This window comes from Dicentrarchus labrax, unplaced genomic scaffold, assembly GCF_905237075.1.
Source record: "Dicentrarchus labrax unplaced genomic scaffold, dlabrax2021, whole genome shotgun sequence".
In the NCBI taxonomy this organism is placed as follows: Eukaryota; Metazoa; Chordata; class Actinopteri; family Moronidae; genus Dicentrarchus; species Dicentrarchus labrax.
This window is the reverse complement of record NW_026136715.1, coordinates 204006-348184: the sequence shown is the minus strand read 5'-3', so window position 1 is coordinate 348184 and position 144179 is coordinate 204006. Positions and strand designations below refer to the sequence as shown.

Below are 144179 nucleotides of genomic sequence, written 5' to 3'. Positions count from 1 at the left end.
AATCCTCAAATAAGCTATTGTTATGTAGAAAGTCACACAACTGTTTGGCGACTACTTTCTCCAGAATCTTAGAGAGGAAGGGGAGGTTAGAGATTGGTCTATAGTTAGCTAAAACTCCTGGGTCAAGAGTGGGCTTTTTAAGAAGGGGTTTAATTACAGTTACTTTAAAGGACTGTGGTACATATCCTGATAATAAAATAAGATTAATCATATCCAGTAAAGAAGTGCCAATTAAGGGTACGACTTCTTTAAGCAGACAGGCTTCCGTAAAGAAATGATTGAAGTTAATTGATGAAGATCGATAGCAGAAAAACAGTCTAAATATATATCTGAGTTTACATTAGTTAAAGTTCCTTAACTTGGAGAGCCACTGATAACTGTTGATGGCAGTTGGTGATTCATTTTCTTTCTAATAGTAATAATTTTATTATAAAAGAAGCTCATGAAGTCATTGCTACTTAAGTTTATGGGGATATGTGGCTCAATAGAGCTGTGACTCTCTGTCAGCCTGGCTACAGTGCTGAAGAGGAACCTAGGGTTGTTCTTATTTTCTTCTATTATTGCTGAGTAATAGGCTCCTCTGGCGTTATGGAGTTAGACTATCTTGCCAAACTTTAATGATGATCAATACTTGTGGTTCAATACTCTCTGTCCCTGACCTTGTTAAACAGTTTATGTTGTTTTTACTGATGAGAATTTGATCAGTTTCCCTCCCCCTGGAGAACCCCGAACCGGTTCCAGATCAATCAGAATTGAACACGGCGCAACAGATCAATTCCTTTTAATAATGCCAGAATGTTTGTGATGACGTCAAAACACAAGTTTCATTTCACAAGGTAACTCGAACTATTTCAACTGGCCGACCTCCTGTTCGGGTTGGGATGGGTTCAAGAGTGTGTATTGATTTCATTTTTTTAATTTTGGAAGACATTTTTAAGAAAGAAGGAGAAGATGGACAAACATCTGTCAAGGCTCAGGTTGAACCCGAGAAGGGACCAGGTTGTTAATATTGTAATAGATTACATGGTTGGAGTCCGTGAGTAGAGCCCTGTTCCACCACCATGTTCTCTAACCATGTTCTGTTTATGTTCCAGGTGGTTACTACCCGGTGAAGATCGGTGATCTGTTTAACGGGAGGTACCACGTGGTCAGAAAACTGGGCTGGGGACATTTCTCTACAGTGTGGCTCTGCTGGGACCTACAGTACGACACACACACACACACACACACACACACACACACACACACACATTGTGTTAGTATCTTGTTAGCTTCTTGTTAGCATCTTCTGAATCTGTGTCTGTGTTCAGGAAGAAACGTTTTGTGGCGCTGAAGGTGGTAAAGAGTGCTCCACATTACACTGAGACGGCTCTGGACGAGATCAAACTGCTCCGATGTGTGAGTCTCTCACACACACACACACACACACACACACACACACACACACTCTATCTTCCTCTGGTGGCTGACTGCAGTATAGACTCTCTCTATCTATCTCCCCCTGGTGGCTGACTGCAGTATAGACTCTCTCTATCTATCTCCCCCTGGTGGCTGACTGCAGTATAGACTCTCTCTATTTCCCCCTGGTGGCTGACTGCAGTATAGACTCTCTCTATTTCCCCCTGGTGGCTGACTGCAGTATAGACTCTCTCTCTATCTCCCCCTGGTGGCTGACTGCAGTATAGACTCTCTCTATCTATCTCCCCCTTGTGGCTGACTGCAGTATAGACTCTCTCTCTCTATCTCCCCCTTGTGGCTGACTGCAGTATAGACTCTCTCTCTCTCTATCTCCCCCTGGTGGCTGACTGCAGTATAGACTCTCTCTCTATCTCCCCCTGGTGGCTGACTGCAGTATAGACTCTCTCTCTCTCTATTTCCCCCTGGTGGCTGACTGCAGTATAGACTCTCTCTCTCTCTCTATCTCCCCCTGGTGGCTGACTGCAGTATAGACTCTCTCTCTCTCTATCTCCCCCTGGTGGCTGACTGCAGTATAGACTCTCTATCTATCTCCCCCTTGTGGCTGACTGCAGTATAGACTCTCTCTCTCTCTCTATCTCCCCCTGGTGGCTGACTGCAGTATAGACTCTCTCTCTCTCTATCTCCCCCTGGTGGCTGACTGCAGTATAGACTCTCTCTCTCTCTCTATTTCCCCCTGGTGGCTGACTGCAGTATAGACTCTCTCTATCTCCCCCTGGTGGCTGACTGTAGTATAAACTCTATCTAGCTGAGAGTGTCTGTTGTTGCAGTACTGACATTGAACTGCGTCGCCTGCACTGCGTCACAACTACAACAGTAAAATTAAAGCAGGTGTTCAGTCCACAGGTAACCAGTGTGTTTGTTTACAGGTGAGAGACAGCGACCCCTCTGACCCCTACAGAGAAACCATCGTCCAACTGATCGACGACTTCAAGATCTCTGGAGTCAACGGAATCCGTATCCTTCAGTACCAGTCTGTACCTGTCTGTACGTGTACGTATACGTGTACCTGTCTGTACCTGTCTATATCTGTATGTCTGTGTCTGTGTCTGTCTCTGTCTCTGTGTCTGTGTCTGTACTTGTACCTGTACCTGTACCTGTACCAGTCTGTACCAGTCTGTATCTGTCTGTATCTGTACCAGTCTGTACCAGTCTGTACCAGTCTGTACCAGTCTGTATCTGTCTGTGTCTGTACCAGTCTGTATCTGTCTGTGTCTGTACCAGTCTGTACCAGTCTGTACCAGTCTGTATCAGTCTGTATCTGTCTGTACCTGTCCGTCTATCAGTCAGTAATTTCCTCAGCCTCTGTCAGATGTCTGTATGGTTCTGGAGGTTTTGGGTCATCAGCTGTTAAAATGGATCATTAAGTCAAACTATATGGGACTTCCGCTGGTCAGTGTGAAGACCATCATCAGACAGGTAACACACTATACACACTGTAGACATTATATATACACACTGTACACACACTGTACACACTGTACACACATTATATACGCTGTATACACACTGTACACACTATATACACACTATCTATACACTACATACACACTATATACACACGATCTATACACTACATACACACTATCTATACACTACATACACACTATATACACACGATCTATACACTACATACACACTATCTATACACTACATACACACTATCTATACACTACATACACACTATATATACATTATATACACACTATATATACACTATATACACACTATACACACTATATACACACTTTATACACACTACATATACACTATATCTACACTATATACACTATATATACACTACATACACTATATATATACACTGTATACACTATATATACACTATACACACTATATATACACTACATACACTATATATATACACTGTATACACTATATATACACTATACACACTATATATACACTATATACGCACTATATACACAATTTATACAATATATACAGACTATATATACGCTATATACACACTTTATACACACTTTATACACACTACATATACACTGTATATACACTATATATACACTACATATACACTATATATACACTATATACACACACTATATATACGCTATATACACACTATATATACACTATATACACACTTTATACACACTACATATACACTATATCTACACTATATATACACACTACACTATATACACATTATATATACACACTCTACACTATATACACACTATATACACACTTTATACACTATATACACACTATATATACGCTATATACACACTGTATACACACTGTACACACTATATACACACTATATACACACTATCTATACACTACATACACACTATATGCATACTACATACACACTATCTATACACTACATACACACTATATATACACTATATACACACTATATATACACTATATACACTATATATACACTATATACACACTTTTTACACACTACATATACACTATATATACACACTATACATACTATATATACACACTATACACTATATACACACTACATATACACTATATACACACTATACATACGCTATATACACACTATATACATTATATACACACTATACGCTATATACACTCTATATGCTATATACACACTATATACACTATATACACACTATATAAACTATATATACACTATATACACAGTTTATACGCACTACATATACACTATTTCAATTCAATTTTAATTCAATTTTATTTGTATAGCGCCAATTCATAACAGAAGTTATCTCAGGACACTTTTCAAATAGAGCAGGTCTAGACCGAACTCTTTACCATTAATTACAGAGACCCAACAGTACCACCATGAGCAAGCACTTGGCGACAAGGGCAAGGAAAAACTGCCTGTTAAAGGCAGAAACCTAGGACAGATCCTCCGGCTCTAGGTGGGTGGTCGTCTGTCTCGACCAGTTGGGGTGAGAGAGAGAGAGCGAGAGACAGACAGACAGGTGCACAGCAACAACAGTATTGGCAATGGCAGTCAAGCAGGACCATGGCAGGAGGCTCCACCAGGATCGACAAGAACCTGCGAGACGAGAAAGCACAAGAACTCCGGGGAAGAAGTGAAGTTAGTAACATGCATTAATGGGACATGAATGAGTGCAGAAAGAGAGAGGAAGGGAGGAGCTCAGTGCACCATGGGAAATCCCCCGATAGTCTAGGCCTATAGCAGCATAACTAAGGGATGGTTCAGGACTCACCTGATCCAGCCCTAACTATAAGCTTTATCAAAGAGGAATGTCTTAAGCCTACTGCATGCACTGCAATGCATGTTACTAACTCCACTTCTTCCCCGGAGTTCTTGTGCTTTCTCGTCTCGCAGGTTCTCATGGATCCTGGTGGAGCCTCCTGCCATGGTCCTGCTTGACTGCCATTGCCAATACTGTTGTTGCTGTGCACCTGTCTGTCTGTCTGTCTGTCTGTCTGTCTCTCGCTCTCTCTCTCTCTGTCTCTCTCTCTCTCTCTCTCTCTCTCTCTCTCTCTCTCTCTCACCCCAACTGGTCGAGACAGACGACCACCCACCTAGAGCCGGAGGATCTCTCCTAGGTTTCTGCCTTTTAACAGGCAGTTTTTCCTTGCCCTTGTCGCCAAGTGCTTGCTCATGGTGGTACTGTTGGGTCTCTGTAATTAATGTTAAAGAGTTCGGTCTAGACCTGCTCTATTTGAAAAGTGTCCTGAGATAACTTCTGTTATGAATTGGCGCTATACAAATAAAATTGAATTGAATTGAATTGAATTCAACATAAAAATCTAATAAAAATTAAAACTAACTCCTCAGTAGCACAAAATAAGAGAATGAAATGTGTGCTGTTAAATATCAGGTCTCTGTCCTCTAAAGCTGTTTTAGTGAATGAATTAATATCAGATTATGATATTGATTTACTTTGTCTTACTGAGACCTGGTTGTCCCACGAGGAGTATGTTAGCCTAAATGAATCCACCCCCCCCCCAGTCATATTAATACTCACATTCCTCGAGGCACTGGCCGAGGAGGTGGAGTGGCAGCCATATATGATTCGAGCGTTTTAATGGACCCTAAACCTAAACTAAATTATAATTCATTTGAAAGCCTTGTTCTTAGTCTTTCTCACCCAAACTGGAAAACACTGCAGTCAGTTCTATTTGTTATAGTGTACCGTGCTCCTGGACCGTACTCTGATTTTATATCTGAATTCTCAGAGTTTTTATCAAGTTTAGTCCTTAAATCAGATAAAGTAATTATTGTAGGTGATTTTAATATTCATGTGGATGTTAACAATGACAGCCTTTGTAACGCATTTATATCATTAATAGACTCAATTGGCTTCTGTCAGAGTGTAAATAAACCAACTCATTGTTTTAATCACACTCTTGACCTTGTTCTATCATATGGCATTGATATTGAACATTTAATAGTTTTCCCACATAATCCTTTCCTATCTGACCATTATTTAATAACTTTTGAATTCATACTATTAGATTATAAGCCATTAGGCAAAACTTCCTACAGCAGATGTCTATCTGACAGTGCTGTAGCTAAATTTAAGGAGGAGATTCCTTCAGTGTTTAATTCAATGCCATGTCTGAATATAACAGAGTCCTACAACAACTTTAGTCCCTCTGAAATTGATAATCTTGTCGATAGTGCTACAGGCTCACTACGATCAACATTAGACTCCAGTCCACAAACCCGCCAGTTAAAACAAATAGCTAGGAAATCTGAAAGGAAATGGCGCTCTTCCAAATTATCAGAATATCGCTCAATTTGGCATGATAATCTTAAAACTTATAGAAAGGCCCTCCATAATGCCAGAGGAGCCTATTACTCAGCACTAATAGAAGAAAATAAGAATAACCCTAGGTTCCTCTTCAGCACTGTAGCCAGGCTGACAGAGAGCCACAGCTCTATTGAGCCACATATCCCCATAAACTTAAGTAGCAATGACTTCATGAGCTTAATAATAAAATTATTACTATTAGAGAGAAAATTAATCACCAACTGCCATCAACAGTTATCAGTGGCTCTCCAAGTTCAGGGACTTCTGTCAGTGTAAACTTAGATATATATTTAGACTGTTTTTCTGCTATCAATCTTCGTCAGTTAACTTCAATCATTTCTTCATCGAAGCCATCAACCTGTCTATTAGACCCGATCCCAACTAGGCTGCTTAAAGAAGTTGTTCCCTTAATTGGCACTTCTTTACTGGATATGATTAATCTTTCTTTATTATCAGGATATGTTCCACAGTCCTTTAAAGTAGCTGTAATTAAACCCCTTCTTAAAAAGCCCACTCTTGACCCAGGGGTTTTAGCCAACTATAGACCGATTTCTAACCTCCCCTTCCTCTCTAAGATTCTGGAGAAAGTAGTCGCCAAAGCGTTGTGTGACTTTCTACATAACAATAGTTTATTTGAGGATTTTCAGTCAGGATTTAGAGTTCATCACAGCACAGAGACAGCTCTGGTTAAAGTTAATAATGACCTTCTGATTGCTTCTGACAATGGACTTGTCTCTGTACTTGTATTATTAGATCTTAGTGCTGCATTTGACACCATTGACCATAATATTCTTTTACAGAGACTTGAGCATCAAATTGGCATTAAAGGAACCGCACTTAGCTGGTTTAAGTCATATTTATCAGATCGCTCGCAGTTTGTACATGTTAACGATGAATCTTCAATAAATACTACAGTTAGTCATGGAGTTCCACAAGGTTCTGTACTTGGACCAATACTATTTACTTTATATATGCTCCCTTTAGGCAACATTATTAGGAATCACTCCATTAACTTTCACTGTTATGCAGATGATACGCAGTTATATCTATCAATCAAGCCCGATGAAATTAATCAATTATCTAAATTACAAACATGTCTTAAGGACATAAAATCCTGGATGACCTGCAATTTTCTGATGTTAAACGAAATTCTTGTTCTTGGCCCCAAAAACCTTAGAGACTCACTGTCTAAAGATATAGTTACTCTAGATGGTATTAACTTGGCTTCTAGCACCACTGTCAGGAATATTGGAGTTATCTTTGATCAGGATTTGTCATTTAACTCCCACATAAAGCAGACCTCTAGGACTGCCTTCTTTCATTTACGTAATATTACAAAAATTAATTCAATTCAATTCAATTTTATTTGTATAGCGCCAATTCATAACAGAAGTTATCTCAGGACACTTTTCAATTGAATTGAATTGAATTATATATACGCTATATACACACTATATACACACTATATATACACTATATACACACTATATATACACTATATATACACTATATATAGTGTTAACACGCTATATATAGTGTGTACACACTATTTAACCACATTCATTTGTGCTTTCCATTACAGGTTCAGACAAGTTTGTTATTGCTGATGGTTACCCATAAAGCCGTCCTGATTTTAAAATAAGAAAATAACCGGGAACATTTATTGCGAAGGTTTTGTAGGAAATCACATGGTCATTTTCTTCAATAAATTTAACTCTGTTTATTTGAGCTTTAGAACGTAACTGCCAATTAGAAAATAACCAGCAGGTTGTCCAGTTGTTAATATTACTGATATTATTAGTGTACCTGCAAAAGCACACTACTACTATTCCTTGTGCTTAATTAGTGTGCCTGAAAAGCACACTACTATTATTGGTCATACTTTTTATTCTTCCGTGTCGTTTTTTGGTCGAATACTCCTCCCGCAGTTTTAGCTAGCTAGCTAGAGAAGATGACAAGGTATTACTATGCTAGACAGAACACGGTATGAATGTGAGAGAAAGCGCTTAACTGCTGTTAACTGCTCTGGCCTTGCCCTGGTTGCTTGGCAACCAAAGCCTGCCCCTCACGAGCCTGACTGTGAACAGGCATTATTCTTCCGTGGCGTGTCAACTACTCCTCCCGCAGTTTTGGTTGCACATACACAAAAAATGTATCAAAACGTGCGGCTCGGCCAGGAGATTAGTGCTATGACTTTTCTAAGCGTTTCGCAAAACAGTTTGCAGATAAATCACCAGTCAGGCACACTCAAAATTTCTTTAGCAATTTTTTAGTTGTTGTTAATATTATTACTAATATTATTACTAAAGTTACTATTATTACTATAATCACTGCTTATTGTCCCCCATCGTTGTTGTCGTAGTCGTTATCATCTTCTTCATGTTCATCATCATCAGTCACTACTATTAGTGTAGTTGTTGCTACTGTTGTTGCTGTGCACCTGTCTGTCTGTCTGTCTGTCTGTCTGTCTCTCTCTCTCTTTCTCTCTGTCTGTCTCTGTAAATAATGTTATAAGGAGTTGGGTCTAGACCTGCTCTATTTGAAAAGTGTCCTGAGATAACTTCTGTTATGAATTGTCGCCATACAAATAAAATTGAATTGAATTGTCATGGAAACCTGTGCCACGCTGGGCTGGTGAGTCAAACTGAGTCAAGCCAGCATGTAAATGAAAAAACGCTAGTGGTGCCTTGAGCTCCTAGTCTGCAGTTAGCTAACAACTACAAGTAAACGTCATCAATGAAATCACTTTTGTTTTTTTTAAGTATTTTTGGGTGCTTTTATTGCCTTTATGATAGTGACAGCTGAAGATAGACAGGAAAGGGGGGCAGAGAGAGGGGATGACACGCAGCAAAGGGCTGCAGGTCGGGTACATGGTACATGGGTTGCCAACTGAGCTAACCAGGCACCCTGAAATCACTTTTTGACAAGGTATTGACGAGTACTTGACTTTTCAGGGACCGGACTACCTCCACACTAAATCTAAGATCATCCACAATGACACTGTGACTCAGACTCGTTGAATCGGACTCGTTGAGTGACTCGGCTGTGTTGTTACAGGTGCTGCAGGGTCTGGACTACCTCCACACTAAGTGTAAGATCATCCACACCGACATTAAGCCAGAGAACATCCTATTGGACGTTGACGAGGTTTACATCAGGAAATTGGCGGCTGAGGCGACCATCTGGCAGAGAGCTGGAGCCCCGCCCCCTTCTGGGTCATCAGGTGAGGAGCTATGTGATGGGTCAGAGAACAGGAAACAGTGAATGTTAAGTGCTGTGATGGACAGTGTTGGTGTGTTTGTGATCAGACATGTTTAATAATTAATAATAATATTAAATACATATTGATCACATATATAAATATCGATGAAGGAAATAATGAGCTGATATTTAATCTGGAGTACATGAAGATATCAGTTGTCACACTGCGTGGAGGAACTGATCAGTTAATCAATCAGATCAGATTATAGATGATCTAGAGTCAGACAGCAGTGTTACTGGGGGCTGTGGTTTCCACTCTATCTGTCTGTCTGCTTTCTAAACTGTCTCCTTTTCTGCCTCTGTATGTATCTGTCTGTCTCTCTGCCTGTCTGTCCTCTGTCTTTATTTCCTGTTTCTGATGTTTTCTTCCTATCTCTCTCTCTCGCTGTCTGTCTGCCTCTATGTGTCTCTCTCTCTCTCTCTAGTTAGCATGGCTCCCAGGGATGTACAGGTAAGTGTCCAGTTGTGACGCCTGCTGTGTTGTCATTGGTTGCTGCTGGTCCAGGTGTCTTTAACCTGCAGTGAGAAGCTGTGATCTGATTGGATAGTTGCTGTGATGTAACATCAGTTAGTTGCATGTGACTATGAGGTAAACACTGGGGGTGTCCGTCTGCCTTTCTGAGAGGATCCAATAAGTATCCAGATACCTGGGCTACGATTCAGGGCCATTTTAATCTGGAACAATTTGATGCAGTTCTTCACATTTGTTAAATGTAGACATGAATTTTACATTCTAAATTAAAATAAGACAATTCTATAAAAGTGACATTGTTCACCTTCAAATACATATATTTTATAAAATACCAAGTATCTTTTTCTTTTTAGGTAAAAACTGAAGACTTATTTCAGAATTATAGTCATTGTGTTTGTTGCTTTTCCAACAGACAGACACACAGACTTCAGTGATTACCTTCGACCTCGCCCAGTTGGAGCTCAGTCGTAGCTAGAAAGTATTTAGAACGCAAGATGCGTGTTCTTGCTTGTGCTAGCTGTGTAAGCATCCAAAGACTCCTCGTCTCCTGTGTAGGTGTCACCGTGCCTCCGCGTTACCGCTGGACTTTACTGTCTGACAAATGGACAGACTTTCCTTCCTTCTTATATAGGGATGCACCGATCCACGTTTTTTCACTTCCGATCCGATCCCGATACCTGAATTTGGATATCTGCCAATACCGATACTATTCCGATACCAGAGCTGTGTTTGCTTTAATATTATTATTATCATTATTGTTGATTTTATATGAGGCTGAAATAAACTCCTCTCAACAGGCAAGTATGATATGTACGTATGTATGCATGTATGTCCCAAAAGGCAACTTGAGGTAATTATAATCCAATCCAATCCAACTTTATTTGTTAAGCACTTTAAAAACAACCAAAGTTGACCAAAGTGCTGTACAGGAGAATAAATAGGACATCATAAATGTAAACAGTGATGGTGATGATGAAGACCACTGTGAGGAATATAGACAGTGATGGCACTGGAAAAGTTCCCGTGGCAGACAACACGGACGAAGTCCGACGGCGATGAGCTCGATGTCCGGGCTGCAGACGCTCTTCACACAGATAAGGTCAGAAAAGGAAGTCAGAAAAACAGGAAATTCTGTTAACAGGAAAAATCTCATTCTGAAAACAAATATGCAACTGTAAGGGTTTCAAATTGATTGTCATGTCAATATTTATTAAATTCCCAAAATGTCAAATATTTGAGTCTTGAAATATAAGAAAAGTGTGTAAACATCTTACACACACACACACACACACACTATCAATAAAACAGTGTCTGAATCTGAACACCACAAGCACTAGCTCTTGTAGCATCAACAAATCAAGGTTTGAAAAGTGCAATAACTGTAAACATCTTACGCACGCGCACACACACACACACACACACGCACACACTGTCTGCCTGGAGTTTACCTTGTTTCTGGAATGACTCCAGAAGTGATTCCTGACAGCTCGCCTAAAAAATCCTTGTGGTCTTTCTTGTGTTTTTTTTTTTTTTATGTTTGATTGCGTTCGTAGTGTTGTACGACGCGAGGGCGCTTCCGCGTCTCTGAATTACGGCTTTGCAAACATTGCATTTTGCTGTCTTGCTCTGCGGTGTTTCCAGTGTAAAGTATTTCCACACAGCGGACATGTTGGCTAGCCACAATGCTGCTCAATGCTATCCTGCTAGCTGGCTGCAAACTGCAGAATGGATTTCCTGAGCGGAGGCATGTCTCATAACTCTGTGTCTCATTGAGCCGCACCTCCATTCAGGAAATCCATTCCACAGTTTGCAGCCAGCTAGCAGACTGGCCGGCAGGAATCACCTGTGGAGTCATTTCAGCAGACAACGTTAAAGCGCAGACATGGCTCATGGATATCGGAAATCTGCACAGGTTGGATCGGGAAATTCCGATATGAGAATTACGCTGGTATCGGTCCCGATACTGGATCGGATCGGCCCCATCCCTATTCTTATAGTATCCAAATGTCTTCCAAACTTTAGATTTTAGATTTGATGGTGAGCCATGCTGTGTTAGCGTTACTTTCCTCACTCTTGTGGTGAGACCTTGGTGTTGACCTTTGACCTTTCAGGAGAGTAGAGACACTGTTAGCAGCAAAACCTCAGTCAACAATTCATAACTTTAGATCTTTTTATCTGACCATCAACAGGTTTGTGGTACATTTAGATCCATTCAGGGGTCGACGTACCAATGCAGTCGCGTCTGTAACATTAAAACTGATTTCTGACTCAGTGACTCTTTACACCCCCGGTGTCAGTTAATACACAACACTCACCTGCAGCAAGAAGTGTGTTCAGTAGTGTGTAGTGTCAGTAACACAGTGTGTGTGTGTGTGTGTGTGTGTGTGTGTGTGTGTGTGAGCACTTTAACAACTGTGTTGATGTGTAGAAACTTCTCTGTCTGTTGTGGCATCTGTCTGTCTGTTTGTCTGTCTGTAGGTCGGTAAACTGTCTAAGAACAAGAAGAAGAAGTTGAAGAGGAAAGCAAAGCGTCAACAGAGACTGTTGGAGGAGAGACTGGTGGATATACAGGTACTGCAGCACTACTATAATACTACTGTAGTACTACATTCATTAACAAAGACTAAGCCAATGAGGATATGGAATTAGAATTGTTTATTGCACATAATGGATAAAGGTGAACCAATATGATAAGCTGTAGGAAGAATGGAGGGATGAGGGTCGAGGGATGTAGGGGTATGGGAGAAATCAGGTTTATGGATGGATGGGGGAGTTCGGGTGGGAGGGAACGGAGTGGGCAGAAGAAGCCAAAGAATGGCCGAAGGAACATTGACTCTAGGACCTTATCGATGTATGAGGAAGACTAGCCTGCGCAGAGAGTTCTGATGCAGTGGGTAAGGAGGTCTGAAGTTGGTGGCAAACATTTTGGTGTAGGATGTTCTTCAGAGTGGATGCTGATGATTTTTTGGGACTAAAATAATGAAATGCTGCTCCAGGATGCGCATGATGTAGTTGAGGTGGCCAAGCAGTGAGAGAAGTTGTCGTTTAGTGCATTTGTGAACCAGAATGAAATTTGAAATGAGTAAGGAAATCTGGTGGACTTTCTGGTCATGGAAGGAGTTAAAGCCTGAGAAATTCCAGGGATGTTCAGGGACCCTCCATTTTGTCCAGGTAGAGAGGAACTCCAAGCTCCTGAGAGTCAGAGTGTTGAGACCATATGATGGGGATGAAGATGGTGGCGTGACCTTGAGGAAATCATCTAGGAGATGGATGATGTATGGGAGTTTTAGTGGTTTCTGAAGATCCAGGCTGCTCTTGCACCTAAAGGTCAGGTGCAGAGAGAAAATGCAAGCACCTCCAGTCCCTGAAGCTACCGGTACTTCAGATGATTTAGTGCCGAGACGTGGGTCTACCTCTCTGGCATGGAAATGGTTTGGTTTCGAAAGGACTGATAAGGGTCTGTGTCCACCAAACATGTTTTTAGTGCTAGCAGCACCTATTTTGAATACAAAACTCTGACAATTTCAATCACATTTTAAAGGATATCGACTGATTATTGTTATCGCCAAAATCCCCAAAAATAACGAGATATTATCTTTTGCCCATTTCGCCCACCCCTAGTCTTGGACATGCAGGCTCCTTGGCCTGCGATGCGGATGAGGGGAGATAGCTTGGTTGATTGTTGTGTATTGCATGTAGAAATCTAGGCTGGGAAGGGTTACCCCAATTACTTCCCTGATTGTATTGATGCAGGCGACCAGTGACTTGAGATAGAAAATATAGAAAAATAAAAATATATATATATATATATAGAAGAGGCAGACACCCTCACCGCATTCAAGAGTAGGCTTAAGACATTCCTCTTTGATAAAGCTTATAGTTAGGGCTGGATCAGGTGAGTCCTGAACCATCCCTTAGTTATGCTGCTATAGGCCTAGACTATTGGGGGATTTCCCATGGTGCACTGAGCTCCTCCCTTCCTCTCTCTTTCTGCACTCATTCATGTTCCATTAATGCATGTTACTAACTTCACTTCTTCCCCAGAGTTCTTGTGCTTTCTCGTCTCGCAGGTTCTTGTCGATCCTGGTGGAGACTCCTGCCATGGTCCTGCTAGATTGCCATTGCCAATACTGTTGTTGCTGTGCACCTGTCTGTCTGTCTGTCTGTCTCTCGCTCTCTCTCTCTCTGTCTCTCTCTCTCTCTCTCTCTCTCTCTCTCTCTCTCTCACCCCAACTGGTCGAGACAGACGACCACCCACCTAGAGCCGAAGGATCTGTCCTAGGTTTCTGCCTTTTAACAGTCAGTTTTTCCTTGCCCTTGTCTCCAAGTGCTTGCTCATGGTGGTACTGTTGGGTCTCTGTAATTAATGTTTTAAAGAGTTCGGTCTAGACCTGCTCTATTTGAAAAGTGTCCTGAGATAACTTCTGTTATGAATTGACGCTATACAAATAAAATTGAATTGAATTGAAAAATTGAATAGATAAAATGTGGTATGTGTAGATTCCGTTACCACCAAAACGCAAGGGAGGGGGAAAAGAAGAAACAAGAGGAAACAGAGGGTTTTGGCTAGCTGCTGCTAGCAACACTATGGATTGCTGTTGTGTAGCTGTGACGGCCGGTATTGAGATGGGAGGAGCTGAGGTGGCCAAAAAAGATGGGATAGGAAAGTTAGAAGCAAGAAAAGAGGAAATGATGCTGGGATGAGTGATGCATGTGCTTGGGGATGGATGAGAAGCAGGGAGGGCAGGTACTGGGTTCGATACAAACCTGGCTGATGTGGAAGGCTGGGCCGTGGGGTCTTACCCAGCTGCTGGGGGGCCAAAGCCCGATGATGTTGGAGTTGTCTGAGAATGAAAGCTGGGAGCGTTGGTGAATGGACTGTTGAGTGCAACCAAAGTAGCTGACAAGGAGGAATTAAAGGTGATTGAGATGAATTTTGGGAGTTTGCGAATCTTCCTCAAGCAGATCGTTGTCTGAAGGGTTTAGAAAAAGCTTGGGGTCCATTATTTGAGTCAAAGAGGGAGTGAATGGAGGTGGTGTGCTTAGGTACTTTTTGTGCAGAGTTTGAGGCATGGTCTTTGTTTCTGAAACTAGTTATAAAACTTATATAACTATAAGTAGCCGTGGCTCAGAGGTAGAGCGGGTCCCGCTCTATGGTCTTCCACTAATTGGAAGGTCGTTGGTTCAATCTCCCATCTCCTCTCGCTGAATATCGAAGTGTCCTTGAGCAAGATACTGAACCCCAAATTTCTCCTGACGCTGTGCATTGAGTGAGCAGTTGGCACATTGCATGGCATCCATCAGTGTATAAATGTGTGCGAATGGGTTGAGTGTGGCTGTAGAATACAGCTATATAAGTACCGTCCATTTACCATTTATAATGCTACTGTAATATTACATCCTGTACAACTACCACCGTCACTGACTTATTACTACTTAAAACAGGAAGTATAAAATAATAATAAATGTTTTCATGTGTTCAGAGGTTGGAGGAGGAAGACGGGATGTTGTTGCAACCTGAGGACACAGACAGTAACTGTGAGTGTCAGTACTGCAGTATACAGTGGTAAATTAGAAAATGTTACTACAATACAATACTTCATTTACACTGTAAAAAATAAATTTCTCCCTTCTTCTCAGGCTCTTTGGTCGTCAACGGCAACACTTCCTGCTCCACAGCAAATAGCAAAGCGAGCCCAGAGTCCACCTGCTCCTGGTTGGAGGAAAAGTGTAATGGCCAGGCCCCTGGACGGTTCTCCAGCCCTGCCTCCGGACTGTCAGGGTTCTCCAGCTCTGTGTTGTCAGCAACGTCGGAGTCAGCACTTTCTACTCAGTCAGGATACTCGAGTGGACGAGATGGTGAGAACCAGCCCAAATATTAAAGCTTCTATATGTTTTATTTTTATGTAATAATCAGTGTGTGTGAGCAGAGAGTGAACGGGTTGTAGTGTAGCTTTGTTCCTCTGCTGCCTGTGGACTGATCTCTATGTGTCTCTATGTAGGGATGAGGGTCAAAGGTTGTGACCTTTATGCTCCCGAGTGCCTTCTCTCTCCGCTTCCCTACAGTGCCAACAGTGGGCAACACTAGCTGACATTAGTTTATAAATGGAGTCCGCTAACGTCTACAAACGACCAAACAAGCCACACGAGTCCACAACACAGAGTCCAACACAGAGTCCACAACACAGAGTCCAACACAGAGTCCACAACACAGAGTCCAACACAGAGTCCAAAGTCAAAGCTAACATTACTGCTAAGCTAGTGGAACATATTGTCTGACTGCTTTTAGCTGAATAACGTTAGCTTGCTTGTTGATGAATTGCTAGCTAGCTAATAAAAGCAGTAGCATAATAAAAAGCATAGCAGTAGAATCAACAGGACACTGACTACAGTTCACTGAACGACCACTGGCGGTGCTGTAACTACAGTTTAATGACAGTTACATAGAGAAGCTAATTCATTTATTTGTGTTTAAAACAATGAATAAATGTAAAAGCAGATAAAAAGTGATGATGATGTGTAGATCTTTGTGTGACAGCAGGACGAAGAACGTCTTAATGAATAATAATAACAATAATAATAATAATAATAATAATAATAATAATGTGTGTGTTTCAGTGTTCAGTGCCTCAGACTTCGTCCTCAGTCCTCTGGATCCTCTCAATGCTCACAAACTCAGAGTGAAGATTGCTGATCTGGGAAATGCATGCTGGGTGGTGAGACATCTTGATCATCTCCTCCTCTTCCTCTGTACAGTGTCATTGTCCACCAATCAGACGCCTCTCTCTCTCTGTGTCTCGTCCAGCACAAACACTTCACTGAAGACATTCAGACCCGACAGTACCGAGCTCTGGAGGTTCTGATTGGAGCAGAGTATGGGCCCCCCGCCGACATCTGGAGCACTGCCTGCATGGTACACACTGATCAATACATCAGTACATCAATACATCAACAGATCACGATGTTGTTCTGATTGTTTGTTTTTATCATTGTACAATTAATACAGTATTGATACTTCGACTGATTGATTGATTGATATTGATCTAAGAATTTATTGATCTATTTGACTTACTGATGTATTGTTTACTGATTGATGTTTCAGGCGTTTGAGTTGGCGACAGGAGATTATCTGTTTGAACCTCATTCAGGAGAAGATTACACCAGAGATGAAGGTACCTTATACACTAGTACAGTATAGTGTAGTACTACACTACTGTACTTCACTACTGTACTTCACTGTGTACTTCACTGTGTACTTTTACTGTGTTTGTTCAGATCACATCGCTCACATCATCGAGCTGCTCGGCCCGATCCCTCTGCCCTTCGCTCTGTCTGGCAGGTACTCCAGAGAGTACTTCAACAGGAGAGGTGAGACAGTCTGTCTGTCTGTCTTTCTGTCTGTATACATACCCATGAGCATCAGCTGCTGTTGCCATGGAGAGGTGTGAGACACTGTACAAATGTCAATGTCATTGGCTGTTAGTGAAATGCACCCTGGGAGTCGTAGTTGACTTCCCTCCTTTAGTTTTTATGTCTCTGTCTGTCTCACTACCTGTCTGTCTCACTGCCTGTCTCAGGTGAGCTACGGCACATCTCCAGTCTAAAGCCGTGGGGTCTGTTCGAGGTTCTGTTGGAGAAGTACGAGTGGCCGTTGGATCAGGCGGCTCAGTTCAGTGACTTCCTGTTGACCATGTTGGAGCTGCAGCCGGACCGCAGAGCGACCGCAGCCCAGTGTCTGCAGCACGCCTGGCTCAACACATAGACACTCACTATGTACACTGATATACACACTGATATACACACACTTATACATACACTGACTGTTAGAAATCACACACTAACGTACTACATACTCAGTATGTACTGCACACGTTGTACTAAATGAAGTGTGCAGACTGTTCCTACTGGAGTTTGTATCACAGGACTTTATCACAACGCTGTGCAGATTGATTACGAGCTGCAATAAAGATCAATATTAACATCATAGATAGAGCGGGTAGTATAATAATAGCATATGTATTATTCTGTGCGGTTTAACCTACGACACATTTATTTTAATTGTGAACTGTCTGTCTGTCCTTTGTAGCTAGCACCAGCGCACTAATATATGAACTATTATCACTATCTGCTCCACTGAGCTCAGCTAATAATCCACAGATGGAGTCAGTAAGAGTTCTCAGTGGAGAACATGAAGATTCCCTTTGTTTTAATTCCCACATAGTCCTGAAATTCAGAATTACAGAATTCAGGATTTACAGACACTGAAGCCGCAGTGACTGCACTTAGTTTGACCGTAGATTGGAGTTGCTGACGTTGTTTCTCTGAGACAGAGCGAAACAGAACTAAAAATAAAACAGACATTTAAAAGCTTATACTGAGTACTATGAAGTATGTTAGTGTGTGATTACCAACACAGCGAATGACTAATATCTACTGATCAGCAGTAACACTGTGACCTGACTGGTCCCTAGCCAACAGACTACTCTGCACTGTGTTCTGACCCCTTTCTATCAGAACCAGCATTTAGTGTTTCAGCAGTTTGAGCTACAGTAGCTCGTCTGTTGGATCGGACCACATGGGCCAGCCTTCACTCCCCACCTTAATCAATGAGCCTCGGTCCCCCATGACCCTGTCTCTGGTTCTGTTCCTTACTTGGACCACTTCTGATAGGTACTGACCTCTGCAGACCGGGAACCCCCCACAAGAGCTGCAGCTTTGGAGATGTTCTGACCCAGTCGTCCATCACAATGTGGTTCTTGTCAAAGTGGATCAGATCCTCACGCTGCCCATTTTTCCTGCTTCTAACACATCAACTCTGTTCACTGTCTGCCTGATATACCCCCCCCCGACAAGAGCCCTGATACCCAGGTAATCAGTGTTACTGACAGTGCTCACTGTGTTAGTGCTGATCAATGGATATGTACTGATACACATGAACACACTCAGTGAGACACACATTGTGTTGGGGACTGTTGGGGGTCTCACACACACACAGGAATCAGTTTGCTGGTCTGTAATCTGTTTTCGGGATCAACCACAATCCTCCTGCTGTTGGTTTGAGGTCAAAGTTTACTGACGTTTTCCAGCTGAAGATTTTATGAGCATTGACTGTGAATGTGTCCTTAAAGGTGTCTCACTGTCAGTGTTAAGTTCATGTGTTGTTGGAAATTATCACTTGACTGTCTGACAGCTGGTTCCTGAACTGACTGACTGATTGACTAATTGATTGACAGGAGGAGTGTCCCATTCAGGCTGAATCCAAACATCCCTCTGATGCGTCAGTGAAATTATAATCTGGAGTTATTCTGAGGTTCAGTATAGAGTGGTCAATCAGGAGTTCCTCAGGGATCAATGTTAGGACACCTGTTCTTCTTAATTTATATCAGCGCTACAGTTCATGTTCATGTGACATAATTTTAGTTCTTTATTTGCAGACGACTCCATACTATCTTTATAGTTTTACAGTTCTGCCCTAAAGATCTTCCTAGTCAACTAGCAGTCATTAGATAATGCCAATAATGGACTGTCAGACAATTTAGATATAACTGTATTGATTATAACCTGTTAAACAGCAATATGGTTGTTCAACACACAGAAAAACTGTCTTTTTAAAAAAAATTAAACTGTCTTTATAGTACTACAGTATTATAATACTACAGTATTATACTGTCTTTATAGTACTACAGTATTATAGTATGACAGTATTATACTGTCTTTATAGTACTACAGTATTATATTACGACAGTATTATACTGTCTTTATAGTACTACAGTATTATATTACGACAGTATTATACTGTCTTTATAGTACTACGTATATACAGTATTATACTGTCTTTATAAAAATACTACAGTATTATACTGTCTTTATAGTACTACAGTATTATATTACGACAGTATTATACTGTCTTTATAGTACTACAGTATTATAGTACTAGAAACAGTATTATACTGTCTTTATAGTACTACAGTATTATAATACTACAGTATTATACTGTCTTTACAGTATATAAAATTATACTGTCTTTATAGTACTACAGTATTAAACTGTCTTTATAGTACTACAGTATTATAATACTACAGTATTATATTGTCTTTATAGTACTACAGTATTAAACTGTCTTTATAGTACTACAGTATTATAGTATGACAGTATTATACTGTCTTTATAGTACTACAGTATTATAGTATGACAGTATTATACTGTCTTTATAGTACTACAGTATTAAACTGTCTTTATAGTACTACAGTATTATAATACTACAGTATTATACTGTCTTTATAGTACTACAGTATTATATTACGACAGTATTATACTGTCTTTATAGTACTACAGTATTATAATACTACAGTATTATACTGTCTTTATAGTACTACAGTATTATATTACGACAGTATTATACTGTCTTTATAGTACTACAGTATTAAACTGTCTTTATAGTACTACAGTATTATAATACTACAGTATTATACTGTCTTTACAGTACTACAGTATTATATTGTCTTTATAGTACTACAGTATTAAACTGTCTTTATAGTACTACAGTATTATACGACAGTATTATATTTTAACACAGTATTATACTGTTTAGTCTTTAAGTACTAAGTATTAATCTTTATAGTACTACAGTATTATACTACAGTATTATACTGTCTTTATAGTACTACAGTATTAAACTGTCTTTATAGTACTACAGTATTATAATACTACAGTATATACTGTCTTTAAGAATTAAACTGTCTTTATAGTACTACAGTATTATACTACAATAGTCTAATACTACAGTATTATACTGTCTTTATAGTACTACAGTATTAAACTGTCTTTATAGTACTACAGTATTATAATACTACAGTATTATACTAACGTCTTTATAATACTACAGTATACAGTATATAATGTCTTATAGTACTACAGTATTAAACTGTCTTTATAGTACTACAGTATTATAATACTACAGTATTATACTGTCTTTACAGTACTACAGTATTATATTGTCTTTATAGTACTACAGTATTAAACTGTCTTTATAGTACTACAGTATTATACGACAGTATTATACTGTCTTTATAGTACTACAGTATTATACTGTCTTTACAGTACTACAGTATTATATTGTCTTTATAGTACTACAGTATTAAACTGTCTTTATAGTACTACAGTATTATACTACAGTATTATACTGTCTTTATAGTACTACAGTATTATACGACAGTATTATACTGTAGTACTATAAAGACAGTATTATACTACAGTATTATACTGTCTTTATAGTACTACCTTTTCAATAATGAACTTAATCATATTCAAATGAAACTGTGTTTTATTTTTTCTAGAGCTTCATCCTGCAGATGTAAAACCTTCAAAACACCTCACAAATATTACATTTTTAATTCATTTCAATTCAGTTTTATTTGTGAAGCTCTGATTCATAACAGAAGTTATCTCAGGACACTTTTCAAATAGAGCAGGTCTAGACCGAACTCTTATAACACTATTTGTATACCTGCATATCATTTCATGTTCAAAGTAGACCTGTGAGCAGGTCTATCAGGGTCCTAAACAAAGGGTTCAGCCTGGGTCGTCTCCTCCCTGCTGACCTTTGACCTGCACTCTGTCACATGTAGATCAGGTTTAGGTTCTGGTTCAGGTTCTGGTTCATTCAGTCGAGGTTTAATTTCCCTCCGGCACAAATCTTTCTTTCTTTTTGTTTCTATTTTTATTGAATTTTACAGATTGTTTATTTCTGAATTCACTTCCTGCTGTCCCTTTATGAAATCTTATTGATTATTGATCAAAGACTCCTAATGATGAGTTTTGGTTTAGACGAGCACACTGTAGCCGACCCCCTCAGACTCCGATGACAACAGTATTGCTCTCTGTAGCTCAAAGTGAGTCGTCCTTAGATGACCTCTGACCTGTTTCTATGTTCATATAATAGTGCCTTGAAAATGACCCCTGACCCCGCTCCTTCCTGCCTGTCACAGTGACATCACCAGAGACATAAAGATTTTTGTACGTGTCCGTCTGTGTGGAATGTTTCTTCTGTGAAAATAAAGATGAATTAAAGCTTGTCTCAGATGTTCCCTTTGATCTTTAACCTGTGACCTTTGACCACTTCACTCCTGGATGAACAGGACATGATGACATAGTATAGTATATAGCGTGAGCGCTAATTGTTGTGTGATGTCAAAGTGCAGTATGATGACATCACACAGGACACAGCAGCATCTTGAACAGTTTTAATATAAAAACACACACAGTCCCATCCTGAAGGTCAAAGGTCAGCTGCTTCAACAGTTCATACTGCTCTTCATCCTCCTCTTCACTTCTTCTTACGAACCACCGTCCACCCATCCTCTTCATCCTGAGGAGGAGGATCTGTCCTGCTGACTGATGGACTGGAAGATTCACACTCCATCGCCTGAACACACAAACACATCCGTACTTCATCATTAGAAATATTACTGCGTACTTCATCAGCGTACTTCATCATCAGAAATATTACTGCGTACTTCATCATCAGTAATATTACTGCGTACTTCATCAGCGTACTTCATCATCAGAAATATTACTGCGTACTTCATCATCAGAAATATTACTGCGTACTTCATCATCAGTAATATTACTGCGTACTTCATCATCAGTAATATTACTGCGTACTTCATCATCAGTAATATTACTGCGTACTTCATCAGCGTACTTCATCATTAGAAATATTACTGCGTACTTCATCAGCGTACTTCATCAGAAATATTACTGCGTACTTCATCATCAGTAATATTACTGCGCACTTCATCAGCAGCAGTAATATAATATAATTAGTCTAAATGAATTCTACTAGATAAATACTCACTTTTTGAAAATACTTGGATTAAATCACTGCTGTAAACTGTAATTCCTGCTTTTAGTTATTAAAAATGTCCTTTTCATTTGTGTGAAATATGTATTATCTATTATTATTGACCGATGAATATTATTGTAAGAAATAACAGACTGTAAAGCTGAGGGAGAAACTTATGATAAAAATATCTAATAAAGTATAAATTATATAATAAAGATTTTGAAATGACTGGAACACACGTGACGCTCATCATCCTCACACACAGTAAGTGACCACGCCCACCACCAACTCCCCCATCCCCAATTTCCCCCACAAATACTCTGTATTCAGAACCTCGACTACGTAAAGGAACAGAAGTACGGGAAGTAAAAGTACTTGTATACCAGATATTATTAGTTTACTAATTTATACTGCAGTATAATAATTATTAGTATAATAATAAAGTACTCAGTAGTACCACCAGTGATCAGATCAGACTGACCAATCACAGCTCTGTATGTGAAAAGTACCTGTGTGTCATCATCGCTGTCGTCAGACTGTGCGGGCGGAGCCGTGACCTTTGCCCTCTGACTCGTCTTCTGTGTCAGAGAGCTGATGGTGTGTTTGAGCTGCTGCAGCGCTCCCTGCTGCCACTGAGTGAACACCTGCAGCAAACTGACCGACACCTGGAGACACACACAGTGACATCACACAGGATTAACATGTGACATCACAGAGGACCTGTAGCCTCAGGGTTCCTCAGGGTTCCGTTCTGGGTCCTCTGTTCTCTATATCAACTACAGTTATGCAGACAACACTCGACTCATTCTGTCTCTCTCTGATCTGAAACAGTACTCATCGATCAACTGATCAATAATTCATATCAATCTCTGCCTGATCAGCTCATGTCATTGATCAGATATTATAGATTCACTCTGTATTGAATACTTACTTACTGGTTTCCAACTGGTTTCCATCTGGTTTCCTACTGGTTTTGTACTTGTTGCTGTAATGGCAATTTTTAAGAACCTATACAACCCCTTCATTTTGGTTCAGGAGGCAGACACCCTCTCCATATTTAAGAGTAGGCTTAAGACATTCCTCTTTGATAAAGCTTATAGTTAGGGCTGGATCAGGTGAGTCCTGAACCATCCCTTAGTTATGCTGCTATAGGCCTAGACTATCGGGGGATTTCCCATGGTGCACTGAGCTCCTGTCTCTGTCTCTCTCTCTCCCACCCACCTAGAGCCGGAGGATCTGTCCTAGGTTTCTGCCTTTTAACAGGCAGTGTTTCCTTGCCCTTGTCTCCAAGGTCTTGCTCATGGTGGTACTGTTGGGTCTCTGTAATTAATGTTTTAAAGAGTTCGGTCTAGACCTGCTCTATTTGAAAAGTGTCCTGAGATAACTTCTGTTATGAATTGGTGCTATACAAATAAAATTGAATTGAATTTGACCTGTTCATTGTAAAACCATACGCAACTGTTAAAGAGGCTTTTATATGCATACAACCTTTAGCCCCGTTTCTAACTACACTCTATGTCCAAGTAAACAGCGGGATGTTGAGACTTCACTAAGAAGCCAAAGACATGATCATCTCACCACATTTATATATGATCATTTATTGATCAGTGAGTTATTGATCAGTCTGTTTACTGTCCCAGAACTCAGGAATGTGTAACTGTGTTAGAGTGACGCTCCAACGGGGATAAAACCATACTGCTTCTTACAATCTCGGCTCTTTTGGACTTTCACATGCAAAAGTGTGTGACGGTTGCGAGAGACCATTCATGGATGACTTGAATAAAAACAAGATCATACTTTGTATGCTTTGTTTAACAAATAGCCATACCAAATGACTTCTTATTGTGTGTATATGTATGTGTGTGTACCTGAGGTAAACTCCCATCATCCACCACTGTGTCAAACTCCTGATCCATCAGTTGAGCAATGAAGTCCTCGACCTCGTACTGCTGCAAGTCAGCTGATCTCACACATACACACACATGCAGCAGTTACATATCAATATGATCAATAATGTGACACACAGTTCATTTAGACTGAAGGCAGTTTTTCTTTCCAACTTGAAGAGTCTCAGTACTGTCTGTCAGTGCTCAGTACCGTCTGTCTGTGCTCAGTACCGTCTGTCAGTGCTCAGTACCGTCTGTCAGTGCTCAGTACCGTCTGTCAGTGCTCAGTACCGTCTGTCAGTGCTCAGTACCGTCTGTCTGTGCTCAGTACCGTCTGTCAGTGCTCAGTACCGTCTGTCAGTGCTCAGTACCGTCTGTTAATGCTCAGTACCGTCTGTCAGTGCTCAGTACCGTCTGTCAGTGCTCAGTACCGTCTGTCTGTGCTCAGTACCGTCTGTCAGTGCTCAGTACCGTCTGTCAGTGCTCAGTACCGTCTGTCAGTGCTCAGTACCGTCTGTTAGTGCTCAGTCAGTTCCATCTGTTACAGGAGAGACAGAGGAGAGAAACAACAATAAACACCTGCTTTCAGTTGACAGGTTACCATGGTTACCTACCATTGTCATGGAAATACTGTTGGACCACATCCACCATCCAATCAGCTTTCTGCTGCCCATACACGCCTCCAAACCCATTATCCACAGCGATCTGAAACACACAATATAAATATAAATACAATATAAATATAATAATCCATCATATATTATAGAACCCGTTATCCACTGATCTGAAGTCAATCATTGTTAAAGCTAACATTTACATGGTCAAACTACCAACAATATACAGATAAAGTCATTGGACTATAATACAGACACACATTTGCTGTCGTCCCTCAGAGCCTATGACCTTTGACCTTCTGTAGTCATGAAGTCCTTTGAAAGACTGGTGCTGGCCCACCTGAAGGACATTACAGGCCCCTGGCTGGACCCCCTGCAGTTTGCCTACCAAGCAAACAGGTCAGTGGATGACGTAGTCAACATGGGACTGCACCACATCCTGTAACACCTGGACCCTCCAGGAACATATGCAAGGATCCTGTTTGTGGACTTAACACCATCATCCTGAACATCCTCCACATCAACCACACCCAGCTCACTGTGCCAGCCTCCACCTGTCTGTGGATTACAGACTCCCTGACTGACAGGAGGCAGCTCGTGAGGCTGGGGAACATCACACCCAGCACCCAGACAATTAGCACTGGCGCCCCCCAGGGGTGTGTGCTCTCCCCACTGCTCCTCTCCCTCTACACCAATGATTGCACCTCGAGAGACCAGTCTGTCAAACTCCTGAAGTTCGCACACAACACAACAGTCATCGGCCGTTTAACAGCTGGCCCCATCACACTATGACACACTGTATACACACTGTACACACACACACTGTACACACACTGTACACACACTGTATACACACTATAACACACTGTACACACACACTGTAACACACTATACACACACACTGTATACACACTATAACACACTGTACACACACACTGTAACACACTGTACACACACACTGTACACACACACACTGTACACACACTGTATACACACTGTATACACACACTGTACACACACTGTATACACACTATAACACACTGTACACACACACTGTAACACACTATACACACACACTGTATACACACTATAACACACTGTACACACACACTGTAACACACTGTACACACACACTGTACACACACTGTAACACACTGTACACACACACTGTAACACACTGTACACACACACTGTAACACACTGTACACACACACTGTAACACACTGTACACACACACTGTAACACACTGTATACACACTGTACACACACTGTATACACACTGTACACACACACACTGTATACACACTATAACACACTGTACACACACACTGTAACACACTGTACACACACACTGTATACACACTGTAACACACTGTACACACACACTGTAACACACTGTACACACACACTATGACACACTGTATACACACTGTACACACACTGTATACACACTGTACACACACACACTGTACACACACTGTATACACACTGTATACACACACTGTACACACACACTGTAACACACTGTACACACACAGTATACACACACTGTAACACACTGTATACACACTATAACACACTGTATACACACTATAACACACTGTACACACACACTGTAACACACTGTACACACACACTGTATACACACTGTACACACACACTGTATACACACTATAACACACTGTACACACACACTGTAACACACTGTACACACACACTGTATACACACTGTAACACACTGTACACACACACTGTAACACACTGTATACACACACTGTATACACACTGTAACACACACTGTAACACACTGTATACACACTATAACACACTGTACACACACACTGTAACACACTGTACACACACACTGTATACACACACTGTAACACACTGTACACACACACTGTATACACACACACTGTACACACACACTGTATACACACACTGTAACACACTGTAAACACACACTGTATACACACACACTGTACACACACACACTGTATACACACACACTGTATATACACACACACTGTATACACACACTGTAACACACTGTACACACACACTGTAACACACTGTACACACACACTGTATACACACACTGTACACACACTGTATACACACACTGTACACACACACTGTAACAAATTGTACACACACTGTATACACACTGTATACACACACTGTACACACACACTGTAACAAATTGTATACACACTGTATACACACTGTACACACACACTGTAACACACTGTACACACACACTGTAACACACTGTACACACACTATAACACACTGTACACACACACTGTAACACACTGTACACACACTGTAACAAATTGTACACACACACTGTATACACACACTGTATACACACTGTATACATACCTGTATACACACACTGTACACACACACTGTAACACACTGTATACACACACTGTAACACACTGTAACACACTGTAACACACTGTATACACACACTATAACACACTGTATACACACACTGTAACACACTGTATACACACACTGTAACACACTGTAACACACTGTAACACACTGTATACACACACTATAACACACTGTATACACACACTGTAACACACTGTATACACACACTGTAACACACTGTAACACACTGTAACACACACCGTAACACACTGTATATACACACCGTAACACACACTATATACACACTGTATACACACACTGTAACACACACTGTAACACACACTGTAACACACTGTATATACACACTGTAACACACACTGTATACACACTGTAACACACTGTATACACACACTATACACACACTATACACACACTGTAATACACACTGTAATACACACTAACACACACTATATACACACTAACACACACTGTATACACACTGTATACACACTGTAACACACTGTATACACACTAACACACACTAACACACACTGTACACACACTAACACACACTATATACACACTAACACACACTAACACACACTAACACATACTATATACACACTATATACACACTATATACACACTAACACACACTAACACACACTATATACACACACTAACACACACTATATACACACACTGTAACACACACTATATACACTATATAAACACTATATACACACACTAACACACACTAACACACACTATATACACACTAAGACACACTAACACACACTTACACACACTATACACACTATATACACACACTATACACACTATACACACTATATACACACACTAACACACACTATACACACACTATACACACACTAACACACACTAACACACACTAACACACACTATATACACACTAACACACACTAACACACACTAACACACACTATATACACACTATATACACACTAACACACACTAACACACACTAACACACACTAACACACACTATATACACACTAACACACACTATATACACACACTAACACACACTAACACACACTAACACACACTATATACACACTATACACACACTATACACACACTAACACACACTATATACACACACTAACACACACTATATACACACTAACACACACTATACACACACTAACACACACTAACACACACTAACACACACTATATACACACTATACACACACTAACACACACTAACACACACTAACACACACTATATACACACTAACACACACTAACACACACTAACACACACTATATACACACACTAACACACACTAACACACACTATATACACACTAACACACACTATACACACACTAACACACACTATATACACACACTAACACACACTATACACACACTAACACACACTATACACACACTAACACACACTAACACACACTATATACACACTATACACACACTAACACACACTAACACACACTATACACACACTAACACACACTATATACACTATACACACTCTAACACACACTATATACACTCTAACACACACTATATACACACTAACACACACTATATACACACTAACACACACTATATACACACTATACACACACTAACACACACTATATACACACTATACACACACTAACACACACTATATACACACTATACACACACTAACACACACTATATACACACACTATACACACACACACTGATTTATTATTATTATTAAATTATAGTAGAGTTGTTCTCTGTCTTCTTCCCCTCTACAACGGAAACACTGTTTACAAACAAACACTGTTTATAAACAAACAAACAATGTTTACCAACAAACACTGTTTATAAACAAACAAACAATGTTTACAAACACTGTTTATAAACAAACAAACAATGTTTACAAACAGCAGCTTCACTCGGAACGAGGCTTCTTTAGCCTGTTAGCTTTAGCCTGTTAGCTTAGTCTCGTGTGTTCCTCGGTGATTGTCTGTCTGTCTGTCTGTCTGTCTGTCTGTCTGTCTGTCTGTCTGTCTGTCTGTCTGTCTGTCTGTCTGTCTGTCTGTCTGTGTGTCTGTCTGTCTGTCTGTCTGTGTGTCTCTCTGTCTGTCTGTGTGGCTGTCTGTCGTTATATCTACCTGGAGAACCGGCCAGCTGCTCAGAACCGCTCGGACTCCCTCCGTGAATAGTTCACGTGAAGCTGAGGAGGCCGCCATATTGGATCTGACAGACCGAACCAACAGATTCCCGATCAGACCGAACCAACAGATTCCCGATCAGACCGAACCAACAGATTCCCGATCAGACCGAACCAACAGATTCCTGATCAAAACAAAATATACAAAAATAAAACAACAACAACATAACAATAAACGTTATTAAAGCTAGAGCCATAGTGCGCCGGTTAGCTCAGTGGGTAGAGCAGGTGACCCATGTACCGAGGCTGCAGCGGTTCTGGGTTTGAGCCCGATCCCTGGCCCTTTGCTGCGTGTCATCCCCTCTCTCTCTCTGCCCCCCTTCCCGTCTGTCTTCAGCTGTCCTATCAAATAAAAGCCAAAAAAAATACTTTAAAAAAAGAAAGAGTGATTTTTAAACAACACTTTATTTACAGTCAGCTTAAAACAAACAATCAGTTCCACAATCAATAGATCAGTTGAGGAAGGATGTGAACTTTAACTGTCCACCGGTCACCCGGCACAACAGCTCCTCATGAGCCCACTGCTGCTCAAACACATCTGTATTCCCTGTGACCCTGTGGAAGCAAAACTCCAGCCTCAGTCTGGCCTTCACATTGTACCTCCACAGGGTCACAGGGTCAAGGGTCGGCCCACCCTGCAGTCTGTCCCTACGAGTCAGGTATATCGACATTTTAGCCTCACCAATTAAAAAGTTTAGGAGTCGACACTTTACTTTTTCTGTTTTTTTAAAACCAACTCCACAAATAAAAACAGGGGCAGTAAAAATGACACCAAATAGATTAAAAACACGAGTTAAAACGTTAAAAATGTCTGCCAATCTCCTGCACTCAGTAAAAACATGGAAAATGTTCTCAGTCAGTCCACAGAATGGGCACTCCTTTACAACACTGTGATTAAGAACAGATAAAAAGGCATTGGTGGCAATGGCACCATGTAAAATCCTCCACTGGAGATCTCCAGTTCTTTTTTTTAGAGGAGGTTTGTACAATGTTCTCCACTGGGGGCTCAGCCCACCCAGCCTCTCAGTCCACACACACTGCGCTCTGTCACACAGGCGAGTTTTGTGGATAGTTTTTACACAGTTTGTGTACAGAGTTTTTTTATCAGCCTTGTGTAGGCTCAATGTACTCCCATCATTGTGTCTCAGGAGGGGGGCCGCTGAGCTCTGTGAAACCAGGGCACAAGTAGATCTCGGGATAAGGGTCTGTGGGGTCCGGCTCAGCCTCTCCCCTGCCGTATTTGAGGAGAAGGATTCTCTCCTTCTCCGTCAGCCTCCTCCTCCAGAGCTCTAGGCTCCTCTGCGTCAGCCGGACAGAACGCACCCCCAGCACAGAGCCCAGAGAGTGGACATCTGTGAGCTCTGGTCCTGCTGCATCTATCAGTTGTTTGAGGCAGACAACTCTTGAGCTGCACAGCACCCCCATCAGCCCAGGCACGGTGCTGCAGCACACGTCCATCTTTGCACCACAGATTAGAGGCTCCTTCAACAACCAGTGCAGAGAGTTACACTTCTCACTTCTTTTAGATTTAAAAAGCCCCCAGGATTTAAAAACACCCTGATAAAAAGGAGGCAACCATTGTGGTATCCAGTGCAATTTGTTCCAGAAGAAATTGACAATCTTTGCTTGAATCTGAGCAATAGGATTTGAGGGTCCAGACAGGCTAACCGGTGCCATAACAGGGAGGCCACCAGGTTATTTAAGATTAGGACCCTCCCTCTAAAAGACATTTGTGACATCTCCGTGATGTTTTGAATCCGGGACCGGACCAGCGCAACCTGTACTTTAGTGTCCAGCAGGTTGGCTAAAGCCATCTTTTTAGTCTTGAGCATTTCAATATATCCTCGATTTCCTGTGGACTCACTTGTACACTCGAGATCCACAATATCAGTCACCAGATCTCTGATAGATCTGGTGATGTCACGTGTGACATTGAGTGTGTGCTGCTGACATAAAAATTTTATTTGAACCTTTCCATGGTCCCACCACTGCCTCAGACTGACAAACTCCTCTGAAATCGTTCCAAAAAGCTTAAAGCCTCCTTGAAAGATTTATCAACAGTTAAAGCAGAGTTAAAATGCCAATAGGCGCTTTTGGGTAAAATGTTTCTGATAAAAAAGTTACATGCAACCAAAGAATGATCAGTAAACCAACTGGTAAAATCCTACACATTTTTACAACACCGACTCTGTGCTTAAAAACATAAAAACGATCAAGTCTGGCCAAAGAAATTCTGTTTTCACTAACTCCACACGTCCACCAGGTCATGGGAGGAGACCAGCTGCCTCAAGGCATGCTGGGATACTGGATGAGGCTCTGCATGGTTGCGATCTAAAATCTCATTTTCAGTACAATTAAAATCCCCACCCACAAATAAATAATCCTCCGGGCCACAGCTGTTTAAAATATCATTCATATTTTCAAAGAAGTGTTTCCTCTCTGCACCGTTGTTTGGAGCATAAATGTTGATAAAAACCACATTAAAATGTTCAAAACGAGCTCTGACTGAAAGACACCTCCCCTCCACAACATGCCTGACCTCCAGAGAGGTTGGAGTAAAACCTCTGGAGAACAGGAAGCCCACTCCTCCACTGAGGGTGGTGTTATGGCTTAAAATCAGTTCTCCTTCCCATTCTCTGCTCCAGTCTGCCTCGTTTCCAACATCACTGTGAGTTTCTTGTAGAAACAGAACATCAATATGTTTCATTTTAGCCATTTCAAACACTACTGCTCTCTTTCTTATTTCTCTGGCACCATTGACATTCAGACTGCCTACTTTAAAAACATCCATAATGATGGAGATATTAAGAACAAGACTAAAAACAATCAATGAAATAAATAAAAATAAAATCTGTACTTTCATCATCATTAAAGAACGAATTGTTTCCTGACTTTAATCATCTGTTTTTTCAGTCTGAATACTTCTTGGTCTGTCAGGTCTGACTCGGCTCTGTGTTTTACAATATACCTGGCTGAATTATAGAAACCCTGCATATCAGGGAAGTACTGTTCTAACATTAAATTCCTCATCCCTTTGGTCTGTTGTAAAAAAGACTTACAGACACTGTACACAATGCAGTATATTAGCAGGATACACCTGAGCAGCAGCCTGCTGAGTGTGAGACAGGTCACTGCTGTCAGACACACACCCTTCACTGTCACTGCTGTCAGATAGAGCTGCTCTGTTCTCTGCAGCACTCGGTTTACCTGCCAGACATCCAGCGTTACCACCGACCTCCACTGTCAACATGCTTCTCCTCTTACTGCACTGTTTAAGAGGAGCAGACCCCCACTCAGCCTCACAGGCCTCCATGTCTTAGATTATAAGCCATTAGGCAAAACTTCCTACAGCAGATGTCTATCTGACAGTGCTGTAGCTAAATTTAAGGAGGAGATTCCTTCAGTGTTTAATTCAATGCCATGTCTGAATTTAACAGAGTCCTATAACGACTTTAGTCCCTCTGAAATTGATAATCTTGTCGATAGTGCTGCAGGCTCACTACGATCAACATTAGACTCTATCGCTCCTATAAAAAGGAAATTATTAAAACATAGGAGACTAGCACCTTGGTATAACCACCAAACCCGCCAGTTAAAGCAAATAGCTAGGAAATCTGAAAGGAAATGGCGCTCTTCCAAATTATCAGAATATCGCTCAATTTTAAAACTTATAGAAAGGCCCTTCGTAATGCCAGAGGAGCCTATTATTCAGCACTAATAGAAGAAAATAAGAATAACCCTCTAGCTAGGCTGACAGAGAGCCACAGCTCTATTGAGCCACATATCCCCATAAACTTAAGGAGCAACGACTTTATGAGCTTCTTCTATAATAAAATTATTACTATTAGAGAGAAAATTAATCACCAACTGCCATCAACAGTTATCAGTGGCTCTCCAAGTTCAGGGACTTTTACTAATGTAAACTTAGATATATATTTAGACTGTTTTTCTGCTATCGATCTTCATCAGTTAACTTCAATCATTTCTTCATCGAAGCCATCAACCTGTCTATTAGACCCAATCCGACTAGGCTGCTTAAAGAAGTTGTTCCCTTAATTGGCACTTCTTTACTGGATATGATTAATCTTTCTTTATTATCAGGACATGTACCACAGTCCTTTAAAGTAGCTGTAATTAAACCCCTTCTTAAAAAGCCCACTCTTGACCCAGGGGTTTTAGCCAACTATAGACCAATCTCTAACCTCCCCTTCCTCTCTAAGATTCTGGAGAAAGTAGTCGCCAAAGAGTTGTGTGACTTTCTACATAACAATAGTTTATTTGAGGATTTTCAGTCAGGATTTAGAGTTCATCATAGCACAGAGACAGCTCTGGTTAAAGTTAAGGGTCATCATGGAACATACATACAACATACATTAACATATATTAACATACATTAACATCTCATTCATCAGCTTATTTGAGGTCAGTCAGAATTTAGAGTTATCACAGCACAGAGTCAGCGCTGGTTAAAGTTAATAACAACCTTTTAATTGCTTCCGACAATGGACTTGTCTCTGTACTTGTATTATTAGATCTTAGTGCTGCATTTGACACCATTGACCATAATATTCTTTTACAGAGACTTGACCATCTAATTGGCATTAAAGGAACCGCACTAAGCTGGTTTAAGTCATATTTATCAGATCGTTCGCAGTTTGTACATGTTAACGATGAATCTTCAATAAATACTACAGTTAGTCATGGAGTTCCACAAGGTTCTGTACTTGGACCAATACTATTTACTTTATATATGCTCCCTTTAGGCAACATTATTAGGAATCATTCCATTAACTTCACTGTTATGCAGATGATACGCAGTTATATCTAACTATCAAGCCCGATGAAATTAATCAATTATCTAAATTACAAACATGTCTTAAGGACATAAAATCCTGGATGACCTGCAATTTTCTGATGTTAAACTCAGAAAAAACTGAAATTCTTGTTCTTGGCCCCAAAAACCTTAGAGACTCACTGTCTAAAGATATAGTTACAGAGACACATACTATCACAGACAGATGCAGAAAAACTAATCCATGCATTTGTTACTTCAAGGCTGGATTACTGCAACTCTTTATTATCAGGTTGCCCCAATAAGTCCATTAAAACGCTCCAATTAATTCAGAACGCTGCAGCACGAGTACTGACAGGAACTAGAAAAAGAGATCACATCTCTCCTGTACTAGCTTCTCTGCACTGGCTCCCTGTAAAATGTAGAATAGAATTTAAAATCCTCCTCCTCACCTATAAAGCTCTTCATGGTCAGGCCCCTTCATATCTTAAACAGCTCATAGTACCCTATTACCCCACTAGAACACTACGTTCTCTGTATGCTGGGCTAATTGTGGTTCCTATAGTCTCTAAAAGTAGAACAGGAGCCAGAGCCTTCAGTTACCAAGCTCCTCTCCTGTGGAACCAGCTTCCAGTTGTGGTTCGGGAGGCAGACACCCTCTCCACCTTCAAGAGTAGGCTTAAGACGTTCCTCTTTGATAAAGCTTATAGTTAGGGCTGGATCAGTTGAGTCCTGAACCATCCCTTAGTTATGCTGCTATAGGCCTAGACTATCGGGGGATTTCCCATGGTGCACTGAGCTCCTCTCTTTCTCTCTCTTTCTGCACTCATTCATGTTCCAGTAATGCATGTTACTAACTTCACTTCTTCCCCGGAGTTCTTGTGCTTTCTCGTCTCGCAGGTTCTTATCGATCCTGGTGGAGCGTCCTGCCATGGTCCTGCTAGATTGCCATTGGCAATACTGTTGTTGCTGTGCACCTCTGTCTGTCTGTCTGTCTGTCTGTCTGTCTCTCTCTCTCTCTCTCTCTCTCTCTCTCTCTGTGTCTCTCTCTCTCTGTCTCTCTCTCTCTCTCACCCCAACTGGTCGAGTCAGACGACCACCCACCTAGAGCCGAAGGATCTGTCCTAGGTTTCTGCCTTTTAACAGGCAGTTTTTCCTTGCCCTTGTCGCCTAGTGCTTGCTCATAGTGGTACTGTTGAATCTCTGTAAATAATGTTTTAAAGAGTTCTGTCTAGACCTGCTCTATTTGAAAAGTCTCCTGAGATAACGTCTGTTATGAATTGGCGCTATACAAATAAAATTGAATTGAATTGAATTGAATTGAATTCTAATGGCCAAAAATGGCAGCCACTGTGGAAAAAGGCTTTCGCCCTTTTTTTTTTCCTTACCCTTGAGGGACGGTGAGTACAAGTTCCACTCACAGTACGTTCAAAGGCTCAAGTCTCAGCTGGAAGAGAGCTATGAGATAGCCACCCGAAATGCTAAAAAGATAGCAGAAAAGAACAAGGCAAGATTTGACAGACATGTTACTGCCTCTAAGTTGGAGGCTGGTGACAGAGTGTTGGTGAGAGCTGTCCGCCTACGCGGAAAACACAAACCTCGCCGATAAGTGGGAGTCAGATATCTATGTAGTGGTGAAGCAAGCTGGAGACCTTCCAGTCTACACTGTCAGACCAGAGAACAAGGAAGGCCCCTTGCGAACCCTGCATAGGGACCTCCTACTCCCGTGCGGCTCTCTCCCACTGAGTGATGAGAAGCCAGATTTGCTAAAACCACTCAGACCAAAGACACGACAGTCTGCCAAAGAGTCTGGGAATGCAAATGTTCAGTCTGACTCTGAGTATGACATTCCATATGAGTGATTTAGAGAACAGCCTGATACGGAAATTGGGAGATTTACAACTGTCTACAAAATCCCCAAAGTGAACATTCATCCTGAGTCGACCCTTTCAAAGGGCGAGGAGAGAAACGTACCCAAAGAACACCTACCTGTTAATGCTCCAGTGGGTGAAGAGCACCTATCTGTCGATGCTCCAGTGGGTGAAGAGGACTTACCTGCTAACCTATCTGATGATTCATGCAGCGCTGAAGTGGGAGACCTACCTGTCACTCTGCCAGCCGCCGCTGACCTTGAGTGTTCACTGCTACTACTAACAAAGTACCTGAAAAAGTAACAAAGACCAAAGAACCAACAAGTGTTTACTTACCATTGTCCCTGAGCCTGCTGAAAATGACCCTACTGCTGATGAAACCTTAAAAACTCCTGAAAAGGATGTTCCTGCAGAAAAAGGGGAAAGAGAGATTGAGAATATTTCAGCAGTAACCAATGATGCAGTGCCAGGTGAAGATGCTGTAATGGACGGGCAAGGCAGCACTGTCCGATCTTCAACGAGAAATAGAGAACAACTGCAGTATTCATATCTTGGGAGCCCACTGGTATCCATCGTTCAGTCTCTGTTTCAAGGCCTGAGCTCGGCTTTTACAGATGTTTTGCTGGAAGCCGAAAACTCAAACTCATCTGAGCCCATCCTTCAGACCTGTTACTACACAGCCGCTCCCATGCACAGGGACGTGCTTAACTTCAGGGGGGGAGGGTGTAACCAAGGTTAAATAATCCGTGCTGTTATTTTGAAATGCTCTGTGCTGTTATTTTGAAAGGGTTGTTTCTTCTGCCAGCGTCTACTTCCTGTTTATTTCATTAGCCTTTTGCATGTCGAGATGCCGGCTCGGCCGAACAATCAGGTGTCAGCTCGGTCCGTGTATGTTTTGGTCATTGGATTTTCCTTTCAGAAACGGGTATTAAAAAACAGAAAACGAGTGGTTATTTGATTTTCGTTTTAAAATACAAAAATTTAAATTGAAATACAAGGCGTTTTTCTTTTTCATGGTCAAAAAGGGATGAGCGAAATTAAAAAAATTATTCGATTTTCATTTTCTATTTCATATAACAAAAAATAAAATCACTAGAAAACAGAAACAGAAAAAAGGCCTGTTGTTTCATATTCTGAGACTGGATGTTGTCATTAACAGGACGGTGCTGTGGAGAAGAAACAGTAGACTAGTAGACTGCGGTCAATCCAGCCGTGAGTCCGATCTCCGTGGTCAAATCAGCCGCACTTAAATTTAGAGTGTACAAGTATTGTCAGCATTATGGTAAATGCGGAGAAACAGCGTATTTACTTCCAGTTTTCAAAATATAGGTATTTAGAACAGTAAGCTATAATTAAAATATGTTACATTAAAGTGTTTCATGCGCCCCTGATGAATAAAAAAACACTTTATATCAAGTATCTTTACTGCACCAGTGTGGAGAGATGCCAAAATAAAAGTCTCATATTTATGCCTCCAGAGATTGCATATTTGACCATATTTGAGCTACTGTAAAAACACTTTGCTCAATAATTCCTGGCTATGGATGATATATTTGACGTCTACACATCTAAGACTACAAGTATACTTAATATCAAGCATTTTTACTGTACCAATGTGGAGAAATTGAAGAATAAAAGTCCCATATTTATACTTCCAGATTCCATATTTTCTTATATTTGAGCTACTGTAAAAATGTAAACTGTATGTGGAACCACCTGCAACAGCTGTCCCACTGAATAATATAAAAAATAATATGTGAGGAAGAGACAGTAGGTACAATGGTGTTTTGAAGTTAAAACTAATTATTTTTCCCTTTTACCTACAAATGGACACAGCAGAGCTGCAAAATAAGAAGAATGTGGACTGGCATTGCATTTTGTGTGAAAAGTAAACAAATTAGAATTGTGTAGGATTTTGTGTTTAGTGTTTAATGTTTATATTATCAAGATGTTTTTAAACATTTGTGTGAAATTTTGTCACGATTACTGCATCATTATTGAAGTATAATGAAAATGCTTCAAATATTGAGCAATATGTTTTTACAGTAGCTCAAAAATATAAGAAAATATGGAATCTGGAAGTATAAATATGGGACTTTTATTCTTCAATTTCTCCAGATTGGTACAGTAAAAATGCTTGATATTAAGTATGTTTGTAGTCTCATATGTGTAAAAGTCAGTAGCCAGGAAACACTGAGCAATATGTTTTTACAGTACCTCAAATATGGTCAAATATGCAATCTCTGGAGGCATAAATATGAGACTTTTATTTTGGCATTTCTCCACACTGGTGCAGTAAAGATACTTGATATAAAGTGTTTTTTTTATTCATCAGGGGCGCATTAAACACTTTAATGTAACATATTTTAATTATAGCTTACTGTTCTAAATACCTTTATTTTGAAAACCGGAAGTAAATACGCTGTTTCTCAGCATTTACCATAATGCTGACAATACTTGTACACTCTAAATTTAAGTGCGGCTGATTTGACCACGGAGATCGGACTCACGGCTGGATTGACCGCAGTCTACTAGCCTACTGTTTCTTCTCCACAGCACCGTCCTGTTAATGACAACATCCGGTCTCAGAATATGAACAAACAGGCCTTTTTTCCGTTTCTGTTTTCTAGTGATTTTATTTTTTGTTATATGAAATAGAAAATGAAAATCGAATAATTTTTTTAATTTCGCTCATCCCTTTCTGACCATGAAAAAGAAAAACGCCTTGTATTTCAATTTTAATTTCTGTATTTTAAAACGAAAATCAAATAACCACTCGTTTTCTGTTTTTTAATACCCGTTACTGAAAGGAAAATCCAATGACCAAAACATACACGGACCCAGCTCCCGCCTAGTTGACCTACGCACGTGGGTTTTCCTTCTCTTGAGCAGCGAGGAGTGAGAGCAACCATTGAGACACACAGCACATGAAACAAAGACAGAAAAACTATAAAAGTTGATTACAATTGATAAAAACCGGCTGGATAACTTCACCGCAATCCTGTGAGAGAACGGCGAGAAGGACCTGTCCTCACTAGAGGAGGAAAAATGCATTGGTGAGAGATGTTTTGACCATGCTAATCGCTAGCCGCTAATGCGCTATAATGCCATTCACTTATGCTAAAGATGTTAGCTTTGTTAATTTGAAAGTGAAATCTGAATTGGTCCAGTGTAATATGTGTTTTGTGTATGTATTTAACCCTTGCATAACTGTTGTATGCTGTATGGTTATTTGTGTAGATTTAAGGACTTTAATTTGTGCTTTTTAAGCACACAAATCTGCACTTTGCTAATTGTGCACGCTAGATAATTTTGTTGTTGTTTAACTACCCTTACTGTGCACTTAAAGTGCATTAAGCTGCACTTAAATTATTTTGTAGATTCTACTGTAGGCTGCTGTTGCAGGGCAGAGGGTGCACACAGCATGTGTTTCCCACTTATTATTATATTAATATTTTATGCCAATTGAGATATGTGAAGGTCAATGTGAATATGTGAAAGAGGAAATATTTGGTTTATAATTAATTTGAGTGAAAGGTTATTTCAGTAACCATAATTCTCTCATATTTTGATTTTATTACTACATATGTTGATCTTTAATAATTGTGAAACCCTTTTGCAATGTTTCATGAGTTATTCTCTGGTAATTTAGAGAATAATCAGGGAAATTAGAAGTTGTATTCCAGCTTTTATGTGGTTTACTGATTAGGAGCTTGAATGTTCTGACCTTATTCACAATAGGTCAGGTTTTTTGTGGATCCCGAGAGTTCCCGACCTACCTGGAGTTGGAGCCTGGATGTTTGATGGCAAGCTACGGCCCAATGAAAAAGAATTAGAGACTCAATTGCATGCAGATGATTGGAACCCTGAACCCCAGAAACTTTGCTTCTACACACACCGTCAATGCATTCAACAGTGCGGTAGGACAAACAGTTACCACTTTTCCAGTGGACTGAGCAGTATTATCTGCTGCAAGGACTAAGTGATTGAGTTGAAGGGGTTAAATTGAACATTGAATCCAAAGACTATTGATACAGCTGTGAATTATTATTATTAATTTCTTTATATACTTACCCGGGTAAGAATTGCACCGTATACAGTATAACTGTGTTTTCTATTCATCCTTCCCTGTTTTTTTTATTAAATGGGAAGAGTAGTTCTTTCTCAAAGGAGAGATACTGTGTCTGAGTTGTTCCTGGTGTGTTGTTTGGTTCATCCTTGGCTCTGTAGTCGTATCTAGAGCTTCTGATCTCACTAGCCATAGATAAATATCACATTTGTTCACTACAGCTTCATATATTTTGTAGCTCCACCAAAAAGGGTTGCATAAACATCTGACATACTGAGCAAGGCAGAGCAGCAGAGGAAGAGGGATAAGCCATCGTTGAGTGTTGAAGCTAGAGTGAGTTTGTAATTTTATAGCAAAAAGTCGCTAAAAGAAGGAATTGGCTCCAAGTGCTTAGGTAGAACTAGTCTACGTTTAAATGTTAAACAGGTAAATAACCGCTGTAACGAGTAAAACTAGTTTGTTTTTAGCGTTCACTAGACAGAGCTACAGCAGCAAACACTGTACACAGGAGCAGGAAGTAAACCAGAAATGACTCAGTATGCTTACCGTTGCACGTCAGCAGACCTAATAATGTTGCCTAAGGGAAGCATATATAAAGTGAAAAGAATTGGTCCAATTACAGAACCTTGTGGAACTCCATGACTAACTGTAGTATTTATGGAAGATTCATCATTAAAGTGTACAAACTGAGAATGATCTGCTAAGTATGACGTAAACCAGCTTAGTGCGGTTCCTTTAATGCCAATTAGATGGTCAAGTCTCTGTAAAAGAATATTATGGTCAATGGTGTCAAATGCAGCACTAAGATCTAATAATACAAGTACAGAGACAAGTCCATTGTCGGAAGCAATTAAAAGGTTGTTATTAACTTTAACCAGCGCTGACTCTGTGCTGTGATAACTCTAAATTCTGACTGACCTCAAATAAGCTGATGAATGAGATGTTAATGTATGTTAATATATGTTAATGTATGTTGTATGTATGTTCCATGATGTCTGTCTGAAGAGAGTTTGAGAGAAACGTAAAATTAATTTAACAGAAACAACTACTTTTTATTGTCAGTGCAGAAACAGCGACGCACAGTATAAATACATAAAGAATACACAAATATATAAAGTACATATATACAATATGTGGATGAATGAATGGGGACACCTGAACAAGTCTGTGATTGACAAAAGAAAAACCTTAAAGACAAAAAACAACTTCCATAAATTATATATTTATTCATTAAATCACATCTGCAGCATCACCCGATCATTCCATTAATCAATGGATTAGTTGTTGGTTATAATATGCAAATGGAAAAATTAACCAAAGGGCATTATGGGTTCTTAAATGGCAGAAAACAATATTATCTTTTATTTATTACATTTTGTCATCCTCAACTTTTAACTTATTATACAAAATCAATCTTCATAATTTATTATAAAATCTCTTAATTTTGACTGTTTAGAAAAAACTTTAAAACATATTGAAGTCATTAAATATATAAACATGTATTGCAATCAGCTAATTAACCCTTTAAAACCACCCATACACACCCTGAAGATCATCATTATTATTGAGTAAAAAATTCTGATCCATACTCTGGTTCCCAAGGTCCACGACCCCTCAAATGGTCCCACAATAGATCTGAGAGGTCACAAGATGATTGAAAAGTGTGAAAGTAGAAATTTTCAACACCTCAATCAATGAGTCTATATATGATCAATCATTATAAATATTGACACACCAACCCGATTATTGGCAGTCGGGCGAGGTCGGTGACTCGAGTCGGTTCGGTGTGTCCCGTCCCGTCGTCAGTCAGCGTCAGTGTTCATTTTGGCCGATTCGACATGTAGAATCAGCCAGTAGCCATTGGCCTCAATGACCAATCTGATTGGTGGAGTGCTAGCCCTTGACTAGCGAATCACGAGAAAACCGGAAGTGACGATGGTAAACATACTACGCCAACGCCAGTATCTTGTTATTGTTAGCCATCGTATTTTCCGTTCAGCGAGTAATGACAATAACGATCCTTCTTGACTACTATCAACACTCTCTGATGAAAACAATGACTGACGACAGCGTGCTCTGTGTTTAATAGGTCTAGAGTTATCCGTCATTTCCGGTTTTAATTTTTTTGGGCGACAACACAGATTAGCGCTGCCTGCTGTTATGGGGACATATTACGCCTCGCGCACACGCAGAACGTACGCTCCAGTCGGCGTCGGTTTGGTGTGTTCGGAGGCACTTTTTTGACCCACTCGGGGAGACGGGAGCCGACTGATCAGTCCGACTGCTTTTCTGCCGACGGTCGGCCGTCGGTTTGGTGTGTCCTGGCCTTTAGTCAGTGTCTGTGTGTGAATCAGTGTGTGTGTGTCAGTGTATGTGAATCAGTGTGTGTGAGTCAGTGTGTGTGAATCAGTGTGTGTGTGTCAGTGTGTGTGAATCAGTGCGTGTGAATCAGTGCGTGTGAATCAGTGTGTGTGAGCAGAGAGTGAACGGGTTGTAGTGTTTAAATTCTATTCTAATTTTTACAGGGAGCCAATGCAGAAAGGCTAATACAAGAGAGATATGATCTCTTTTTCTAGTTCCTGTCAGTACTTGTGCTGCAGCGTTCTGAATTAACTGAAGTGTCTTAATGGACTTATTGGGGCAGCCTGATAATAAGGAATTGCAGTAATCCAGCCTTGAAGTAACAAATGCATGGATTAGTTTTTCTGCATCTGTCTGTGATAGGATGTGTCTAATTTTTGTAATATTACGTAAATGAAAGAAGGCAGTCCTAGAGATTTGCTTTATGTGGGAATTAAAGGATATGTCCTGATCAAAGATAACTCCAAGATTCCTGACAGTGGTGCTAGAGGTTAAGGTAATACCATCTAGAGTAACTATATCTTTAGACAGTGAGTCTCTGAGGTGTTTGGGGCCAATTTAGTTTTTTTTCTGAGTTTAACATCAGAAAATTGCAGCTCATCCAAGTTTTTATGTCGTTAAGACATGTTTTTTACTTAGATAACTGATTAATTTCATCGGCCTTGATCGACAGGTATAACTGGGTATCATCTGCATAACAGTGATAATGGAGTGATTCCTAATAATATTGACAAAGGAAGCGTATATGAAGTGAATAGAATTGGTCCAAATACAGAACCTTGTGGAACTCCATGACTAACTTTAGTGTTTATGGAGGATTCATCGTTGGAATAAGATGTTAATGTATGTTAATGGGTTGTAGCGTGGCTTTGTTCCTCTGCTGCCTGTGGACTGATATCTATGTGTTTCTATGTAGAGATGGGAGTCAAAGGATGTGACCTTAATGTCCCCGAGTGCCTTCTCTCTCCACTTCCCTACAGTGTCAACTGTGTGCATCACTAGCTAACATTAGCTTATAAATGGAGTCCGCTAACATCTACAAACGACCCACACACACGACAACACAGAGTCCAACACAAAGTCCAAAGTCAAAGCTAACATTACTGCAAAGCTTGTGGAACATATTGTCTGACTGTGCTTTTAGCTGGATAACGTTAGCTTGTTTAGCTGCCATTGGTTGCTTCGTGGTGTTAGCTGATGGGGTGATTTGTAAGAATGATGCTCGCTCGCACCAATGGACTGTGTATGGAGGGCGAGCAACCGGACGGTGACTATAGTTTACTAAAAGTCCACTGGTAGCGCTATTAATTACAGTTTAATGACAGTTACATACAGAAGCTTATAAAGATCATTCTGCCTCTCTGTGGAAGAAAGTATAATAATGATAATAATAAAAATAATAAAAATATTATTGTCTCTTTTGCCAATTGCCAATTGTCTCTACAGAATATATTAATATAATTTATAGTCCTAAAACATTTTACTTGAAAACCATTTCCTCTTTGACGTCTGAAGTTGGACGGGGTCTGATGACTGACTGGAGACTGACTGGAGACAGACAGAAGACAGATTGGAGACAGACAGAAGACAGATTAGAGACCGACAGGAGACAGACTGGAGACAGATTGGAGACAGAGAGGAGACAGATAGGAGACAGACAGGAGACAGACTGGAGACAGACAGGTATTAGCTGTGAGGAACAAAAACTCAAAGGCTTATTCAAAGAAAGCCATCTTATTTTGGTAGTTCATTGCTGTCACTTCTTCAGCAGTCAATAGGAACTGACATCATGACTCATCATACAGGGGTCATCTTCAGGATGGTTGGCAGTTACCTGAGGACAGAAGAGGAAGAAATATGAACAGTGAGCTCCTCTCAGGTTCTGTTATTCCTCAGGGAATCAAACCGTCCCCCTGCAGCTGCCTTGCTCCTGAGCACACAGCAGCTGCACATCCACATCAAACTTCAACAAGCAGTTAAAATATTTAGCAGCTCCTCCACAAACATCTGCAGCAGCTTCCAGATGTCAGGAATCATCTCCATCCTGCTCCTGTTAGCTCCGCCCAGCGACTATGTAAGGGCACACACTCTGCCCCTGTGTGTCAGCCATCACACTAAATTGAAAACGGTAACTGTGACTGCTGAGTTGTTTAACATATCTTTCTTTAGCATATCTTTCATTAGTGTATCTTAGCGAATCTTTGTTTAGCGTATCTTTCTTTGGTGTATATTTCATTAGCGTATCTATCTTTAGCGTATGTTTCATTAGTGTATCTTTCTTTAGCGCATCTTTCTATTGGACAGATTAAAATGTGTGGCCTGATGACACCACTAAAGGACAAGATGAGTTATTACAGTTCATCCAGAGGGTTTGGAAAATATTTCAGTCACAAAGAGGAGGATGGGCAGTCAGACAGTCTAACAGGCTCAGAGGCAGAGCGGTTCATACACTAATCGGAAGGCTGTTGGTTCGAGCCCCGGCTCCTCCCACCACGTGTTGAAGTATCTTTGAGTAAGATACTGAACCCCTGAATGTGTCCGAATGTGTATGAATGGAGTTTGCCATCACTGAGTGAATGTGCCATCACTGAGTGAATGTGTGTGAAAGGGCAAATGTGGCACGTAGTGTAAAACTGCTTTGAGTGGTCGGAAGACTAGTAAGGCGTTATACAAGTACAGGTCCATTTACCATCCATAAGATGAACTTAATAAACTGATTAAGTGGATATTACTGCAGTTTTACTTGTTGAACTGTGCATGTCAGTGTATACTATAGGTTCATTACCTTTAAATTGTAGTATTACTGCGTTACTGTGTTACTGCGATCTGTCAGGTTCAATCTTTGTTTCTCCGTTCTGTTTCTCATTTAATGATTTCTGAGACACAGCCTGGGCAACAGCCTGCAACACAGAAAGACAGCAATCATCAGACAACACAGCAACCATCAGACAACACAGCAACAATCCAACAACACAGCAATCATCAGACAACACAGCAACCATCAGACAACACAGCAACCATCAAACAACACAGCAACCATCATACAACACAGCAACAATAAGACAACACAGCGACCACCAGACAACACAGCGACCATCAAACAACACAGCAACAATCAGACAACACAGCAACTATCAAACAACACAGTAACCATGAGACAACACAGCAACTATCAAACAACACAGCAACAATAGGACAACACAGCAACCATCAGACAACACAGCAACTATCAAACAACACAGTAACTTTCAAACAACACAGCAACAATCAGACAACACAGCAACTATCAATCAATCACTAACAATCAGACATCACAGCAACTATCAAACACCACAGCAACTATCAGACAACACAGCAACTATCAATCAATCACTAACAATCAGGAGACTCAGTGGAGTTCCTCAGACCTTGAAGCTCCTCTTCCTCTTCTGGACGTTCTGTTCTGGGTGGAAAATGATGACATAAACTTTGGGCATGTAGAGCATCCCGAGAGAGACGAATGCACTAAGAGACATGGAGACGGTAAGAGTGGCTGTCTGGATGAACATCTGTAGAGACAGAGAGAGACACATTATTGTAAATTATTGTTGTTCTCTCTTGAACGCAGCTTCCAAACAAGCAATACTTTTCTTTTAGATCAACCACGGTCGCAGTAGGGATCAGATCTGATATTCAGCATTTTTCTTATCATCAATATTTTTTTATCCGACTGCTTATAAAATAAATTATGTTCCGATACCATTTTCTTCCTTCCTAATACTTGACAGGATAAGATGTATCTTTATTGATCCCCTGTAGGAAAAAAAAAATAGACACAGCAGCAGAGGGGAATGAAGTGCAAAGAGTACAGAAGTGCAAAGAGTACAGAAGTTGAGGTGCAATAAGAATATTATAAAATATAATAGAAAATATAAGACTATAAATGAAAAGTATATACATGATATGCAATATGCAAGTAAAAATGCTGTGTTTGAACTGTACATGTGCAACTTAAATATAAATAGTTGTGCAAAAAGTTTGTGCATCGTAGGTTGAAGTTTAACCAGTCTTAGTCAGCGGGGGTTGGAGGTACTGGGTGCTGCGGTTGTGGAGGTGCTGGGTGCTGTGGTTGTGGAGGTTGTAGGTACTGGGTGCTGTGGTTTTGGGGGTGGAGGTACTGGGTGCTGTGGTTGTGGAGTCTGATGGTTAACAATGTTACAAACGAGCCTCTAAATCGCTTTAAGGCTCTGGGCTGGATCATTCTGTGGCTGAAAGCTCCTGAGCTGCCTCAGCTCAGTGTAGAGAGGATGACAGGGGTTGTCTATGACGGCTTTCAGCTTCCCTCTCATCCTCTTCTCAGTCTCAGCTTCCACACAGTCCAGCTCCATCCCCACCACCGAGCTGGCACCATAAGTCCCGATGCCTCCTCCCCAGCACACCACAGCACAGAAGATCTCCACCAGAGATGAGCCCAATGAGGGAGGTGTCATCTGCAAACTTCAGGAGCCTGACAGACTGGTGACTGGAGGTGCAGCTGTTGGTGTACAGGGAGAAGAGCAGAGGAGAAAGAACGAAGCCTTGGGGGGATCCGGTGCTGATGGTCTGAGAGACAGAAACATTTTTCCGAAGCTTCACCTGCTGTTTCCTGTCAGATAGGCTTTGAAGCAGGCTGGCACATGACATGTCTCCAGTGAGGTGTTGAAGATGTCAGTGAACACCGGAGACAGCTGGTCAGCACAGTGCTTCAGGGCAGATGGAGAGACACAGTCTGGTCCAGCTGCTTTGCGGGGGTTCTGCCTCTTAAAGAGCCTGTTGACATCCCTCTCCTGGAGGCAGAGAGTCGTCTCTGTGGTGGAGGAGGGAGGATTCACAGAGGTTTGGAGTTGTGAAGTGGCCCCGGCTCCTGCTGAGCTGGGGGGGAGACTGGTGAGGTGGGGCTGGTGAGGGATGTCGTGGGGGATGGTGTCAGGACTGCTCCTTTGTCTGTCGAAGTGACAGTAGAACTCATTCAGCTCGTTTACTAGGCGCAAGTCTTGATGGAGTGGGGGGTTTTAGGTTTGTACTTGGTTACTGAATTGAATTGAATTATCTGTCTGGGCCCCTTCCAGACAGAACCAGAGTCATTGGCTGAGAACTGGTGTTGAAGTTTCTCAGAGTACTGTCGTTTAGCTTCTCTCACTGCCTAGCTAAACTTGTACTTTGACTCCTTAAACTTGTCCCTGTCCCCACTCCTTAACGCTCTGCAACCGTAACTGTCTGAGTTTGGCTGTGAACCAGGTTTGTCATTGTTATATCTCACCCTGGTGCATGATGGTATATAGCAGTCCTCACAGAAGCTGATATATGACGTCACAGCCTCTGTGTACTCATCCAGACTGTTGGTAGCAGTCCTGAAAACATCCTAGTCCAAACACGGCTAAAGATCCTCCGCAGCTTCACTGGTCCACTGTTTTGATGTCCTCAAAACAGGCTTACAGAGCTTTAATTTCCGCCTGTATGAAGGAATCAGGTGGATCAGATATAAGATGAGATAAGATATATACTTTATTAATCCCCTATTGGGGAAATTCTTCTTTTCATTCTTTTTTTATTCTTACACACACACAGGCTGAAATACACACTTCATGCACTTGTGGACATGCAACAGGGAGAGAGATGGTGGAGTGATGGGTTCGCCATGTTAGCAGCACCCATAAGCAGTTTCTTGGGGTCAGGTTGCCTTGCTCAAGGGTGTGTTCTCCTCTCTGGTCGGGCATTTAATTTATTTGGGAAGTTCGTGGCTGAGGTTTCGTTTGTTAAAGAAGATAACTTGTGTTATGAATTAAAAAAACATCTTGGTTTCCAAGAGGAGAAACGACATAAACGTGTGAAGATTATCAGCTTTGTATCTTGTGTATCTTCCATCTTGGTTACCAAGAGGAGAAACGACATAAACGTGTGAAGATGATCAGCTTTGTATCTTCTGTTAAATGTCTTTTGTTTTCCTTTCAGATTAATCTGCTTTCTGTCTGACGCTGCTGTTTGCTTTCATGTTATTTCTGGCTTTGATTGTCTCTTTATCTGTTTATTGAAGCTTTTTGGAACTTTGGTTTGAACAAAGTTATTATTCTGTAATTATGTCCTGTGTTGGTTTATAATCTGTTTAATCCAGCTGTTCCACTTTGTGTGTAATTCTGCAGTGGTTTATCTCTGGGCTGCATTAAAGACTCGTCCCTCCCTGAACTCACACTGAACCACAAATACTAAAAGCAGCTTTGGTTTCACTCTCTCTCAGCTTGCATCTGATTTCTGTTTATTCTTTCCTCCTCAGAGGAAATAAAACTCCATCCTGTTTATTCTGTAGTTGTGAATGTGGCACGTCGCTCTGAACAAACTCAACAATGCAGACCAATTAGTAGATTTCAGCTGACAGAACGTCCACATTAATTATTAAATGCATCTTTCAGCCTTCGTTCAGACTGATGACCACTGAGAGAAACTGTCTCTCTCCTTTGCCTGTCTGTCTGCCAAATACAACCACAATAAAATCTGGTTCTGAACTCTCGCAGCTTCATCAGGTCGCCAGGAGTAGTGACAACCAGACCAGAAACACACCGACAAAGAAGATGCAAAGAGGAAAAGTTGAAAAATACCTTTTCCCCACTCCCAAACCCTAACCTTTCTGTACAGAGTTACCTGATGGAATGAACTTCCAACTTTCCTTTTATTTGAGCATGATCAGGTACAGAAGAGAAAAAAGTACACACATGCTTTACTAAAGTACAGATACTTGTGTAAATACTACCCTGGTAAAAGTAGAATTACTGATTCTTTACTCGAGTAAAGTGTAAAAGTACAGGATCTGAAATATATAAAAGTGAAAGTACTCTCTTGGTTTCTCTGAAGGACAATTCTATTGGCTGTTTCTGTGCAAAACTAACTGAAACCTCAAACAGACACTCCCTCTCTGGTCTGTTTCGACTTGTCACATGCATGATATGTACCAGTCTTGATGTTTTGAAGGTGTGCAATAATGAAATAATGATAATAATAATCAATAATTACTCTCAAATGCATTAAAATCACAGTAACAAGCCTGTTTTGAAAATGTAAGGAGTAGAAAGTACAGATAGTTGTGTAAAAAAAAGCCCTGAAAAAAAATACTCAAGTGACTATGTGACTAATATGTACATTGTTATTTCCCATCACTGATTAGGTATTTACAAAACACACAACACATCTTAATGAGTACATTTCTGGTGTCTTTCCCTTTATTCGTCATGACAATTGACATACATAAAGTTGGACAATATGAATCCAGACCCTCTCTATCTCCCCCTGGTGGCTGACTGCAGTAAAGACCTTTTAGGTGATTTTTATCACGCTGATGTTTGTTCATTTTTATCACCAGTTTGGTTTAATTTGATATTCGAAAATATAAAAAGGGGGGTTTCACATCATGATTGACAGCTGAGCCCTGCTCGCCACTGAGTCAGCCGGCTGTATGGGTGGGACCTTGATACTGTGGCGCAGACCCCGATCACTACTGCACAGACTCTGTATATCTTTGTATGTGGATGGTTATATACCATACCACTTAAGGATTTACCATGTCCTTCTTGTCCTTGTTTGTCCTGGTTCTTACCTTCTCAGTGGACTGGGCAGTACCAAAGAAGATCGGTACGAAGGCGAGCCAGATGATGCAGGTGGTGTACATGGTGAAACCGATTGGCTTTGCTTCATTAAACGTCTCTGGAACACCACGACTCTTCACTGCGTACACTGTACATGTTACCTAGTAACAAGAAACAATGCAGCTTACATACCAGCTAGTAACTCAGGTTACCTAGCAACAGAAACAGTACAGCCTTTTACAAAACTTAAATAATACTTATTTCCTGTCAAAGATCAATGTGACATCAGAAGGTAAGTTCACCTGCTTAGTCTGAAACCAGTATTTATAAGAGCTGATCAATAACAAATCAATAACAGAACAATGAAGGATCAATGCTAGATCAATATGTTACCATGAGTACAATGCTGTAGCTGAGGCAACAGATGATTGACAGGTCAGACATGTCACACTTAAGGATGCCTCGGGCCAGTTCAGGATTCGGGGGGCGAAGCTCTTCATAGTCGATGATGGTGTGAGGAGGGACGACGGCGAACCACACAAACACACCAAGGACCTAACCCACCCACACACACACACACACACACACACACACACACACACACACGAACCTGAGTCATGTGACAATCTGTTGAAAAGGAAACAGGAAACAGGAAGTGGTCTGACACCGTGTTCTCACCTGGACAGAGATGAGAATGAAGGTGATGATGAGCTGTGAGGTAGGGCTGATGAACTTCGGTGGGGTCACCGACCTCTTGCCTTGTTCGAAGATGCGATAGATGCGGTTGGTTTTGGTTAACATGGCAGAGTAGGTGATGGCCATACCGAGGCCCAGCAGGAGGCGCCGGAACGCACAAGCCACCACACCTGGCTCTGCGATCATCAGGAAAGTGATCAGGTAGATCAGAAAGATACCTGCAGATAGAGAGACAGGTGATGTCATCCTCACTGCTGATGATGTCATTTGAATCTCGAGTCGAGACAGACGACCACCCACCTAGAGCCGGAGGATCTGTCCTAGGTTTCTGCCTTTTAACAGGCAGTTTTTCCTTGCCCTTGTCGCCAAGTGCTTGCTCATGGTGGTACTGTTGGGTCTCTGTAATTAATGTTTTAAAGAGTTCGGTCTAGACCTGCTCTATTTGAAAAGTGTCCTGAGATAACTTCTGTTATGAATTGGCGCTATACAAATAAAATTGAATTGAATTGAATTGAATCTCTGTGTGACATCTTTCAAATGATGACATGATGAAATATGTTTCTTGTTTTGGATTCAGTCTGGTTGTTTCTCCAACTCAGTTTTATTTGTATAGCACTGATTCATAACAGAAATGATCTCAGGATACTCACTTTTCAAATAGAGTAGGTCTAGACCGAACTCCTTATAACATTATTTACAGAGACCCAACAGTTCCCACCATGAGCAAGCACTTGGAGACAGCGGCAAGGAAAAACTTCCTTTTAAGAAGCAGAGACCTAGGACAGACACTTCGGCTCTAGGTGGGTGGGAGAGAGAGAAAGAGAGAGAGAGACAGACAGAGAGAGGGGGGAGAGAGAACCATTTCTCCCAGAACCAGTTCTGAGAGAAATTGAACAACCTAAACAAAACCCAGCAGGATGAATTGGCGATCCAAGATGGAAATACTTTGATTAATCACTTTAGTGAATTATATAGTATTATTACAAAAAATGATGATCAGTACAAGATATTCACGAAATGGAAAACTCTGTGATAAAAGGCGGTGATAAAAAACAACCAAAACCCTCTAGATTACCCAGTCACAGAACAAGAATTAACAGAAGTCATCCATTCCCTGAATATAGAAAGGAAAAAAGGCTTGTGGTATTGATGGAATCCTCAACCAAAGGATCAAATACTATTCAATACTATTCTGTCAACTGGAGCTTTTCCAGACATCTGGAACAAAGGTTTAATAACCCCAATTCAGAAATCCGTAAATAAATATGATCCAAATAACTACAGAGGAATATGTGTCTCCAGTAACCTGGGAAAAATATTCTGCAACATCATTAATAAACGACTTGTCAACTTTCTTGATGACCACAATATTGTGCATAAATGCCAAATTGGCTTCTTGCCAAATTGCCGCACAACGGACCATATATTTGCCCCCCAGACTTTAATTGATCAAGAATTAAAAATTAAGAAAAGAAAGGTATATACATGTTTCGTTGACTTCAAGTTATGAATTGGCGCTATACAAATACATAATTTTGATTGAATTGAATTGAATTGAATTGAAGAAAGCCTTTGATTCCATCTGGCACGAGGGCCTTTTCTATAGGCTACTTGAAAGTGGCATTGGAGGAAAAACATATGATCTGATTAAGAACATGTATACAAAAAGTGAATGTGCTGTAAAGATTGGAAACAAACAAACATCGTCTTCTCCCAGGGCCGGGGAGTGAGGCAGGGATGCAATCTCAGTCCAGTTCTCTTCAATCTATATATCAATGAATTAGTGAACCAACTAGAGCGTTCCACGGCACCTGGCCTTACCTTGAACGACACAGAGGTCAGAGGTCTGCTATATGCAGATGACTTAGTGTTGCTCTCAACTACTAAAGAAGGTTTGCAGCAGCACCTTAATCTCCTGCAGAGATTTTGTCAGACCTGGGCCCTGACAGTAAACACAGCAAAGACTAAGATAATGATCTTTCAGAAATAATACAGAAATCAGGTTGCACACAATTTCTATTTACAACATACAAAAAACTACACTTACCTTGGCCTCAACATTACATACACAGGAAACCTCAACATGGCTGTGAAAGATCTGAGGGACAAAGCAAGGAGAGCTTTCTATGCAATAAAGAGAAACATTAAAATCTATATTCCAATCGAAATCTGGCTTAAAATTTTCCAATTTGTACTAGAACCAATAATTCTATATGGCAGCAAAATTTGGGGACCAAAACTAAATAATACATTTGACAAATGGGACAAAACAATCATAGAATCTTTCCACACCGAGTTCTACAAGAGCATCCTGCAGGTGCAGAGAAAAACACCAAATAATCTATGCAGAGCAGAGCTCGTCCAATACCCCCTCCTACTAAAAATACAGAAAAGATCAATTAAATTTTACAATCACTTAAAATCAGTTAAGAGAAGAGTCCCCTCAGCCAGCTGGTCCTGAGGCTCTCTGCAGTAACATGTCCCCAACAGCCTCAGGACAGCAACACCAACTCAATCAGACCAAACCAAATTATCAACAAGCAAAAAGAAAAATATATTGAATACTGGAAAGAAACGACCAAAACACAAAGTAAATTACAATGTTATCTGACCCTAAAAAGAGAATTCAAACTGGCAAATTACCTGAGCACAATAAAATGTCCTAAATTAAGAAAAATGTTGACAATGTACAGACTGAGTGAGCACAGCCTGGCCATAGAAAAGGGTCGCCACAGACAGAACTGGCTACCAGAAGAGGAGAGACTCTGCTCTTAGTTACCAAGCTCCTCTCCTGTGGAACCAGCTTCCAGTTGTGGTTAGGGAGGCAGACACCCTCTCCACATTTAAGAGTAGGCGTACCTGACTACCTGTCTGTAGTACCTATCATTATTTACCTGTCAGTAGTACCTATCAGTATTAACCTGTCAATAGTACCTATCAGTATTTACTTGTCAGTAGTACCTGTCAGTGTTTACCTGTCAGTAGTACCTGTTGGTGTTTACCTGTCAGTAGTATCAGTATTTACTTGTCCGTCGTACCTATCAGTATTTACTTGTCAGTATTACCTGTCAGTCGTACCTGTCAGTCGTACCTGTAAGTATTTACCTGTCAGTAGTACGTGTCAGTATTTACCTGTCAGTAGTACCTGTCAGTAATATTACTCACCTGTAAGTAGTACGTAACTGAGCTCCCTCCCTGACGCCCTGACGATTGGCGTGTCGTTAAAGCGGATGAAGGTGATAACCACGGCACTGGTTGCTAGGATACCAAGCATGGCGAGGGAGGCGGGGACAAGGGCAAAGGGGGAGTTCCACTCCAGTTTGATGATAGGAGTCGGGCGACAGGCTGTTCTGTTAGGGACGGGACGCATGTCCGACGGACAGGTCTCACAGGTAAACTCATCCACCTGGTACTGATAGCCATCACAGAGCTGCAGACAGGTCAGAGAGAGACAGGTCAGACAGTAGTAGTTTGTTGTCGGGCTAAAACAGTGATATGTGTCTGACCTTTGTCCTCTCGCTACCGTCAGCTATAAGATAAATAAATAAAATGTCCCTTAAAGTCCAGATTAAATATTGTAAACACAATATTATCAGTGATTTGGATAAAGTAAGATCATATTTTATGGAGAAAATAGTTTACATTTTACCTGTTGCTAATGTAGCTGCCGTTAGCTAGCTGCTAATGTAGGTGCCGTTGGCTAACTGCAACCGAACAGGCTCAGAAGCCTCCCAGTGAACACAACCTCAGAGACAGACAGAGGACAGTTTGACAGCGGTACCAAGGTGATTTATGTTGTTTCGAGACGGACTTCTTGCTAAAAGAAGCTAACTGTCGCTAACAGTCATGTTGGATGCTGTAACCTAGTTAGTTCATGCAACTTAAGTTAGCTGATTTAGCCCCAGGGTGGCAGAAGCCAAAACTGGCAATATAAACACCTCAGTCCTTTATTCCCTGCAGTCAAACTGTCCTCCGTCAGCATCAGATGCTGCATTCAGTCCCGGTCTTGACCTGCTGTTCACTGGCAGTCCGACACAGTCAGCTAATGGATCTACTACAGCTGCTGGACTGGGGGGGAGGTAACACACAGCACTATTGGCTACAACAATTTACAGTTACAATATAAAATGGCTAAAGGTCCCCTCAACGCAACCTACAGGATACACTGTTCATGGAGTCAATCAAAATGACTGTTGTGGTTGTTGTTGTTGTCATTATTGTTAATGGGTTTACCTCACAGTGCCAGCAGCAGGGAACTCCTTTCACCATCTTCTTCCTCTCTCCTGGTTGACACGGAAAACTACAGATAGAGTCTGGAACTAATTTATCTCCTCCAGACCACTGCATCTCCTCCAGCTGACAGACAGGTACAGAGAGAGAGAGAGACAGGTACCGAGACAGACAGGCATGTACAGAGACAGACAGGTACAGAGAGAGAGAAACAGGTACTGAGACAGACAGGCAGGTACAGAGACAGACAGGGACAGAGAGAGAGAGAGAGAGAGAGAGAGAGAGAGAGAGGTACAGAGACGGACAGGAACAGAAAGAGAGAGGCAGGTACAGAGACAGACAGGTGGAGAGACAGACAGGCACAGAGAGAGAGAGGGTGAGACAGGAAGCTAAACTCAGCACATGTGGTTTGTGTTCGGTCCAATCAGTTTCTTACGTTCAGTCTCAGGTTATTGGTCCACTGGCCAATGACTCGGTAACCAGGATGGCTGTGATTGGTCATCTGGAACTGGAAGATATCGTAGCGACCAGGAGCGTCTCCGTTCTCATTAAACAAAACACTCGTACCTGCACTTCCTGTAGGACACAGACAGACAGACAAACAAGGAAGCTTCCTTTACATTGTCGTTGTTCAGCAGCTCACAGTGAACCATCCACATATATAAAGACGACATGCAGCTCTCTAAAAGTGAATCCAGACCTTCTCTATCTCCCCCTGATGGCTGACTGCAGTATAGCTCATAAAACTGCCTCTATGTTAGCAGCTAGGACAGACATAAAAAGTCTTTCTTTATTGTCAGGATATGTACCACGGTCCTTTAAAGTAGCTGTAATTAAACCCCTTCTTAAAAAGCCCACTCTTGACCCAGGGCTTTGGCCAACTATAGACCGATTTCTAACCTCCCCTTCCTCTCTAAGATTCTGGAGAAAATAGTGGCCAAACAGTTGTGTGACTTTCTACATAGCTACAGCTTATTTGAGGATTTTCAGTCAGGATTTAGAGTTCATCACGGCACAGAGACAGCACTGGTTAAAATGAATAATGACCTTTTGATTGCTTCTGACAATGGACTTGTCTCTGTACTTGTATTATTAGATCTTAGAGCCACATTTGACACCATTGACCATAATATTCTTTTACAGAGACTTGAGCATCTAATTGGCATTAAAGGAACCGCACTAAGCTGGTTTAAGTCATACTTATCAGATTGTTTTCAGTTTGTACACGTTAACGATGAATCTTCCATAAATACAAAAGTTAGTCATGGAGTTCCACAAGGTTCTGTACTTGGACCAATTCTATTCACGTTATATATGCTTCCTTTAGGCAACATTATTGGGAATCACTCCATTAACTTTCATTGCTATGCAGATTATACACATTTATATCTATCGATCAAGCCCAATGAAATTAATCAATTATCTAAATTACAAACATGTCTTATGGACATAAAATCCTGGATGAGCTGCAATTTTCTGATGTTCAACTCAGAAAAAAACAAAATTCTTGTACTTGGCCCCAAAAACCTCAGAGACTCACTATCTAAAGATAAAGTTACTCAAGATGGTATTACCTTGGCCTCTAGCACCACTGTCAGGAATCTTGGAGTTATCTTTGATCAGGACATGTCATTTAATTCCCACATGAAGTAAACCTCCCGGACTGCCTTTTTTCATTTACGTAATATTACAACAATTAGACACATCCTGTCACAGATGGATGCAGAAAAACTAATCCATGCATTTGTTACTTCTAGGCTGGATTACTGCAATTCCCTATTATCAGGTCGCCCCAATAAGCCCATTAAGATGCTCCAATTAATTCAGAACGCTGCAGCACAAGTTCTGGCAGGAACTAGGAAAAGAGATCACATCTCTCCTGTACTAGCTTCTCTGCACTGGCTCCCTGTGAAATTCAGAATAGAATTTACAATCCTCCTACTCGCCTACAAAGCTCTTCATGGTCAGGCCCCTTCATATCTTAAAGAGCTCATAGCACCCTATTACCCCACTAGAACATTGCGTTCTCTGAATGCAGGGCTACTTTATAATTGTTATTTATTTATTGATTGACTGGTGCTGAGAGAGTGCCAAGGCACATTGTATTTCATTGCTGTGGTACCCTGTACTAAATATGCATATGACAATAAACCTGAACTGAACTGAACTAAACTGACCTTGTGGTTCCTATAGTCTCTAAAAGTAGAACAGGAGCCAGAGCCTTCAGCTGCCAAGCTCCTCTCCTGTGGAACCAGCTTCCAGTTTTGGTTTGGGAGGCAGACACCCTCTCCACATTTAAGAGTAGGCTTAAGACGTTCCTCTTTGATAAAGCTTAGTTAGGGAAAGTTAGGGCTGGCTCAGGTGAGTCCTGAACCATCCCTTAGTTATGCTGCTATAGGCCTAGACTATCGGGGGATTTCCCATGATTGCACTTATTACTATATTCATCCCCCATCGTTGTCATCATCGTTAGTGCACCTTTGTCTCCGTCCTAATTTGAATAAAAAAATGAAACACGTGATGTTCTTTCTCCTTTTCCTCTTACAGAGTGTTAGAGCAGCTGTTCACTTTAATTATTAACACACACACACACACACACACACACACACACACACACCAAGTCCTTAGGGGAAACATGTAAAGTGCATTAACTTATTTTTAACTTATTATCTGAATGTCTCTGAGTAAAGAAACTGCAGACCACAAACTGAACCACACAACACACAGAACAGGTCTTAAAAACTGTAAATCGGTTACTAAGCAATATCTGTGGCAGCATCCAATTAGAAAGCATTCAACAATGTCAACAGGAACTCAACAACATTGTCACGTTTCAGTAAAAGATCTTGAACATTACAAACTGGGTTTCAGCCTGCCTAAAACAATCAGGGTTCCCTTCTACACCACCATTATCCTCTATCATCATCATCATCTTCCATCATCATCCTCTATCATCCTCATCATCATCCTCCATCACTGAGTCCATCTGACCTCCATCCATGATGTCCATCTTCCATGTTCAGTTTTTGTGTCTTTTTAGCATTAACTGACAGTATTCAGCCTTGAGTAGTGTCTTCAGGTATTCCTCTCATGCTGTGTTCAGTTCATTCATTTTACCAATAAATACCTTCTACGCTATGTTTCTATGCATGACAACCAGAACCTGACTGAGATCCTGACTAAAACCAAAAAGCTGCCCGTCAGGGATCACCTGACCACCAGGTGTGGGTTAGCCTCAGTCCTGAAATCCCTGTTCAGGTTTCAGTCTCTTCACCAAACAGCAGGTTCACTAAAGGCCACATTCCTAAAATACACCAACACCCCAAATAAGAACACACTTCTACTGAACTGATTAAATATTCAGATGACTGAGAGGATTCATGTAGAGAGAGATACAGGCAGTCAGACAGACAGACAGACAGATAGGCAGTCAGAGAGACAGGTTTCGTGGCGTGCAGCTCTGGCTGTTACAGTTTAAATCCTCTCAGTCTTCCAGCTGCTGCAGCTTCTTGCCTTTATAAAATATGAATTTGAAGTCTAACAGGATGAAGCTGCTGCTCCTTGCTCTTTAAATTGAACAACATGAAGACTCAGTTATCAGATAAGTCTGATAACTTCTGTCTCTTCTGACCGAACCATTTACTAATTCAATTCAAGGGAATCTATCCTTGCTACTGTCATAACTACAACAGAGTCTAGTGCCTTCAATTCAGCCTCTTCCTCCCTCCTGGATTCTGAAATTTTAGAGTACGGTCTAGACCCACTCTTTTGAAAAGTGTCCTGAGCAAACGTTTGTTATGAATTGGCACTATACAAATAAAATTCAAATGAATTGAAAATGACTTGTTCTACCAAAGATGTTAATAGAATGATATTATCAATATTTACTGACACTATATATCAGTTGAGAGGTCTGTTTGTCTGCAGTGAAAAACGGATTCTGGTCATTGGCTCCACATAGACACCAGTTTGATCAAGTAACAGTAACTCTCGACAACTATGTGATTTCTCAAAGTCTAACAGTTGTTTGATCTCGCCAGCACATTAAACAAGTCACCCAGATGACCTTAGGGCGGCTGTGGCTCAGAGGTAGAGCGGGTCCTCCACTAATTGGAAAGTTGTTGGTTTGATCCTCCCGCTGCATGTCAAAGTGTCCTTGAGCAAGATACTGAACCCAGGATTGCTCCCAATGGTGCATCATCGGTGTGTGAATGTGAGTGAATGAGATACCTTTTTCCACTTCCGGACACACCTTGTCCTGCACTAACTCTGGCCCCCAGATGCTCACCATTCTCTGTTCCAGTTGCTCTGATTTAGACGTCAGGGGCGTTTCCTGAGGAGGGACCTGGGGTGGCACTGGCCATCCCTGAAATCTGATTGGCACCCCATTATCCTTACCTCTTCCACTCCGACTGTCTTTCAGGGACTGTACCAGGCTCCGTTTTAAAGTTAAAGTGAAAAGTGAACTGGTACCATATGAAACTAGATGACCTAACGCATTCATTGGTACCAACAATGTCATGGTAAAATTTTGGCAAGGAGGCTAAATAAGGCAAAATTTTAGCAAACGAAAAACTGCCACAGCTTTTTTCAGTGGGATCCCTAGACCTCAAGATATCTGAATTAAAATGTGTTTTATAGTGTGGAGGTGGGTGTGGTTTGCACTCAGCTGCAAGAGAGAGAGGTGTGGGGAAGGCTTGTGGGAGCAGCACCAGGTAGAGTTGATTATCTTTAGCTGGTACTCATGGAGTAATCACACTCACCTCTCTTAAGGCAGTAGTGTGCTGGACCTCGAGGCTGACACACAACAGAAAAGACAAGAGGAGGAAACCTTCATGGACTTTTGAAGTGAGCTAAGCTGTGAATAGTTTGTGTGGCTGATGGCTGCAGCAGCCTCGGCAGCAGCCTCCACTGCTGGTGGCACTGCTGGGAGAAATGCTGGGGCAGGTTGCTGCAATGCACAGCGAGCAGGCGGCTGTGACCAGGCGGCATCTGGAGGCACTCCAGGACCAGGCAGGGAAGCAGAACCAGCTGCTTGAGGGTTTGCTGGCCCGGGCAAGGCATCCCCATGCACAGGATGACAGCGGCGGATGACTACCAAACATTCCTGGAGATGTTCGAGTTGGGATCCCAAAACATTCCTGGAGATGTTCGAGTTGGGATCCCAAAAGAAACAACAGACCAGGGCACCTCGTTTAGGTAACGCACACTCTGGGAACTGCATGGATTATTGGGCATCAGGTCCACCCTCAGACTGATAGCCTTGTCGAGCGTCTGAACAAAACCTTGAGGTCCATGATCCGTAGATTTGTGCACGATGGCGACCGCAATTGGGATAGGTGGCAGATCTCTGTTGTTTGCAGTGCACGAGGTACCCCAGGCCTCCATGGGATTTTCTCCCTTTGAACTGCTGTTTGGCAGGACACTACGGGGGGTTCTGGACCTGGTTAAAGAAAGCTGGGAGGAAGGTCCGAGCCCAAATAAAAATTAAGTTCAGTACGTCCTGGACCTGACAGCAAAACTCCACACACTGGGACAGTTGTCATGGGAGAATTTGCTCAGGGCCCTGGAGCATCAACAGTGCCTGTACAACAGAGGAACTAGACTGGGACAGTTTGCACCGGGAGATAAAGTGCTTGTATTACTCCCTTCTTCCAGTTCTAAATGACTCGCCAAGTGGCAAGGGCCCTTTGTGCTCACACGGCGAGTGGGTGATGTCAACTATGAGGTTATGCGTTCTGACAGGGGAGGAGCAACACAGATTTACCACCAAGCATGGAGAGAGGCGGAGTCTGTTTCTCTGGTGACCACGGTGAAAGAGAGAGTTGGGGCCTGAGGTACCAAATTCCACTAATCCGCATCCCCTGGGGGGGAGTAGGTTAAGCCGGACGGCTCCACGGCCTAAGTCGGGCGGTGGGGGTACGTATATAGCTCTTCATGGTCAGGCCCCTTCATATCTTAAAGAGCTCATAGTACCCTATTACCCCACTAGAACACTACGTTCTCTGAATGCTGGGCTACTTGTGGTTCCTATAGTCTCTAAAAGTAGAACAGGAGCCAGAGCCTTCAGTTACCAAGCTCCTCTCCTGTGGAACCAGCTTCCAGTTGTGGTTCGGGAGGCAGACACCCTCACCACATTCAAGAGTAGGCTTAAGACATTCCTCTTTGATAAAGCTTATAGTTAGGGCTGGATCAGGTGAGTCCTGAACCATCCCTTAGTTATGCTGCTATAGGCCTAGACTATCGGGGGATTTCCCATGGTGCACTGAGCTACTCTCTTCCTCTCTCTTTCTGCACTCATTCATGTCCCTTTAATGCATGTTACTAACTCCACTTCTTCCCCGGAGTTCTTGTGCTTTCTCGTCTCGCAGGTTCTCATGGATCCTGGTGGAGCCTCCTGCCATGGTCCTGCTTGACTGCCATTGCCAATACTGTTGTTGCTGTGCACCTGTCTGTCTGTCTGTCTCTCTCTCCTCTGTCTCTCTCTCTCTCTCTCTCTCTCTCTCTCACCCCAACTGGTCGAGACAGACGACCACCCACCTAGAGCCGGAGGATCTGTCCTAGGTTCCTGCCTTTTAACAGGCAGTTTTTCCTTGCCCTTGTCGCCAAGTGCTTGCTCATGGTGGTACTGTTGGGTCTCTGTAATTAATGTTAAAGAGTTCGGTCTAGACCTGCTCTATTTGAAAAGTGTCCTGAGATAACTTCTGTTATGAATTGGCGCTATACAAATAAAATTGAATTGAATTGAATTGAATTGAATTGAATACTTCATGCCACCTCTACATCAGTCCCTTCTTGTGCCACCCCAGTCTAAAAGATCTGGAAACACCCTTGGTTGAAGTTGATGTCTCTGATGTGGATTTATATTTTTGGTGTTTTCTTACCATTGAAGTTGACAGCTCTGATGTAGCCGAGCAGCGAGCGTCCCTCCACAGGGTCCATCTTGCCACATACTCCGGAGCTGCTGGGACACAGATCCTGATGCATGCTGTGCAGAGCGTAAGCCACAGCATAAACTGCATCGATCACAAACTGGACCTTCCCTTCCTGCTCATAGGACGAGTCCCGTCCGATCCTCTCTTCACCTGCAGTGATACACACAGCATCTCATGATACGGCCCACCACACCCTGGGCCCCGTCCCCTCAGATGTGGGTGTACCTGTACATTTCTTCTTGTCAAGGTCCAGTTTGATTCCAGGTCGGGTCAGTTTACACCTGAAGTCGTCCTCCCAGAACTCATTGAACCAGATGTTCCTGCGGTTGTTCTCCAGAGAACGAGACATGAAGTACTGATCAAAGCCTGTACAACACACGCACAAATAAACACAAACATAAACAGAGGTTTAGTCTCTCGCAGTCTGACATGTTGTTATGATTTTTATTTTCACCATCTATTGAAGCCCGTTTAGGTAGGATGGTGACGGCGCCCTCAGCGACATCCTCCAGCTCTGCAATTGGTGAACTCTTTGCTCCCCAGCTGTCGGACCCCACAAACAGGAAGTGACCCGTCAGATTAGCACGTTTTGCCGCCTCAAGGACACGCCTACCAGGAAGAAAGGGGAGGATTCAGAGAGATTGCTGGTTTGGACTGAATGTGATGATGAATGCTGATCTGAGGTCAGTTTGTTGTTTTGTTGTTGTTTTCTGATTTTACTTGATGTCGTCCTCGTTGGCAAAGATGATCACTCCTCTGGCATTACTTGTCTCCATCAGACGTTTGATTATCTTATCAAACTCTCCAGCTGTTGGCTCGCGAGGAATCTTCACTGACTGAGCGATGCACACCCCACCTGACAGACAGACAGGTACAAAGACAGGTTGACTGTGAGACAAAGAGAGAGACAGGTACCCTCAGAGACACAGTCTTCTCCATTAATGACCTCTTTCTGTTTATGCCACATTTGGATGCACCTTTAATATTAGTGATAAATTATATATGCAATAAATTATATATAACAGTATATATATATATATATATATATGTATATATATAGCTGTGCATCGGTGGATGAATGTCTGGAAATGCTCTTAATTTCTGATGAGCAGCTGCACCTTGCATGGAAGCCACTCTCATCAGTGTATGAATGTGCGTGAATGGTGAGTGTGGGATCTAGTGTAAAAGTGCTTTGAGTAGTCAGAAGACTAGAAAGGCGCTATATAAGTACAGTCCATTTACTATTTAATGGGTGATCAACTTTTCAGCTGCAGCTGTTTCTTCAAATGATTTAAATTATAAAATGACAGTTCAGTTCATTTTTCGATGAACAAAGCAGAAGGTTCAGCAGTGGTATAATCACGGCTGTGGCTCAGAGGCAGAGCGGGTCGTCCCCTAATCGGAAGGTTGTTAGTTCGATCCCCGGCTCCTCCTGCCACATGTCGAAGTATCCTTGAGCAAGATACTGAACCTCAAATTGCTCCCAATGCACAGCATCGGTGTATGAATGAGTTAGTTTCTGTTTGATGGACTTTGCCATCACTGAGTGAATGTGTGTGAAAGGGTGAATGTGGCACGTAGTGTAAAAGCGCTTTGAGTGGTTGGAAGACTAGAAAGGCGCTATACAAGTACAGGTCCATTTACCATTTACCATACCTGCAGACCTTCATCCAATCAGAAACTCAAAAACATTCCTGTTGCTCAAACCACCAAAACAACTCGCTGATATAGCTCCATCAGACAGATTTTCCTTTGCTGGTCTACAATAATCTGAACATTAATGTCCTCTATGGGAAACATAACACCATGCATGCTGTGTCATTGAGTCCTGGGGTACATGCCAAGTCTCTTATTTGACATTTCCTCGCTCCATGCTTGAACCGGAAGTTGTTCTGGTCCGCCATTTTGCAGGCTGTCCCAAAGCACTTATTTCTGCACCAAGGATCAAGGAGTGATCTCTGAGGAGCAAGGATACACAAGAGCAGCCTTCACAGAAGTCTTTTACCAACCGATGCACCCCTTTATTGAATATCAGTTATTGATTTGACGCTGCAGTTGCGCCATTTAATATGATCATATAACAATCAGAGACAGTAGAGAGTCTGTCTGTCAGCAAGAAATCGTTTTATATAATTTATTGTAATTTCCTGATAATTCCTCAGTCAGGTTTGTCAGTTACACCATTTAAATTTTCCCTAAAACATTGAGCCTAATAAATATTTTCCATTGTTCAAAAGGACACCACAATCATATTCTGTGTTTTTCAATAATACGTTTACAATCACAATATAGACAAATACAGTGGCACATAATGAGCAAATAATATAATACATTCTGGCAGTAGAAATTATTCCTGTGTCTGTTGAACAGCATGTTACAGATGATTTCTTTATATATTCTGTGTTGTATTAATGATGAGTGTTTTCTTCATGTACTAAAATAATGAGAGAGGAAGCTTTCAGTCATTTTAAATGTCTCCATGTACGCAGTAATGTCACTGCAGCAAATATCATTAAGTAGCAAAACTTAAAAATAGTTTTAAAGTTGACAGAAACTCTCAGATGATTCATCAGGAAGATGGCTGTTTAACTCTGAACAATTTCCCTGTATGAACCTGGAATGTGTGGGAACTTCTGGAGGTGTAAAGTAAAAGAAACACAACAAAAAACATAATTAATATTAGATCCTGTCAGTGTGTCGGAGATTTAAAAATCAATGAAGCTGCTGTCTCGTGAGTAAATGCGCAATTAAGTGACATGAAACGCACCCCTGATGTCCTGTGAAGAGGACATCCTGGGCTTTATAGTGATGTCACACGGGGGGCGTGGCCAACTGAGCATTTTTGTATTTTCAAATGGCTGCAGCAGTAAGGGATTTTCTTAATGAGGATGTTTTTTATCTTAATGAGGATGTTTTTTATCTTATGTCCACTCCAACTATATACATAATTACTTAAATTATTTAAAAATCAACACATTTTTTATCAAACTATGAAAACCTTTTTTCTTCTGGTTCAGAAGGATATGACAAGAAAGGAATTCTGAGAAAATAATAAGATATAAGAAAAAAATGTTTTTTATTTCATTTTTTAAATTTTTTTATTTACAGACTAAAGTGGGAACCTAACATACCAGCCTCTCTGGAGATCTGCATGAAGGCGTCGACTCCACTCTCTCCGTAGTTCCCCTCGGACGCCAGCGTAGAGACGTAGTTCCAGCCCAGAGCCTTGACAATGTCCAACATGGCCTGAGCCTGGTATGAGTCCGGAGGAACCACCCGAGAGAAGAAGTCATACCGGTTGTTATCGCTGAGCTCCGGAGCTGTGGATGCGTAGCTCACCTGAGGAATCTGAACAACAGATCAATAACCCTATATATATATTTATATAGATATTTATATATATTTCACTCATGCTTTGCTATGATTACAAGATGACTTGCATGTACAGTCAGTATCCAGTTTATTAGGAACAGTAATTAACCACCATACAGAGAGTTATTCTTCCCTCATTGACATTAATGGGTGGAACACAACCTGATCATATAAGTACATATATCTATATATTACATATATCTACATTAATTAACTGGACACTGAGTGAATCGAGTTTTTATCATTTAATTAATCTATCATATATTCATATAAATCTATAAAATGAAACCATGTGGTTGGTCAGAGACCCTCCTGTTCAAGTATTTAGTCCAACCCACAGTTTGAGTGACAGCTTTAATAGGAACCTTAACAAACCACCAGAGTTCATCTAAACCAGACTACACAGACCCCCTTCAGTCCTGACCATTCAGTCAGAGCCTAGGGTCAAATTAAACACATGCACACCACTAGTCAAACTGGAAACACTGGGACACACACACACACACACACACACACACACACACACACACACACAAGGAGGATTAGTGTTGTGTAACAGCCTGAGCTGATTGTGTGTCGGAGCTTCAATAAACTGAATAATAATCACATTAACACTGTGTGTGTGTGTGCAGATTAATGAAGGACTCCACATTGACGAGCTCCTAAAAGCAGACCTCGTTATGACTGTCATCATCATCATCATCATCATCAGAGAGATGCTTCAGTGGAGCGACACAAACATGAACATCAGGTTTCAGTTCAGAGGTTCCAGAACCTGAATCTGATTCAAACAGTCTGAAACCTCCAACGACCTCCTCATACAAAGATCTGACATCAAACACTCCTCACTCACTGATTGGTCAGCTGTGTGGAGGTTAGAGGAAGAAGATTCATTAGCTCCTACAAGGTAGACAGGTACTTTATTTATCCCTGGGGGGGGAAACTCTCATGTCACAGCAGCAGAACACAAATGGACCAACTGATATAAAATCTATATCTAAAATGAAATATTAAAAATCAATATCCAATATCAAATATCAAAGTGAGTCCAGTACAACCTCAGCAACATAGTGAGGATGGTTCGGCAGACAGGAATGATCTCCTGCCACTCTGTGGAAGATCTCAAGGGTTCAGGTCTTCAGGACACTCCTCCAATCACTGAACTGGCCTTCCTAACTAGCTTGTTGAGTTTGTCTCACACCTTCACACTCCCAGAATGCAGGAAAATTCTACACAGATACTGATCAGATATTGATTGTTTGATGTGAGCCCAATGTGGATCAGTCAGGGCCTCAACACTCAAAGTCTTCAGACCAGGCTGGACAACGTGAACTAGTACAGCACTAACAGCAGCTGAAACCCCTTAAGGTCCTCCTTCATCTTTAGGTCGTCCACTGACAGCTGTATAGATACTTAGAACCAAACAGATCAGGACTACAGGACTCAAACAAACCTCTGACACTGGTTTGAGTCCTCGGGAGACAATGGCGGTGTGAAGTAGGATGAGGAGGTCATCAATGGATTGCTGCAGGTGATTGGCTCATCCTGAGTGATGTCACATAAGGAGCTCCAGCTGTAATGTGTGAACTGCAATCAATTCAACCAACCGATTGATCGACAGGAAAAAGTAAATCTGCATGTTATTTCTAATTTTACTAAATCCCCCACAATGCTCTCCTCCTCCTAGATGCTAATCAAACTTACCAATCACTGCCAAGAAAACGAATTCCTGCAGTTTGACCGTCTCTTTTTCACACAAAGTCATATTGTGACTTTTAGGACATATCCATCAATTTACAGACAGCAGCAGGGAGCGTGGAGCAGAACAAGCTTCTGTACAACAACAAAGCTAACACAACATTAAAAATGGTCACTAACATCCAACCTGCTGCTGTGGTTATTTAGTTGTTTTAAATAAGTTTCTCTTTATTGTCCCTCAACATTCCAACATTAGTCCAGAATCCTCCAACGCGAGGCAGCAAACTGTTAGCATCATGCTAAAGCAAAGTTCAGCGGGATAAACAACAAAATAAAATTAAACTTATAGCTTCAAATGAAGTCAGGTCACAGACAGCTTGAAACATTAGTGATCCATCATCGATCCCTCAGCTATGCTGTCCTCTGAGGTTGAGGGCACTGTGTCAGTTAGTTTGGAGATGTTCAGTCACTTCAGTCCTGTAGTCTCCAGTTACTTACTACACTCTATTAAACCATAAATTATTAAAACAGAGTAAAATACATGTATATATATATATGTATAATATGTAAATTATTGTCATACATAATCAACAATATAGCATACATCAACATACATCAGGTCTGCTTCTGTGTGACCCAGTGTTTCTCCTGTTTGACTTTAACAAACCTTCAAACCATAGTAATAATAATCTGCTGAACACACGCACACACACACAGTCATTAAAAGCTTTCATTAGAGACAGTCAGTCATCCAGACACAAACTGTCTGTTTAAAACATTAATCCAGCAACCAGACTACTTCATCCACCCACTGTCTGTCTCTATACCTGTCTGTCTGGATCTGTGTGTTAACCTACCTTCATGTGTTCTTGGTGTGTTTCTAGAAGGTGAAGCTGAAGATAGGATTTAACCTCAGATACATAAACAGAGAACCACTGCAGATCCTCAAGTGATCCACAGATGTTAAATCAACATTATGTGATTTTATAATACCAGAATCCTGTTGATGTTCCACTGACTGTAACAGGGTCAATGGTCCCTCTGTTTTCCTATTTTTGCACTGTGTGACTTTGGTCTCTGGGTCAGAACAAGTGTGTTTTAGAGTTTTAAAGCTTTAAAGTCAAACACCACCAACTCCGTCAGTGATTTTAGTGAAACAGGATCATATTTTATGTGGAAAATATTTTCTGGTTTTGCCTCTGATGTCCTCCAGTTTCTCTCTGCATCTGTGATTTACAGAGTTTGCCAAATGGAGCTGCTGTTAACTAGTTAGCTTAGCCGTAATGCCCTGGAAACCCAAGACTGTGTGCTCAGAGCACCAGAGGAGTGTTGGTGTTTACACTGATAGCAACGGGGGCTTGGCCCTCCCAGAGGGGGAAGTTTAGGGAAGAGCAGCACTTGTGTTGTGCCAAAGTGGACATTAACTCCCCCCATAATGTTACACAGATGTATTTCCTGTACATTACAGATGTACTTCCTGTATATTACCTGTGTTACCTGTACATTCTTTATAAATATGTATGTATATATAACTTACTTCGAACAGTCTCAGAATGTTGGCCACCATGATAGACACGGAGCTAGCCGATGCTCCAATCACTCCCACAACCCGCTCTGGTTTACGGATTATGGGTGGCTCTCCGTTAGAGCAGCGAATGTCAGATGTGTCTTTCTGGATCAGCGCCTGGACGAAGGTGAGTGACTGTTCCAGTGCGTAGGTGTCTCTGGAGCAGGTATCAAGGATGCGGGCCCCCAGCGTGATGTTGGGAAGCAGCTCGGGGTCACTGTTGATCTGGTCCAGTGCATACAACATGGCCTCCATACGGTGGATCCCTTTCTCCTTCTTCAGCTCTCCGCAGGGAAGACCGTGGGGGCCACGGGAGTGGACGGGGAACAGCCCCCCCAGAGTGATGTCACCAGGTATCTTTATGGAGTGGGGGTGAAACTGCTGATGGGAAGCACTCACCTGAACCACCTGTCCACCAATCCAGAGCCAGACATACAGCAGGAGGCGGGGCCACAGTGAGGACTGATGGCGTGTTGGTCCAATCCAAAGCGAGACGTGATGATGATGATGATGATGATGGTGATAGTGGAGGGGGAGGGGGGAAGGGCCGGGGCCTAATGGTGTCATACTGAGGTGACGTTCAGGGGAGAGTGTGCATTCTGCTGTGGACACCTGTGGAGACATCAAACAATCAATCAATCAGTCAGTGATTCAGTCAGTGGAGAGTTTGAGTTCAGTGACATCACATCAGGGAGAGCAGCTGATTGGCTCCAACAAAGAAACATTAAATATTATAGCATTTTACGTAGTTTTTATTTATCATTTTTTATTGTCAATGATTGAATGGGTTACGTTAGCTTATAAATGGAGTCCGCTAACATCTACAAACAACCAACGCCCACCACAGAGTCCACACACTGACAGTATATATAATGGACAGGGCTTCCAGGTCTGAAAAGTGAATCCAATCCCAAGTGTCTTAAACCTGCATTCTTTGTAAAGGCCAGCATGGGGAGCTCCATTGGCTGCAATAACACACTGATCCCATTCACTCTAAAACAGTTTCCTGAAGAGTTTCAGTCTTCTTCCATACAGCATGATGTTCATTTAGTAAATGCCATGCCTGCCATGGTCCTGCCAGATTGCCATTGGCAATACTGTTGTTGCTGTGCACCTGTCTGTCTGTCTGTCTGTCTCTCTCTCGGTCTCTGTCTCTGTCTCTCTCTCTCTCTCTCTCTCTCTCACCCCAACTGGTCAAGGCAGACGACCACCCACCTAGAGCCGGAGGATCTGTCCTAGGTTTCTGCCTTTTAACAGGCAGTTTTTCCTTGCCCTTGTCGCCAAGTGCTTGCTCATGGTGGTACTGTACTCTAATCTAGTAATATAAATTCAAACGTTATTTAAAAATGGTCAGATAGGAAAGGATTATGTGGGAAGACTATTAAATGTTCAATATCAATGCCATATAATAGAACGAGGTCAAGTGTGATTAAATCAATGAGTTGGTTTATTTACACTCTGACAGAAGCCAATTGAGTCTATTAATGAGATAAATGCGTTACTAAGACTGTCATTGTTAACATCCACCTGAATATTAAAATCACCTACAATAATTACTTTATCTGTTTTAAGAACTAAACTTGATAAAAACTTTGAAAGTTCGGATAGAAAATCAGAGTACGGTCCAGGAGCACGGTACACTATAACAAATAGAACTGGCTGGTAGAGCGAGCACCACATGTACAAAAGTTGAGTCCTTACTTCAGCGGCCCAGGGTTCGAATCCAACACCCTTTGCTGCGTGTCATCCTCCCTCTTGACCCCCCTTTCCTGTCTATCTCCTGCTGTCCTCTAAAGGGAAAAAGCCCCCAAACAAATAAAAAAATAATTGGTTGAATTGTTTTCCAGGTCGGGTGTGAAAGACTAAGAACTAGACTTTTAAAATGAATTATAGTAGAAGCAACATTTTGATACACTGGGTTCCTTGGATGATACCAATTTAACTGATATATTAACACCTTAGAAACATTAAACCATTTTGGATTTTTTGGTAAAGACATTTTTTTGCTTCTTTGGGCACATATTTTACCTAATCTTCATCTAATTGATACATAGCATATTTAGATGAAGCTCAACAAGACATATAGGTTTTCACTCTATAATTGGTTACTGAACTTTTGAAGGTGTAGATGCACTTAATGGGCCATAACTCTTCAATGCTTAATTGAATTCCAACCAAATTTAGGAATGTTGTACATAAAGCCTGTCGAGGTGGTGTCCAGAAAACGATGTGGGCTTCATTGATAACTGGAAGCAAAGGGGAAAACCTGGTCTGATTAGGAGAGATGGCATCCATCCCACTTTGGACGGAGCGGCTCTCTTATCTAGAAATATGGCGAGGTTTATTTCTAAAACCTGACAGTCCAGAGTTAGGACCAGGAAGCAGAGCTGCTGTCTTACACACTTCTCTGCGCTTTCTTTAGAACAGTCACCCCCCCAAAACCCCATAGAGACTGTGTCTGTCCCCCGACCACCTAAATTATTTAAAGAAATAAAAACAAGAGGAGTTCAACATAAAAATCTAATAAAAATTAAAACTAACTCCTCAGTAGCACAAAATAAGAGAATGAAATGTGGGCTGTTAAATATCAGGTCTCTGTCCTCTAAAGCTGTTTTAGTGAACTAATTAATATCAGATTATGATATTGATTTACTTTGTCTTACTGAGACCTGGTTGTCCCACGAGGAGTATGTTAGCCTAAATGAATCCACCCCCCAGTCATATTAATACTCACATTCCTCGAGGCACTGGCCGAGGAGGTGGAGTAGCAGCCATATATGATTCGAGCGTTTTAATGGACCCTAAACCTAAACTAAATTATAATTCATTTGAAAGCCTTGTTCTTAGTCTTTCTCACCCAAACTGGAAAACACTGCAGCCAGTTCTATTTGTTATAGTTTAGTTAAGTTTAGTCCTTAAATCAGATAAAGTAATTATTGTAGGTGATTTTAATATTCATGTGGATGTTAACAATGACAGCCTTAGTAATGCATTTATATCATTAATAGACTCAATTGGCTTCTGTCAGAGTGTAAATAAACCAACTCATTGTTTTAATCACACTCTTGACCTTGTTTTATCATATGGCATTGATATTGAACATTTAATAGTCTTCCCACATAATCCTTTCCTATCTGACCATTATTTAATAACTTTTGAATTCATACTATTAGATTATAAGCCATTAGGCAAAACTTCCTACAGCAGATGTCTATCTGACAGTGCTGTAGCTAAATTTAAGGAGGAGATTCCTTCAGTGTTTAATTCAATGCCATGTCTGAATTTAACAGAGTCCTATAACAACTTTAGTCCCTCTGAAATTGATAATCTTGTTGATAGTGCTACAGGCTCACTACGATCAACATTAGACTCTATCGCTCCAATAAAAAGGAAATTATTAAAACATAGGAGACTAGCACCGTGGTATAACCACCAAACCCGCCAGTTAAAACAAATAGCTAGGAAATCTGAAAGGAAATGGCGCTCTTCCAAATTATCAGAATATCGCTCAAATTGGCAAGATAATCTTAAAACTTATAGAAAGGCCCTCCGTAATGCCAGAGGAGCCTATTACTCAGCACTAATAGAAGAAAATAAGAATAACCCTAGGTTCCTCTTCAGCACTGTAGCCAGGCTGACAGAGAGCCACAGCTCTATTGAGCCACATATCCCCATAAACTTAAGTAGCAATGACTTCATGAGCTTCTTCTATAATAAAATTATTACTATTAGAGAGAAAATTAATCACCAACTGCCATCAACAGTTATCAGTGGCTCTCCAAGTTCAGGGACTTCTGTCAGTGTAAATTTAGATATATATTTAGACTGTTTTTCTGCTATCGATCTTCATCAGTTAACTTCAATCATTTCTTCATCGAAGCCATCAACCTGTCTATTAGACCCGATCCCAACTAGGCTGCTTAAAGAAGTTGTTCCCTTAATTGGCACTTCTTTACTGGATATGATTAATCTTTCTTTATTATCAGGATATGTACCACAGTCCTTTAAAATAGCTGTAATTAAACCCCTTCTTAAAAAGTCCACTCTTGACCCAGGGGTTTTAGCCAACTATAGACCGATTTCTAACCTCCCGTTCCTCTCTAAGATTCTGGAGAAAGTAGTCGCCAAAGAGTTGTGTGACTTTCTACATAACAATAGTTTATTTGAGGATTTTCAGTCAGGATTTAGAGTTCATCATAGCACAGAGACAGCTCTGGTTAAAGTTAATAATGACCTTCTGGTTGCTTCTGACAATGGACTTGTCTCTGTACTTGTATTATTAGATCTTAATGCTGCATTTGACACCATTGACCATGATATTCTTTTACAGAGACTTGAGCATCAAATTGGCATTAAAGGAACCACACTAAGCTGGTTTGAGTCATATTTATTAGATCGCTCACAGTTTGTACATGTTAACGATGAATCTTCAATAAATACTACAGTTAGTCATGGAGTTCCACAAGGTTCTGTACTTGGACCAATACTATTTACTTTATATATGCTCCCTTTAGGCAACATTATTAGGAATCACTCCATTAACTTTCACTGTTATGCAGATGATACGCAGTTATATCTATCAATAAAGCCCGATGAAATTAATCAATTATCTAAATTACAAACATGTCTTAAGGACATAAAATCCTGGATGACCTGCAATTTTCTGATGTTAAACTCGAAATTCTTGTTCTTGGCCCCAAAAACCTTAGAGACTCACTGTCTAAAGATATAGTTACTCTAGATGGCATTAACTTGGCCTCTAGCACCACTGTCAGGAATCTTGGAGTTATCTTTGACCAGGATTTGTCAAGGCTGGATTACTGCAACTCTTTATTATCAGGTTGCCCCAATAAGTCCATTAAAACGCTCTAATTAATTCAGAACGCTGCAGCACGAGTACTGACAGGAACTAGAAAAAGAGATCACATCTCTCCTGTACTAGCTTCTCTGCATTGGCTCCCTGTAAAATGTAGAATAGAATTTAAAATCCTCCTCCTGTCCTATAAAGCTCTTCATGGTCAGGCCCCTTCATATCTTAAAGAGCTCATAGTACCCTATTACCCCACTAGAACACTACGTTCTCTGAATGCTGGGCTACTTGTGGTTCCTATAGTCTCTAAAAGTAGAACAGGAGCCAGAGCCTTCAGTTACCAAGCTCCTCTCCTGTGGAACCAGCTTCCAGTTGTGGTTCGGGAGGCAGACACCCTCATCACATTCAAGAGTAGGCTTAAGACATTCCTCTTTGATAAAGCTTATAGTTAGGGCTGGATCAGGTGAGTCCTGAACCATCCCTTAGTTATGCTGCTATAGGCCTAGACTATCTGGGGATTTCCCATGGTGCACTGAGCTCCTCCCTTCCTCTCTCTTTCTGCACTCATTCATGTTCCATTAATGCATGTTACTAACTTCACTTCTTCCCCGGAGTTCTTGTGCTTTCTCGTCTCGCAGGTTCTTATCGATCCTGGTGGAGCCTCCTGCCATGGTCCTGCTAGATTGCCATTGCCAATACTGTTGTTGCTGTGCACCTGTCTGTCTTTCGCTCTCTCTCTCTCTCTGTCTCTCTCTCTCTCTCACCCCAACTGGTCGAGACAGACGACCACCCACCTAGAGCCGGAGGATCTGTCCTAGGTTTCTGCCTTTTAACAGGCAGTTTTTCCTTGCCCTTGTCGCCAAGTGCTTGCTCATGGTGGTACTGTTGGGTCTCTGTAATTATTCATACAAATCTACCAACAACAGCTCCACAATAATAATAAGTTACAGACACCAGAAAAGATATGGGACATAGGTCAATACTGTATACAGGTCAGACCTCAGTGCTTTAATAACCACACAGTTGAAATGGTTGACAGTTTTAAATACCTTGGAGTAACGCTGGACAATAAACTTAGTTTCAACCAACACACCACTGACATCTTCAAAAGGAGCCAGCAAAGACTATCTGTCATCCATAAACTCAAAGGACTTTATGTTTCCCCCATCATCTCCTACTACTATATCAAAGTATCATCCAGCCCATCCTCATATACTGCTCCTCCTGTTTCTACAACATGCTAACTGTCACCAACCAGACAAAATTCATATGCATCACAAACACAGTGGCCAAGATAATCGGACTCCCCACTCCCAATCTCACAGAACTAAACAACAGGGCTATCTCACGCATTGCAACCACAATAGAACTGGACATTACACACCCACTCAATCAATATCTCACCCACTGCCTTCTGGGCTGAGGTAGAAAGCTTGCTATGGGAAAAGCCTGATCCCTGCAGCTATTGCTGCTTTAAACAAAGGGGCACATTATTTATTTGATTGTTTGTTTTTTGTTTTTGTTTTGTTTTTTTCTGTAGATTTGTTAATTGTGGATAGCGTGTTTCTTCGTTGAGTGTATGGTGTTGCCTGCAGGTGCAGTGATCTGGACATGAATTTCCCCCTTGGAGGACAATAAATTGAATTGAATTAGATACAAATCAAAGCCCTGCACTGTCTGTTTGACTAATACAGTAGTCCAATAATGGGTTGGACACCAACTGACTTTCAGAGACTGTTTACAAATATAGTCCATACGACAATAATAACTAAGTAACGGGTCAGTGCTGTACAAACAGGGCATAAGGCAGTGCTGTAAATACAGGGCAGAGGTCAGTGCTGTAGACACCTGGCAGCGGTAAAAAAATATATATATTTTGGGTGGTGGATGATGTGATGTGAACCCCAAGCACTTCTTGCTGGGTCTCTTCTATAAACTTTGCCAGCAGGCAGCAGTGGCAGCAGGTTCAGCAATCACATTCATTTTTTTCATGAAATGCAAATATTCCAGTTAAATTTGACATTGAACTGCAGCTTATTAAACATATTGATCTATAGAATCTTTCATTGTTTGGACATCAAACATATTGATCTATAGAACCTTAATTGTTTGGACATCAAATATATTGATCTATAGAACCTTAATTGTTTGGACATTAAACATATTGATCAGAAATAACAGACACTAAACAGTGTATTAACTGACCCTACTCTCCCCCAATAATCAGTAAAGTTATAATATCAACATTCAGACCAGTGTAGAATCCAATGTTACTGGTTTCATTCACTGGTCCTGCTGGGAAACACTTGCTGTTTAAACTGGTTTATCACCTGCTTTGATCCAGAATCAGGACCTACTGGAGCCGGATCCCCTCTCCTCCTGGTCTGACATCAGTCCTGAACCTGCTCAGAGCTGCCAATCTGCTCCCGTAAAGTCTCCGCTGGTCCCGGTGAGTCCGTCAGCTGTGAAGCTCCAGTTTACCTCCTGCTGCTCCTCCAGTGAGAGGAGGACAAAGACCACCTCCCTCTCGCTCTCTCTCTCTGTGAGTCTCTCTCTCTCTCTCTCTCTCTCTCTGTGAGTCTCTCTCACTCTCTCTCTCTGTCTGTCTCTGTCTCTCTCTCTCCTTCTCTCTCTTTCTGTGACTCTGTGTGTCTGTCTGTCTGTCTCTCTCTCTCTCTCTCTCTCTCTCTCTCTCTCAATTCAATTCAATTCAATTCAAATGGCTTTATTGGCATGACGTAACACTGTACAATACTTGCAAGCGTTTGGAATTAAAAATGATAATAATAACAAGAAAGGAAAACAATATTTATAATAAATTAATTATAATCTATACTGTTGGTAATACTATAACTATGATTGACTCAATCACAATCACAATCAATCAATCTCAGTCAATAAGTAATTAATTACAATGAATTGATGATTGGATGATTAGAAAATGAAAATAATATACTATATTAAATAAATAAATAAAATAGTAAGCGTGTGTGTGTGTTAGAAAATGAAAATAAAATATATATACATATATATATTAGTTTAGTTAGAGTTTCCACTGGTCGTCCTCAGTTCGTGGCATGAGGAGACATATTTTGCTGCAATAATTGGACTTTTGGGCATTTTTCCCAGTAAATAGGGGAGTTTCTGTGTGTGTGATATAAATTCAAATTCAGGGTATATTTGGGAAATGTTTGCAAATTGTTTTTCTCTTAAGGTTTTATATTTAGGGCATGAGGTTGGAAAATGCAGCTCTGTCTCTACCTGTCCTCTGTCACACTGGGAGCAGAGTCTCTCCTCTTCTGGTAGCCAGTTCTGTCTGTGGCGACCCTTTTCTATGGCCAGGCTGTGTTCACTCAGTCTGTATGTTGTCAACATTTTTCTTAGATTAGGACATTTTATTGTGCTCAGGTAATTTGCCAGTTTGAATTCTCTTTTTAGGGTCAGATAACATTGTAATTTACTTTTGGTCGTTCTCTCTCTCTCTCTCTGTGTCTGTCTCTCTCTCTCTCTCTGTCTGTCTCTGTCTCTCTCTGTTTGATGGCTTCCGTGCTGCAGCTGTCTTCTTTAATTCCCACCAAAGATTTTCAATCAGATTTAAATCTGGTGACTGAGAAGGTCACTCCAGGACGTTCCAGGATCTTGTTCTCCAGACATACCGCTGGTCCATAAGTCCAAACAGTTCCAGTTTGGCATATTCTAGTTGACTTTTGATGTTCCATGTGGTCAAGAATGAAGTGGGTCTTGGAGTCCGGCCATGAAGTCATTGTTTATTCAGTGCATGTCTCCCTCTCTCTCTCCCTCTCTCTCTCTCTCTCACCCCAACTGGTCGAGGCAGCAACCACCCACCTAGAGCCGAAAGGTCTGTCCTAGGTTTCTGCTTTTTAACAGGCAGTTTTTCCTTGCCCCCGGCACCAAGTGCTTGCTCATGGTGGTACTGTTGGGTCTCTGTAAATGTTATAAGGAGTTCGGTCTAGACCTGCTCTATTTGAAAAGTGTCCTGAGATAACTTTTGTTATGAATTGGCGCTATACAAATAAAATTAAATTGAATTGAATTGAATGTCTTATAGTTGCCACTGAAGCACTTGTACCAGCCATCATCAGGTCATCCTGTAGGTGTCTTGCAGTCACACAGGGGTTTTTCTTAGTTGTTCTGACTAAGTTGCTAAGGGCCCGTCATGAAATGTTGGACTTTCTTCCACAGCCAGGTAGGTTTGCAGCAGTTTTAAACTTCCTTATAAAGCTCCCAATGGTGTCTCTTGGAATATTAAATTATTTGGAAATCTTCTTATACCCAGGGTCCTTCAGGTGTGATGAAAGAATCTCCTTCCTCAGCTTTGTGGAAGCCTATTTGTCTTTGCAACTCATCTTCAATTCCTTAATGGGTGGGGTTTATAAATGCATCACAGCTGAAGCAAATTAAGGATCATTATAGAGTTCCCAAAGGCTTAATTATGTTTCAACTCCACTTTAGGCCATAAAAGCTGTAAGACAGCTTTAAAAACAGCAAAATCATACAGGGGTTGAATAACTGTGACATGGCTATCTTAACAAAATATACTCTTACACACAAATACTACATCATGCATTTTCTGTGTTGATTTTATGTAACACTGAACTCATAAAGAAGTCATCCGAAGCAGAATGTTACTCTTTGAAAAATCTTTAATTGATAAGTCCTTAAAATCTTGTGGGGGTTTGAATATTTCTGATTGCAACTGTATATAATATAATATAATATAATATAATATAATATAATATATTCTCATACCAGTTCTACTGTCTGTTGTTTCCACTGAGTGTGTATATGGTTTGTCTCTTTATAGGTTTTATTTTTGTTCAATATGGAGCTAATATAAATTCTCTGTCTCGTTCATTAAAGCATTTTAGTTTATTGATTGATTTCTGAAATATCTGAGTTTATAGTCTTTGTCTGTTTTATAGTGAGTACGGATTATTTCCATCACTGTGGTTCAATAACATTTTGGGCTTTAATGATAGTGACAGCTGAAGACAGACAGGAAAGGGGGGCAGAGAGAGGGGACGACACGCAGCAAAGGGCCGCAGGTCAGACTGGAACCCTGGATTCGTACATGGGTCGCCAGCTCTACCCACTGAGCTAACTGGGCGCCCAACCTTTTGGAACATTTTAAGCCTAATCTTTATTTGGAGGTTTAATTTAAATATGAAGGTTGTTTACTGTAATAAGATCCACAAGGTTTATCTGCCAATGCACTTACAGCCTTAGTACAATGTCCTGAAGCCGAGGTATATATACTCCACTTTATGACTCAGTGTTGTCTCCCAAAATAAGTTTTTAGTTTGGGATCTTGCTTTTTTTTTTTCCCTTTCATAATTTTAGTTTTTTCTAGATTAACTGTGATGGCCCAGTTTCCACAGTAATCATAGAGTATGTTTCCTTCCTGGGGTTTCAGAGAGTTCAGGAAGTTAAGATAACTGCTCAGTGTATATATTGACACTGTTTGTTTTACAGCAAACTCATTTTCTGAGTATTTACATTTAATCAGGGCGTAAAGTGGACCTCCAGTCCCATTCTGGAAATCAACAAAACAATCAGATATTGTTTCTTTATGTTTTTGGTGTTGGAGAGTAAATATGTGATCAGTTGTTCTGAGTTTGGGTATAAAGCCAGTTCGTATATAGCTTCCAGTCCGATACCACAGTATTCTTCATCTGATGTATTATATCCAAATATTCTGTATTACAATGTTATCTTCATATTTGGCTGAATTACATCTTTTCCACAGGCTCCAAAGAGAGTTTTGGTCTATAGTCTTTTCAATTTTGGTTAATTATGTGTGTATTGAGCCTTCTTTTGATTGATCATGTTCTTGTATTGTTTGTGTGAGATTTATGATGTAAGGTTTGGTTTTCAGGGTCATTGAGTTTGTTTGACAGATTTCTGAGAAAAGTTCATTGTCAAACAATTGTTCTCTCTCTCTGACTGAGTGTCTCTCTCTCTCTTTCTGTCTGTCTCTCTATCTGAGTGTCTCTGTCTCTCTCTCTAATTAAAACATGTTGCTGTGTGTGTGTGTGTGTGTGAGATCTCAGCGCCCTCTGCTGATCATGGTGTGTACCTGTCTGTGTGCTGCGTGTCAGACAGGTGTTCAGTGTTTACCTCCTGATGTTTAAACTCACTTTCATCTTCACACAAACATAAACAAAAGCAGTCTGTGTGTAGAAAACAACATCTGTTTCTGTGTAAACAGCATCCTGTAAATATTCACCAGGTTTTATTAACGTTCATTCATTAACAAAGATAAACAGACCTTCCACACAGTGTATGTTTATCGTTTAATACGATTGTTATAATCTATGACATTTACACCTGGTCTTACAATAATAATAATAATAATAATAATAATAATATAATAATAATGACAACCACAAGAACCAGGATCAGCACCAGGACCAGGATCAGCACCAGGACCAGGATTAGGACCAGGACCAGGATTAGGACTAGGACCAGGACCAGCACCTGAACCAGGACCTGGACCAGGATCAGTACCAAGATCAGCACCAGGATCAGGACCAGGACCAAGATCCGGACCAGGATCAGGACCAGGATCAGCACCAGGACCAGGACCAGGCTGAATTCAGTTTATATTTATGAACACATCAGCTGTTCCTACACAACTACAGACTGAATTAGCTGTTCTCCACCTGCTGGACACAAACTGAACAAATAGCCTCTGATTGGCTGATGGGCTCTGACCAATCCGAAGAGAGTTCATAAACAACCTCAATCGACCAATCAGCAGCTGCTGTCTCTCTGGCTGGCAGCTGATTGGATGCTGTGTGTTCGGGGGCGTTTTCTCTGCGGCTGCTCTGATTGGTCAGCGTCTCTGAATCCTTCAGAGGTGATCTGGTATTGGACGGTGGAGTCCATGTGACCTGCAGATTTAAAGATAGCGGCCAGCCGCTGCGGCCCTGCCCAGTACAGGAGGAGCCTGGTGGTGGGGGCGTGGCCCCAATTCTCCCCGAGAGCGGGGACCAGCTGTGATTGGCTTCCCCGCAGCTGGGTGGTCATCTGATTGGTTATCACCACCGCTATTTCACGGCTGGTTGCCATGGTGATAAGTTGCTGGGCGAGGCCGTTGAGGAGCCGTGTCCTCTGCGACAGTTCATCAAAGTGCCGCCGGAATGGAAACGCCACGCTGTCAATCACCAGGAGGCGAACACTCGGGTGCTCAGACAGGAAGTCCGGCAGCAGGTGGAGCTCGGCCAGCAGCTCCACGTAGTCATGGCAACGCACCTGAGAGAGGTGAGACAGAATCAATCAGAATCATTATAACCTGCTGCTGCGCTATGACACCACTGTCTGTTGCCATGACGACCAGCCGTCATTACCAGAAACATGTTAGACAGTATGGTTTCCATAGTGAAGGTCTCCATGGCGACCCGCTGTTCATCGTCTTCGACCAATAGGGAGCAGTGCCGGACAGCCGCGGCAGCGATGTCGACAACCCTCTGAAGCATGAAGCCACCTTCAGTGTCGATGTAGATCACCTGACCTCCGACCCCGCCGAAGCACTGAGGGACCTGAACATCCACCGCCAGCTGCAGACTGAAAGGAAGAGGTCATCAATAACTTTATTGTGTGTGTGTGTGTGTGTGTGTGTGTTACAGTGTGTGTGTGCATGTTACAGTGTGTGTGTTACCACAGTTGTGTTTTTCCGACTCCCGGAGCTCCACAGATTTCTGTGGTTTTGCCAACAGGAAGTCCTCCTCCCAGAATCGAGTCCAGCTGAGAGCAGAAGGTCACGATGTTCCTCAGATCCTCTTCCTCCTTCTGCAGGAGCTCCAGAGCCGTCAGAGACCCTCCTTCATCACCTCCTCGTTCACTCCGCACTGACTGCAGAACCTCCAGCGCCTCCTGCTGGGACAGACCGGCCTCTGCAACACAACATATCTGACCTGATCCACAATGAACCAGTACCAGTCTGTAGACCACAACCAGAGCAACACTGCAGACCAGAACCAGAGTCACACTGTAGACCAGTGTGTAGGAGTTAGTGCTATGTAGTGGTAGAAGTTTCAGATTGCAACTAACTGAACACCTCTCGTGTCTGTATCTGACAACCTGAATGATAACAGTCAGTAGATGAACTACAGTACAATCTCTATCTAGATCCAGTGTTTGGTTTGTCCGTTCTGGGCAACCGTAGAAACATGGCAGTTCAACAGGGTGGACTCTGCCAGAAGACGACCCGCTCCCTTTGTAGATACAAGAGTCTTATTGTAAGGTAACAAACACACAATGATTCTTATTATCAGCTGATTTACACTAATGAAAACATACCTATAGATATTATATTAATGTGACATTATATTATATTACATTATAATATATAACATTATATTGTATTATATTGTATAATATTATAACATTATATTATATTACATTATATTATATTATATTACATCTAATCTCATCTCTCATCTCATCTTCATCCGCTTATCCAGTTTCGGGTCGCGGGGGTAGCAAGTCCAGCAGAGGACCCCAAACTTCATCTTCCCTGGCCACATCGGCCAACTCTGACTGGGGGATCCTGAGGCGTTCCCAGGCCAGTGTTGAGATATAATCCCTCCACCTGGTCCTCGGTCTGCCCCGTGGCCTCCTCCCAGCTGGACGTGCCAGGAACACCTCCCTTGGGAGGCGCCCTGGAGGCATCCTCACCAGATGCCCGAACCTCAGCTACTCCGAGTCCCTCGCGGATGACCGAGCTCCCCCCCCAACCCTAAGGGAGATGCCAGCAACCCTTCTGAGGAAACCCATTTTGGCCGCTTGCACCCACAATCTTGTTCTTTCGGTCATGACCCATCTTTCATGACCATAGGTGAGGGTAGAAACAAAGATCGACCGGTAGATCAAGAGCTTCGCCTTTCGGCTCAACTCTCTTTTTGTGACAACTGTTTAATAAAGGGACCGCAATACTGCCCCTGCTGCCCCGATTCTCCGGCCAATTTCCTGCTCCATTCTACCCTCACTCGTGAACAAAACCCTGAGGTACTTGAACTCCTTCACTTGGGGTAAGGACTCACTCCCTACCCGAAGTAGACAATCCACCGGTTTCCTGCTGAGAACCATGGCCTTTAGATTTAGAGGTGCTGATCCTCATCCCAGCTGCTTGACATTCAGCTGCTAACCGATCCAGTGAGTGCTGAAGGTCACAGGTCGATGATGCCATCAGGACCACATCAGCCGCAAAAAGCAACGATGCAATCCTCAGCCCACCAAACTGCAACCCCTCCCCCCCACGACTACGCCTCGATATCCTGTCTGTGAAAGTCAAAAACAGGATTGGTGACAAAGCGCAGCCCTGGTGGAGGCCAACTCCCACTGGAAACGAGTCCGACTTACCAAGATTCTGGACACAACTCTCGCTTTGGAAATCCAGAAGTGACCCCCTCACCCCATACTCCCGCAGAACTTCCCACAGGATATCCTGGGGAACCCGGTCATATGCCTTCTCCTAATCCACAAGCACATGTAGACCGGATGAGCATATTCCCAGGCCCCTTCCAAGACCTGCGAGAGTGAAGAGTTGGTCTGTTGTTCCACGACCAGGACAGAACCCACACTGTTCCTCTTTAATCAAAGGTTCAACAATCAACTGGACCCTCCTTTCCAGCACCTTAGAGTAAACTTTCCCAGGGAGGCTGAGTAGTGTGATGCCTCTGTAGTTTGCACACACCCTCTGGTCCCCCTTTTTAAATAGGGGAACCACCACCCCAGTCCACCACTCCTTTGGCGCTGTCCCTGACTTCCACGCAATGTTGAAAAGGCGTGTCAACCAAGACAGCCCCTCAACACCCAGAGCCTTCAGCATTTCTGGGCGAATCTCATCAATCCCTGGGCCTTTGCCACTGTGGAGTTGTTTGACTACCTCAGTGACCTCCCGCATGGAAATTGACGCAGATCCCCCATCACACTCCAGCCCTGCCTCTATCACAGAGGGCGGGTTTGTTGGTCTAGTCCAGTTCAGGAGTTCCCCAAAGTGTTCCTTCCACCGCCCAATTACCTCCTAAGTTGAGGTCAGCAGTGTCCCATCCCCGCTGTACACAGCTTGAATGGTTCCCCGCTTCCCCCTCCTGAGGTGTCGGACGGTTTTCCAGAAGCACCTGGGTGCCGTCTAGTGTTGTCACGATACCAAAATTATTGTTTTGATACCGATACCAAGTCAAGAATTGCGATTTCGATACTTTTTCGATACTTTTCTGTAGCAGAAGAAAATGGAAATATTTAAAATATGATGGTGATAAATTTGTCATAGCAGAGGACCTAAATAGTTTATGTGTGATAATAACAATAACTTGTGACTAACTTAGCATCTCTATATGCAGTGGTTATAGTGATAACTGCCAACATTTACTTAACCATAACATTACCATAATTAATAATAGGAAATAATGAGTTAACCTAATGTTATTTAAGCTGTGATATATGGGCTAATGTTTCCTGTACTTCAACGTCTGATTTCTTTGACGGTTAACTTTATATTTGAGTCCATAATTTCTTACAAGGCCTTTCAGAAATACACCTCCTTTGCGTAGGTCTGTGCTCTTTAAATGCTGTAATAACCTAATATAAATAAATCACTGACAAACATGCACATGTTCTGATTATAATCATATAGCCTATAGATCATTTTAGCTGATGTTTTGTGTGCTTTATTTTAGCAGCTTGCAAATTATTAACGTTATCTGTGAAAGTTGCGTTTTCAGAGATGTTGAATTAGCCGTAGGCAGGCTATTGGTTAGCCATGAGGATAATGCCCATAGTTAGCCTACTATTTCTCTAGATAGCCTCGTCAAACTACGGTGGTGCAAAATAAACCATAGCCTACTCATCTGACTTATTTAAGGGCATGAACGTGGTCGTGTTATCTTTCACATACTAACTGTCGGTCTTTAAACTCCTCGTACAACTTGGCGTGCTTGTCGGCCGAATGTTTCTCCAGGTTGGAGGTGTTTGCTCCCTTTGTTTACATTCGTTTGTAACGTTAGCACTGATGACAAACAGGTCTCGACTTATCGGTAGCTTTGCTGTCAGCAAGGTAGGCAAAGTACTTCCATATTTCACTCCTCGCGTCATCTTTTTCTACCAGTCAAGGACCGGCGGCCACAGTATCATTGTGCTCGCACATGCAGCGATCTCGTTACAGTGTTTGTCACATGACAGCTGCAGCTTCTTTGCTGCGTGCGTGAGGAGAAAAAACACAGACGTCCATAGGGAGGCACTGGAAGCATGCATTGGACACATCAACATGAAAAAAGTCTGTTACAAATCTGGAACGCGGTCATTCTTAAAAGTATCGATACTATTACATTTAGGAATCGTGGCGTTTTTAATTTCCGAGAATCGCGATACTTTTGAAGTATCGGTGCACCGTGCAACACTAGTGCCATCTGAAAGTCCTTCTCCATGACTTCTCCGAACTCCTCCCACACCCGCTGTTTTGCTTCCCTCACAGCTGTGGTTGCAGTCCTTCGGGCCTGTCGGTACCCTGCAACTGCCTTGGGAGTCCCCCGGGATAACATATCCCGGAAGTCCTCCTTCTTCAGTCGGATGGCTTCCCTGACCCCTTGACATCTTCCACATACTTTCATTGGGGCTTCTGTGAACCATTCTTAGTCTGGCCCCTCACCTGAGACCACTTTGCCTTGGGAGACCCTACAAGGAGCATATTGCTCCCGACAACACAGCTCTCGGGTTCATAGAAGCACCCAAACCTCTCCACCACGGTAAGGTGATAGTTCCCGGAGAGACATTATACAGTATATTATATTATATAACATTATATTATATTGTATTATATATATATATATATATATATATATATAGTAACGTACATACTGGAGCTTTAATCTGTGTAATAATAAAAATGTGACAATCAGAAGAATAATGTGATTCTCTATTAAGTCGGGACAGTAAAACCTGTTTTTTTTTTTATGGAGTTTGGTGAGAACTAAAAAGTTATGATTTAGTTCATATTAAGAGGTGTTCTGTGCTATATAGTTTATTATTAAAAAATAAATGATTCTCTTTCTTTTGTCATTCATATAATATAAAACAAATAGAAATATACACAAAAACCATAAATAAGTACAATAACTATAACTAATAAATATACATAGAAATATAAACAGAAATATAATAACTATTATTATTTGACGAGGGTTAAACTGCAGATGTGTGTGAATCAGAAGAATAATGAGATTAAAATCTTATTAAAACTGACACAATCAATAAAAATAATCAATAATATTGATTAATAACAGAGGAGCAGCGTTGAACCCATAGAGCTAAAATCGTCAGTATTTTGAATGGAGTTTGGTTGGAGGATATAACCGGTACCCGCGTTGAGCTGCGCCGGTTGGAGGTCCAGGAGGTCTGCCGTGAACCGGAATCCAGCACGGACCAGTTTGAGTCTCAGACCGGGACTCAGATCTAGACTGTAAACTGGTCTTTGCATCTTCGCTGCTAACGTTAGCTTCAAAACACACCGCCGTCACAGCTATCCCAGCATGCCTTTCTTTTCACAAAAGCGTCAACTCCGGTGTGAACTTTCAAAGTAAGAGCGGTTGTAAAAAACAAACAAGACAAGTTGTGATTCATGTAAAAATCTTTTATTATGTACTCTGAATTTATTGATCAATCAGAGGAGAAATTCAGGATTACAGCAGAATAAATATATGAATGAATAAATAAATAAACACTTCACAGCCTGCAGTGCCTCCTGCTGGGGCAGACTGGCCTCAAACTTAAATAGATTCTTTAAATTTGTGTAAAGTAAAACTATAAATGGAATAAAACAGAAACTATACAAGGCAAATAAGCCGAAAACGTAAAATTAATTACTGGTCACAACTGAAATAAACTCATTAGCAGTCTGAACCCCCAAACTCTTATTTTGACAGTAAAACCGGAAGTTGTATATCAGCTGATCTTTTAGCCGGACGCTCCGTGACGTCACCAAGACGCGACAGAGTTTGTTCACACGTGAGAGCGAGCAGCAGCACTTTGTGCAGACTTTAAAGGTGAGAGTTTATTTACATTTAATCTGAAATTACTTTCTTGAAAAGGTTTTAATGTGAAAGAATCAAAGCCGGAAGTGATTCTATTAATATCTACTCGATAAGAGATAAGATGTATCTTTATTGATCCCCTGTAGGAGAAATTCAAGTCACACACAGCAGCAGAGGAGAATGTAGAGCAACGAGTACAAAGAGTACAATATATAAAATCTAATATATACACACTTTATACAATACGCAGTAAAACCGTGTACAAATATTAATAAACTCTAGTGCAACTTAAAGATTAAAGATAAATAGTTTGTGCAAGATGTTTGGTTGAAGTTAAAACCGGTGTTAGTCAGCAGAGGTTGGAGGTACTGGGAGCTGTGGTTGTGGAGGTACTGGGAGCTGTGGTTGTGGAGGTACTGGGTGCTGTGGTTGTGGAGGTACGGGTGCGGGTGTGGAGGTACTGGGTGCTGGGTGGGAGGTACTGGGTGCTGTGGTTGTGGAGGTACTGGGTGCTGTGGTTGTGGAGGTACTGGGAGCTGTGGGTGCTGTGGTTGTGGAGGTACTGGGAGCTGTGGTTGTGGAGGTACTGGGTGCTGTGGTAGTGGAGGTTGGAGGTACTGGGAGCTGTGGTTGTGGAGGTACTGGGAGCTGTGGTTGTGGAGGTACTGGGAGCTGTGGTTGTGGAGGTACTGGGTGCTGTGGTTGTGGAGGTACTGGGAGCTGTGGTTGTGGAGGTACTGGATGCTGTGGCTGTGGAGGTACTGGGTGCTGTGGTTGTGGAGGTACTGGGTGCTGTGGTTGTGGAGGTACTGGGAGCTGTGGTTGTGGAGGTTGGAGGTGCTGTGGCTGTGGACTGTGATGGTTGATGGTACAAACGAGCCTCCAAACTGCTTTAAGGGTTGGTTCTGGATCAGTCTGTGGCTGAAAGCTCCTGAGCTGCCTGAGCTCAGTGTAGAGAGGATGAGAGGGGTTGTCCATGATGGCTTTCAGCTTCCCTCAGCACAGAAGATGACCCTGGCCACTACAGACTGATAGAACATCTGCAGTAGCTGAGTGCAGATGTTGAAGGACCTGAGCCTCCTCAGAAAGAACAGCCTGCTCTGTCCTTTCCTGTAGAGGGTCTCAGTGTCCGTCCAGTCCAGTTTATTGTTGAGTCTCTACCCTCTCCCCTAATAGCAACTAGGGAGGGGGGGCCTCTTGCTGCACCACCAGGTCCTGACATGATGTTATTGATGTCCAACTCTGTGTGTGCTGATCTCACACTTATGAATTATCAGATTATTGATTATTAATCAGATTATCAGAGGAAACATGCTTAGTAAAGAGTACATTAATGTATAGCAGTGACGGTATATTAACGTATAGCAGTGACGGTACATTAATGTATAGCAGTGTCGGTATATTAACGTATAGCAGGGACGGTATATTAATGTATAGCAGGGACGGTATATTACCGTATAGCAGGGACGGTATATTAACGTATAGCAGTGACGGTATATTACCGTATAGCAGTGACGGTATATTAATGTATAGCAGGGACGGTATATTAACGTATAGCAGTGACGGTATATTAATGTATAGCAGGGACGGTATATTACCGTATAGCAGTGACGGTATATTACATAAGGGACGGTATATTAATGTATAGCAGGGACGGTATATTAATGTATAGCAGGGACGGTATATTACCGTATAGCAGGGACGGTATATTACCGTATAGCAGGGACGGTATATTAATGTATAGCAGGGACGGTATATTAATGTATAGCAGGGACGGTATATTACCGTATAGCAGGGACGGTATATTAATGTATAGCAGGGACGGTATATTAATGTATAGCAGGGACGGTATATTACCGTATAGCAGTAATGGTATATTAACGTATAGCAGGGACGGTATATTCTGAACTGTAATCAATGATGCCGTTGTTTGATTATTGATTATGTTGCTGGTGTCCACAAACTCTTATCAGAATCAATCTGTTCATGTGTTCATGTTGTTGTTTTTACTGTTTTGCTGTTGCAGTCATCAGTCTGCAGAGAGATGGAGAGAAAAGAGGAGGAGGAGGAGAGTAAGACTACATCTCAGAGAGAGGAGGATGAAGAGAAGGAAGAGGAAGCCGCTGCCACTGCAGGGAGAGGAGGGGATGAAGATAATGATGAAAATGAATATGCTTCTGGGAAGAAGAAGACCAAACAGAAAGGTGTTGGAGTGACTTCCTGTCCAGACAGGAAGCGTCTTCCAGGTATAATCTACCTGGGTCACATTCCTCCAAGACTCCGCCCCAAACATCTAAGGAACATGCTGTCAGCGTTCGGAGAGATCGGACGCATCTTCCTCCAGCCAGAAGGTAAAATCAGACACACAGAGGACATGATCAATATGAACAATGTACATTTTTATATGATCAATACATATCATAATATACCCTAAGATATATTATCTATCTATAAATATCATAGACTGATTAATCCTATCTCCTGAACGTCTTGTGTATTCTGAATTACGTTTCTATAAATACTACAATACCCAAGATCCTCAGCTGCCATTGCTATTAAAAAGAAGACAGTCAGAGGTTTAGTGAAATGCCCCCTGGGAGTTGTAGTAATTATTGTGTCCTGTGTGGTCAGACGGGGAGGTGAGGAGGAGGAAGAGGAAGACGGGGTTGAGGAGGTGTGATTTCACTGAAGGATGGGTTGAGTTCAGAGACAAACGAGTGGCCAAGAGAGTTGCAGCTTCTCTCCACAACACGCCGATGGGAACCAGGAAACGACAACGCTTCTACTCTGACCTCTGGAACATCAAGGTACCCACTTACGGCTAACATCACTGTGGCATTGCAGTCACTTGGTTTCAGTCTGACAAACTGTAAGACCAGATCACCTGTCTGTCTCTTTACCTGTCTGTAGTACCTGCACAGGTTCCAGTGGACTCACCTGAGCGAGCGTCTGGCCTACGAGCAGACAGTGCTGCAGCAGAGACTAAGGACCGAAGTGTCTCAGGCGAAGAGAGAAACAAACTTCTACTTGAACAATGTGGACAAGAGCACTCACCTGGACAAAGTGAGGAGGAAGAGACAGAGAGACGGACAACAGGTAAACTCTAACTCACCTGGGTCTACCTGCAGCCTCACTGCAGTCTCTGTAATGACGGTTAAACTTGATTTGTGGTTGCCAGGTGGACGAGAGGACGTGGGACTTCACTCAGCGTCAGACGGAGGATGAGATCCAGTTGAAGAAAAAGAGGAGACACTCCATTTCCCAGAAGCACCTGGACAAGGCCCGCCTCCTCCAACAGAACAGCCAATCAAACGTCTCTCTGCTGGCCAAGATTTTCAACTCCAACCAATCAGAGTTACAGCAGGGAGGCATCTGATTGGCTGTGGCACTTTCCATGAAACTCTATACCCAGGTCAATGAGCTCGTTAAGACTGTTGTAATTAAGATAATTTAACTGTTTAGTGGCCTGACCTTTGACCTTGTCCAACAGTATCTGACATCATTCACCTGTACAGGTGGTTTTGATGTCATCACATCTTTTTATTTCTGTATAAAATGTAAATAAATCTTTATTCCTGACAGACTTTGAGTCCAGCTGTTTTTTATCCGTTTTCTTCTGTGATTACCTCCCCCACTTGTCTGTCTCTGTACCTGTCTGTCTCTGTACTACAGCCAGTGTGGAGGAATAAAAACACCTGATACACCGACAGATAAATAATATATTTTTATTCCTGAGGTGTCTGTGGTTAAATGAATGAACCTGTTGTAATGAACTGCAAGTAAACAACAACAACAAAATTGTGAAGCTGTGTAACAAATAACCAATCAGGGTAGTTGTTTTTTAATTCTTTAATCCTTAATTCTGACCTGCAGACTGAACTATTGGCTCTTCATTGATCTGAACCTCTATAGCATCCAGACATCAGGATGATGTATTATTAGTTTATGATAATAATAAAGTGATCTATAACTGGCATCTGGAATAAAATAATCTGAATAAAGCTGCAGGTAGTCTGTGTCCAATCAACTGTATTAATAAAGCTATTGATCATTAATATTATAGTAGAGCAGCTCTGTTTATGTATATGTATATCTTTATCTCCTATCAGATCAGCTGATCAATCAATGAACAACTTCTCACCGGCTTCCCACCGTGCAGGTGATAGGTGTGTTTGTTTTAATAAAGATCAGGACAGGAAACAGGAAGTGCATAATGAATTAATAAAAGAGTTCATTAAATACATTTTACACATTTAGAGGACAATGTTTACAACATGGTTAGAAAACTACAACACCAAACCTATTGATTGACAAGCTGACGACATTACAACAGCAGTTGAACACCCAATCACAGCAGGTGGAAGCTAAAGGAACAACCTGCAGCTTCAGTGTCCCTTTGAATTCAGTTAGCATGGTAATGTGTTTCAGTAACAACGTAAAGCGTTTGGAATTATCTACCACTCTGACTTACACCTCTTCTCCAGGGCAGCTGTCGCTGAGGCTCATGGGTATTGTAGTATTTAGACCTGTCCGCCAAAAACATAAAACAGACACACCGTGACCCTGTAAACCTGGTCCTGGTGTGATGATTCAGGTGTTCAGTCCGGATCAGTCTCCCTGGTACTCAGACCTCTCCAGTCCGTCGAGGACTCTGGTGTACTCCAGGTGAGCCTGGTAGAACCTGCTGCTGTACTTCAGGTTGTATCTGACGTAGTTCAGGTAGTCTGGAGCTCCGGGGCAGACCACGTTGTCAGCCAGGACCACTGAGCCCTGAGCCAGCAGGCCGCAGTCCTGCAGGGGGATTGGGGTTAAAGGTCAGAACATATGGTAATTTCAGAGGTTAGGGGTCAAAGGTCAGTGGTCAGTACCTCCAGCAGTCTGATGTCAGGCAGGTAGTGATCCTTCCAGTGGTCCAGGAAAACAAAGTCAAATGCCTGGATTCCAAACATGTTGGCCATCTTGGGAATCAGGTCAGCTGACTCACCTTCCAGCACACACACCTAACAGAGTGACATTAGCGATCAATAACCATTCAATAAGTACAAACCAGGAGTAAGGTCTACAAATAAGATATTTGAATTGAATTAGAAGTTTGTTCCTTCACAGCATCAGCTTTAGTGTCAGATATTTGACCAGGATCCAAAATGTAATCCCACTGAGCACCAAATGTGTCACGTTATTAGAGACGTGTTAATATATTCATGGTATTCAGCCACCAAAAATAAAACGTGAAGAAGAAAAGAAAAGTCACAGCAGTCGACGTTTTTGTGAGAGGTGGTGAGAAAGAGATACTGGATAATGTATGAAACTCTAAAGGATCAGAAAGCCTCAAAACTTTAAATTATAATGTAACTATTTTTAATCAAATAGTGCATGATGCAGTTTTTCATCCGGTAAAAATATTGTTGACTAGAACAATTTCTGAGTTTACTGCCAGCGTGAGATGAACTAGGAACTTAATTTCGGACCCTGTATCTGAGGAGGAAGGAAGCGAGTGGATGTCTGGAACTGTGACAGCCACAAAGTAAAAGGTCTAACCAGTGTGTTCAGAAGATGTCGGAGATGATAGCACTTGAACAGCCCAGCTGGTCTCAGTGGTTCCCGGTGATGTTTGGATACCAACAAGCACAGTAGAGCTAACCATAGTCAGCAGAGCAGGCGTTCAAGGCCAGAGGCCCTCAGAAACCTCTCTCCAGACAGCATTTATTCTGGAACCCCAGTGGACCCCGTATCTGGGATTACACAGTCTCTTCTTTTACCTCTGACCCTACTGCAAGTTGTGACCTGTGACCCTGCTACAGGTTGTGACCTATGACCACTGACCCAGCTGCAGGTTGTGACCTATGACCTCTGACCCTGCTGCAGGTGGTGACCCCTGACCTTGTCCTGCAATCCTGCATGTTGGATGACCTGTCGCGCCACATGAGCATACTCAGGGTTCATCTCTACGGTAATTAGCTTTGTTGCCGGGGGCAACAACCTGGTGATGCGGACAGTTGAGTAACCACAGTACGTCCCCAACTCCAGCACTGTGGAAGGGCAGGTTTCCATGACAACCAAATCCAAGATGGCTCCTGGGAGACGGACAAAGAGACACATGATTAATGAGAACACATTTGTGTGTGTGTGTGTGTTACAGTGTGTGTATTACACAATGTATTACAGTGTGTATTACAGTGTGTATATTACAGTGTATTAATTCAATTCAATTCAACAAAACAACAGTATATAGGACAGATCCTCCGGCTCTAGGTGGGTGGTCGTCTGTCTCGACCAGTTGGGGTGAGAGAGAGAGAGAGAGAGAGAGAGAGAGAGAGAGAGAGAGAGAGAGAGCGAGAGAGAGACAGAGAGAGAGAGAGAGAGAGCATATACTACAGTGTATATTACAGTGTATATTACAGTGTTTATATTACAGTGTGTATTACAGTGTGTATTACAGTGTGTATTACAGTGTATATTACAGTGTGTATATTACAGTGTGTATTACAGTGTATATTACAGTGTGTATATTACAGTGTGTATTACAGTGTTTATATTACAGTGTGTATTACAGTGTGTATTACAGTGTATATTACAGTGTGTATATTACAGTGTGTATTACAGTGTATATTACAGTGTGTATATTACAGTGTGTATTACAGTGTTTATATTACAGTGTGTATTACAGTGTGTATTACAGTGTATATTACAGTGTTTATATTACAGTGTATATTACAGTGTGTATATTACAGTGTGTATATTACAGTGTTTATATTACAGTGTGTATTACAGTGTGTATTACAGTGTATATTACAGTGTGTATATTACAGTGTGTATTACAGTGTATATTACAGTGTGTATATTACAGTGTGTATTACAGTGTTTATATTACAGTGTGTATTACAGTGTGTATTACAGTGTATATTACAGTGTTTATATTACAGTGTGTATTACAGTGTTTATATTACAGTGTATATTACAGTGTGTATATTACAGTGTATATTACAGTGTTTATATTACAGTGTGTATTACAGTGTGTATTACAGTGTATATTACAGTGTTTATATTACAGTGTATATTACAGTGTGTATTACAGTGTGTATATTACAGTGTGTATTACAGTGTTTATATTACAGTGTGTATTACAGTGTGTATTACAGTGTATATTACAGTGTGTATATTACAGTGTATATTACAGTGTTTATATTACAGTGTATATTACAGTGTGTATTACAGTGTGTATATTACAGTGTGTATTACAGTGTGTATATTACAGTGTGTATATTACAGTGTATATTACAGTGTGTATATTACAGTGTGTATTACAGTGTGTATATTACAGTGTTTATATTACAGTGTGTATTACAGTGTTTATATTACAGTGTATATTACAGTGTGTATTACAGTGTGTATATTACAGTGTGTATTACAGTGTGTATATTACAGTGTGTATATTACAGTGTGTATTACAGTGTTTATATTACAGTGTGTATTACAGTGTATATTACAGTGTGTATATTACAGTGTGTATTACAGTGTGTATATTACAGTGTGTATTACAGTGTATATTACAGTGTGTATATTACAGTGTGTATTACAGTGTGTATATTACAGTGTGTATTACAGTGTGTATATTACAGTGTGTATATTACAGTGTGTATTACAGTGTGTATATTACAGTGTGTATTACAGTGTGTATATTACAGTGTGTATATTACAGTGTGTATTACAGTGTGTATATTACAGTGTGTATATTACAGTGTGTATTACAGTGTGTATTACAGTGTGTATATTACAGTGTGTATTACAGTGTGTATATTACAGTGTGTATATTACAGTGTGTATTACAGTGTGTATATTACAGTGTGTATATTACAGTGTGTATATTACAGTGTTTATATTACAGTGTGTATTACAGTGTGTATATTACAGTGTGTATTACAGTGTGTATATTACAGTGTGTATATTACAGTGTGTATATTACAGTGTGTATTACAGTGTGTATATTACAGTGTGTATATTACAGTGTGTATATTACAGTGTATATTACAGTGTGTATATTACAGTGTGTATTACAGTGTGTATATTACAGTGTGTATTACAGTATGTATATTACAGTGTTTATATTACAGTGTGTATTACAGTGTGTATATTACAGTGTGTATATTACAGTGTGTATTACAGTGTTTATATTACAGTGTGTATTACAGTGTGTATTACAGTGTGTATATTACAGTGTGTATATTACAGTGTGTATTACAGTGTTTATATTACAGTGTGTATATTACAGTGTGCGTATTACAGAGTGTATTTTACAGTGTGTGTGTGTGTGTGTGTGTGTGTGTTTACCTTTCTCGTCTCCTACGTTCATAGCCCACTCTGTGTGTTTACAGAAGTGATCGATGGCTTTGATGACGCTGTCTGGATCTCCTCTGACTGCATTTATACTGACAGCCTGCAAGAGGCGCTGCCAGAAAGACAGTCAGGTAAACAGACAGACAGACAAGTTAGCAGGCAACTAGACAGGTAGGCAGGCAGGCAGGCAGGCAGACGGTTAGACAGTTAGGTGAAGAGACATACAGGCAGTCTGGGGTCACCTGAGGTCGTGTTGTTCGTGTCAAGAAGTCGAGCGTCATCTCCAGCAGGACATCGTACCATAACAGAGCCAGAGTGGAGTTAGACTGAACCAACCAGGGAATCAAACAACGACACAAAACACACACAGCGACCACGACCACCAACACTGTGGGCACAGACATACTGACAAAGAGACAGACAGAAAGGGAGAAAGAAAGAGAGAGAAACAGACAGACAGGAGACAGACAGAGAGACAGACAGAGAAACATTAGTACCTTCAGTTCTGTACTAACAGTAAAAGCAGTATTACAGTATCAGTACCAGCTGGTGTCGTTAACTCTTCTTATTCTTCTTTCAGTCTTCTGTCTGTCTGTCTGTCTGTCTGTCTGTCTGTCTCTCTCTTTGTCTGTCTCTCTCTTGTTCTCTCTGTCTGTCTGTCTTTCTGTCTCTCTCTCTGTCTGTCTGTCTTTCTGTCTCTCTGTCTCTCTCTCTGTCTCTCTGTCTGTCTGTCCGTGTATCTGTCTCTCTCTCAGTCTGTCTGTCTGTCTCTCTGTCTGTGTATCTCTCTGTCAGCTTGTTTTAATCCTCTTCAGCCAATCAGCTTCTTAATCCTCCAGCTGTCTCTGTGGACCTCACTTCCTGTCCTATATCTATACATTTATTGATTACAATGTGTTCATATGTGTCTATATATTGATTACAATGTGTTAGATAGATAGATATTCCTTTATTTATCCCACAATGGGGAAATTCCAATATTACAGCAGCAAAGTGGATAGAGAAAAAAACTGTATAAAAAACAGTAAGAGTAGGAAAATAATAAATGTACAAGAGAAAAAACAGTAAGAATCCACAACAACAGATAACACAAATATTAGCAGCAGCAGTTGCACATGGGCAATAGATTGCACAGTAATTATTGTTATTTTCAACATTATTATTATTATTGATGCCGAGATGGGGGGGGGTTACTGGGAGCAGTGCTGGTTGTTAAACAGTCTGACAGCAGCAGGGAGGAAGGACCTACGATATCTCTCAGTGTACTGATGGGGTCCTGCATGGGGTGGGAGACATTCGTTCACATGTATACATATTGACTGATTGATTACAATGTACATTTTATGAATAAAAGTTAGATACAAAATACCTGAAATATGTTTATTAAAATATTATTAAATAAATCAAAATACTATTTTCCATTAATGTACAAAATGAACATTAATTTATAATAGATATATAATCATTGATAAAACTCATTTATCCAACATACTTTATTATTATTATTATTATTATATAGAATTATTATGGTTGTTGTTGTTTATATTGTTTGGGGGGGGGGCACATGCCGGTGGCGCCGTGCTGTGACGTCAGTGTCGGTGCGGTGAGTGTCTCCGTCAGGACGCACCGGAGGAGCGGAGCCGAGCAGCAACATGGCTGCAGATTACTGGGAGCCAGAAAGATCCGAGACTCTGTCAGACTGAACCGAGCCAAACACAACCCGGGACAGACCGGGACAGACCCTCCCGGTGAGTAAGACACACCGCCGAGCTTCAGGTGAAATCGGGAAACCATTTAATGCGGTTGTGACGGGGACCTTAACGGAGCAGCAGCTTCAGACATTAAACCGCTCCGCCTCCGCTGCTATTTATAACGCAGAGGACATTGACTGCAGGAGATAGACGGGCCCCGTCCGCTGCACACTGAGAGAGAGACTGCACATAGCCAGTACCACAGAGAGCACAGACACACTGAAGACCAGCTGCTAGCTGCTAGCTGCTAGCTGCAGAGACACACATTTAGCTTTAATTATTTATGGTTAGTGACGTACTGTGACATCATACACCTGTCAGTGGGTCAGGTGTTAGCATGTAAGCTGTCAGGTAGCTAGCCTGTCAGGTGACCAATACTGTTGTTGCTGTGCACCTGTCTGTCTGTCTGTCTGTCTTCTCTCTCTCTCTGTCTCTCTCTCTCTGTCTCTCTCTCTCTCTCTCTCTCTCTCTCTGTCTCTCTCTCTCTCTCTCTCACCCCAACTGGTCGAGACAGACGACCACCCACCTAGAGCCGGAGGATCTGTCCTAGGTTTCTGCCTTTTAACAGGCAGTGTTTCCTTGCCCTTGTCTCCAAGGTCTTGCTCATGGTGGTACTGTTGGGTCTCTGTAATTAATGTTAAAAGAGTTCGGTCTAGACCTGCTCTATTTGAAAAGTGTCCTGAGATAACTTCTGTTATGAATTGGTGATATACAAATAAAACTGAATTGAATTGAACTGAATAGCCTGTTAGCTGTCAGGTAGATAGCCTGTGCTGCTGCTGTTGTTGTTGTTGTTGTTGTTGTTGTTGTATACCAGAGGGCTGTTCTATGCAGTGAGGTGAGTAACTGAGACGTCAGGTGTAACTTCAGGTACTCGTTCTACAAAAGGTGGATCAGTTTTACCTGACTTATGTTGTCGTTAGAGATGTTCCGATACCATTTTTTCCCTCCTGATACCGATTCCGATACTCGTGCTGTGGCTATCGGCCGATACCGAGTACAGATACCGATACCAGTGTGTTAAAAAAAAAAAAAAAAAATCATACTACGCCTGACTGTGATACAGGGGCGGACTGGGACAATACTTCAGGCCGGGAGTTTGATACCATCCCAGGCCACCACCACCCGATTAACACGAAACACCAAGAGTGAGTTAGGTTGGCGCCTACTGATGTAAGAGTGTAAAATAATAGAGCAAAGGCTCCACATGCGCCCACATACAGCTTTTTCTGTTTCTTTCCCCTACAAAATAAATGTTTCTGTTGTGCTGCAATAACCTGAACTCAAATCACATAATTTCTATTCTATTTAATTTACTACTACACTTTAATGTGCAGGCGGCACATTAATAGTGTAGTAGTAAATTAAATAAAGATGCAGATGTGTAGGTTTATTCTCTGTTACATTAAACAAGGAAACTTTAAACACACACAGAAAGACATTTGCTAAATCCTTTGTTACCTCTTAAAACATTTGTTTTATTAAGTCAGTTTTATCCCCATCAGCTTCCACAAAGTGGATCTACCCTCCTCATTAAGTTGGTGGTGCTGGATAGGCTCTGGTTGTGTGTCTGTTGTCACCATTAGTGTTTAATGTCTTACCTGCTCCCTTACTGACAAACAGGTCAGTTATTTTACAGCACTTTGCTGATCTGTGGCTCTCTCCCTCTCTGCTCCACCTTTCCTCTTGGGCTATGGATCTCGCTCCATTTTTCAAGCATGTAGAACTACAGGTGAGGGAGGAGGGAGAGAGGAGGGGGACGGGGGCGCGACTTGGGGTGTGTGTGTGTGTGTGTGTGTGTGTGTGTGTGTGTGAGAGTGTGTGTGTGTGTCTGCCTGCAGTGCTGTGACAGAGAGCCTCAGAAAATGAGAGGGGGGTGTGTGTTTGTGCCCAACGTTGCTGCTCTGTCTGTGTGAGCTTCAGCGAGGCAGATACCCTAATGAGCCGCACAACGGATTGTTTATTTCAAAATCAAGCGTGACCCGAACCGAGCCTTTGGTCCCGACCATTGGCAATCGTCGAGCAGGCCAGTTCGGTGGACTGGCCACCGGGAAATGTCCCGGTGCTCCCGTTGGACAGTCCGCCACTGCTGTGATATGATTATCGCGTCTTCAGATGTTTGATTAAGTTGCTGGTGTTGAAATTTGCAACACTCGTGCCACCCCTCGAAATTGCTTCTTTGCATATGTTGCATGTCGCCGTCTTACTGGTGGGAACATCCACTGTAAAGTACTGCCAAACCGCCGACATGATGCTCTAATGTTAGCTCCCTTTAACGGGTGTCAGGTGATCAATTCTTCTTCGCCCCTCTAAAACAGCAGCTGCCGATGGCAGCACACCGCAACTGTTTTAAGAGTGGCGAAGAAGAACTGTGTCAGAGCTAACAGAGCTAACCAGTAAATAGATTTGTTTTTCTAATAAATTACGTGGTATCGGATCGGTGCCTGGACTTGCCGATACTGATGCCAGCATTTTCGGCAGTATCGGAGGCATTCCCGATACTGGGTGAAGGTGTTCAGAGCCCGCGAGGATCCTCTAGTTTACCCGAAGATGTTCTCTATGAAACATTCTCATCTGAGGGAGTTCAGGATCTGAGCTACCACAATGCCTCTGTTCTGTTCCCATTTAATCCTTCAAACAGAAAGGCTGTTTCTGGTCGCAGTCATTGACAATATAGAAACACTGTATTAATATATATATATATATATATATATATATACAGACTATATACTGAACACTATTAATATATATATATATACAGACTATATACTGAACACTATTAATATATATATATATACAGACTATATACTGAACACTATTAATATATATATATATACAGACTATATACTGAATACTATTAATATATATATATACAGACTATATACTGTACACTATTAATATATATACAAATATACAGACTATATACGAACACTATTAATATATATATATACAGACTATATACTGAACACTATTAATATATATATATATACAGACTATATACTGAACACTATTAATATATATATATACAGACTATATACTGTACACTATTAATATATATATATATATACAGACTATATACTGAACACTATTAATATATATATATACAGACTATATACTGTACACTATTAATATATATATATATATACAGACTATATACTGAACACTATTAATATATACAGACTATATACTGAACACTGTCTCACTGCTTTAGGGAGCAGAACCCTAACCCTAACCTTTGAAGAACTTTCAACTGACTTTCTTCCTTTAAACTGTTAATTAATCATCGATAATTAATTATAAGATATTGTTCTTGTTAATTCATCATTATATGATGTATTCGCTGTGTTTCTTCTGTCCTGTTCTTCACAGTGAAATGCTATACTTTTATTTTTCTTTCTAGCATTTTCTGTGTTAACCTGTCCAGGTGTCGTCTCCAGGCTGGCTGCCCCGCCCCCCTCAGTATCACTCCCCCCTCTGCCCCCCCGGCCCCCCCTCATGGAGAGGATGAGGAAGATCAAACGGCAGCTGTCACTCACTCTGGGGAGGGGAGGGGCCGGGGCAGGGGACAGGACACTGAGTGACACAATCAACCAGGAAGTGACATCACACAGTGACTCAGGTAACACACACACACACACACACACACACACACACTCTCTGGTATTATTACTACAGAATTATTACAGTAATATTCCCTCATTTTTACTGAATTATTACTGAATCATTACAGATATTCCCTCATTTTTACTGAATTATTACTGAATCATTACAGTAATATTCCTTAATTATGACAGTAATAGTTCTTAATTATTACTGAATTATTAATGAATTATTCATTAATTATTACACAAATATTCCCTCATTATTACTGAATTATTACCGTAATATTCCTTAATTATTATAGTAACATTCCTTAATTATTACAGTAATATTCCTTAATTATGACAGTAATATTTCTTAATTATTACTGAATTATTAATGAATTATTACAGTAATATTCATTAATTATTACACAAATATTCCCTCATTATTACCGAATTATTACCGTAATATTCCTTAATTATTATAGTAGCATTCCTTAATTATTACTGTTTTATTACTGAATTATGACAGTAATATTCTGTAATTATTACTTAATTATTTCAGTAATATTCATTAACTATTAGTAATATTCCCTCATTATGACTGAATTATTACTGTAATATTCCTTAATTATTACCGTAATATTCCTTAATTATTACCGTAATATTCCTTAATTATTACAGTAATATTCCTTAATTATTACCGTAATATTCCTTAATTATTACAGTAATATTCCTTAATTATGACAGTAATATTCCTTAATTATTACCGTAATATTCCTTAATTATTACAGTAATATTCCTTAATTATGACAGCAATATTCCTTAATTATTACTCTCCTTAATCTCTCCTTCACACTTCCTCCTCCTTTCCTTCATCTCTGCTTCATCTCTCCTTCCCACCTCCTTCATCTATCCTTCATCTATCCTTCTTCTCTCCTTCACACCTCCTTCATCTATCCTTCTTCTCTCCTTCACACCTCCTTCAAACCTCCTTCATCTCTCCTTTACACCTCCTTCTTCTCTCCTCTCCTTCTTTTCTCCTTCATCTCCCCTTCTCTCTTTCATCTCCCCTCCTTTCCTTCATCTCTCCTTCACACCTCCTCCTCCTCTCCTTTATCTCTCCTTTACCCCCCATCAGAGGTGGTGTCTCTTCGTGGTTCTTCTGGAGGTTTGAAGGTTCGAGGTTCCTCCTCTTCAGTTCAGTCTCTCCTTCAGTCGTACAGCAGCTCACTGAGGAAACCTCGAGGCCTTGGACGCAGCCTGAGCTCCTACCTGAACCACACCACACGACTGGGTACTAATACTGCAAATACATGTACAAATACTGCACTACCCAGTCCTCCAGAATTTCACAGGCTGTTTCGGTGATTTCATGACGATGCATGCTGCAATGTTTTATGCATTTTTTTACAACAAAATTTCAGGCGAAAGTGAAAATTAGAAAAATGTTTTTTATAAATTGTACAAATACAGTAAACGACTAGTTATCTATCCGCTAATGCTGTGAGATAAGACGATCATAAATATGATCACTACAATCTGATCATTAATCTTATCACTACAATACTCTACCCACTGCTTCTATAGTTCTGAAATGTATTTGGTTATTTTAATTGTCTTTAGCCTGATTTGTAATTTTAGCTGCTAACCAACTAGCATTAGCTCTTACCAGTCAGAGTACAAGAATCCAATCCAATCCAATCCAACTTTATTTGTTAAGCACTTTAAAACAACCAAAGTTGACCAAAGTGCGTACAGGAGAATAAATAAGACATCATAAATAAAAGACATAACAGCTCACAGAGGCGCAAAATAACATATAATACAACAATAAAATGAAAAGACATAAATAAAAATAATAACCATGCAATAACAAGCAATCAAAAAGTAAAAATAACAAATACAAAAAATAAATCAAGTAAATAAAGTCGACATCTTACTAGGTGTCAAAGGCCACAGAGAAGAGATGGGTTTTAAGACCGGTTTAAAAACAGACAGAGAAGAGGCCGTTTAATGTGCAGAGGCAGATCATTCCATAATTTAGGAGCAGACACAGCAAAGGCACGGTCCCCCGAGCTTCCGCTAGTTTAGGCACACTCAGGAGCAGCTGATCATCGACCGAGGGGCGGACGGTATAAGGGGTGTAGAAGCCAGATAGGTAGGGCGGGGCAAGACCATTTAGGGATTTAAAAGCAAATAAAAGAATTTTAAAATGGATCCTAAATTGAATTGGCAGCCAGTGGAGTGAGGCTAAAATGGGGAAATGTGCTCATGTTTACATGTGCCAGTTAAAAACGGCAGCAGCATTCGTACCATCTGAAGACGGGCGATGGAGGACCCACTAACCCCCACATAAGTGCATTACAGTAATCCAGCCAGTGGTAACAAAGGCGTGGATTACCGTCTCAAAGTGCTGCCTTGATAGAATGGCTTTATTTTGGCCAGCTGCCTCAAATGAAAAAGCTGATTTGACAACAGCCTTGATCTGACTGTCAAACTTAAGCTCAGGGTCCACCTAACCCCTAGGTTTGTGATGCTAGGTTTAATATACTGGGCCAAGGAACCCAGATCTACAGGGGGATCCCTGTGGTGCCACCAAAAACCATCACTTCTGTCTTTTTATCATTGAAATTTAAAAAGTTCAGAGTCATCCAGGCCTTTATGTCGTCAAGGCACTTAAGTAGCAGTCTGACAGAGTATTCATTTTTCTTTTTAAGAGGCACATAAATCTGACTGTCGTCTGCATAACAGTGGAATGAAAAGCCGTGCTTCCTAAGTATGGAACCAAGTGGGAGCAAATAGAGAGAGAAAAGGAGAGGGCCAAGAACTGAGCCCTGTGGGACCCCACACGAGAGAGGAGCAGAGGAGGATACAGAGTCACCTAGGCTGACACAGAAAGTTCGATCAGCCAAGTAAGACCTGAACCACTCCAGTGCTATGCCCCTGATGCCCACCCACTGCTTCAAACGTGAGATCAGTATTTCATGATCCACTTTGCCAAATGCAGCAGTTAAATCTAAAAGCACAAGGATAACACAGTCACCAGAGTCAGTAGCTAAAAGATATCATAAAAAACTCTTAAGAGAGCTGATTCTGTGCTGTGCAGGGTTTTAAAACCGGATTGGAAAACCTCTAGAATATTATGTTCTTCCAGAAAGGCCATTAATTGACTGTGCACAATCTTCTCCAGGATTTTTGAAAGGAAAGGCAGTTTGGAGATAGGCCTGAAATTAGCAAGAACTGCAGGATCTAGAGCAGGTTTTTAATCAGAGGTTGTACTACTGCATGTTTAAAATTTTCAGGGACCACACCTGAGGTCAGACTGCTATTTATGACTGCAATAACAGATGGTCCTACAGTGGGGAAAACCTCCTTAAATAGTCGAGGGGGACAGCATCATTTGGAGAACCTGAGGGCTTCAAATGACCAACAACCTCCTGTAAAAAGGAAAAAGTCACAGGCTCAAAATGGTCAAAGACAGCAGAGCAGGGGACAGAGATTGAGGGTCATAAGCTGAAGGTGAGATTTGAGCCCTAATTGAAGTGACCTTATCAATAAAAAGTGAAGGAAGTTTTCACACACAGCGGGGGACGCCTCTATACAGGCAGTCTGTGGGGCATTCAGAAGTGAGTCAATAGTGTTAAACAAAACACAAGGCTTGTGACAGTTTGACAGGATAATATCTGAGAAATGTTTTCTTTTAGCATCTTTCACAGTTTTTTGATAATGACGCCAGCAGTTCCTTAACATTTGAAAAGACACCTGCAGTTTGTCCTTCTTCCACTTGCGCTCAGCTCTACGGCACTCACGTCTGACCGCATGAGTCGTATCATTTAGCCAGGGCTCAGATTTAGTTTTAGGCTGCCTGGATTTTAATGGAGCCACAGTGTCTAAAACAGTTTGGCAGGTGGAGTGAAACCATGAGCTAAGCACCTCTGTACTGCACACAGACTCAGGAAAGATGGAGTTCTGATTGAAAGCAACGGAGAACTGAACAGCAGTGGAAGGGTTAATAATGCGACAGCGCCGAGCAGCAGCGCGAGGTTTAACTGTATGACAGGCAAGGGCAGCCTCAAATAATACAGGCATATGGTCAGAAAACACTGCGTCACATATCTCTAGGTTAAAAACGGGCAAACCATATGATAAGACAAGATCAAGTGTGTGTCCGTGTTCTTGTGTGGGTCCAGACACAGATTGCACAAGATTAAAAGAATCAATGAGGTTTAAAAAACCCTTTGCCATTGGCTTATCTGGACAACACACATGAACATTAAAATCCCCAACAATAAGAACACGGTCATATTTAGGCATGATTTCAGCCAGGAAATCAGAGAAGTCATTTAAAAAGTCCTTATTGTACCTGGGAGGCCGATAGACCACAGCACACAACACTGTGTGAGAGCGACCAAGCTCAAATAAGCTCAATTCAAAGCTGGTGAAAGAGGATGACAGCAATAGCTGCTTACATTTATAATGATTCTTATAGACGGTCGCTATTCCTCCTCCTTGGCCCGACATCCGCGGGGCGTTAAAGTAGCAGCAATCATGGGGTAAAAGTTCAGTGAAAGCGCTGGATTCACCAACACTCAGCCATGTCTCAGTCACACAGAGGAAATCCAATCCTCGGGACGTGAAGAAGTCCTTTAAGACAAAAGTCTTGTTCGCTAGTGATCTAGCATTTACCAGGCCAATCCTGGCAGGAACCGGCGGGGCCGCGGCGTTGGCTGACCGGGAGCCCGACACAGAGGCCGTAAGTTGCGGTGATTCACCCCACGCCAGCGGGATGAGGAGAGCAGGGGGTGACGTTGGAGTCCGGTATCTGCTCGATGATTGCAGGGATGTAGGGTTTAAGCCTCCCCCTCTTCATCCTCCGTTTAACCCCGATCTGCAGCCTCGCCGTCTCATCCTCAGCTCCTCCGGTATGGAGGGTCTCTCTCCAGTCAGGATGCTCGGGTACCCCAGGGCGATCATCTGGTCGCGGGTGTAAACAATGCGATTCTCCGTCGCCATGGAGACCAGCGTAAACAAAAAATAAAAGTGCTCAAAAACGCTGAAAAAGTATCAAGGCGACCGAACAAAATAACAAGAAAGCAAGAAAACAGTTAAAAATAGCAAAAAAAAAAACACAGGCTAAAAACACTGAAAACACACTAAAACTACAACAATGATAGGAGCTGCAATGAGAGGCTGCCGTTGTCGCCGGCGCCATTGAAGAATGCATAGATTCCATAGAAGACGCTAGTAACATGCTAGTGTGTGACTGTGGGTATTACTGTGGATTAGTGTGTATGTTACTATGTGTGTATATGGTTGTGTATTTTCAGAAATAGTTCACGAGGATGTGAAGATGAGTTCAGATGGTGAAAGCGATCCAGCTTCTTCTTCAGATGGTGTTCAGAGTCCAGTTAGAGTCAGACTAAGAAACAAGAAGATCTCTACGGAGGTACACACTCACTCACACACACACATACCTTCAGCCTTTCCAACAATGCTGGCATGCTTGAGTTGAGCCAAGCTTCACCTTCCAACACCAACCGTTTTCCTGGGATTCAGAAACAGTTACCTCAAGCCTCACCTCAGTACACTTCAGTTCTTCCATGAGTCGTGAGAGAGGCACTTGCACGACTCCTTTATCATACAGGATGATGACGGCAAGTCTCAGCCAGGAACTGACCATCGTCTCCACTGATGAGGACTTCACATTCAGTCAGTGAGGGAGCAATCTGAACTGTAGACTCCAGAGTTTGAGGTTTCCTGAAAGCAAGTTTCTGTTGATGGTCTCAAGTAGGAATGCACCTGAATTTGGCTATGTGCTGATACAGAGTGCTGATCCAATTCCAGTGTTAAATTAATCTGTATGCTGTATGCCTCACTGTGGGGAACTGACAGATCATTCTTTTGTGTGTTGAAAAGTGGAAGTACTTGGTTGTTCTGGTACATGGAAAAATTTTAATGTAGACCACCAGAGGTTATTGAACTGAATGCATTGAATGAGTCTAAGAATAGGACGTGGATGTTCCTGTTGTGCTCTAAGTACAGTATACTACAAAGTACAATGGTTCATCTATAAATGTCCTCTCCCCCCGTATCGGCACACTCCCTTCTCCATGTTTCATGGTCGGCACTATGGAGTCACTGTGCTAGTCCTCGCCATGTCCATTTCAGACAATCTCTGAGCAGCCACTGGAAGTTCAACAGGAAAAACTAGTGCCAAGTCAGAAGCACTTCCCTTCTGTCTGTCTGGGTTTTTCAGTGCAAGGTTGCATATATAACAAATTGTGTGTGGTTATTCTTGGAGGACGACTACTGCACCTCCTCACGTACCTCCTAACCACTGGTGCAACTGCTCCTCCACTTCTCTGCAAGGAAAAACTGCCTTTTAAGAGGCAGAAACCTAGGACAGACCCTTCGGCTCTAGGTGGGTGGTCATCTGCCTCGACCAGTTGGGGTGAGAGAGAGACAGACAGACAGACAGACAGACAGACAGAGAGAGGTGCACAGCAACAACAGTAGCAACAACTAATAGTGACTGATGATGATGAACATGAAAAAGATGATGGCGATGACAACGACGATGGGGGACAATGAGCAGTGATTATATTAATAATAGTAACTGTAGTAATAATAATAATAATAACAATAATATCAATAATATTAGCAATGGCAGTCAAGCAGGACCATGGCTGCAGGCTCCACCAGGATCCATGAGAACCTGCGAGACGAGAAAGCACAAGAACTCCGGGGAAGAAGTGAAGTTAGTAACATGCATTAATGGGACATGAATGAGTGCAGAAAGAGAGAGGAAGAGAGTAGCTCAGTGCACCATGGGAAATCCCCCGATAGTCTAGGCCTATAGCAGCATAACTAAGGGATGGTTCAGGACTCACCTGATCCAGCCCTAACTATAAGCTTTATCGAAGAGGAATGTCTTAAGCCTACTCTTGAATGTGGTGAGGGTGTCTGCCTCCCGAACCACAAATGGAAGCTGGTTCCACAGGAGAGGAGCTTGGTAACTGAAGGCTCTGGCTCCTGTTCTACTTTTAGAGACTATAGGAACCACAAGTAGCCCAGCATTCAGAGAACGTAGTGTTCTAGAGGGGTAATAAGGTACTATGAGCTCTTTAAGATATGAAGGGGCCTGATCATCAAGAGCTTTATAGGTTATAGGATTTAAATTCTATTCTACATTTTATAGGGAGCCAGTGCAGAGAAGCTAGTACAGGAGAGATGTGATCTCTTTTCCTATTTCCTGTCAGTACTCGTGCTGCAGCGTTCTGAATTAATTGGAGCGTTTTAATGGACTTATTGGGGCAACCTGATAATAAAGACTTGCAGTAATGCAGCCTAGAAGTAACGAATGCATGGATTGGTTTTTCTACATCTGTCTGTGATAGGATGTGTCTAATTTTTCTAATATTCCGTAAATGAAAGAAGGCAGTCCTAGAGGTTTGATTTATGTGGGAATTAAATGACATATCCTGATCAAAGATAACTCCAAGATTCCTGACAGTGGTGCTAGAGGCCAAGGTAATGCCATCTAGAGTAACTATATCTTTAGACAGTGAGTCTCGGAGGTTTTTGGGAACAAGTACAAGAATTACGTTTTTTTTCTGAGTTTAACGTCAGAAAATTGCAGCTCATCCAGGTTTTTATGTCCTTAAGACATGATTGTAACTTAGATAATTGATTAATTTCATCGGGCTTGATTGATAGATATAACTGCGTATCATCTGCATAACAATGAAAGTGAATGCAGTGTTTCCTAATAATGATGCCTAAGGGAAGCATATATAAAGTACATAGTATTGGTCCAAGTACATAACCTTGTGGAACTCCATGACTGTAGTATTTATTGAAGATTCATCGTTAACGTGTACAAACTGAGAACGATCTGATAAGTATGACCTAAACCAGCTTAGTGCGATTCCTTTAATGCCAATTTGATGCTCAAGTCTCTGTAAAGGAATATTATGGTCAGTGGTGTCAAATGCAGCACTAAGATCTAATAATACAAGTACAGAGACAAGTCCATTGTCAGAAGCAGTCAGAAGGTCATTATTAACTTTAACCAGAGCTGTCTCTGTGCTATGATGAACTCTAAATCCTGACTGAAAATCCTCAAATAAACTATTGTTATGTAGAAAGTCACACAACTCTTTGGCGACTACTTTCTCCAGAATCTTAGAGAGGAAGGGGAGGTTAGAAATCGGTCTATAGTTGGCTAAAACCCCTGGGTCAAGAGTGGACTTTTTAAGAAGGGGTTTAATTACAGCTACTTTAAAGGACTGTGGTACATATCCTGATAATAAAGAAAGATTAATCATATCCAGTAAAGAAGTGCCAATTAAGGGAACAACTTCTTTAAGCAGCCTAGTTGGGATCGGGTCTAATAGACAGGTTGATGGCTTTGATGAAGAAATGATTGAAGTTAACTGATGAAGATCGATAGCAGAAAAACAGTCTAAATATACATCTAAGTTTACATTGACAGAAGTCCCTGAACTTGGAGAGCCACTGATAACTGTTGATGGCAGTTGGTGATTAATTTTTTCTCTAATAGTAATAATTTTATTATAGAAGAAGCTCATGAAGTCATTGCTACTTAAGTTTATGGGGATATGTGGCTCAATAGAGCTGTGACTCTCTGTCAGCCTGGCTACAGTGCTGAAGAGGAACCTAGGGTTATTCTTATTTTCTTCTATTAGTGCTGAGTAATAGGCTCCTCTGGCATTACGGAGGGCCTTTCTATAAATTTTAAGATTATTTTGCCAATTTGAGCGATATTCTGATAATTTGGAAGAGCGCCATTTCCTTTCAGATTTCCTAGGTATTTGTTTTAACTGGCGGGTTTGGTGGTTATACCAAGGTGCTAGTCTCCTATGTTTTAATAATTTCCTTTTTATAGGAGCGATAGAGTCTAATGTTGATCGTAGTGAGCCTGTAGCACTATCGACAAGATTATCAATTTCAGAGGGACTAAAGTCGTTATAGGACTCTGTTAAATTCAGACATGGCATTGAATTAAACACTGAAGGAATCTCCTCCTTAAATTTAGCTGGAGCACTGTCAGATAGACATCTGCTGTAGGAAGTTTTGCCTAATGGCTTATAATCTAATAGTATGAATTCAAAAGTTATTAAATAATGGTCAGATAGGAAAGGATTATGTGGGAAGACTATTAAATGTTCAATATCAATGCCATATGATAAAACAAGGTCAAGAGTGTGATTAAAACAATGAGTTGGTTTATTTACACTCTGACAGAAGCCAGTTGAGTCTATTAATGATATAAATGCATTACTAAGGCTGTCATTGTTAACATCCACATGAATATTAAAATCACCTACAATAATTACTTTATCTGATTTAAGGACTAAACTTGATAGAAACTCTGAAAATTCAGATATAAAATCAGAGTACGGTCCAGGAGCGCGGTACACTATAACAAATAGAACTGGCTGCAGTGTTTTCCAGTTTGGGTGAGAAAGACTAAGAACAAGGCTTTCAAATGAATTATAATTCAGACATGGCATTGAATTAAACATTGATGCAATGTCCTCCTTAAATTTAGCTACAGCACTGTCAGATAGGCATCTGCTGTAGGAAGTTTTGCCTAATGGCTTATAATCTACTAATATGAATTCAATATTACATTTATATAGTGCTTTATCTTAGATACTCGGATAGATTACCAGATGGAGAGAGATAGATTGAGAAGACATCTAACAAACAATCATCTAACCTGTTTGTTTTTAATTGTGCATCACATACACTGCACTTCAACTTAAAAATAATAAAATTATTTTAAGATTATACAATTTTCGAATCATATACATTTTTAGTAATTAGGTGTGTACTCATTATATACTGTAAGTAGACAACCTCTGCACAATGACAATGAAAAACATTTTGAAGCCAGCGGCCACAGTTAAATGTATCTCTGGGGCCAGAGCGGGCGATATTGAAGCATATTTAAAGCTGCTGGCGAAAGATAAGCGTAAATATAATAAGATAGTTATTCTGTTGGCGGTAATGACACCCGATTACGCCAATCAGAGGTCACCAAAATGAATGTGGAGTCGGTGTGTAATTATGCAAAAACAATGTCAGACTCCGTAGTTTTCTCTGGACCCCTGCCCAATGTGACCATTGATGACATGTATAGCCACATGTCGTCATTCCACCGCTGGCTGTCGAGGTGGTGTCCAGAAAACGATATGGGCTTCATAGATAACTGATTAGGAGAGACGGCATCCATCCCACGTTGGATGTAGCAGCTCTCTTATCTAGGAATATGGCAAAGTTTATTTCTAAAACCTGACAGTCCAGAGTTGGGACCAGGAAGCAGAGCTGCTGTCTTACACACTTCTCTGCTCTTCCATTAGAACAGTCACCCACCCAAAACACCATAGAGAGTGTGTTTGTCCCCCAACCACCTACATTATTTAAAGAAATAAAAACAACAGGAATTAAACATAAAAACCTAATAAAAATTAAAACCAACTACTCAGTAGCACAAAATAAAATAATAAAATGTGGACTGTTAAATACCAGGTCTCTGTCTTCTAAAGCTGTTCTAGTTAATGAATTAATATCAGATTATGATATTGATTTACTTTGTCTTACTGAGACCTGGTTGTCCCACAAGGAGTATGTTAGCCTAAATGAATCCACCCCCCCAGTCATATTAATACTCACGTTCCTCGAGGCACTGGCCGAGGAGGTGGAGTAGCAGCCATATATGATTCAAGCGTTTTAATGGACCCTAAACCTAAACTAAATTATAATTAAATAAAAAGTCTTGTTCTTAGTCTTTCTCATCCGACCTGGAAAACACTGCAGCCAGTTCTGTTTGTTATAGTGTACCGCGCTCCTGCCCCGTACTCTGATTTTCTATCAGAGTTTTTATCAAGTTTAGTCCTCAAATCAGATAAAGTAATTATTGTAGGTGATTTTAATATTCATGTGGATGTTAACAATGACAGCCTTAGTAATGCATTTATGTCATTAATTGACTCAATTGGCTTCCGTCAGAGTGTAAATAAACCACCTCATTGTTTTAATCACACTCTTGACCTTGTTCATATTGCATTGATATTGAACATTTAATAGTCTTCCCATATAATCCTTTTCTATCTGACCATTATTTAATAAGTTTTAAATTTCTATCATTAGATTATAAGCCATTAGGCAAAACTTCCTACAGCAGATGTCTATCTGACAGTGCTGTAGCTAAATTTAAGGAGGAGATTCAATCAGTGTTTAATTCAGTGCCATTTCTGAATATAACAGAGTCCTATAATAACTCAAATCCCTCCGAAATTGATAATCTTGTTAATAGTGCTGCAGGCTCACTACGATCAACATTAGACTCATCGCTCCTATAAAAAGGAAATTAAAATCAGAGTCAGAATCAGAATCAGATATAGGTGTGTTGCATATGCGCATGTGTAAGTGTCCATGGGTGCGTGTGTGCACATAAGCCTGGAGAGTCACTTCGTCTAGCCTCTCAATCAGTGCCTCAGTTCACATGGTGTCATCGCGATAACACAGCAGGTTGCCATGGAGACGTCCCTGATCGGGTCCTAAACAGAGTCGACTATCAACAGGTGTCCGTGTGGGAAGGGAGGGAGGAATAGTGCAGAGCGTCTCACTGCAGCGATCTCCTGGAGGAGTTGTTGAGGGCCGGAATGCAGATTAGATTATGATTGTTTGGGTTAGGGCGAGTAGTCGCATTTCAATGGACATGACTTACTCTGATTGTCCATTCTGGTCTTCACATCGATTCATTCTCCTTTGCAAAGCCGAAAACTTCTCCAAGATGTTATCCATGTTGCGGTTAATGACCACAGTCTGAGCATTAACAGCTCTTTCCAAGGTGTTTTCCATGTTGCGGTTAATGACCACAGTCTGAGCGTTAACAGCTCTGCTCACTTCATCAATCATGTCGGGCAGCTTCATGGGGCTTTGGACTGCTGACAACGTCTTCCTAATTTTCCGATACACCAGGGCAATGCCTAATCCAATCAGCAGATAGCCTGTTATCATGGTTCCGAATATGTAGAGATCCTCGATGTCCTCTACGGAAAGAATCGCCAGGCACACGACCCTCCACTTCTCCCAGGAGTCCATCGTGTAGCCAGCGGCAAACGTTCCTTCAGGGCAGGCAGGTTCCCCCGAACCCGAGCTTCTCGTCGAGAAGAAAATTCTGTCAATTGCGTTGAGAGACCAGTTGACTAATTCCATGATTTAAATGTGGAGAGCAATACGGGGAGAGGCTCCTAAAAGTTAGAGACAAGACAGGACGAAACTAGAGAAGCAAAGCAGGAAGATAAGGGAGACAGGAGGGAGAGAGAGATGCGTCCGCCTTCGTTGAGAGCAAGGAGAAGAAAACAGGAGATTAGCACTGTGGTACAACCACCGAACCCGCCAATTGAAGCAAAAAACAAGGAAATCGGAAAGGAAGTGGCGCTCTTCCAAATTATTATAATATCGCTCAATTTGGCAAGATAATCCTAAAACTTATAGAAAGGCCCTCCGTAATGCCAGAGGAGCCAATTATTCAGCACTAATAGAAGAAAATAAGAACAACCCTAGGTTCCTCTTCAGCACTGTAGCCAGGCTGACAGAGAGTCACAGCCCTATTGAGCCACATATCCACATAGACTTAAGTAGCAATGACTTCATGAGCTTCTTTTATAATATAATTATTACTATTAGAGAGAAAATTAGTCACCAAATGCCCTTAACAGGCATCATTGGCTCTCCAAGTTTAGGAACTTTAACTAATGTAAACTCAAATATATATGATCAGGTGAGTCCTGAACCATCCCTTAGTTATGCTGCTATAGGTCTAGACTATCGGGGGATTTCCCATGGTGCACTGAGCTCCTCCCTTCCTCTCTCTTTCTGCACTCATTCATGTCCCATTAATGCATGTTACTAACTTTACTTCTTACCCGGAGTTTTTGTGCTTTCTCGTCTCGCAGGTTCTCATGGATCCTTGTGGAGCCTCCTGCCATGGTCCTGCTTGACTGCCATTGCTAATATCACTGATATTATTGTTATTATTATTATTATTAATATTATTATTACTACAGTTACTATTATTACTATTGTCACTGCTCATTGTCCCCCATCGTTGTTATCGTTGTCATCTTCTTCATGTTCCTCATCATCATCAGTGCTTGCTCATGGTGGTACTGTTGGGTCTCTGTAAATGTTATAAGGAGTTCGGTCTAGACCTGCTCTATTTGAAAGGGGCCGGAGATAACTTCTGTTATGAGTTGGCGCTATACAAATAAAATTGAATTGAATTGAAATTGGAATATTTATTTGCTGAAACAGTCTATGTCTGTAAGGAGTGTAGGACTCATTGAGCTGCTGACATGGAGGTGTATGGATGGATGGTATATCTGGTGGTATTTTGAATTCTTAATCTCTCCAGCTGTCTAAGGAAGTCTGCCTCAGATCATCTTTCTGCTTGCCCTTTGTTATCTCGGGAGTTTTATTCTTTTGCTTTGTAAAGATCTATATAGGTCCTCAGGGATTTGTTTTCTTTTTTTTCCTTTGGAGACAGTTGGCTCTCTCTGATGAGGAACTCTATCTCTGTTTGCCTCCTTGATTTAGACTGCACCTGCTTTTACATGACTTCACACATTTGATGAGTCATCTTCTCCATTGTGCCCTTTAGACTTGGAAAACAGATCTTGAATCTTGAATCTTGATCTTATAGACATGAATTTAATAGCTTGAAATTAAAACACTGTTACTGTCCAGAATGAAGTCAGATACTTTCAGATTAAAACTGTTAACCTGTTTCCTGTCTATGTCTCTCTGTTGTGTTTCAGGACATTAACAAACGTCTGTCCTTACCAGCCGACATTCGTCTTCCAGATGGTTACCTGGAGAAGTTTAATCTTATTGGTCCAGCTTTGTTTGAGCAGCCAATCAGCAGGCGGCTGCGCAGAGTGTCTCTGGTATGTCTAATTGCTTCTAGTCAACCTGTTTCTATTGTGTTCTATAATGTAGGGTTAGGGTTAGCTTCATATTCGTGTTGTATTATTAACCATCTTCATTAACCATGTTTGTCTGTCTATCTGCAGTCAGAGATTGGTTTTGGGAAACTGGAGACATACGTGAAACTGGACAAACTCGGGGAGGTGAGGACATAAATGATATCCCATTTATACAGAAATGGCTGGTCCCTCTGTGTTGGAATTGGGACTCTTCAGTTAAACCTCTGATGGATGGTATAACATCTACTGTCAATGCAGCTGATGAGCTGATCTGTAGCGTGAGCTCACCAAAGGTTACAAGCAGGGAAAACATTTTCAGTGGCTGCCAGTGAACATGCAAGGACAGGGCAAGGTTCTGTTCCAGTACACTCTGTGGTGTATAAAACATACCTGATGAGGTTTCCTGTTGCTGAATTTCTTTTGTTGCGTTCCTCCTTGAATTTCCCTCGGGATCAATAAAGTATCTATCTATCTATCTATCTATCTATCTATCTATCTATATACACATGGTCAATGACAAATTTATTGTCTCTTTCAGACATCTAGTAGAACTGCCGTTGCTTTACTCCATCGGTTCTGAGCATTTGCAACTCTCAACAGAGATAAGAAAGACGGGAGATGGCTCACGTGTTATCTTTTTCCATCATAATTTACACAACTGAATAAATGAGCCACCTGATGATAGAGAGGCATGTTGTTTCCTTCTCACATGCACATTCATTAGTGAAAACCATTTTAGCAGTGCGTAGAGAAATTGTCTCATGTGGTTTCTGTTATCTTATCAGCTCTCCAGATTGGCCTTTTTTTTTTGTATATATTTGGGGCTTTTATTGCCTTTATTATAGTGACAGCTGAAGATAGACAGGAAAGGGGGTCAGAGAGAGGGGATGACACGCAGCAAAGGGCCGCAGGTCGGATTCGGACCCTGGGCCGCTGCAGCAAGGACTCAGCCTTGGTACATGGGTCGCCAGCTCTACTCACTGAGCTATCCGGTCGCCCCAGATTGGCCTTTATAGAGACCACCAATCAAACTATTTAGAATGAATATTAGCCAATAACAATCGATGGCTGATCAGTTAGAACACCTTTACTGTCGTTCACCTGTCTCCCTCTCTACCTGTCTGTCTGTAGGGGACCTATGCTACAGTGTATAAAGGTCACAGTAAACTGACTGACAACCTTGTGGCTCTGAAGGAAATTCGACTGGAACATGAAGAAGGAGCTCCGTGTACTGCTATCAGAGAAGGTACCACAATACTAATACTGTACTACAGTAGTATTACCACAGTACTGATGCTGTACTACAGTAGTATTACCACAATACTGATACTGTAAAATAGCACTGCTCTTACAGTTTGTGCTGAATAGGCTGCTAGTATCATTACAGACAGTGTAACACACAGCTGGCAGCATTGAGTCAGTTTACTCAAACTGAACATGTAAGACAGACATAGTACTACAGTATCAGTAGTATCATGTATATGTATACTAATGTGTGTTTTCTACTACAGTGTCTCTCTTGAAGGATCTGAAACACGCCAACATTGTCACGCTTCATGACATCATCCACACACAGAAATCCCTCACATTGGTGTTTGAGTATCTGGTGAGATACACACACACACACACACAAACACACACACACACACATATTCTATAATTTGGTGTATTGATCATTTAATTATGTTTTTGTGTGGTTCAGGACAAAGATCTGAAACAGTATCTGGAAGACTGTGGAAACATCATCCATGTTCACAATGTCAAAGTGAGGAAAGTTTTAATGTATCTGTTACTGTCACCTGCTGCTACAAAAAAAAAAGAAATAAAAGAATCATAAAAAAAAGATATTTTTCTTGCCTGAGTCAGATTGCAGGAGGCTCTGCCTGCAAGATGACAGGGGGAAAGAAAACCCTCCATATTACCTTATTTGAAAAAGTGTTTTTGTTAATTTTGTTTGAATTGGACTCCAAACTGCATTTATTCTGATTTACTTTGATCTGAATCTGTGAGATGAATGAACCGCACCGTACCAGTGGTACTGTGCCTTCAATTCCAATTTATTTAACCTGTTTGTTCAGTTTTCCCAATGACTGTACAGGTTTTTCTCTGCTCAGCTCTTTCTTTTCCAGTTGCTGCGAGGTCTTTCATACTGTCATAGGAGGAAAGTTCTCCACCGAGACCTGAAACCCCAAAACCTGCTGATCAATGAGCGAGGGGAGCTCAAACTGGCAGACTTTGGTGGGTTTCATGCTGGTTTTCACATGCATATGCATAGAGTGTATAATGGTCTTTACCACAAACTGCATAAAGCAACTGACAGTTAAATCATCCTCCCTGTTCAGGTCTTTGGGGGGTTGTGGTCCAACACATGCCAGAGTAAAATGTACTGAAAGCTTTTTGATAAACTACTAACTACTAAGGTTTAAACTTAAAGATGAGAGAGATACAAATGTATTACTTTAAACATAAATCAACTCAAATAACATACATGAGAAATATACTGAAATGATGAGGTGTGTTAGTCAGTAGTATCAGTGTGTCAGTAGGTGCATGAGTGGAGAAGTGATGGGTGAGGGTGTTGTAAGGTGCAAAATCAAACTAGTAACCAGGGAGAAGCCAACCAAACAGAAACATGGTTCCGGAGGAACAAAGAGAGAGTTAAGACCTCTGACACTAGTCCCCAGACCTCTTGACACTAGTCCCTACACTTCTGAAACTCGTCCACAGACCTCTGCAAGTAGAGGTGGAATGAAGACCCCACTGAAGTCAGGACAGCAGAGTCGCTGCACATCTTCTACCATTGGCTCAAAAACATTGTCACATCACACACACAACATACAGTGGATAAAAAAAAGTCTACACACCCCTGTTAAAATGCCAGGTTTTTGTGATGTAAAATGAGACAAAAATGAGACAAAATCATGTCCAAACTTTTTCTACCTTTAATAATGTGAACAATTCAATTGAAAAACAAACTGAAATCGGAAAAATAGAAAATAAAAAACTTACAATAACCTAGTTGCATAAGTGTGCATACCCTTAAACTTACACTTTGTTGAAGCACCTTTTGATTTTATTACAGCACTCAGTATTTTTGGGTAGGAGTCAATTAGCATGGCACATCTTGACTTGGCAAATTTGCCCACTCTTCTTTACAAAAGCACTCTGTCAGAAAGTCAGATTGCGAGGGCATCACCTGGGTACAGCCCTCTTCAGATCACCCCACAGATGTTCAATGGGATTCAGGTCTGGGCTCTGGCTGGGACATTCCATAACGTTGATCTTCTCTGGTGAAATCATGCTTTTGTTGATTTGGATGTATGCTTTGGGTCGTTGTTGTGCTGAAAGGTGAAATTCCTCTTCATCTTCAGCTTTCTAATGGAAGCCTGAAGGTTTTGTGCCAAAATTGACTGATATTTGGAACTGTTCATAATTCCTTCCACCTTGATTAAGGCCCTGGTTCCAGCTGAAGAAAAACAGCCCCAAAGCCTGATGCTGCCACCACCATGCTTCACTGTGGGTATGGTGTTCTTTGGATGATGTGCAGTGTTGTTTTGCGCCAAACATACCTTTTGGAATTATGGCCAAAAAGTTCAACCTTAGTTTCATCACACCATAACACATTTTCCCACATGCTTGTGGGAGACTTCATGTATTTTTTTGCTAAATTTAGCCGGGCTTGGTTGTTTTTCTTTGAAACAAAAGACTTCCGTCTTGCCACCCTACCCCATAGCCCAAACGTATGAAGAATACGGGAGATTGTTGTCACATGTAGTACACAGCTAGTACTTGCCAGAAATTCCTGCAGCTCCTTTAATGTTGCTCTAGGCCTCTTGGAAGCCTCCCTGACCAGTTTTCTTCTCGTCTTTTCATCAATTTTGGGAGGTGTCCAGTTCTTGGTAAGGTCACTGTTGTGCCATATTTCCCCTCACTCTCCACTTGATGATGACTGTCTTCACTGTGTTCCATGGTATATCTAATGCCTTGGAAATTCTTTTGTACTCTTCTCCTAACTGATACCTTTTAACAATGAGATCCCTCTGATGCTTTGGAAGGTCTCTGCGGACCATGGCTTTTGGTCTGAGATGCAACTGAGAAAATGTCAGGAAAGTCCTACTAGAACAGCTGAACTTTATTTGGGATTAATAAAAACCCGAGTCACTTGATGATGGCAGGTGTGTACTGACTACTATTTATTTAACATGAGTTTGAATGTGATTGATCAATTCTGAACACTGCCACATCCCCAGTTATAAGAGGGTGTGCACACTTATGCAACCAGGTTATTGTAAGTTTTTTATTTCTTTATTTTTCCACCTAAAGGATTTCAGTTTGTTTTTCAATTGAATTGTTCACATTATAGGTCACATTAAAGGTAGAAAAAGTTTGGACATGATTTATCTTTGTCTCATTTTTTTACATCACAAAAACCTGGTATTTTAACAGGGGTGTGTAGACTTTTTATATCCACTGTACAAAAAATCAATGTGGTTTACTGGTTTGTCCAATACTTTCAGCTTTCTACTTTTTTCCCATCGAGGACTAATTGTTGCTGTTGAAAGGGTTAGAGTACCAAATTAATGTAATGTAAGCTAATCATATTACTCTGGTGTTGTCTGTTTCAGGTTTGGCTCGAGCAAAGTCAATTCCGACAAAGACGTACTCTAACGAGGTGGTGACACTGTGGTATCGACCACCGGACATCCTGCTGGGCAGCACCGACTACTCCACTCACATTGACATGTGGTCAGTACTGAAATAGTACTCCAGTATACTGTAGTAGTATTCTAGTATACTGTAGTAGTATTCTTGTGTACTGTAGTACTATTCCAGTATACTGTAGTAGTATTCTAGTGTACTGTAGTAGTATTCTAGTGTACTGTAGTACTATTCCAGTATACTGTAGTAGCATTCTAGTATACTGTAGTAGTATTCTAGTGTACTGTAGTACTATTCCAGTATACTGTAGTAGTATTCCAGTATACTGTAGTAGTATTCTAGTGTACTGTAGTACTATTCTAGTGTACTTTAGTAGTATTCTAGTGTACTGTAGTACTATTCTAGTGTACTGTAGTAGTATTCTAGTGTACTGTAGTACTATTCCAGTATACTGTAGTAGCATTCTAGTATACTGTAGTAGTATTCTAGTCTACTGTAGTACTATTCCCGTATACTGCAGTAGTATTCCAGTATACTGTAGTAGTATTCTTGTGTGCTTTAGTACTATTCCAGTATACTGTAGTAGTATTCTAGTGTACTGTGGTAGTATTCCAGTACACTGTAGCAGTACTACTACAATATGTTGACTGTGACATGTCATCAGAACATCAGACCACCTTGTCCATACTCTAATGACCTGTCTTTCTCTCTGTCTGTGTGTCTGTCTGTAGGGGTGTTGGTTGTATCTTCTATGAGATGGCGACAGGTCGACCTCTGTTTCCTGGTTCCACAGTGGAGGAGGAGCTTCACTTCATTTTCAAACTGCTGGGTGAGAACCAATCAGCTTTTATTTATTATTAATTTATGTATTCATAAGAAACTGTATTTTGTGCATACAGAATGCATTAGATGTGTATTTTGTGTGCAGGTACTCCTACAGAGCAAAGCTGGCCTGGGATCAGCTCTAATGATGAGTTTGTGGCGTACAACTATCCTCAGTACAGAGCAGAGAGACTGAGTAATCACACTCCCAGGTACACAGCTGTACTACACACAGGTACACAGCTTTACTACACACCAGTACACAGCTGTACTACACACAGATACACAATGAGCGGCTGTGGCTCAGAGGCAGAGCTGGTCGTCCACTAATCGGAAGGTTGTGGTTTGATCCCCAGCTCGTCCTGGGACATGTCGAGAATCCTTGAGGAAGATACTGAAGCCCGTATTGCTCCTGGTGCTGTGCATCACCGTGTGAATGTGTATGAATGGGTTAGTTTCTGTTCGATGGACACTGAGTGAATGTGTGTGAAAGGGCCAATGTGGCAGGTAGTGTAAAAAAGCGCTTTGAGTGATCGGAAGAGGCCAAGTACAAGTGTGTAGTATAACTGTACTACACACATATACACAACTGGTCTGAGTTACAGTTGAACTTGAACCATACACAGATATCAGTGAGCTACATTGACGGGTGCTGTCCTGACCAAGTAGAGTATTTGGGGTTCAGTGTCTTGCTTAAGGACACTTGGACATGTGGAGAGGAGGAGATGGGAATTGAACTGTCAACCCTGTGATCAGTGTACGACCACCCTGATGGTTTGGGAGAGTTATTTGGGACAGATTTTTTTTCTGTCAGACCACAACATCTGGGAAGCTTTAATCGACATACTGCTTCTGTTTTTGAGAGCAACTAGAATCAGAATCAGAATCCCCTTGCCAGGTATGTACACATATATTGGAGGAATTTGACTCTGGTTTTATGTTACTCTCAATGTTCAAACACAGACTAACAGCATAAATAAACGGAACAAGTTCAACAAAATAGACAAACTAATAACATTTGTTGACAGTAGACAAAAGTGCAATGGATCAGCAGTTGCTGAGGCAGGTTGAGGTTCCTGAGCTGGAACAGGAAGTACATCCTCTGGTGGGCCCTCTTGATGATGGGGTCTGTGTTGTACTCCCACTTAAGGGGTGGCTGTGGCTCAGAGGAAGAGCAGGTCGTCCACTAATTGGAAGGTTGTTGGTTTGATCCCCAGCTCCCACATGTCAAAGTATCCTTGAGCAAATTACTGAACCCCAAATTTGCCATCACTGAGTGAATGTGTGTAAAAGGGTGAATGTGGCATGTAATGTAAAAGCACTTTGAGTGGTCGGAAGACTAGAAAGGCACTATACAAGTACAGGTCCATTTACCATTTACCATTTACCTGGGAGATTGTGAAGGTTTCCACAGCAGAAACAGGGCAGTTGAGTATAGTGATGTGGGACAGAGTTGGGGGGGGGTCATTTCCACAGTTCTGAGGATGTTAAGCTCCAGGTTGTTCTGACCACAACAGAAGGCCAGCTGTTAAACGGTCGATGACTGTTGTGTCGTCTGCGAAGTTCATGAGTTTGACTGACTGGTCTCTCGAGGTGCAGTCATTGGTGTAGAGGGAGAAGAGCAGTGGGGAGAGCACACACCCCTGGGGGGCGCCAGTGCTAATGTGATGTTCCCCAGCCTCACAAGCTGCCTCCTGTCAGTCAGGATGTAGGTAGCTGTTTGATGTTGGAGCAGGGGAGGGGTGTGAATGTGGGCTTATCAAATCTACAGTAAAACACATTCAGCTCGTCAGCCAGTTGCTGGTTCTCCACAGTGTGGGGCGACGGTCTCCTGTAGCTGGTGATGTTCTGCAGGCCTCCACACTGACGCAGGGTTGTTGAGTAGCTCCTCTCTGCTGCTTTGACCTCCTTTATCAGCATGCTTCTGACCTGCTTGTTTAGGATTATGTCCCCACTTCTGTAGGCCTCCTTGGTCTGACGAGGCCGCCTGAGTTTTTCTGTAAACCAGGGTTTGTGGGTGTTGCATGTGCAGAAGGTCGGCACACACATGTCCTCACACAAATGTCAGTGTCAGTGAGTTCATTCAGGTCTGTGGCTGCAGCATCAAAAACAGTCAAAGCAGGCCTGGTTACAGGTTGAGTGATGTCGTTGATTTTTTAAGACAGTCTTATGGAGCTACTTATGATTGTAAAGAGGGAGCAGTATGTCCACATCTAACTGTAAACCCAAACCCTATTCCCTAACCCCCTAATTTTACCAAATGTTATCCCCCACCCACTGTTTGACCTGTTAGTAAAAGTTCTGAAACTGTGAGTTAAAAACCACAGAAACAAACAAACAATAAAACTGTTTAATGTGTGTGTGTGTGTGTGTGTGTGTGTGTGTGTGTGTGTGTGTGCGCGCGCGTGCGTGCGTGCATTGTTCAGGCTCAGCAGCGACGGAGTGGAGCTGTTGTCAAAGTTCCTGCAGGTCAGTAAATACTCACTGTGTTTGTTCAGAATATGAAAACTAGAAATGTGAAGTTGTTCAATATTAAACTACAGTAGCTCTTTATAATAACTAATAATAAAGTTCAATAAGTCTTTACAGAAGGTGACAACATGAACTGTAACCCTGCTGACTTTTTCATGTCATTAACAAACTCTTTATATTCAACCATTTTAATGTTGTTAAACTGAGATCAGGATTAGGACAGGATGTGACATCATTATCATGATATTGTTTATTAATTATGATTTCAAACTTCAGTTTGAAGGGAAGAAGAGGATCTCAGCAGATGACTCCATGAACCATCGTTACTTCAGTAATCTTGGAAACAGAGTGATGACACTTCCTGACAGTAAGTTTTAACATGACCTTTGACCCCTGTTTTCAATCTGTGATGTCATTGTGTGCCATGATGTCACAAAGTCACTGTGATGGTTGTTTCAGCGACATCTATCTTCAGTGTGCCAGAGATACAACTGGAGAAAGAAACAATCAGACCGACAGTCACCCCTGATCCAGGTAACAACCTCCCCCCCGCTCTCACCCGACTCACCTGGGTGATGGGACACAACATCTAGCAGCTGACAAGGTTTTGACAAATTCAATTCAATTCAATTCAATTTTATTTGTATAGCGCCAATTCATAACAGAAGTTATCTCAGGACACTTTTCAAATAGAGCAGGTCTAGACCGAACTCTTTAACATTAATTACAGAGACCCAACAGTACCACCATGAGCAAGCACTTGGCGACAAGGGCAAGGAAAAACTGCCTGTTAAAAGGCAGAAACCTAGGACAGATCCTCCGGCTCTAGGTGGGTGGTCGTCTGTCTCGACCAGTTGGGGTGAGAGAGAGAGAGAGAGAGAGCGAGAGACAGACAGGTGCACAGCAACAACAGTATTAGCAATGGCAATCAAGCAGGACCATGGCAGGAGGCTCCACCAGGATCGACAAGAACCTGCGAGACGAGAAAGCACAAGAACTCCTCATATCATCATATCATATGCAATATTTATTATTTTTATTTATTTATTATTATTTAAATATTGGGTGGAAGTTAAGCAATGACAAAGAAGCAGAGGTCTATTTAGTAGCTGCTGTTGAGCTTTTATAGTTCAGCTCCAGGACAACTGGACAAACTCACGAGTGGAGGAAGACCATGTGATATGACTGAAAGCTGAAGAGTTGAATCTGAAAACAAAGCTGTTTGTCAACTTATAGTTTAAATTGTTTTTTCTGTCTAGCAAACAGTCCAGCCAGGAGGCGGAGTCTGCTCTTCTGACATCACTGGGGAGGTGGAGTTTGCTGCAGCACAAACAAAGGGAATCTGAGAGGAAAGTAAAGTAAAGATGCTGCTGAGGAACACAAAGTAAAAAGAAGAAAGCCTGAAATGAATGTTTATCAAGGGAAGAAGATGGCAGCCTCATGTTTACACAGATGAATGGACGGATGGACAGACAGACAGACAGACAGACAGACGCAATAATGAATCACAGCAGCCATCTGACCAATCAGTTAACAGCATGTTGTTACTAACAGCAACAGATTCAGCTTCTGAACGGATGAATGATTTGAAGCTAGTTGAATTCTGTCTTCCATTTTCACATAAACACATTTTTAAAATACTGAACAGTATCTGGGAAAACCTGGAATACCTGCAATTCTGTGATACAGCTTTGTTGTCATCGGTGATTATGTCAGGCTGATGTTTGTTGAAACAGAAGATTTGTTAAAATTATGAAATTAACTCTTCAATTTGGACTGAAAACACTTGAATTCAAACGTTTCAATTTGAAAGCAGAACACAGAACCATCAGACAGAGTTCATCGTTTTCTGAATAGAAACTGTGACTGAACAGGACAGAGCTGATACACCTATTTTTAACTTGCAGCTCTTCAGAGTTGAAAGGTCTTTATAATCTGTTGTGTACAGTATTACATTGAAAGTACAGTGTTATTTATTAGAACAGCCTGCAGGAGAAGCCATGTTTGTTCCAACAGAAATCAGTTTATTCTTAATTGTGAGACAGGTTTCTGCTGTTCTGCATGTGTGTGTCTACAGTCAGACTGTAATACTGTTTATATATACTTATACTGTAAAGAATACAGTAATATTGTTGATATATACTGTATACATATATTATACTGTAAATTTGCAGTAAACAGCTGTGAGCTGTTTTCTTTCTACGTGCGGTCCATCACAGAGAATTTTATTTGAACAGGAATTAGCAATTCATTTATTGCTTTTATTTATATTGGAGGTCAATGAGTTGGGAATCAGGAGAGGAGGAAGCGATGTCACCAGAGCCTCACTCAGAGCATCACAAACAAAACTTTTCTGTTCACGTTGACATTTTAAGTCAAAGGCAACACACGTTTCTTTCTCAGAGCCCTGAAACAATCCAACGTTTAGCCGACAGTTAGCCCACTGCTAACAGTTATCTGACAGTGTATCAACTATCAGCTGACAATCTGTCAACTGTCAGCCACTGATTGAAAGCCTTGTGAAGAAGGATGAACCCTCACCTGCTCAGACTTCAGGTGTCTGTGGGTGGGGCTTGATTGAGCCCTGGGGCGAGAATTACCTGGGGTGGGGTTTGTATGACGGAGGGGGTTTTGATTGGGTCTTACAGTGGGCGTGGTCTATGTTTAGGGTGGAGCTTTGGACTTTGTTTTGAGATTCTCGCCCCTTCTGATAAAATTTGTCTCTTTGAAAAAGTTTTTTTTAGTATATATTTTTTTCAGGTTTAGGAGCATTAATATTTTTAAAGAAACTGATGTTGTTGAAGTGAATTTTTATTTTTTAGCTTTGAAGAAATGTAAAAATCGAGAAATATTGATCAGAAGACAATAATGATTGATCAGTGTTAATAACGATGTGTTTAACTCAGAGGAATCTGAGTGTTTAATCTTTTGTAAGAATGTCATATATGTACACATTTGTATGTGAGAAGATATAAAAATACAGTGGCCATAAAAAGGATACACCTCCTTTATGTTTTATTAATCATCAGTGGATTCACTTTTTGCTGATCATCAGAAATCTTTAATGTCAAACTCAAACAAATCTGCAATACAAAATAATTTTTAGTGTTAAATATTGTACAGAAACAAGAACATTTCACAATTGTGTGTTTGTTTTTAAATAAATTAGGTTAATGGTAGAGAAAGTTTAACTTGTTTTTAATTTTAATTACATTCACTGATACTGAAAGTGAAAAATCAGTAAAAAGTGAAGGAGTCAACAAAAGAGAAGAACTGGATTGTGGCTGTTCAGTGTTTTTGTGAAGGAAGTAATGTAACAGGGTGTAGTCCAGGATAGCAATGAGTTGATGAATGACTGTTGAATGTAACCACCAACTGTTAATGTGGTTTACATTAATAATGTGTACCGAGTTATTGATTATTACAGATAGATTTTAATTTGAGTGTCGTGTTGTTCCTCAGCTGTTGTTCAAGTGCACAGAAAACAGCATTTAGATCAGATGTCTTTTTAGATATTACAGATCCATCTGGATTTTTTTTTCCAGTACATGAACTGATGTAAAACGATCCAGATCACTCAGTAAACCTGGTCCAGGAGCAGGCTGCTAAGATCAATGTGTATGAAGAAAGCCGTCCACTTGCACTTATGTTTAAGGCACCACCGTTTGAATGTAATGTAATGATGTCTTTGTTTGTAGTCTGTGTCGATCCAGATGCTGTTTTCTCTGCTCCTGTAAATGAACTAATGCTTTGTTTTGGTCGACACCAAAGCTATCTGTAATATACTGCACTGCATGATGGGATTCTTCCAGATAACTTATATGCTGTTTATTCTTTCAATATTCTTCCATCTGCCAAGAAAGCACTGCGACGTATCTGATGCTATAACAGATCTGCATACTTGAAATATCAGTCCAAGTGTGGAAAATAAAGTATATCCTGTTATTGTGTACAATTATGTTTACTACATGTATTCTGGATATATTTACAGTATATAAATACTCATTAAAGTTATTTATTATCAGTGTTTGCTGTTTATGTTTGTGTTTATCAGATGACTTAGAATAACTAAGATATAATTAGGATAGGGTTACGGTATGAAAACCAGCTTGGGAAGGGCCCTATAACTCCTAAGAAATAACTCCCAAATGGAAGATCGTAGAGAGATGAAACCTGTGTTTACCCCCACATTATCGACTATGCCATTTTCATTGGTACCACTCCCAAGTTGCTGTGACTTTGCTTTGAAAAGTTACGTTAGGGTTAGGGGTTAGGGTTGGGGTTGGGTTTGGGGATTCCACCAAGGTGGAGGCCCCAAAATTGCACTCGCCACCCTGCGGATGGCCTGCACTCCGTCTCCATCTTCTCTTATGAGGTTATATGTACTCTTTATATGAGTTACATTTAGACAGGTTCGCCTTTGTTATATGAAGTATAATAGTTATGTTTCTAGGTTTTCAGTTTTGGCTCCTTTAAGTTCCCTCAATGTTTTTTTATTTGTGTCACACGTGTTCTCTTTCTTGTATGTCAGATGGCGGTCGCGACGTTTCTTCCGCTTCTTGGGACTTCTTCAGGCGGCCATGACATACAGGTATTCTTTTTTTCTTTTTTTCCCAGGTAGAGGTAAGTATTCCCTTATGGTGAGGTAAGTATTCCCTTTAGTGGAGGTAAGTATTTAGTTGAGGTAAGTATCCCCTAACAATGAGCCCCTCTGGGGACATGTGGCTCCCTCAGAGGGCCGTGCCAAACTGAATTCAAAATGTCCGCTGCTCCCTTTTATGCTCTGAGCCCCTCCCTTTCTGAAAATCCGTGTTCCTCCTCCATGTGGTGATTTTCTCTAACCGTTTTTTCCATGTCTTTTTCAATAAAAATCCTTTATTTCTGGCTCCAATTCTTTTGCCTTTAACTTATATAGTGTTCATAACTATGATTAACACTTTGTTCACTGGGTATGTGTGCCTCCCTTTAATGGCTACACTTCATCCATGGTATTTAAATGCCTACTTTAGTTAGTGGCTTCATCCATTATATGGGCTTAGAATGTCCTTCACTGAGGTTTAAAGATAAATTAAGGCCAGTATTTTGGAGTCAGGGTAGGGACTAGATTTGAATCAGGCCTGGGATTTGGGGTTAGGGCCTCAAAGGGGGCTTAGTTTGGGTCCAATTGGTTAGGTTTTAGTAGATAACTACTCAGAGTCTCTCCCTATGTTGACCAACGACAACATAGTTTTTTTGGGAGACAGAGGAAGTGCACTGGCCGACGCATGTCAGTCCCCAGACCATCGCCCACCTGCTGTCATGGGCCATATTAGATGAGGAAAGAAGAAGGAAGATGAGAGGAGGAGGGGGTGGGGTAGGGGGAGGGGGAGGGAGTGGGTAAGGAAGCTGTTTAAAGTGTCCAGTGGTCCTGGCAGATCAAACCCAATTTGTAAAATTAAGGAAATTTAATGATAGTGATTTTAATTTAAGATTTTAAGTTTAGGTATTTAAAGTGGGTGATGTTAGGTTTAGAAAAGATCCACCTGGTAAGGTTATAATAAGTATTATGGGGTTTAAGGAGTTTAAATGGTGGTGGTTTTAACTGAGGGACTTAAGTTTAGGCTTTAAAGTGGGTGGTTAGGGTTAGGGTTAGGGTTCAGGGTTAGGGGTTAGGGTTAGGGTTAGGGTTAAGGGTTAGAGGAATAGGGATGAGTGCAACATTAGACATTGGTCTAATGAGCATGTTTCTCCTCACAGGAAGGTTGTAGAGAGTTCAAAGCAGGTTCAATCTGTTCATTTTTTCCTTCCGCTTCTTTGGGTGTCAGTCTCGACTTCCGGTGATAACCGGAAGTGGGCGTAATTCCGGAAATAGAGGTGAAAATCCTTGTATCTCGGCAACCGTAGGTCGTAGAGACTCGGGGACAAGTCCTGCGTGTTCAGAAGGGTCGGATTATGGCAGACGGAGCGCGTTTCCAAGTGTCTGCGACGTTCGGTTCCGGAGTTATTCCCGTTTGAGTGTGTCCATTCATTGCCAATGGGGCGACTGGTTGTTGGAAAATTTCAAAGTGTCAGCCCTAGTATGGGATTTTTCAGAAAGTGTTTAGGAGCACGTTTGGGGCCATTTGGAGTGGATTGGGACAGGTTTGTATGTTGACTGTTTTGGAGTGTCTGAGGTGGTTGGTTGTGTGTAGGCAGGTGTGGGAGTGGTTAGGTTCAGGGTAAGGCTACTGGGAAAGGTGTTATTTGGAGTGATAGACATGTCTGTCATCAGCGTGCCTGCCAGCCAGCCATTTGGAAGCTAGGGTTAGGGTTACCCGATAGGGAATAGGGATGAGTGCAACATTAGACATTGGTCTAATGAGCATGTTTCTCCTCACAGGAAGGTTGTAGAGAGTTCAAAGCAGGTTCAATCTGTTCATTTTTTCCTTCCGCTTCTTTGGGTGTCAGTCTCGACTTCCGGTGATAACCGGAAGTGGGCGTAATTCCGGAAATAGAGGTGAAAATCCTTGTATCTCGGCAACCGTAGGTCGTAGAGACTCGGGGACAAGTCCTGCGTGTTCAGAAGGGTCGGATTATGGCAGACGGAGCGCGTTTCCAAGTGTCTGCGACGTTCGGTTCCGGAGTTATTCCCGTTTGAGTGTGTCCATTCATTGCCAATGGGGCGACTGGTTGTTGGAAAATTTCAAAGTGTCAGCCCTAGTATGGGATTTTTCAGAAAGTGTTTAGGAGCACGTTTGGGGCCATTTGGAGTGGATTGGGACAGGTTTGTATGTTGACTGTTTTGGAGTGTCTGAGGTGGTTGGTTGTGTGTAGGCAGGTGTGGGAGTGGTTAGGTTCAGGGTAAGGCTACTGGGAAAGGTGTTATTTGGAGTGATAGACATGTCTGTCATCAGGGTTAGGGTTAGGTGAGAACTAGGAGCTGGGACCCACCGAAGTGGATCCCAACAGTGCACGGGCCATCATCAGGGACGTCCAGTCCTCCGTCGCCATCTTCCAGGTATGGGTTTGTATAATCTACTATTTAGATCATGTTAGACAGGTTCGCCTTTGTTATATGAAGTATAATGGTTTGGCTCTTGTAATTCCCTCCCTTGTCGGTTAACCAGTGTTTTTCTTCTGCATGTCTATAGGTGGCGCTGGCCGCGACGTTTCGTCCGCTTCTTGGGACTTCCTCAGGCTTAAGGCCACAGCATGCAGGTAAGTATATCCCCTATATGGGTTACAGTGAGGAGAGGTTGCTCCCTCAGAGGTTCGTGCCAAACTGATTTTTGTTCCTGTCTGTTCCTGCCTTTTTATAGGCTCCTCCTGCTCTCCGAACATTCGTGTCCTGTTACTTTTGTCCAAATTCCGTATTCCCATTTATTTATAATTGTTATCGTGTAACCGTATGTCCTCTTTCCTTTATTCTTTCCTTTCCCATCACCCAACTCTCATTCTTTTCCTTTAACCTGTATGTGTTCACATTTTGTGATTCAATATTTCCAGTACTTTTATGCCGTCTAATCGTGCTTAAATGTGGCTATGTGTACTTTAATTCTGGACTTTTTTCCTTTTCCCTTAGGATTTCATGGACTTCGTGGAGCTCCCTCAACACGGAATAAGGTAAGGCTAGGGTTTTGAGGCTGGGATTTTGGGGTTGGGACTTAATTAGGGTTGTAGGACCTTAGGTTTAGGGCCACAAAATGGGCTAGGGGATAGGCCAATTAATGGGAATCAGAGTGACAAATTGGGACTGATGTTAAATTGGGGTAGAGCAGGGACTTAGGGTTAGCTTAGCATAGCTTAACATGGGTGGGAGGACCAGACATATGTCCAAGGAGGCGCTGGCTAAGTTAGGTGAGAACTAGGAGCTGGGACCCACCGAAGTGGATCCCAACAGTGCACGGGCCATCATCAGGGACGTCCAGTCCTCCGTCGCCATCTTCCAGGTATGGGTTTGTATAATCTACTATTTAGATCATGTTAGACAGGTTCGCCTTTGTTATATGAAGTATAATGGTTTGGCTCTTGTAATTCCCTCCCTTGTCGGTTAACCAGTGTTTTTCTTCTGCATGTCTATAGGTGGCGCTGGCCGCGACGTTTCGTCCGCTTCTTGGGACTTCCTCAGGCTTAAGGCCACAGCATGCAGGTAAGTATATCCCCTATATGGGTTACAGTGAGGAGAGGTTGCTCCCTCAGAGGTTCGTGCCAAACTGATTTTTGTTCCTGTCTGTTCCTGCCTTTTATAGGCTCCTCCTGCTCTCCGAACATTCGTGTCCTGTTACTTTTGTCCAAATTCCGTATTCCCATTTATTTATAATTGTTATCGTGTAACCGTATGTCCTCTTTCCTTTATTCTTTCCTTTCCCATCACCCAACTCTCATTCTTTTCCTTTAACCTGTATGTGTTCACATTTTGTGATTCAATATTTCCAGTACTTTTATGCCGTCTAATCGTGCTTAAATGTGGCTATGTGTACTTTAATTCTGGACTTTTTCCTTTTCCCTTAGGATTTCATGGACTTCGTGGAGCTCCCTCAACACGGAATAAGGTAAGGCTAGGGTTTTGAGGCTGGGATTTTGGGGTTGGGACTTAATTAGGGTTGTAGGACCTTAGGTTTAGGGCCACAAAATGGGCTAGGGGATAGGCCAATTAATGGGAATCAGAGTGACAAATTGGGACTGATGTTAAATTGGGGTAGAGCAGGGACTTAGGGTTAGCTTAGCATAGCTTAACATGGGTGGGAGGACCAGACATATGTCCAAGGAGGCGCTGGCTAAGTTAGGTGAGAACTAGGAGCTGGGACCCACCGAAGTGGATCCCAACAGTGCACGGGCCATCATCAGGGACGTCCAGTCCTCCGTCGCCATCTTCCAGGTATGGGTTTGTATAATCTACTATTTAGATCATGTTAGACAGGTTCGCCTTTGTTATATGAAGTATAATGGTTTGGCTCTTGTAATTCCCTCCCTTGTCGGTTAACCAGTGTTTTTCTTCTGCATGTCTATAGGTGGCGCTGGCCGCGACGTTTCGTCCGCTTCTTGGGACTTCCTCAGGCTTAAGGCCACAGCATGCAGGTAAGTATATCCCCTATATGGGTTACAGTGAGGAGAGGTTGCTCCCTCAGAGGTTCGTGCCAAACTGATTTTTGTTCCTGTCTGTTCCTGCCTTTATAGGCTCCTCCTGCTCTCCGAACATTCGTGTCCTGTTACTTTTGTCCAAATTCCGTATTCCCATTTATTTATAATTGTTATCGTGTAACCGTATGTCCTCTTTCCTTTATTCTTTCCTTTCCCATCACCCAACTCTCATTCTTTTCCTTTAACCTGTATGTGTTCACATTTTGTGATTCAATATTTCCAGTACTTTTATGCCGTCTAATCGTGCTTAAATGTGGCTATGTGTACTTTAATTCTGGACTTTTTTCCTTTTCCCTTAGGATTTCATGGACTTCGTGGAGCTCCCCTCAACACGGAATAAGGTAAGGCTAGGGTTTTGAGGCTGGGATTTTGGGGTTGGGACTTAATTAGGGTTGTAGGACCTTAGGTTTAGGGCCACAAAATGGGCTAGGGGATAGGCCAATTAATGGGAATCAGAGTGACAAATTGGGACTGATGTTAAATTGGGGTAGAGCAGGGACTTAGGGTTAGCTTAGCATAGCTTAACATGGGTGGGAGGACCAGACATATGTCCAAGGAGGCGCTGGCTAAGTTAGGTGAGAACTAGGAGCTGGGACCCACCGAAGTGGATCCCAACAGTGCACGGGCCATCATCAGGGACGTCCAGTCCTCCGTCGCCATCTTCCAGGTATGGGTTTGTATAATCTACTATTTAGATCATGTTAGACAGGTTCGCCTTTGTTATATGAAGTATAATGGTTTGGCTCTTGTAATTCCCTCCCTTGTCGGTTAACCAGTGTTTTTCTTCTGCATGTCTATAGGTGGCGCTGGCCGCGACAAGCCGTCCGCTTCTTGGGACTTCCTCAGGCTTAAGGCCACAGCATGCAGGTAAGTATATCCCCTATATGGGTTACAGTGAGGAGAGGTTGCTCCCTCAGAGGTTCGTGCCAAACTGATTTTTGTTCCTGTCTGTTCCTGCCTTTTATAGGCTCCTCCTGCTCTCCGAACATTCGTGTCCTGTTACTTTTGTCCAAATTCCGTATTCCCATTTATTTATAATTGTTATCGTGTAACCGTATGTCCTCTTTCCTTTATTCTTTCCTTTCCCATCACCCAACTCTCATTCTTTTCCTTTAACCTGTATGTGTTCACATTTTGTGATTCAATATTTCCAGTACTTTTATGCCGTCTAATCGTGCTTAAATGTGGCTATGTGTACTTTAATTCTGGACTTTTTCCTTTTCCCTTAGGATTTCATGGACTTCGTGGAGCTCCCTCAACACGGAATAAGGTAAGGCTAGGGTTTTGAGGCTGGGATTTTGGGGTTGGGACTTAATTAGGGTTGTAGGACCTTAGGTTTAGGGCCACAAAATGGGCTAGGGGATAGGCCAATTAATGGGAATCAGAGTGACAAATTGGGACTGATGTTAAATTGGGGTAGAGCAGGGACTTAGGGTTAGCTTAGCATAGCTTAACATGGGTGGGAGGACCAGACATATGTCCAAGGAGGCGCTGGCTAAGTTAGGTGAGAACTAGGAGCTGGGACCCACCGAAGTGGATCCCAACAGTGCACGGGCCATCATCAGGGACGTCCAGTCCTCCGTCGCCATCTTCCAGGTATGGGTTTGTATAATCTACTATTTAGATCATGTTAGACAGGTTCGCCTTTGTTATATGAAGTATAATGGTTTGGCTCTTGTAATTCCCTCCCTTGTCGGTTAACCAGTGTTTTTCTTCTGCATGTCTATAGGTGGCGCTGGCCGCGACGTTTCGTCCGCTTCTTGGGACTTCCTCAGGCTTAAGGCCATAGCATGCAGGTAAGTATATCCCCTATATGGGTTACAGTGAGGAGAGGTTGCTCCCTCAGAGGTTCGTGCCAAACTGATTTTTGTTCCTGTCTGTTCCTGCCTTTTATAGGCTCCTCCTGCTCTCCGAACATTCGTGTCCTGTTACTTTTGTCCAAATTCCGTATTCCCATTTATTTATAATTGTTATCGTGTAACCGTATGTCCTCTTTCCTTTATTCTTTCCTTTCCCATCACCCAACTCTCATTCTTTTCCTTTAACCTGTATGTGTTCACATTTTGTGATTCAATATTTCCAGTACTTTTGTGCCGTCTAATCGTGCTTAAATGTGGCTATGTGTACTTTAATTCTGGACTTTTTTCCTTTTCCCTTAGGATTTCATGGACTTCGTGGAGCTCCCTCAACACGGAATAAGGTAAGGCTAGGGTTTTGAGGCTGGGATTTTGGGGTTGGGACTTAATTAGGGTTGTAGGACCTTAGGTTTAGGGCCACAAAATGGGCTAGGGGATAGGCCAATTAATGGGAATCAGAGTGACAAATTGGGACTGATGTTAAATTGGGGTAGAGCAGGGACTTAGGGTTAGCTTAGCATAGCTTAACATGGGTGGGAGGACCAGACATATGTCCAAGGAGGCGCTGGCTAAGTTAGGTGAGAACTAGGAGCTGGGACCCACCGAAGTGGATCCCAACAGTGCACGGGCCATCATCAGGGACGTCCAGTCCTCCGTCGCCATCTTCCAGGTATGGGTTTGTATAATCTACTATTTAGATCATGTTAGACAGGTTCGCCTTTGTTATATGAAGTATAATGGTTTGGCTCTTGTAATTCCCTCCCTTGTCGGTTAACCAGTGTTTTTCTTCTGCATGTCTATAGGTGGCGCTGGCCGCGACGTTTCGTCCGCTTCTTGGGACTTCCTCAGGCTTAAGGCCATAGCATGCAGGTAAGTATATCCCCTATATGGGTTACAGTGAGGAGAGGTTGCTCCCTCAGAGGTTCGTGCCAAACTGATTTTTGTTCCTGTCTGTTCCTGCCTTTTATAGGCTCCTCCTGCTCTCCGAACATTCGTGTCCTGTTACTTTTGTCCAAATTCCGTATTCCCATTTATTTATAATTGTTGTCGTGTAACCGTATGTCCTCTTTCCTTTATTCTTTCCTTTCCCATCACCCAACTCTCATTCTTTTCCTTTAACCTGTATGTGTTCACATTTTGTGATTCAATATTTCCAGTACTTTTATGCCGTCTAATCGTGCTTAAATGTGGCTATGTGTACTTTAATTCTGGACTTTTTTCCTTTTCCCTTAGGATTTCATGGACTTCGTGGAGCTCCCTCAACACGGAATAAGGTAAGGCTAGGGTTTTGAGGCTGGGATTTTGGGGTTGGGACTTAATTAGGGTTGTAGGACCTTAGGTTTAGGGCCACAAAATGGGCTAGGGGATAGGCCAATTAATGGGAATCAGAGTGACAAATTGGGACTGATGTTAAATTGGGGTAGAGCAGGGACTTAGGGTTAGCTTAGCATAGCTTAACATGGGTGGGAGGACCAGACATATGTCCAAGGAGGCGCTGGCTAAGTTAGGTGAGAACTAGGAGCTGGGACCCACCGAAGTGGATCCCAACAGTGCACGGGCCATCATCAGGGACGTCCAGTCCTCCGTCGCCATCTTCCAGGTATGGGTTTGTATAATCTACTATTTAGATCATGTTAGACAGGTTCGCCTTTGTTATATGAAGTATAATGGTTTGGCTCTTGTAATTCCCTCCCTTGTCGGTTAACCAGTGTTTTTCTTCTGCATGTCTATAGGTGGCGCTGGCCGCGACGTTTCGTCCGCTTCTTGGGACTTCCTCAGGCTTAAGGCCATAGCATGCAGGTAAGTATATCCCCTATATGGGTTACAGTGAGGAGAGGTTGCTCCCTCAGAGGTTCGTGCCAAACTGATTTTTGTTCCTGTCTGTTCCTGCCTTTTATAGGCTCCTCCTGCTCTCCGAACATTCGTGTCCTGTTACTTTTGTCCAAATTCCGTATTCCCATTTATTTATAATTGTTGTCGTGTAACCGTATGTCCTCTTTCCTTTATTCTTTCCTTTCCCATCACCCAACTCTCATTCTTTTCCTTTAACCTGTATGTGTTCACATTTTGTGATTCAATATTTCCAGTACTTTTATGCCGTCTAATCGTGCTTAAATGTGGCTATGTGTACTTTAATTCTGGACTTTTTTCCTTTTCCCTTAGGATTTCATGGACTTCGTGGAGCTCCCTCAACACGGAATAAGGTAAGGCTAGGGTTTTGAGGCTGGGATTTTGGGGTTGGGACTTAATTAGGGTTGTAGGACCTTAGGTTTAGGGCCACAAAATGGGCTAGGGGATAGGCCAATTAATGGGAATCAGAGTGACAAATTGGGACTGATGTTAAATTGGGGTAGAGCAGGGATTTAGGGTTAGCTTAGCATAGCTTAACATGGGTGGGAGGACCAGACATATGTCCAAGGAGGCGCTGGCTAAGTTAGGTGAAAACTAGGAGCTGGGACCCACCGAAGTGGATCCCAACAGTGCACGGGCCATCATCAGGGACGTCCAGTCCTCCGTCGCCATCTTCCAGGTATGGGTTTGTATAATCTACTATTTAGATCATGTTAGACAGGTTCGCCTTTGTTATATGAAGTATAATGGTTTGGCTCTTGTAATTCCCTCCCTTGTAGGTTAACCAGTGTTTTTCTTCTGCATGTCTATAGGTGGCGCTGGCCGCGACGTTTCGTCCGCTTCTTGGGACTTCCTCAGGCTAAAGGCCATAGCATGCAGGTAAGTATATCCCCTATATGGGTTACAGTGAGGAGAGGTTGCTCCCTCAGAGGTTCGTGCCAAACTGATTTTTGTTCCTGTCTGTTCCTGCCTTTTATAGGCTCCTCCTGCTCTCCGAACATTCGTGTCCTGTTACTTTTGTCCAAATTCCGTATTCCCATTTATTTATAATTGTTGTCGTGTAACCGTATGTCCTCTTTCCTTTATTCTTTCCTTTCCCATCACCCAACTCTCATTCTTTTCCTTTAACCTGTATGTGTTCACATTTTGTGATTCAATATTTCCAGTACTTTTGTGCCGTCTAATCGTGCTTAAATGTGGCTATGTGTACTTTAATTCTGGACTTTTTTCCTTTTCCCTTAGGATTTCATGGACTTCGTGGAGCTCCCTCAACACGGAATAAGGTAAGGCTAGGGTTTTGAGGCTGGGATTTTGGGGTTGGGACTTAATTAGGGTTGTAGGACCTTAGGTTTAGGGCCACAAAATGGGCTAGGGGATAGGCCAATTAATGGGAATCAGAGTGACAAATTGGGACTGATGTTAAATTGGGGTAGAGCAGGGATTTAGGGTTAGCTTAGCATAGCTTAACATGGGTGGGAGGACCAGACATATGTCCAAGGAGGCGCTGGCTAAGTTAGGTGAAAACTAGGAGCTGGGACCCACCGAAGTGGATCCCAACAGTGCACGGGCCATCATCAAGGACGTCCAGTCCTCCGTCGCCATCTTCCAGGTATGGGTTTGTATAATCTACTATTTAGATCATGTTAGACAGGTTCGCCTTTGTTATATGAAGTATAATGGTTTGGCTCTTGTAATTCCCTCCCTTGTAGGTTAACCAGTGTTTTTCTTCTGCATGTCTATAGGTGGCGCTGGCCGCGACGTTTCGTCCGCTTCTTGGGACTTCCTCAGGCTAAAGGCCATAGCATGCAGGTAAGTATATCCCCTATATGGGTTACAGTGAGGAGAGGTTGCTCCCTCAGAGGTTCGTGCCAAACTGATTTTTGTTCCTGTCTGTTCCTGCCTTTTATAGGCTCCTCCTGCTCTCCGAACATTCGTGTCCTGTTACTTTTGTCCAAATTCCGTATTCCCATTTATTTATAATTGTTGTCGTGTAACCGTATGTCCTCTTTCCTTTATTCTTTCCTTTCCCATCACCCAACTCTCATTCTTTTCCTTTAACCTGTATGTGTTCACATTTTGTGATTCAATATTTCCAGTACTTTTGTGCCGTCTAATCGTGCTTAAATGTGGCTATGTGTACTTTAATTCTGGACTTTTTTCCTTTTCCCTTAGGATTTCATGGACTTCGTGGAGCTCCCTCAACACGGAATAAGGTAAGGCTAGGGTTTTGAGGCTGGGATTTTGGGGTTGGGACTTAATTAGGGTTGTAGGACCTTAGGTTTAGGGCCACAAAATGGGCTAGGGGATAGGCCAATTAATGGGAATCAGAGTGACAAATTGGGACTGATGTTAAATTGGGGTAGAGCAGGGATTTAGGGTTAGCTTAGCATAGCTTAACATGGGTGGGAGGACCAGACATATGTCCAAGGAGGCGCTGGCTAAGTTAGGTGAAAACTAGGAGCTGGGACCCACCGAAGTGGATCCCAACAGTGCACGGGCCATCATCAAGGACGTCCAGTCCTCCGTCGCCATCTTCCAGGTATGGGTTTGTATAATCTACTATTTAGATCATGTTAGACAGGTTCGCCTTTGTTATATGAAGTATAATGGTTTGGCTCTTGTAATTCCCTCCCTTGTAGGTTAACCAGTGTTTTTCTTCTGCATGTCTATAGGTGGCGCTGGCCGCGACGTTTCGTCCGCTTCTTGGGACTTCCTCAGGCTAAAGGCCATAGCATGCAGGTAAGTATATCCCCTATATGGGTTACAGTGAGGAGAGGTTGCTCCCTCAGAGGTTCGTGCCAAACTGATTTTTGTTCCTGTCTGTTCCTGCCTTTTATAGGCTCCTCCTGCTCTCCGAACATTCGTGTCCTGTTACTTTTGTCCAAATTCCGTATTCCCATTTATTTATAATTGTTGTCGTGTAACCGTATGTCCTCTTTCCTTTATTCTTTCCTTTCCCATCACCCAACTCTCATTCTTTTCCTTTAACCTGTATGTGTTCACATTTTGTGATTCAATATTTCCAGTACTTTTGTGCCGTCTAATCGTGCTTAAATGTGGCTATGTGTACTTTAATTCTGGACTTTTTTCCTTTTCCCTTAGGATTTCATGGACTTCGTGGAGCTCCCTCAACACGGAATAAGGTAAGGCTAGGGTTTTGAGGCTGGGATTTTGGGGTTGGGACTTAATTAGGGTTGTAGGACCTTAGGTTTAGGGCCACAAAATGGGCTAGGGATAGGCCAATTAATGGGAATCAGAGTGACAAATTGGGACTGATGTTAAATTGGGGTAGAGCAGGGATTTAGGGTTAGCTTAGCATAGCTTAACATGGGTGGGAGGACCAGACATATGTCCAAGGAGGCGCTGGCTAAGTTAGGTGAAAACTAGGAGCTGGGACCCACCGAAGTGGATCCCAACAGTGCACGGGCCATCATCAAGGACGTCCAGTCCTCCGTCGCCATCTTCCAGGTATGGGTTTGTATAATCTACTATTTAGATCATGTTAGACAGGTTCGCCTTTGTTATATGAAGTATAATGGTTTGGCTCTTGTAATTCCCTCCCTTGTAGGTTAACCAGTGTTTTTCTTCTGCATGTCTATAGGTGGCGCTGGCCGCGACGTTTCGTCCGCTTCTTGGGACTTCCTCAGGCTAAAGGCCATAGCATGCAGGTAAGTATATCCCCTATATGGGTTACAGTGAGGAGAGGTTGCTCCCTCAGAGGTTCGTGCCAAACTGATTTTTGTTCCTGTCTGTTCCTGCCTTTTATAGGCTCCTCCTGCTCTCCGAACATTCGTGTCCTGTTACTTTTGTCCAAATTCCGTATTCCCATTTATTTATAATTGTTGTCGTGTAACCGTATGTCCTCTTTCCTTTATTCTTTCCTTTCCCATCACCCAACTCTCATTCTTTTCCTTTAACCTGTATGTGTTCACATTTTGTGATTCAATATTTCCAGTACTTTTGTGCCGTCTAATCGTGCTTAAATGTGGCTATGTGTACTTTAATTCTGGACTTTTTTCCTTTTCCCTTAGGATTTCATGGACTTCGTGGAGCTCCCTCAACACGGAATAAGGTAAGGCTAGGGTTTTGAGGCTGGGATTTTGGGGTTGGGACTTAATTAGGGTTGTAGGACCTTAGGTTTAGGGCCACAAAATGGGCTAGGGGATAGGCCAATTAATGGGAATCAGAGTGACAAATTGGGACTGATGTTAAATTGGGGTAGAGCAGGGATTTAGGGTTAGCTTAGCATAGCTTAACATGGGTGGGAGGACCAGACATATGTCCAAGGAGGCGCTGGCTAAGTTAGGTGAAAACTAGGAGCTGGGACCCACCGAAGTGGATCCCAACAGTGCACGGGCCATCATCAAGGACGTCCAGTCCTCCGTCGCCATCTTCCAGGTATGGGTTTGTATAATCTACTATTTAGATCATGTTAGACAGGTTCGCCTTTGTTATATGAAGTATAATGGTTTGGCTCTTGTAATTCCCTCCCTTGTAGGTTAACCAGTGTTTTTCTTCTGCATGTCTATAGGTGGCGCTGGCCGCGACGTTTCGTCCGCTTCTTGGGACTTCCTCAGGCTAAAGGCCATAGCATGCAGGTAAGTATATCCCCTATATGGGTTACAGTGAGGAGAGGTTGCTCCCTCAGAGGTTCGTGCCAAACTGATTTTTGTTCCTGTCTGTTCCTGCCTTTTATAGGCTCCTCCTGCTCTCCGAACATTCGTGTCCTGTTACTTTTGTCCAAATTCCGTATTCCCATTTATTTATAATTGTTGTCGTGTAACCGTATGTCCTCTTTCCTTTATTCTTTCCTTTCCCATCACCCAACTCTCATTCTTTTCCTTTAACCTGTATGTGTTCACATTTTGTGATTCAATATTTCCAGTACTTTTGTGCCGTCTAATCGTGCTTAAATGTGGCTATGTGTACTTTAATTCTGGACTTTTTTCCTTTTCCCTTAGGATTTCATGGACTTCGTGGAGCTCCCTCAACACGGAATAAGGTAAGGCTAGGGTTTTGAGGCTGGGATTTTGGGGTTGGGACTTAATTAGGGTTGTAGGACCTTAGGTTTAGGGCCACAAAATGGGCTAGGGGATAGGCCAATTAATGGGAATCAGAGTGACAAATTGGGACTGATGTTAAATTGGGGTAGAGCAGGGATTTAGGGTTAGCTTAGCATAGCTTAACATGGGTGGGAGGACCAGACATATGTCCAAGGAGGCGCTGGCTAAGTTAGGGTGAAAACTAGGAGCTGGGACCCACCGAAGTGGATCCCAACAGTGCACGGGCCATCATCAAGGACGTCCAGTCCTCCGTCGCCATCTTCCAGGTATGGGTTTGTATAATCTACTATTTAGATCATGTTAGACAGGTTCGCCTTTGTTATATGAAGTATAATGGTTTGGCTCTTGTAATTCCCTCCCTTGTAGGTTAACCAGTGTTTTTCTTCTGCATGTCTATAGGTGGCGCTGGCCGCGACGTTTCGTCCGCTTCTTGGGACTTCCTCAGGCTAAAGGCCATAGCATGCAGGTAAGTATATCCCCTATATGGGTTACAGTGAGGAGAGGTTGCTCCCTCAGAGGTTCGTGCCAAACTGATTTTTGTTCCTGTCTGTTCCTGCCTTTTATAGGCTCCTCCTGCTCTCCGAACATTCGTGTCCTGTTACTTTTGTCCAAATTCCGTATTCCCATTTATTTATAATTGTTGTCGTGTAACCGTATGTCCTCTTTCCTTTATTCTTTCCTTTCCCATCACCCAACTCTCATTCTTTTCCTTTAACCTGTATGTGTTCACATTTTGTGATTCAATATTTCCAGTACTTTTGTGCCGTCTAATCGTGCTTAAATGTGGCTATGTGTACTTTAATTCTGGACTTTTTTCCTTTTCCCTTAGGATTTCATGGACTTCGTGGAGCTCCCTCAACACGGAATAAGGTAAGGCTAGGGTTTTGAGGCTGGGATTTTGGGGTTGGGACTTAATTAGGGTTGTAGGACCTTAGGTTTAGGGCCACAAAATGGGCTAGGGGATAGGCCAATTAATGGGAATCAGAGTGACAAATTGGGACTGATGTTAAATTGGGGTAGAGCAGGGATTTAGGGTTAGCTTAGCATAGCTTAACATGGGTGGGAGGACCAGACATATGTCCAAGGAGGCGCTGGCTAAGTTAGGTGAAAACTAGGAGCTGGGACCCACCGAAGTGGATCCCAACAGTGCACGGGCCATCATCAAGGACGTCCAGTCCTCCGTCGCCATCTTCCAGGTATGGGTTTGTATAATCTACTATTTAGATCATGTTAGACAGGTTCGCCTTTGTTATATGAAGTATAATGGTTTGGCTCTTGTAATTCCCTCCCTTGTAGGTTAACCAGTGTTTTTCTTCTGCATGTCTATAGGTGGCGCTGGCCGCGACGTTTCGTCCGCTTCTTGGGACTTCCTCAGGCTAAAGGCCATAGCATGCAGGTAAGTATATCCCCTATATGGGTTACAGTGAGGAGAGGTTGCTCCCTCAGAGGTTCGTGCCAAACTGATTTTTGTTCCTGTCTGTTCCTGCCTTTTATAGGCTCCTCCTGCTCTCCGAACATTCGTGTCCTGTTACTTTTGTCCAAATTCCGTATTCCCATTTATTTATAATTGTTGTCGTGTAACCGTATGTCCTCTTTCCTTTATTCTTTCCTTTCCCATCACCCAACTCTCATTCTTTTCCTTTAACCTGTATGTGTTCACATTTTGTGATTCAATATTTCCAGTACTTTTGTGCCGTCTAATCGTGCTTAAATGTGGCTATGTGTACTTTAATTCTGGACTTTTTTCCTTTTCCCTTAGGATTTCATGGACTTCGTGGAGCTCCCTCAACACGGAATAAGGTAAGGCTAGGGTTTTGAGGCTGGGATTTTGGGGTTGGGACTTAATTAGGGTTGTAGGACCTTAGGTTTAGGGCCACAAAATGGGCTAGGGGATAGGCCAATTAATGGGAATCAGAGTGACAAATTGGGACTGATGTTAAATTGGGGTAGAGCAGGGATTTAGGGTTAGCTTAGCATAGCTTAACATGGGTGGGAGGACCAGACATATGTCCAAGGAGGCGCTGGCTAAGTTAGGTGAAAACTAGGAGCTGGGACCCACCGAAGTGGATCCCAACAGTGCACGGGCCATCATCAAGGACGTCCAGTCCTCCGTCGCCATCTTCCAGGTATGGGTTTGTATAATCTACTATTTAGATCATGTTAGACAGGTTCGCCTTTGTTATATGAAGTATAATGGTTTGGCTCTTGTAATTCCCTCCCTTGTAGGTTAACCAGTGTTTTTCTTCTGCATGTCTATAGGTGGCGCTGGCCGCGACGCTTTCGTCCGCTTCTTGGGACTTCCTCAGGCTAAAGGCCATAGCATGCAGGTAAGTATATCCCCTATATGGGTTACAGTGAGGAGAGGTTGCTCCCTCAGAGGTTCGTGCCAAACTGATTTTTGTTCCTGTCTGTTCCTGCCTTTTATAGGCTCCTCCTGCTCTCCGAACATTCGTGTCCTGTTACTTTTGTCCAAATTCCGTATTCCCATTTATTTATAATTGTTGTCGTGTAACCGTATGTCCTCTTTCCTTTATTCTTTCCTTTCCCATCACCCAACTCTCATTCTTTTCCTTTAACCTGTATGTGTTCACATTTTGTGATTCAATATTTCCAGTACTTTTGTGCCGTCTAATCGTGCTTAAATGTGGCTATGTGTACTTTAATTCTGGACTTTTTTCCTTTTCCCTTAGGATTTCATGGACTTCGTGGAGCTCCCTCAACACGGAATAAGGTAAGGCTAGGGTTTTGAGGCTGGGATTTTGGGGTTGGGACTTAATTAGGGTTGTAGGACCTTAGGTTTAGGGCCACAAAATGGGCTAGGGGATAGGCCAATTAATGGGAATCAGAGTGACAAATTGGGACTGATGTTAAATTGGGGTAGAGCAGGGATTTAGGGTTAGCTTAGCATAGCTTAACATGGGTGGGAGGACCAGACATATGTCCAAGGAGGCGCTGGCTAAGTTAGGTGAAAACTAGGAGCTGGGACCCACCGAAGTGGATCCCAACAGTGCACGGGCCATCATCAAGGACGTCCAGTCCTCCGTCGCCATCTTCCAGGTATGGGTTTGTATAATCTACTATTTAGATCATGTTAGACAGGTTCGCCTTTGTTATATGAAGTATAATGGTTTGGCTCTTGTAATTCCCTCCCTTGTAGGTTAACCAGTGTTTTTCTTCTGCATGTCTATAGGTGGCGCTGGCCGCGACGTTTCGTCCGCTTCTTGGGACTTCCTCAGGCTAAAGGCCATAGCATGCAGGTAAGTATATCCCCTATATGGGTTACAGTGAGGAGAGGTTGCTCCCTCAGAGGTTCGTGCCAAACTGATTTTTGTTCCTGTCTGTTCCTGCCTTTTATAGGCTCCTCCTGCTCTCCGAACATTCGTGTCCTGTTACTTTTGTCCAAATTCCGTATTCCCATTTATTTATAATTGTTGTCGTGTAACCGTATGTCCTCTTTCCTTTATTCTTTCCTTTCCCATCACCCAACTCTCATTCTTTTCCTTTAACCTGTATGTGTTCACATTTTGTGATTCAATATTTCCAGTACTTTTGTGCCGTCTAATCGTGCTTAAATGTGGCTATGTGTACTTTAATTCTGGACTTTTTTCCTTTTCCCTTAGGATTTCATGGACTTCGTGGAGCTCCCTCAACACGGAATAAGGTAAGGCTAGGGTTTTGAGGCTGG

At 41.7% G+C, this 144179-nt stretch overlaps 8 protein-coding genes across 18 annotated transcripts in view; 4 read left to right on the top strand and 4 right to left on the bottom strand.

Moving 5' to 3' along the window:
* Nucleotides 1-18143, top strand: part of srpk3 (SRSF protein kinase 3) — a 27939-nt gene extending 9796 nt beyond the window's left edge. The window contains exons 4-17 of the mRNA XM_051426687.1: nt 1095-1203; nt 1311-1398; nt 2346-2433; nt 2789-2895; nt 9312-9477; nt 9941-9966; nt 12466-12558; nt 15471-15525; nt 15628-15846; nt 16606-16703; nt 16793-16900; nt 17090-17159; nt 17263-17355; nt 17565-18143. Coding sequence (XP_051282647.1) covers nt 1095-1203; nt 1311-1398; nt 2346-2433; nt 2789-2895; nt 9312-9477; nt 9941-9966; nt 12466-12558; nt 15471-15525; nt 15628-15846; nt 16606-16703; nt 16793-16900; nt 17090-17159; nt 17263-17355; nt 17565-17749 — 1505 coding nt within the window. The 3' untranslated portion in view covers nt 17750-18143. The remainder of the gene's footprint in view (nt 1-1094; nt 1204-1310; nt 1399-2345; nt 2434-2788; nt 2896-9311; nt 9478-9940; nt 9967-12465; nt 12559-15470; nt 15526-15627; nt 15847-16605; nt 16704-16792; nt 16901-17089; nt 17160-17262; nt 17356-17564) is intronic.
* A 4071-nt stretch (nt 18144-22214) lies between these two features.
* Nucleotides 22215-30019, bottom strand: tsr2 (TSR2 ribosome maturation factor). The gene is made up of 5 exons (XM_051426781.1): nt 29879-30019; nt 25332-25422; nt 24700-24791; nt 23341-23496; nt 22215-22411 (listed from the first exon to the last, which is right to left on the bottom strand). The coding sequence occupies exons 1-5, from the start codon at nt 29954-29956 to the stop codon at nt 22313-22315; spliced, it is 516 nt and encodes a 171-aa protein (XP_051282741.1). The 5' UTR covers nt 29957-30019; the 3' UTR covers nt 22215-22312.
* An 11681-nt stretch (nt 30020-41700) lies between these two features.
* grm6a (glutamate receptor, metabotropic 6a) lies at nt 41701-76382 on the bottom strand. 3 transcript variants are annotated; one of them, XM_051426684.1, is made up of 16 exons: nt 76261-76382; nt 69091-69732; nt 65615-65831; nt 63204-63339; nt 62938-63092; nt 62709-62849; nt 62433-62633; nt 55985-56124; nt 55552-55674; nt 54484-54748; nt 51301-51536; nt 51016-51177; nt 50634-50783; nt 46438-46578; nt 45816-45930; nt 41701-44864 (listed from the first exon to the last, which is right to left on the bottom strand). In XM_051426684.1, exons 2-15 carry the CDS (start codon nt 69685-69687, stop codon nt 45847-45849), a joined length of 2748 nt encoding a protein of 915 aa, XP_051282644.1. In that variant the 5' UTR covers nt 69688-69732; nt 76261-76382; the 3' UTR covers nt 41701-44864; nt 45816-45846. The 3 variants fall into 3 exon arrangements, with proteins under 3 accessions (XP_051282644.1, XP_051282645.1, XP_051282646.1); XM_051426685.1 differs by lacking the exons at nt 41701-44864; nt 45816-45930; nt 46438-46578 and adding an exon at nt 46923-48501; XM_051426686.1 differs by lacking the exons at nt 41701-44864; nt 45816-45930; nt 46438-46578; ... (1 more) ...; nt 51016-51177; nt 51301-51536 and having other exon boundaries at nt 54653-54748; nt 55552-55601.
* LOC127378126 (uncharacterized) lies at nt 72031-73915 on the top strand. Its single transcript, XM_051426766.1, has 2 exons — nt 72031-73360; nt 73635-73915. Exons 1-2 carry the CDS (start codon nt 72389-72391, stop codon nt 73704-73706), a joined length of 1044 nt encoding a protein of 347 aa, XP_051282726.1. The 5' UTR covers nt 72031-72388; the 3' UTR covers nt 73707-73915.
* A 3784-nt stretch (nt 76383-80166) lies between the features above and the next one.
* rad51c (RAD51 paralog C) lies at nt 80167-86491 on the bottom strand. The gene is made up of 4 exons (XM_051426764.1): nt 86312-86491; nt 81612-81846; nt 81301-81517; nt 80167-81205 (listed from the first exon to the last, which is right to left on the bottom strand). Exons 1-4 carry the CDS (start codon nt 86427-86429, stop codon nt 80705-80707), a joined length of 1071 nt encoding a protein of 356 aa, XP_051282724.1. The 5' UTR covers nt 86430-86491; the 3' UTR covers nt 80167-80704.
* A 423-nt stretch (nt 86492-86914) lies between these two features.
* abt1 (activator of basal transcription 1) lies at nt 86915-90563 on the top strand. The gene is made up of 5 exons (XM_051426774.1): nt 86915-86994; nt 89009-89333; nt 89614-89789; nt 89893-90078; nt 90161-90563. Exons 2-5 carry the CDS (start codon nt 89027-89029, stop codon nt 90356-90358), a joined length of 867 nt encoding a protein of 288 aa, XP_051282734.1. The 5' UTR covers nt 86915-86994; nt 89009-89026; the 3' UTR covers nt 90359-90563.
* Nucleotides 90564-91122: 559 nt separating this feature from the next.
* comta (catechol-O-methyltransferase a) lies at nt 91123-96077 on the bottom strand. Of its 4 annotated transcripts, none has more exons than XM_051426771.1 (6): nt 95860-96077; nt 95559-95721; nt 95311-95428; nt 92863-93056; nt 91851-91982; nt 91123-91773 (listed from the first exon to the last, which is right to left on the bottom strand). In XM_051426771.1, the coding sequence occupies exons 2-6, from the start codon at nt 95718-95720 to the stop codon at nt 91591-91593; spliced, it is 789 nt and encodes a 262-aa protein (XP_051282731.1). In that variant the 5' UTR covers nt 95721; nt 95860-96077; the 3' UTR covers nt 91123-91590. The 4 variants fall into 4 exon arrangements, with proteins under 4 accessions (XP_051282731.1, XP_051282732.1, XP_051282729.1 ...); XM_051426772.1 differs by having other exon boundaries at nt 95542-95704; XM_051426769.1 differs by having other exon boundaries at nt 95559-96077.
* Nucleotides 96078-96925: 848 nt separating this feature from the next.
* Nucleotides 96926-126652, top strand: cdk16 (cyclin-dependent kinase 16). 6 transcript variants are annotated; one of them, XR_007887855.1, is made up of 17 exons: nt 96926-97064; nt 100492-100686; nt 101790-101945; nt 105979-106097; nt 114505-114633; nt 114760-114816; nt 115804-115918; nt 116184-116278; nt 116375-116437; nt 116787-116910; nt 119298-119418; nt 120063-120160; nt 120260-120388; nt 122580-122622; nt 122902-122992; nt 123085-123159; nt 123885-126652. XR_007887855.1 is itself a non-coding variant. In XM_051426700.1 (17 exons), the coding sequence occupies exons 2-16, from the start codon at nt 100563-100565 to the stop codon at nt 123216-123218; spliced, it is 1575 nt and encodes a 524-aa protein (XP_051282660.1). In that variant the 5' UTR covers nt 96926-97064; nt 100505-100562; the 3' UTR covers nt 123219-123229; nt 123885-126652. The 6 variants fall into 6 exon arrangements, 5 of the variants coding, with proteins under 5 accessions (XP_051282660.1, XP_051282661.1, XP_051282658.1 ...); XM_051426700.1 differs by having other exon boundaries at nt 100505-100686; nt 120260-120365; nt 123085-123229; XM_051426701.1 differs by having other exon boundaries at nt 120260-120365.
* Nucleotides 126653-144179: the final 17527 nt, after the last annotated feature.

Bases quoted from the DNA above. Each gene is read 5' to 3' on its own strand.
- tsr2 (XM_051426781.1), bottom strand. From the start codon at position 29,956: ATGGCGGCCTCCTCAGCTTCACGTGAACTATTCACGGAGGGAGTCCGA. The intron at 25,423-29,878 runs GTAGATATAACG...TGTGTGTTTCAG, and splicing joins GCAGCTGGCCGGTTCTCCAG to ATCGCTGTGGATAATGGGTT. The intron at 22,412-23,340 runs GTACTTTTCACA...TTGTGTGTTCAG, and splicing joins ACAGCGATGATGACACACAG to GCGATGGAGTGTGAATCTTC.
- grm6a (XM_051426684.1), bottom strand. From the start codon at position 69,687: ATGACACCATTAGGCCCCGGCCCTTCCCCCCTCCCCCTCCACTATCAC. The intron at 62,634-62,708 runs GTACACCCACAT...GTATCACTGCAG, and splicing joins TGACAAGAAGAAATGTACAG to GTGAAGAGAGGATCGGACGG. The intron at 55,675-55,984 runs GTAAGAAACTGA...CCTGTCTGTCAG, and splicing joins CCAATAACCTGAGACTGAAC to CTGGAGGAGATGCAGTGGTC.
- LOC127378126 (XM_051426766.1), top strand. From the start codon at position 72,389: ATGCCATGTCTGAATTTAACAGAGTCCTATAACAACTTTAGTCCCTCT. The intron at 73,361-73,634 runs GTTGCTTCTGAC...TGCTCCCTTTAG, and splicing joins AAGTTAATAATGACCTTCTG to GCAACATTATTAGGAATCAC.
- rad51c (XM_051426764.1), bottom strand. From the start codon at position 86,429: ATGCAAAGACCAGTTTACAGTCTAGATCTGAGTCCCGGTCTGAGACTC. The intron at 81,847-86,311 runs GTACCGGTTATA...GTTGTGTTGCAG, and splicing joins ACCGGCGCAGCTCAACGCGG to AGGCCGGTCTGTCCCAGCAG. The intron at 81,518-81,611 runs GTAACACACACA...TCTTCCTTTCAG, and splicing joins GTCGGAAAAACACAACTGTG to TCTGCAGCTGGCGGTGGATG.
- abt1 (XM_051426774.1), top strand. From the start codon at position 89,027: ATGGAGAGAAAAGAGGAGGAGGAGGAGAGTAAGACTACATCTCAGAGA. The intron at 89,790-89,892 runs GTACCCACTTAC...ACCTGTCTGTAG, and splicing joins CTGACCTCTGGAACATCAAG to TACCTGCACAGGTTCCAGTG. The intron at 90,079-90,160 runs GTAAACTCTAAC...TGTGGTTGCCAG, and splicing joins GACAGAGAGACGGACAACAG to GTGGACGAGAGGACGTGGGA.
- comta (XM_051426769.1), bottom strand. From the start codon at position 95,807: ATGTTTCTCTGTCTGTCTCTCTGTCTGTCTCCTGTCTGTCTGTTTCTC. The intron at 91,983-92,862 runs GTCAGGGGTCAC...TCACTCTGTTAG, and splicing joins ATGCAGGATTGCAGGACAAG to GTGTGTGTGCTGGAAGGTGA. The intron at 91,774-91,850 runs GTACTGACCACT...ATCCCCCTGCAG, and splicing joins CTGACATCAGACTGCTGGAG to GACTGCGGCCTGCTGGCTCA.
- cdk16 (XM_051426700.1), top strand. From the start codon at position 100,563: ATGGAGAGGATGAGGAAGATCAAACGGCAGCTGTCACTCACTCTGGGG. The intron at 114,817-115,803 runs GTGAGGACATAA...GTCTGTCTGTAG, and splicing joins AACTGGACAAACTCGGGGAG to GGGACCTATGCTACAGTGTA. The intron at 115,919-116,183 runs GTACCACAATAC...TTTCTACTACAG, and splicing joins GTGTACTGCTATCAGAGAAG to TGTCTCTCTTGAAGGATCTG.